The 107389-nt window shown below is 38.0% G+C and overlaps 11 protein-coding genes and 1 long non-coding RNA gene across 17 annotated transcripts; 8 read left to right on the top strand and 4 right to left on the bottom strand.

Moving 5' to 3' along the window:
- Nucleotides 1-1564: 1564 nt before the first annotated feature.
- On the top strand, nt 1565-2693 carry LOC145238428 (uncharacterized). Its single transcript, XR_013862118.1, has 2 exons — nt 1565-1784; nt 2011-2693. It is a non-coding gene; the product is annotated as an uncharacterized LOC145238428 (long non-coding RNA).
- Nucleotides 2694-3988: 1295 nt separating this feature from the next.
- On the top strand, nt 3989-10755 carry LOC145238988 (uncharacterized). The gene is made up of 2 exons (XM_080102285.1): nt 3989-10255; nt 10421-10755. Exon 1 carries the CDS (start codon nt 4057-4059, stop codon nt 9940-9942), a length of 5886 nt encoding a protein of 1961 aa, XP_079958411.1. The 5' UTR covers nt 3989-4056; the 3' UTR covers nt 9943-10255; nt 10421-10755.
- Nucleotides 10756-11039: 284 nt separating this feature from the next.
- LOC145239179 (MAM and LDL-receptor class A domain-containing protein 2-like) lies at nt 11040-25679 on the bottom strand. The gene is made up of 29 exons (XM_080102466.1): nt 25535-25679; nt 25252-25422; nt 24621-24732; nt 24353-24554; nt 22783-22870; nt 21700-21840; nt 21258-21372; nt 20492-20660; nt 19801-20014; nt 17884-18018; nt 17522-17696; nt 16963-17141; nt 16659-16739; nt 16443-16586; nt 16198-16326; nt 15977-16122; nt 15554-15653; nt 14990-15127; nt 14816-14923; nt 14545-14726; nt 13977-14175; nt 13715-13830; nt 13179-13618; nt 12793-12880; nt 12609-12712; nt 12401-12550; nt 12215-12333; nt 11741-11880; nt 11040-11538 (listed from the first exon to the last, which is right to left on the bottom strand). The coding sequence occupies exons 1-29, from the start codon at nt 25653-25655 to the stop codon at nt 11365-11367; spliced, it is 4380 nt and encodes a 1459-aa protein (XP_079958592.1). The 5' UTR covers nt 25656-25679; the 3' UTR covers nt 11040-11364.
- Nucleotides 25680-30436: 4757 nt separating this feature from the next.
- Nucleotides 30437-33756, top strand: LOC145237539 (store-operated calcium entry regulator STIMATE-like). Its single transcript, XM_080100444.1, has 5 exons — nt 30437-30710; nt 31883-31990; nt 32068-32205; nt 32265-32393; nt 32496-33756. The coding sequence occupies exons 1-5, from the start codon at nt 30639-30641 to the stop codon at nt 32955-32957; spliced, it is 909 nt and encodes a 302-aa protein (XP_079956570.1). The 5' UTR covers nt 30437-30638; the 3' UTR covers nt 32958-33756.
- A 2165-nt stretch (nt 33757-35921) lies between these two features.
- On the top strand, nt 35922-50682 carry LOC145237538 (oxidation resistance protein 1-like). Its single transcript, XM_080100443.1, has 15 exons — nt 35922-36145; nt 36220-36327; nt 36501-36638; nt 37086-37197; nt 38226-38359; nt 38425-38597; nt 39199-39479; nt 39739-39802; nt 45870-46022; nt 46420-46541; nt 47345-47451; nt 48523-48651; nt 48852-49010; nt 49197-49366; nt 49653-50682. The coding sequence occupies exons 1-15, from the start codon at nt 36074-36076 to the stop codon at nt 49792-49794; spliced, it is 2064 nt and encodes a 687-aa protein (XP_079956569.1). The 5' UTR covers nt 35922-36073; the 3' UTR covers nt 49795-50682.
- A 3360-nt stretch (nt 50683-54042) lies between these two features.
- LOC145239725 (uncharacterized) lies at nt 54043-55590 on the top strand. Its single transcript, XM_080103120.1, has 3 exons — nt 54043-54215; nt 54298-54493; nt 54599-55590. The coding sequence occupies exons 1-3, from the start codon at nt 54096-54098 to the stop codon at nt 55393-55395; spliced, it is 1113 nt and encodes a 370-aa protein (XP_079959246.1). The 5' UTR covers nt 54043-54095; the 3' UTR covers nt 55396-55590.
- Nucleotides 55591-56621: 1031 nt separating this feature from the next.
- Nucleotides 56622-60296, bottom strand: LOC145238293 (death-associated protein kinase 2-like). The gene is made up of 10 exons (XM_080101421.1): nt 60043-60296; nt 59875-59977; nt 59635-59753; nt 59423-59561; nt 59239-59368; nt 59019-59094; nt 58778-58930; nt 58653-58698; nt 57210-57825; nt 56622-57033 (listed from the first exon to the last, which is right to left on the bottom strand). Exons 1-10 carry the CDS (start codon nt 60102-60104, stop codon nt 56957-56959), a joined length of 1521 nt encoding a protein of 506 aa, XP_079957547.1. The 5' UTR covers nt 60105-60296; the 3' UTR covers nt 56622-56956.
- Nucleotides 60297-60359: 63 nt separating this feature from the next.
- LOC145238294 (hydroxyproline dehydrogenase-like) lies at nt 60360-66563 on the top strand. 2 transcript variants are annotated; one of them, XM_080101422.1, is made up of 8 exons: nt 60360-61034; nt 61309-61508; nt 61597-61726; nt 62314-62397; nt 62956-63186; nt 63318-63484; nt 65652-65848; nt 66078-66563. In XM_080101422.1, the coding sequence occupies exons 1-8, from the start codon at nt 60831-60833 to the stop codon at nt 66242-66244; spliced, it is 1380 nt and encodes a 459-aa protein (XP_079957548.1). In that variant the 5' UTR covers nt 60360-60830; the 3' UTR covers nt 66245-66563. The 2 variants fall into 2 exon arrangements, with proteins under 2 accessions (XP_079957548.1, XP_079957549.1); XM_080101423.1 differs by lacking the exon at nt 60360-61034 and adding an exon at nt 61041-61190.
- A 3647-nt stretch (nt 66564-70210) lies between these two features.
- On the top strand, nt 70211-77144 carry LOC145238008 (uncharacterized). Of its 2 annotated transcripts, XM_080101027.1 has the most exons (13): nt 70211-70457; nt 70528-70711; nt 71171-71791; nt 71849-71907; nt 71980-72123; nt 72443-72572; nt 72811-72958; nt 73291-73503; nt 73618-73770; nt 75606-75704; nt 75767-75912; nt 76281-76409; nt 76561-77144. In XM_080101027.1, exons 1-13 carry the CDS (start codon nt 70316-70318, stop codon nt 76679-76681), a joined length of 2289 nt encoding a protein of 762 aa, XP_079957153.1. In that variant the 5' UTR covers nt 70211-70315; the 3' UTR covers nt 76682-77144. The 2 variants fall into 2 exon arrangements, with proteins under 2 accessions (XP_079957153.1, XP_079957154.1); XM_080101028.1 differs by lacking the exon at nt 76281-76409.
- LOC145238006 (sushi, von Willebrand factor type A, EGF and pentraxin domain-containing protein 1-like) lies at nt 77093-94211 on the bottom strand. Of its 3 annotated transcripts, none has more exons than XM_080101024.1 (34): nt 94018-94211; nt 92563-92652; nt 92222-92422; nt 91680-91874; nt 91483-91589; nt 91107-91320; nt 89806-89985; nt 88990-89169; nt 88658-88849; nt 88234-88425; nt 87849-88040; nt 87442-87633; nt 86992-87183; nt 86712-86909; nt 86047-86238; nt 85670-85861; nt 85072-85260; nt 84819-85010; nt 84555-84749; nt 84217-84408; nt 83821-84012; nt 83430-83627; nt 82953-83144; nt 82451-82642; nt 82201-82389; nt 81951-82142; nt 81541-81735; nt 80984-81178; nt 80521-80715; nt 80041-80235; nt 79179-79358; nt 78752-78949; nt 78377-78574; nt 77093-77829 (listed from the first exon to the last, which is right to left on the bottom strand). In XM_080101024.1, the coding sequence occupies exons 1-34, from the start codon at nt 94025-94027 to the stop codon at nt 77642-77644; spliced, it is 6186 nt and encodes a 2061-aa protein (XP_079957150.1). In that variant the 5' UTR covers nt 94028-94211; the 3' UTR covers nt 77093-77641. The 3 variants fall into 3 exon arrangements, with proteins under 3 accessions (XP_079957150.1, XP_079957151.1, XP_079957152.1); XM_080101025.1 differs by lacking the exon at nt 94018-94211 and adding an exon at nt 93420-93637; XM_080101026.1 differs by lacking the exons at nt 89806-89985; nt 91107-91320; nt 91483-91589; ... (2 more) ...; nt 92563-92652; nt 94018-94211 and adding an exon at nt 89722-89799.
- A 3544-nt stretch (nt 94212-97755) lies between these two features.
- On the top strand, nt 97756-99585 carry LOC145239581 (uncharacterized). The gene is made up of 2 exons (XM_080102942.1): nt 97756-98742; nt 98934-99585. The coding sequence occupies exons 1-2, from the start codon at nt 98505-98507 to the stop codon at nt 99371-99373; spliced, it is 678 nt and encodes a 225-aa protein (XP_079959068.1). The 5' UTR covers nt 97756-98504; the 3' UTR covers nt 99374-99585.
- Nucleotides 99586-100076: 491 nt separating this feature from the next.
- Nucleotides 100077-106318, bottom strand: LOC145238626 (uncharacterized). Of its 2 annotated transcripts, none has more exons than XM_080101858.1 (11): nt 106218-106318; nt 103691-103873; nt 103498-103619; nt 103400-103428; nt 103205-103313; nt 103027-103095; nt 102814-102955; nt 102518-102672; nt 101980-102129; nt 101529-101651; nt 100077-101315 (listed from the first exon to the last, which is right to left on the bottom strand). In XM_080101858.1, the coding sequence occupies exons 1-11, from the start codon at nt 106237-106239 to the stop codon at nt 100848-100850; spliced, it is 1572 nt and encodes a 523-aa protein (XP_079957984.1). In that variant the 5' UTR covers nt 106240-106318; the 3' UTR covers nt 100077-100847. The 2 variants fall into 2 exon arrangements, with proteins under 2 accessions (XP_079957984.1, XP_079957983.1); XM_080101857.1 differs by lacking the exon at nt 106218-106318 and adding an exon at nt 104217-105757.
- Between the last annotated feature and the right edge of the window lie 1071 nt (nt 106319-107389).

The following is a 107389-nucleotide window of genomic DNA, read 5'->3' as shown; positions in this document are numbered from 1 at the left end:
TAATAATACGGTCATTAAGAAAATAAACTTTCACAAGTTAGATGACTAAATGTTTAAACTGTAACGTATTTTGTTCATCTCAAAACGAACCCTGATTGTTCCCACAACAACCGTGTCTAGTCAGTTGCTTCTACTAACGTAAAACACTCATTCCTACTCAACACAAAGCGAGCGTCAGTCGCGGTCTGAATCTGTTGAAACGCACGCATTTAAGAAAACTAATCAACCGTGAAACAAATCTTAAATCTTTGTGTTGTAGCGACCACGTGCGGTGACCGTTTCGTTCGCGAGTTACGTATTGCGGTTGGAAAAAAATGTTAGCGGCACAAAAAATAATCACCAAGTCCGAAACAGCTGCACATTTTACCTGTAAGCAGTGGTGGAGCTAAAACAAAGTTTGGAAAAAAATATAAAACAATACTATTAAACTACGACTTGTCACCAAGGTTGATGTTAGAGACAGAAAATCCATTTAGGTGTGACCCCTTTCGCAGCAACCTACGACCCGAGGGTCAGATACGGCCCCTTCACAAAAGAGAGTGTTATAGACTACTCCGTTTCATCAAAGGTTGTAAATATTTCTTTAACCGTGACTTGTGGCTTGACCGTTGCTGACACTAGTTCTCCGCTTTAGGAAAATATTTGTATCGAAAGGAAAGTACTTGTACGTATGCATACATCTTTTGTAAATTAATTCATCGGACTTCTGACCTGCGGTCAAGCTTAAGGAGTCGGGCCTACATGTGAACATAAGTCGCCCATACAGCATGGCACAAAGCAGTAGGCCTAGTTCATAAAAAGGGAGGATTTGCCTGGTGGTGAGGAAAATCCAAACGTTTACTTCCATTTTGACTGAGGTTTTTAAAAAGATTTGAAGTCGACGTTTACACCGTACAGAAAGAATGAAAAATAAATAAGTTGATATTTAAAAAATTAGTCAAAACAGTTGGAAATTACAAGTCTAAAAAGATAATCCGCCCAAGTTGTGTTTGGGGTCAAAGAGATGTCTCCTGTTAGGTCTGCCCTACTGTTAAAACTACATATTTAAAGTTGGAAGCTATGGGCATTTTGAATGTTGAAGTGATCTTGAATGAGGACCTTAAGATTTGAGTTGTAGACTTGAAGGTTTTTACCTCACACTGGAACTTGAGTTGAGTTTATTTAGCAGGGTGATACAAATCTCTATGGCGCAATTGCGCTAAAATGTTCACTTTGGTGGATATATGGTTAGGGTTTACCGATACGAAGTGACAAACGTCGATCAGAGACTAATTGTGTTTCATAAGTTTAAATACTTTTTTCGTCGAAACGGGACTTGTCCAATGAAGTCACACTGTTACATCTTATTTGCCAGTAATTGCAGATTTCTATTGATTCCCGCATTTCCTCAGTACAACTTGTGTTGTAATCTATGGCGTTGTGTGACGTAATAATCGGCTGCCAGTTTTGTGTGATAACGCAACGTGGTTCAGTCCTTTTCGTTGCTGACTTCCGTGGAGCACGGTGCTGCGTCGATTGAATTAGAAAAGGCTATTTATTGTCGTGTTGACGATTATTGGTGAGTCACTTTGCACATATGTGTTTAATGACTCCAAAATGTGAATTATTGTAATGAATGTAATCTTAACCGCAATGACCTAATATGTCATTCGCTTTGTAATAGTTGTACTGTACGTGTAATTGGGTTTAGACAAGGTGCTTAAGTTGCATTTTGTTTACGCAGTATTTCTGTTTTATCTTCACGTGAAGCGTGACTTATTCTGTACTGTCGCCAACATAGCTTGGTTAGTACTGTGTGTTGTGTGTGAAATATTGCAGATATGATTTGTAGATTAATAGGACGCATGTATTCCAGTGTGTAATAACCTATAAATATGCGTAGATTGACTGTGATGTGTATTAGTGTAGGTGTGCTGGATATACGTTATTAAGTTAGTGTTGAAATAAATCATTACTAAGTGGAAATAAATGTTTTATTATGCAATATAAGTGGTTTGCGTGCTTTTTAAGGTATTTTAGACATGAATCCAACAAGATGGCTACTTCCTTCACACAAGATGATGTAATTCTTTGTGTGACATTACCTTGTGCTATTCCAAACTGTTGTTTTTGACTGTTATCAAACTTCAGGAAATTGTGACCAACATGTGGAATAACGTTTTAATTAAAATCACAAAAAACTAAAATAATATTTCAACTATTTTAACACTTTTTGACTTTTTTTCTCGATTGAGTGCATTTGGTTTTGGTCTTTATTATCTTGCCATGGTGATATTATGAAATTTTGCAATTCCATTTTACATTTATGATAAAATTGTTTCCAAACATTTCAGACATAATAGGGTTTATATTTCTTCAATAAGCAACCTTTATTGTCTCTGGTAAAATTCCACTGGAATGTTTCAGTCTCCTCCCAAACCCTCAAGCTTTATAACACTGCCAGATTACAATCCAGCCTTTTTCGACAACAAATACACTACAGAGGGATTGGAATCAGATTAAATATTTTTTGTGTGTATACTGTTCTACTTCCACTGTGTATGTTTTGTAATCATTTCTGACACTGCCTGTAACATGATATGCTGCACATTTTAAACTTAAACAACTTTGAGGTTGTTGTTTTTTTATTTTGTGAATGCACCATCTGTTATAATGGTGATCATCTGACAAAAAATACAGGATATCTGTATAAACTTGGCTGGTGTTTTTTGTACAGGTGTGTTTTTGCAGAAAATTGCTTATTAAGTAGAATAAAAACAATATTTCATGATTTTGACTGAAATAGTACATAAATAGGCAACTCATTTGGGTAGTTAAACTCATCCACCCTAACTGCTATGATGTCTTAAATGCATTTATATGCACATGTATCTCTTTGAGATATGAGATTTTTATTAAGAGTTTTAGTTTGAGAATTCACAACTTTGGAAAAATTTATTCAACACATGTTGGTTGCAAACAGAAAAAGGGTAGATTAAATGAGCTAATTGTGAGATTACTAGATTTATGGTTTGTAACATAGAAGGAAAATAATGTTACTACAAAAAACTTTTAAACAGCCATATTTTAGCTCCAAGACTTTGCTGACAATCAAAAACAGCAGTTTGGATCAGCACAAGATGATGCTAAATAAAGTATCACATCGTCTTGTGTGAAGAAAATAGCCATTCTTGTTGGATTTGTGTCTTAAATATTAATAAATGCATGTAAACTACTTATATTGCACAATAAAACATTTAGTACCACTTAATACAGATTTATTTCAACATTAACTGAATAATGTATTCCCAGCACACCTACACTAATACACATCACAATCAATCTACGCATATTTATTGGTTATTACACACTGGAATACATGCGTCCTATTAATCTACAAATCATATCTGCAAAAATCGCTATGCAAATGCCTAAAATAAAAATTATCGTCATTTTTCCACTCTCTCCCCATTGCCCGCAATGCATTTTTGGGGCTTCCTTTTCAGCCGCCATTACGCTTCAATTTGCTTCAAAAATCACCCAACCGTTCAACGGAGTAGCGCAATCCAGTGTTTATAGAGATCAGTGGTTATTGTACGTTTAGGTGTGTACCAGTAATTGATGCGAGTTGAATACCCGTGCTATTTACTCTCTCCGGTTACCACAACAGTTAGTAAGATTTGTGCTATATTTCTGCATTTAAAGCGCAGTGTGTTAATGTCATGCTTTATGCAGAAACCGTTTCCTATTCGTTTTCATCGTCCTACATTCAAAGAATTCGCCTAATAAGATCAGCAAAACATCTATCTGTGTGGACTGGTTGTTGGAGGCTATTAGGAATCGCGTTTCAATTCTCTCCTCGTGTGACGTTCCGCGCTATAACCGGGGCGCGTTCACAGGACGTTACATGAAAGTTTCAACTGTTCGTTGAACAGAAAATTCCAGTTGAAATCAATTTCAACTGGGTGTTGAACACAATCTGCAGTTGAAATCAAGTTTCAACTGCTTCTTACAACAAGCTTCAACTGTGTGTTGAAGACAAGTTTTACCGTTTGTTAAATATTTAAGCGGTCCAGGATGAGCCAACCTAACGTCACAACTCCTGAAGCGGTCGCTGATTGTCGTCGACGCCTAAGTGAACAATACCTAGTCGCCGAGTGTCTGATGAAGGACCACCGCAACAAGCAGGTGCTCGAGACGGTTTTGGTTGCGCTTGAACATCTTTTTATCGATGCTGTTGCTGCCTACGAGGCGCATCCCGATCTTGCCGACGAACTAGCAAGCATAAGGAAAAACAAGGCCGAATTCAATGACCGAGTCTCTCACTGGGTTCTTGAGGTAAATTCTCCATCTACCAGTGTTTTACCTGTTAACATAGCTAGTCCGAGTGGAAGCGGTGATAAGAGTCCAAAGGACAACGACTCGTTCTGCGGACGAAGTAGGCGCTCTAGTTCTTCGACTAATAGTAGAACTAGAGTTAAAGTAACGACACAGCTCGCGCGTCTTGCCATTCAGCAGACTGCGCAGAAGCAGGAGCTGGCCAGACAGCAGCAAGAAATGAAAAGGCGACGTGCCGAGGAAGAGATTTGTCGTGCAGAAGAAGAAATCCGTCGTGCTGAAGAAGAACAGCGCCAAAAGGACAGCATGGAAATGCTAGAACTGCAGCACCAGCTACAAGCCGCAGAGGTCGAGGAGAAGGTTTGGGATGAGATGTCAGGAAACACGGAGTACGTGACGGTGAAGGAAGGTTCTGGTGAATCGACCACGCCTCCCCTGGAGGAGCCGCTCGGGGATCAACGCCGCGTATTGTTCACGTCACCGCCTGTCACGTCGCAGCGAAACCCTCCTGATCAGCGGTATGTGGTTGACTATGTTGCTCCGTCAGAGCCCCTGTCCCAATATGCGCCCAAAATTAAATCTTCGTTTGACGAAAGAGGTTCGTTCACAGCAACAAACCCAATTGTAAATAGTATTTGTACATATGATTCAGTCAAGCCAACTGGCGTGCATGACAATGAGATTGCATCACTTGTAAAGCACATAAACAGACCGAAGCCTAAAGTTCTCGTTTTTGATGGCAATCCAATGGACTATTGGAAGTTTGTCCGCAATTTTGATTCTCGTATCGACGACAAGGTCGACGACGATGGTGCCAAATTGTCGTATTTGGCGCAGCATTGTGATGGCAAGGCCCGTAAATTGATTGAACACTGCTTTAGACTAAAGGAAAACGGGTACCAACAAGCGAGGCAGTTACTGTACGACCACTTTGGCAAGTCACATATAATCGCTCATGCGTGTGTAAGGTGTGTTGTCAACGGTCCAGAATTGCGACCGAACGATGCTGCTGGTTTAAGCGAGCTTGCGCAGTCGCTGCGCGATTGTTTACTTACACTTTCAGACATTGACGAGCATTCCGAGATGAATAATTACCCTACGTTGATTGCTGTTGTGAATCGTCTACCGTTCAAGATGCAAGAGGCTTGGAAACGGCGTGTTGAGAAAATTCTCAGAGATACTGGCCGTGAACCTTTGTTTGAGCATCTTGTGGACTTTGTGGAAACTGAGGATCGGATTGCAAATTCGTTGTTCAGCCGCATGCTCGATGAGCATCGCAACGAAGCTAAGAAGGCGAAAGGTAAAAGTAGTCATGTAAAGGCTTCCAGTCATGTTGTTGTAAGCGAACAAGAATCTAGACCTAAGGCTCGTGCCGGACCTTCTCATTTTCCCACTGCCCCGCTCTGTCAGTGCTGTTCGGGAAATCACGTGCTTGCTAAATGCGAGGAATTTAAATCCCGGTGTTACCGTGATCGTCTGCGCGTCACCCGGCGCCGCAGACTCTGTGATAATTGTTTCAGATTTGGGCACTTTGCTACTAAGTGCAACAGCCCCAAAGCGTGTACCGTCAGGGACTGCAATGAAGCCCATCACACCTTATTGCATCCGCCAGAGAAGAGAGAGGACGAGTCTCCTGTCAAAGGACCTGCGCCGGAACGGACAGTTTGTTCGGTTGTGTCGGCGATTGGAAAGGACTGTCATGCTTCCTCTGGTAGACAGAGCGTCAACTTGATGATGGTTGCGGTCAAAGTCCGTGCTAACGGTAGGACTGTTGATACTTACGCTCTTTTAGATACTGGCTCGGGCATTACTTTGTGCGACAAAAAACTGACAGACAAGCTTGGTCTACGAGGTGAAGCGAGCAACGTGACGCTTAAAACGGTCAACGGAGACAGTCGCAGGCGCGAGGGCAAAAGAGTAAATTTATCTGTTGCTTCGCTTGATGGCTCCACAACTGTTGAACTCCCCGAGGTGTTCGCTGTTGATTGTCTGCCTATTACCGCCAACAAGTTTCCGAGAAACGCGGAATTAGATGCGCTTCCACATATCAGAGACCTGTCATTCCCACAGGTAGATTGCAGTGAAGCTTTGCTGCTCATCGGGCTGGACGTTCCAGAGGCCTTTCTCGTGCAAGAGGTACGAAAGGGAAAACCGAAGCAACCTGTTGCATTTAGAGTTCCACTGGGATGGGCATTGGCAGGACCTGTCTCTAACAAGTCAACTGATTTGTTTTCCGTCAACTTTACTCAAGTTGCCAATGATTCGCTGCACGAGAAGTTAGAGCGAATGTGGAAGACCGACTTTCAAGATACTAACGCCGACGCGATGCCTATGTCGCGTGAAGACCGGTACGTCTTAGATAAAATGAAAACCAGTGTGCAATTCAAGCAAGGTCATTATGAGTTGCCGTTGCCATGGCGCCCGAACGCACAACCGCTTCGGTGCAACCGGGACATGGCGCTAAATCGTTTGGGTTCTTTGGAACGTCGCATGAGACGCGACGCCGTGCTACGCGATGCGTATACAAAGACGGTACAGGGTTACATAGCTAAGGGCTATGCCGAAGAAGTTCCAGATGAGAAACAGTCTGCAGAGGTAGTATGGTACCTGCCGCATCACCCTGTTACAAATCCACACAAGCCCGGGAAAGTACGGGTAGTTTTTGACTGTGCTGCCAAATACCGCGACCAGTCGTTGAATGATGCTTTACTCCAGGGTCCGGATCTAACCAATTCGTTAGTAGGAGTTCTTTCAAGGTTCCGAATGGAAAAGGTAGCTCTTGTGGCCGACGTGGAGGCCATGTTTCATCAGATACGTGTGAAGCCGACAGATTGCGATGCACTTCGGTTCTTATGGTGGCCTGATGGCGATGTGTCGAAGAAGCCCACATCACACAGGATGCTTGTTCATTTGTTTGGAGCGACTTCTTCCCCTTCTTGTGCGAGTTTTTGTCTTAAACAAGCCGCTGATGATTTGCGAAGCGAATTTCCAAATGAAATCGTCGAGACGGTAGAAAAGAATTTCTACGTTGACGACTGTTTAAAATCCGTGTCGACTGAAGCAGAAGCAGTTCAGTTGGTCAAGGGTATTTGTGCACTTCTCAAGAGGAAGGGATTTCGGCTAACCAAGTGGCTTAGCAACAGCGAGCGAGTTCTCGCGTCCATTGATGAAGAGGAACGGGCTAAATCGGTGAAGGAGCTGAACGTGGATGGTTCCTCGTGCGAGAGAGTACTTGGCGTTCGATGGAACGTTTCGTCGGACGAGTTCGGTTTCAATGTCGATGTAAAGCAGCCTACAGCATACACCAGAAGGTCAATCCTGTCCGTGGTAAGTTCCTTATACGATCCTCTTGGCTTCGCAGCGCCTGTGATCGTGGTGGCCAAGACGATGCAAAGAGATCTCTGCAGAAAGCAGCTGGGATGGGACGACGTGCTTTCCGATGAAGACTCCGAAATGTGGGCAAAATGGTTGCAGCAACTACCACGGTTAGGAGACGTCGTTCTGCCAAGATGTGTGAAGCCCCACGATTTTGGTAAGGTGCGAAAAACGGAATTGCACCATTTTGCAGATGCGTCATCTACAGCTTACGGCGCGGTGACCTATCTGAGGCTGGTAGACGAGCGAGGACGCATTTACTGCTCGTTTGTAATAGGCAAGGCTCGCGTTGCCCCCCTGAAGACATATTCGATTCCCCGCTTGGAGTTGACGGCGGCCGTTGTTGCAGCCAAGTTGGATCAACTTGTGAGAAAGGAGCTGCAACTGGACGAATGCCAATCCGTGTTCTGGACGGATTCGACTGCGGTTCTTCAAAGTATTCGCAACTGCAATAAGCGCTTTCCAGTGTTTGTTGCAAATCGCTTGGCCAAAATCGAGGATGTTTCCCGGCCTAGTCAATGGAGACACGTCAGCACCAAGGTAAATCCAGCGGACGAGGCGTCCCGTGGACTCAGTGTGAATAAATTCCTCAGGTCCAGCCGATGGCTTACTGGACCCCAGTTTCTTTGGGAGCAAGAAGATACATGGCCTTCCTGCCCAGACTTGTCGTCATTGCCAATCGAATTTCTTTTGGTAAAGAAAGAAACTCAAACCGTTTGTCTGGTCGCCAGCGAATCCGCTACGGATCGACTCATTGCCAGATACTCATCACTCAATCGGCTGAAAAGGGCTGTAAGCTGGTTTCTCAGACTCAAATCGATGTTGATGTCAAGGAGGTTTCCTGCCAAGTATAAAGTACCTACTGGGCAACTGACCGTTGTTGAACTAAAGGCTGCCGAGCTTGAGATCGTTAAGTATGTACAAAAACGAAGTTTTCCGGACGTTATCGCTGCGATGTTGAAGGCCAAAGGAGAAGACATTCGTTTTCCAAAGAAAAAGAGGGCTCTTGGAAAGCTCAACCCAATTCTTGTCGATGGAGTTATGAGAGTTGGTGGAAGGCTCGAGCGTGCATGTGTCGAGTTTGATGTGAAGCATCCGATGATTCTTCCATACGACCATCGATTTACAGACCTGGTGATTATGCAGCAGCATGACGAGGTTGGCCATGCTGGAATGGGTCACACGTGGTCGTCTCTCAGGCAACGCTACTGGATCATCAAAGGAGGGGTAGCAGTTCGGCGTGTTCTTGGACAGTGTGTTTCCTGTCGCCGAAGAAATGGCTCCCTGGGCAAACAGATGATGGCAGACCTTCCTGCTGCGAGACTGCAGGCCAATAAGCCGCCGTTCTCGGTGGTCGGTGTCGACTACTTTGGACCTTTCCTTGTGAAGCAAGGACGAAGTGAGGTAAAGAGGTACGGGTGCATCTTTACCTGTTTTTCCACCAGGGCCGCGCACATTGAGATTGCGCATTCACTGTCTACGGACTCCTTTATTGGAGCTCTCCGACGTTTTATCGGTCGTCGAGGACGGCCAGACCAGATCTACAGCGACAACGGCACAAACTTCGTTGGAGCTGAGCGCATCCTGCGCGAAGAGCTGAACAGGTGGAATCAAAGGCAAATCTACAAATATCTGCAACAACGTGATATTGCGTGGAGCTTCAATCCTCCCACTGCCAGCCACATGGGTGGGGTTTGGGAGCGAATGATACGCTCTGTGCGCAAAATTCTCAACGCTCTGCTTTCGGAGCAGACATTGTCCGATGAGAAATTGATGACGCTGATGGTGGAGGTCGAGGCCATCCTGAACTCTCGTCCCTTGGTTCCGGTGACGTTCGATTCGAAGGATGAGGAGCCCCTTACACCAAATCACCTACTGCTGCAACGTGCAGCGCCGAATATGTCCCCTGGACTGTTTACGGGGAAGGACTGTTTCCATCGTAACCGTTGGCGCCAAGTACAATACTTGGCCGACCAATTTTGGCGGCGATGGTCGCGCGAGTACCTGCCGACGCTAATGCCCAGATCGAAGTGGGCAAATGGACATTCTAATTTCACGGTCGGCGACATTGTGCTTGTAGCGGATGATAATCAGCCTAGGAGCAAATGGCTTCTGGGTCGCGTGACCGATGTGCTTCCTGATCGGAAGGGAGTAGTGCGTCAGGTGATCGTCAAGACTCACACTGGATCACTCAGACGCCCAATTGCAAAATTGTGCTTGCTATGCCACGACGACGCGATGCGTGATTAGTTGTGTTCTTTTTGTGTTCGCAATTACTGCCGATGTTTGTGTGTTGTGTTGTAAATGTACTCCTTGGATTCGTACATTGTGGGGGGGCATGTTACATCTTATTTGCCAGTAATTGCAGATTTCTATTGATTCCCGCATTTCCTCAGTACAACTTGTGTTGTAATCTATGGCGTTGTGTGACGTAATAATCGGCTGCCAGTTTTGTGTGATAACGCAACGTGGTTCAGTTCTTTTCGTTGCTGACTTCCGTGGAGCACGGTGCTGCGTCGGTTGAATTAGAAAAGGCTATTTATTGTCGTGTTGACGATTATTGGTGAGTCACTTTGCACATATGTGTTTAATGACTCCAAAATGTGAATTATTGTAATGAATGTAATCTTAACCGCAATGACCTAATATGTCATTCGCTTTGTAATAGTTGTACTGTACGTGTAATTGGGTTTAGACAAGGTGCTTAAGTTGCATTTTGTTTACGCAGTATTTCTGTTTTATCTTCACGTGAAGCGTGACTTATTCTGTACTGTCGCCCAACATAGCTTGGTAAGAACTGTGTGTGACGTCATAAAGGCGCAGTGTGGTGATATATGTTATTGTACGTTTAGGTGTGTACCAGTAATTGATGCGAGTTGAATACCCGTGCTATTTACTCTCTCCGGTTACCACAACAGTTGGTAAGATTTGTGCTATATTTCTGCATTTAAAGCGCAGTGTGTTAATGTCATGCTTTATGCAGAAACCGTTTCCTATACGTTTCCTATTCGTTTTCATCGTCCTACATTCAATAAATTCGCCTAATAAGATCAGCAAAACATCTATCTGTGTGGACTGGTTGTTGGAGGCTATTAGGAATCGCGTTTCAATTCTCTCCTCGTGTGACGTTCCGCGCTATAACCGGGGCGCGTTCACGGGACGTTACACATACTTTGCCTAAAAAGTCCAATGCTTCTGCATTAAAAAACAAGTGTTTTTTTCCAAAAATAATACGACATCCCGTTGAAAATTAAAGATAGTCAATGTGGCCGAAAACAGTGACGTTTTCATCGAATTTGAAGTATGACGGCTAAACATTTCAAACGGTTTGAAAAAATGTAAACCAGTGACAAGAAAGGCACTTGTATTTGCAAACGCATAAAATAAACGACAAAAAATGCGATGACATGTTTATGAACGTTTAGCAGCCAATAAATAGAAAGAAACAGGAACGTAAACGATCGACCGCAAAGGTAACCTTTTTGAACATGACACTTTCTGCCAAACAACTGCTTTATGACTGAGTTTGGCTGTGGATTTGTACTCATTTGATTTAAATGATTAATTTTTGAAACGATTAACGAAATATCAATATGATAAAATAACAAATAACAAATTACTGTTTTTTGATGTACAAGTCTATTATCCACGTACAAGCAGTATGTGCATAGTTTAAGGCTGACATTGCTCCGAATTAATAATTTTTTCTATCCAGTCCATGTAACTTTGCACTCTTGTGTAAACACCAGGAATGTCTCCTTTACACTTGGTGTCGCCCCAGCTCGTAATTCCAATAAGGTAAGTTTTATCGTCTCTTTTGCACACAAGAGGACCACCAGAGTCACCCTGTTTTAAAAACAATGTTTTACCTCTTAACTGACAAAAAATGCTTACAATGTAAAACATTGCAATACAAATTACAGCCTCTTTTTCCAGTTATAACAAGCTGATGGTTTGAAGAAAATTTGCAGATATTTGTTTGCAAGAAGTTTTTTTAAAATAGTAGTATAGTAATTAAAAGAATATGACGATATAATCCATGTTTTACCCGACATGTATTTGCTCCAGTGGCTCCAGCACAAATCATGGAATCATGCAAGTTGTAATCAGACAAGAACTTTGTTTGACATAACTCGTGTCCAATAATAGGCACCTCGCCCTGTCGCAATACTTGTTCAACACCTGGAGCTGTGGAAAGATGCACTTTGTATTACAAGTTGTTTCACTGCCACACACCCGCGCAAAACAAGAGGGCGTGACGAAAAGTTAATCTCAAAAAGTACGTGTTGGTTGAACGTGAAGATTGCAAATTTTAAAAAAACGTAGTGGGAATATGATAATGTGTTTGCGCACTTAAATTCTTATTTATTTTTTGCATTAAAGGAGAACTATTTTTGCATTAAAGGAACTATTTTGCATTAAAGGAGAAAGTGATCTGTAATAAATCTTGCAATATGGCAGTTAGCTTAACAAATACATCAAAAATGGTGAAAGCAAGTTTGATTTGCGGTTAAAAATGTACCATCAGAATTGATTCGTCCCCATCCAGTAATAGCACAGTTGTATCCAGACGAAAAACGCGGATCTGTGTTTTTTAACAAACAGGCAGGTTGAACAGCTTTGGACGTGCGTGCTGGGTATCTAGAAAATTCTTTCGTTGAATGCTTGTTCCTTTAACAAATCTAATTACAATATATATTTATCTAACCTGAATTTAACCAACGCTATGTCTCCGACCAGATCTTCTGAAAACTGGAAGACCTTGTTTAAGTAAACCATGTCGACTTTTAGCTCTTGTTCGGTTCCGTCCACTTCATACAAATCATGAGCACCCACCACTACAGAATGGTCGTCCCCTCTACAATGATATGTGGCATTAGGTTTATGGAAATTGAAAGACACAAATGTGTACATACTGAAGAGGGCAATGAGCTGCTGTAAGCATCCAGTATCTATCAATGAGAGTTCCACCACAGAAATGATGCGTCTCCGTTTTTGAGTTGTACACGTAGTAAGCGGCCTAACATAGTGCATTTTGTTTAACGTTTTAAAGCTAAACAACGCTTTGAGCTTTAAAACTCAGATATTTACTGTATTTACCTGCCAGGGCCAACTATGTGGTACCGCGTGCCCTCCACCTGTGATACGGACCAATGCACTTCGTTTCATTCTATGCATGATACCTTTCCTGAAATTTCAAACAAAGCTTAAATTTGGTCCCATAGATAATGTTTGTAAAAAAAACGCGATAAAACTCATGTTCTCGGGCCAAGCTTACAAATTGGCAAAGGTAACCGCACCAACAGAAAGTCCAATTTAATGAGTGAACTTCAAAGACTAACAGTTACCGACAAATTTCGCTGATAAACACCGTTTTTTTAAGTCTACATTTAGCCTACTACAAATTTCAAACTATTCCGTGCGCAGTGCAAAGCAACTGTTGTTGTAACAGAAAAATATACACAAATCACTGATTGTCTTCATACCTGTTTCCGAATTTAACTCGATTTAATGAGTTTCGAATCATATTCCACTGCCATTTCGGGATGGGCTCAGGCTTGCGGCTGCTTTTTCTTGCAGCATGTGCGCCATATATTTTTACTCTTCGTACTGGTTTGCGCGGGCGAGGTGGGCTAGCTCTTTGCCTTGAAAGTCGAAAGAACAAAGAAGTAAAAGAAAACCTTGGCAGCCGAGTTGCTGGTCCTGAAGTAGAGGATGTTGCCCTTTTCTTCCTGACGGACACAACTTCTGTTTTTGGCCTAAGCCCTCTAATTGGAACTAAACGAGTTTTTTCACTTCTGATTCCTGTGTTTGGTTGGGCAAGTTTTGACAGTTTAAGATTGGGCATTCGGATTCGCTTTAACTGGAAGTGAGGAATTTGGGCAACTTCGATTAGCCCAATGTCGGCGAACAAACGAGCACGTTCCTGAAACACGAATAACATGTATATGTTTAGTCTTATACTTTAAACAATGCAGTTATTATTGCCAAATGTGGCCAACTACTGTTTTATAAAACTTACCACGCTTGAGTTTCGCTGCGCGCCGATAGGACTTTGAAAGACTCCTATTGATCCCAACGACGTTGCCTTTCCAAACACCGAACTGGTTAGTGGTGGTATCTTTGCTACTCCGCAACCTGAATGACAACAAGAAACATAAAAATTTAAAACTTAGTTAGCAAATCACATAAGTGAAATATATCTGAAATCGTACGTGAAACTATAGTAAGATCAAATGAACGTATACGATTTCTATTTTCAGGTTGGTATTTGTTTAAATTACCTTGGCAACCCGATTCGTCGCTTCCGTCTCCACAATCATCTTTATCATCACAACGTTGATGCTTAGAAACGCAAAACCCGTTTCCGCACTTGAAAAATTTGTCCCCGCAACAAGTGTGGCACAACCCATCAGCGAGGTTAATGTCGTCAATAGCGATGTCACCCATGCCGTCATCACCTCGCATTCCCTCAACAACGATCTAAATCATAATGTATGCTAAAAACGGGTGAGCTTAACATATTTTCTATCCAAATCTGTTGTTTTAAATAATAGAAAGTCGCGTTTAGTCATAATTTAAACAAATAATTTGAGTCATTTCGAATAACACAGATTTAATATCATTTAGGAACTTATGCAGTGGTTCCGATTTAAGTCCCAAGAAGAAATGGATTCTAAGCATGTTTTTTAAATGAGTCAAATTCAGTCCTTACTTTCACGTAACCACAGACACATGCCTCGATCACCTTTTGCTAAACAATTAGGAACCACAGGATACAGACGTTATTGGTACCAAAAGGGCAACACGTTTAGATACAACATCAGATATGATTTATCTAAACATTAATACCTGGTACGAGTGATTATCTTCGATATCTATGCTGGCAAAAACCCACTGATCGCCCTCGTCAGTGTTCAGCGACCATTCAGGAGTTTTTAAATAGGCGTCCTTGTGATCCGGAGACTTCTTGTATATGTTTAGCTCCCCAATTGTGCTTCCAAACGAATGGTACCAAAATGTGAGACATTTATCTATTAACAGAAGCAAAAAAATTACTCACAGATTTTAAGCTCTAAAAAATGTAACCAGTCGAGTTTTTACCAATAAATACAAGTCTTACTTGGATTGAGATCTGGCATCACTATAGGGCTAATCAATCTTGCTATGTCTCCCTTCTCCCTTGGATTGGAAGTTTCGATGTAAACAAAGTGACCTTTTCCATTTATGACTAAACAACATGTATGTTTGTTAATCCATGTTAAGAACAGCACCGACGGAAGAGTAACGTTCCTACCTTTTCTTGTGTGATCAGCTTCTGGCCCAGTATTTAATGTCGATGTGCCGTTATTTGCACGAGTCCAATCAAAATCGTCCTGTTTGGTGTCTTGCGTCCATCCGCAGAATCCAGTGTCAAAGGTGCAGTTAAAAATCGCTGAAATCATTTCAAAATCACCTTTTATGCAATACTTTAAATCTTAAAACATGCAATAAAGATGGATAATATAGAGACATTTGATGATCAATACTTTGTGTCAGTTTTTGTTAAACTGACAACTAAATCATAATTAATGCGTTCTCTTCAGAATAATTTTTGTCAAAATCAAAAGATCATTATGTTCACACACAAAACTTCAGCAGAAAGTTTTGTCAGAACAGTACATTTGTGTTTAACTTTGTTTTGTATAGGGTTTATCAAGAATAATACTAAATATGTACGTATAGTGTGTGCATATCATGTTGTTGTGCACTTAAGAAATATAGTAACTTACTCCATGTTAGGTATAGCAAAAAAGGTCATAAAGTAACGAACCTTTAAACTTAATCAATGTTGGTAAAATTACAATCACTTGATACTTACGGCATTCTCCCGGTAATATTTTAATGTCGTCGATCGCAATATCGCCACGAAACCCTTCTCCCGTTGAGGCTTCAATAACTAACTTCATGTCCACACCATCCTAAAAAAACAGTGCTTGGTATATAAGCATGGGTAAAACCCCCCAAAAAATAAAACTACAAAGAAATACCATTTGACTGGAAATAATAATTGTTCAAAAAATACTTATCTTTTGATTGGATAACTTTTAAATCAGTAGTAAGATTTGTTTGTGGTGAATTAAGATTAGTGTATTTTTACATAGTATGAATTAATCATTTTACGGAGCAAAAATCAAAATGAAACAAATCGCATCATACCATCCCATTTGTCCTGTCTTACTCAGACCCAAACTAAAATTCAACGATTTGCAGCGTATTTATACCACAGGATGTGTTAACTTACTATTAGATTTCCATATATTTGATTCCAAGAGTCGCCTTGCTGTCCAGTTCTACGCCACAAACTCTTTGTTATCTTTTCAATTCCCTGTGTGTTTTCACCACTGGTGTTCACAGAATACATTGCGTATACCGAGAGCGAACCCGTGCCTGTACATGAAAAGCAAATGTTGCTAACTTTCTGCATTTACTGTTTAAGCAAAATGACTTTGTAGAATTACGTACCATTTCCAAACATATGATACCACATGGAAAAACAAGCCGGCTCAGTAACATTGAAATGTGGACTTTCCAGTTTTGCCTTGTCATGCAGAGCACGTGGACGCGAAGCTTCGATGTAAGCAAATTGTCCTCCTAGTAGACAGAAACAGGACTTACACATGTCACACCGCACCATATGAAGTATAAAAATAGCGTATTTTAAACGGGCACACTGTTCTTATTTTTTACAACTGGCGGCATGACTGTACCTCCAGTGTGGTCCGAATTCGGTCCAGTATTGGGAGATGGCGTGTGACCTTTGTCTGATATTGTCCAGTCGAATTGATCGCTGCCCAATTGTTTCCACCGACAAAACGTCAAAACATCAAAGTTGCATGCGATAGTGTCCACAACTAAAAACGACATAAGATGTCGTGAAGGTATACTGTCTATCCTTGCAAGAGGACAGGCAATACGAGAAATACCTTTTACAAACTCTGCTGGGCTTGTACCAGCTGGTGAAGTTGGTGGGAGAGTAGCCAATGTACCGGGGGTTTGCGGTCGACCTGTTTGAAATGTTCGTTTTTTTATATCGTTTTGTCATTGGTCTATATTTGTCAAAAATTATTTTGGGTAGCCGTTCAATATCCACTGACAAGAACAAAATAAGACCATGAAGGTTGAAAATTGTGAAACAACAATTTCAACGTTTTTTGATTGCCTATGTAAATTGTGTCGTTTAGGTTCGGGCTATGCATACCGTTTTATACAATTCGCTGCATAACTTACGACAAGCCGAGAGTTTCACAGCAATATCATCAATTGCCATGTCGGAGTAAAAATCATGACCCACAGATCCGCGAAATATAACTTGATAGTTGAAAGGCAGACTGATATCAACCTCAGCGAACAGCCAGTCACGTTCATTCTGGCTTTGCTGTCCGCCAACCTTCCATATCTTGTTGAAACTACACATCAAGTTCAACACATTATGCAGGTTAGACAAACTTATGAATTAATCTGAAGAACAAGAAACACGAATTTTCCAGAAAAGTCGTAAATAGAGTGTCAGTTTTGTTTTTGAGATGCGTCTTACGCCAATTAGCAGAAAGTTTTAGACAAACAATGCCTACAAGCGCATTAAGGTGGTTATATTTGTTTACAACAAGTCGGATTACAACTGATACTTATTTGAATCTAAAGTAATCTTCTCCGGTAAATGTGCTGCGACATTAATATGACTGGATTGTCTGGGCAACAATCGTCGTGACTCCCTGCACGTGACACTCCCTTCATGCATCAACAATGACGTAACCCATCCGTTGACGTCACAGGTATATTTACGTACCGGTGGCTGCCCGCGCGAGTCGTCAGAACTTCCAGTTTTCCCATAGTGGCGCCGAACATGTGATAGTAGAACTGTAAGCACACTCGAAAAGATGATGGGATCACGGGGCTGCGTAAGATTGCTGTTTGGCCGGAAAGTCGTGGCGAAGAGGCTTCGATGTAGAGGTACCACCCGGCTTAACAGACAAAAACACGGAAGTTCTCAGATGCTGTGACACAATTTAGGTGTACAGCAATTTAGGTCATGATGTAACAATTCTAACTAACATGTTTATACAAGTGCTTAAGTCCTTAATCGTGGGACATATAACATAGGCCGCCGCACGTCTAGGTGTGGACATGACATCACTAATCTGATTCTACCTCCTGTTGTGTGGTCATGAAGGGGGCCGGTCTTGAGCGATGGAGTTTTGCCTTCGTTGAGGGTCCAGTTAAAATGTCCATTTGAGTCACTTTTCCAGCTACACAGATCCACATCAAACGTGCAGCTAAGACCACCTACATGCAAAGCGGGTAATGAGAAAAGTACCACCAGTCTTACAATTTAAATACACGGCTTTCCTTAATTTTACAAGTATGCCATTGTACACCGAAGCCCATTAGATATCTCGATTGCGATCTCGGTTACAGGTTGTACTTAACAGGGTCGTGTATAAGGACTGATTCATGCTGCTTGTGTACGAATATTGGTAAAACAATTTCCAAGAAAATTAAGTACACAGCAGCTGTGAAACACGAACAATATCAAGAAAACAGTAAAACTCGAAAAACAAGCCATTACACAAATAAGTTTGACATCAACGTCCACAAAATTTATGTTTTGGAGCTTTATTTTTCTTGGAAAAGCGAAAAGGTTGTTCATCGGAACCAATTCTCCTCGGAAGATCAAGTATTTTGTAAGATTGTTAAAAATCCGCAAACCCTGGCACAACCGGTGCGGGGGTCACGTGACCTCGCAGGTCAGCCGTGCCTTTACCCGCAATTACATATCGGTTTGACAAGTTACAAGATAACGCGCCGAAAACTGCCGCTGCGAAATTTTTTTAGGTGTGGGTCGACATAACGTTTCGGTGAAATTGAAATTTCAAAGTGCATGCCGCGGTTTTTACATGGTAAAACAGGTGAGCAAAAAGTTATTTTCTCGTCGTAAGTAGGTCAGGTACGTGAGTAACAAACTGCAACGTTGCTGTAAATTTAGGTAATATTATAACATGACATTGGCACCAAACCGAAGAACCAAATTTAGTCCTTGACGTTAGTGTTTTGTGTACCACTTAAAAACCTTCAACGAAAGCAATAAATGATATTGCTAAATTCCAGTTTGCTTTCCACAAAACCTATAAAAGGACATGCCGACAAAAACTACGACAGGAAGATCATATTGGAGACACAAGTACTTACGAGCCGGTTCAACTGGCTTTGTTCCTGCAAACCGCTTTGATGCTTTGTCAACTCTTTCAAGAGTCAGTGGCATTAATTAGCGCGTATGATTTTGTCAAGACGTGTTATTGATCTGCAACGCTTGTTATTCAAATTCGACGCATTTCGCAGAAGCGGAGACCAACCAAAACACACAAGACAAAGGCTAAGTGCTGATTAAGCAAACAACTATTCAGCATACGACCACAATCCGATTGTAACACCTGACACATATAACAACGTGCTTGTTTCTCCTGATACATTTTGTTGCGTTAATATACAAATAAGGAACGATTGGACAGCGATTTCAACATCTTGGCACGATTTGGAAAATCACCCAGCGCAATGCGGTATTTCCTAGGATTATTTAAAGGTTGCGTCCATAATATATTGTCAATAAAAATAGGTCCCATAAGTTTGGTTCGCAAAGTTTTACGAAAATCGTCAGTTGCGTAGGCCAAAAAAACGTAACTAAAACAGGAATTACTGCCATGGGTGTGGAAAACACGTCGAAAATATCCATAAAGTTATGCATTGTCTATTACTATCGCTTTCAGTTTTCCACGTTTCGTGCATTACACGCGTTACACACAATTGAAAAACCAGAAAATTATGTTATTTCCAAGTTAATAACCTATTCTTTTGAACGTTTTACAGAACTGTTTTTCAAATCACAGAAAAGTCATTCGAAGGTGGATTTTTCAACGCTTTGGGTTTATTGTTTTTTTGGCTGTTACGCGATCCAAGTACGCTTTCGCATCTGGTTAACTGCTCAAATCCTATTTTAGTTGATGCTTAAACTGAATGAGTGCCCGGTGTATTGATTTCTAACCTACATATTTTCATAACAAACGTCCCAACCTGGCAATTTCGCATCCTCTGCACTCAGCTCCACACTCTGTGTTGCTGGTGGTAAAGTGGAGATATCATATATGGTGAACGAATCTTCATCTACCGGTTTATTCGTGGCTGGGGCGATTTGCTGATTCCTCACGACTGGATAACAATTGAGCAGCGACACGTCGTCAATAGCGGCATCACCTCGATAATTCTTTCTCTCTGCCTCCATCACCACCTACAGAAAGCCGAATTACATCGTGCTTTGAGCAAACAATATCGAGGTAATTCTTCCTAATCGTCGATTACCTGGGATCACATCCATGCATTTAACCATCCGAGGCGCCGGTAAAATAAACAAATTTCGTACCCAACCCATTTCCCAAGTAATTACAGGTTGTTTGGTAAACTTTCGATAATTTGGTATGTTAATGCAGTAGAAAGTACTTTACAGGCGCCAAATACGGTAATTTAACTAAACAATCAACTTGGTCTGGTAAAGCGTTTGTAAGTTTCTTGAACGTTGCATAATGTGTTTGATATAGCAAAAACTTCACGCAGGGGATCTTTTGATAAATAACAAAAACAAAATATGAAGAAAATATTTGTAACCTGCAAGTATTTCAACCTCAACTTAATCAGCGTTTTGACATGACTTCAAATTAAATCAATACCGTCTTAAACAATAATAATGATAATCTAAAACCACACTTACTCGAAACCGACGCGAATAGATTATTTCCGGTACAGGTATCTTTGCTTGTTTCCAGACGGCGCCCTGTTCTCCGCTCAAGGCCCAGGCTGGTTCAGTGAAGTTAGTAAACTCGTCAGCATCAACAAAGTAAACCCGCAGTGGGCCAACGCCTTCCCCGTGCATGTAATACCTGCATAGGAAGTAATGCATATTTCGTTTTTCTCGAATCTGTTAATATTTAGACACAACAAAACCGTGAAGTCCCGGGTAATAACGTCATGGCGGCTCTATGGTTGTTTAGACAGCAGGTGTTGACCGAGCAGCGTCAGACCTCAGTTTGGGTCTTGAAGGTTTGGTCTAATTAAATCAAAACTTGGGCGAACGACTTTGCTGCAGATTTTAACTTAAGCGGTCAAAATATTTACTTTCGAAAACGATTAAATTTCGAAAGTATGCAGTAATTGCTAGAAGCGATTTAAGTAATAAACGAGCAGTTTTTTATTGCAACTTTCAAGCAACGATTTGAGGTGGCAAAAATTGCTCACAATTTCCGAAAATTTACCACAGTCCTTCAATAACACTAATTTTGGAAACTTCTGGAAATGTCGATAAAATTTTGTAGGATTAGCGTCTTGACAAAAATTCAAAAATTGTAATTAATTTCCATATTTCCTGTTTTCAGCAAATTCCTTCACTTAACTAAATTCTTGTCCCAAACCGCACTTTTAATTTCAAAGAAATATATTTTTGTGAAATTTATGGCGATAATATTTTCAGCCAACCCTACCAAAATCGAAAGATGGGTGTTTCACTTCTGGTACAGTTAATAGGAGGGGATAAAAATTGTGCTTTGTCACCTTCTTCTCTCGGCCAAGATGCTTCGGCGTACATATAGCGTCCACCTACATGACATTTCAAAGTCGTTACGGGCTTGCATGAAGTTTTTTACATTTCAGCTTTACTACTCTAACTATAATTTTTATGCGTAGTCACTTTAGCCGATATTTTTATTTTATTTTTGTATTTTATTGTTTTATCATTTATGTCTTATTTTATTTCTTTCCTTCCCGTGTCACGGATTTTATTCACAACGCTGGTCATTTAACGATGCTCAAAATAATTCTAGGTCATTTGTTAGACTGAAAGGTACCAGCAGAGGGTTCTGTTTTTTTATGTCGAGCACACAAGTCTTCTTTTTGAAAAACATTTAGTCAACGCCGCAAAAATACCGATTGATCCAGTTGTGTGATCAGATGAAGGTCCAGTGTTGGCGGTGGGAGTTTTCCCGGTATTTGGCATCCAGTTAAACTCATCACCAGACATCTGTGTCCATCCACAAGTGTTGTTCTCAAAATTGCAATCAATCATTTCTGCAACACAAGCATAAGCCCACTGTACAATTACATGTAGTGGTAACAGCAAGTAAAGAATCCTAAAGCATTGTAACAAAAAGCGCATACCCAAAAATCACGAATTGAACACATTTTAAAACAAATGACGTATTTGTCCTGATCTGTTGTCTTGTTTTTTTATCTTTTTTTGAATAAAAAAAATTTATGTTCATTTCTGCTCATTGACCAAATTGTCGCGTTATTTAGTTTGTTTTATTATTACAGTTTTTCTTTTCATGATGAATTTCTTTATAGTGCAAACAAGTTTTCTTGGAACACAGAACACAGTATTTTTGTGGAGCATCCGACAAAAAATATACGTTTTACCTATAGTTGCCAAGATAAGAAATGTTTTGGCCGGGATACGAATTGCGTAGGCTGTCGCGTTTCCAGTAAAAATATTTTGTAGCTTATCAGCAAGCGGCGTACCAAGCGGTGCACCCGAGACGTATCTTGCGTGTGTGGTAGCCGACGTGAGTCACGGTTAAAATGAGCGCCACATGGTACGCCGGTGTCAAACCATCGTTGCAAATCAAGTTTATTTGCTACAACCCTCTATGCCTTCGATTTGCATGACTAACAAATTGAAAGAATGCGATTTAATGAAATCTCGAGTTTGGTATGCTTTCTATGATGAATTGAATTTAATTTAGATAATTATTTTCAGTATCCAAGTGTCAATGTTGTTGCACTATACCTGTTGACATTTACGTGTGTATCTTCATATTAAATCTGTTTGGTTTCAATTTAGCATATCCCCGACTCATATTAATCAAGTTGCTGCCTCAACCGTGGCATAAACTGTACACAGCTGGAATTTATCCAACAAATATTTTGAGATAGCGGAGGTGGGGCCGTGTGGCGGCAACAAATTATTAAGTTTATGGCAAGGTGCGATAAATCGTTTTCCGACAAACTTACTGTTAGGACAAGATGAGAAGTCCAGGCTGATGTCGTCCACAGCGATATCTCCCCTGTAGTTTTCTCCTCGCGTTGCCTCCAAAATAATCTGAAAATATTTTATATTATTATGCTCAAGGCAAATAAGATAATACTGAAGCCTATCAAATAGCCCATTAACCTATATATATATAACAACGGTTTTATTACCACTATTTTTTTGAAATTCGTGGGAACAAAGGAGTAAAGCAGTGGTTCCCAACCTTTTTTATCACATTCCTCCCTTTGCCCATTTTCGAACTATTCATTCCTCCCCATAAGACGAAAAACAAATATAACATAAAAAATTATAGCAATTTGAAATAGGCCTTATAATTAGCGATGTCCATTTTAGAATTCTTTACAAATATTCTGTAACATTTTCAATGCAATTTTTTTACAGTTTTTATAAATTCCTCCCCAGAAATGATAAAATTCCTCCCTAGGGGGGAATTCCTCCCCGGTTGGGAACCACTGGAGTAAAGAACATAAAAAGGCGCAAATATATTAAGAAAGTTATTTTAAGTGGTTCTGCTTTGCATAACATTCCCAGGGAAAAATCCTTAGACGTTATCTCAGTGTAAATATATGGTTCTCAAACTTTTTGATCATGTATCGCATTAAATAACTTAAATTTCCATGCTCGGCACACTTCGCAGGTAAACATAACAAAAGTTGTTCAAAGAATGTTAATTTTCAGCTTTATTGTGCTAGGTAAAGATGCTTTTAATTACCAATTACAAAAATATGAGCTACGAAACGTTGTCATGCACACCAGTATTTCGTCATGAAGTCCCACCTGGAAATGTTTTCAATTTAAATTAGGAAATATTTCGGGGCACACAGGGACACTTCTCGTGGCACTAATGGAAACTTCTATCGGAACATTTAAGAATCACTGCGTTTTGTTGTACGACTGGAATCTCCAAAGCAAAACAAGGGTGCGGAACCTTTGATGAATTCCCACACAGATACAGAGTAATTTAACATTTAGCAAACTTTTAACTTTGTGCTAGGTCAGACTTTTAAGCACCGTCAACGCTACAATTATATACAGTTAAGATGCAGTAACACGCCCGAGTGTAGGCTATAAAAACATCATCAACATACCAGCACTCGAGTCAGAATGTAAAATTGTTACCGCACGCGTTCAACATCACAACTAACCGTGAGGCACTATCAGTTAAATGTTATAAAGCAAGTTTCGCAAGTAAGGACATAAGAATGTCTATTACAATTGCAAGTTTTATACGACTACCTCGTTAGACTGCACACAACCGCAAAATTGTAGAAAAGGTGATCGGAACACCATAGTGCGTGCGAAGTCATTGCAGACATAGTTACGAGGTTAACTCTAAACGCAGGTGCCGCAGTATGGGAGTGGTATATGGCAAAATTATTACTGTTAGACGTATGGCGAGCTACATGTGAACAGTGTCGACTTGTCCCGCTATTTGCAGTGTTGGTCGCGGACAAGCATAATTGCCACCCACAAACCCTCAGATTCGCAAAGGATTAGAGTCTAATTTCAACGCTCATAGCAGCCAATTACCTGGACGGCTTCCGTTGTTTCAAATTCGGTTTGTTGTTCATTCCACCAATCGCCATCTCGCCCAAAGACTCGTTGCTGTGAAGTGGTGACAACAGACCAAGCACCCGACAAATGAGCGATTGTCGTCAATTTCATGGACGTGACGCCTTTCGTGTAGATGTTGAAGTCCTTGACGTCAGCCCCATGCATGTGATGCCACAAGCTGTTTGCAAGTTAATTAGGCGCTTATTAGGGCGGTGAAAAAGTCAAAACTTTACGACTTACGAACCTGAGGCAATATTTTCCTGGGTTCGATACCACCGGGCTTATCAATCTCGCCTTGTGACCTTTTCGACGGGGATGGGTGGTTTCGATGTAAATATAAGATCCGCCGGTTTTATCTAGGAATTAATTGTTTTTTCTTTGGCAAAAAGATAAAAAAATATAACTTGGTAACATTATGCGATCAGAATGATGTTTACTTAACACGCAAATTAGATAGTTGTTAGCAGGACTGTTGACATTTTGTTCAGACACTTCTCACGAAACTACTTGGCCAAAGTGATCGACATTTCAATATTCGGTCGGCACTTGCCCGAAAAGGCAATAAGACGACGAAGAGCAATTTAAGAACGACAAAAAGGCCATTAAAGGTTCGAATTGTAACCAGCAATGAAGTCCGTGCGTGTCTTCGTGCGCATATCGCGTAAAACGCTTTCGAACATTGCGGTTAATGTAGGGCAAATATTGATGACGCAACGCCTCAACATTGCGTGTGGTGCTTTGCATTAACGCTTGCATAAACGAACAATTCCTTTTTAGCCGAAGGCAGAAACAATAACCACAAGTGTAGGTTACTTAATATCACCACTGGATGTAGTGAAAAGTAAACATGTGAGCTCATGTTAATACTGATATACCTCTTGTTGTGTGATCCCACGGTGGACCTGTATCCATTGATGGAGTGTCGCCCGAATTAAGCTGCCATTCAAAATCCGCATGGCTGTCGTTTGTCCATCCGCAATAACTGGCATCAAAGTTACAATCAAAGCCCGGAACGTCCTTGATTCCATTTGATAGGTCTCGTTTATCTGTGTAACAAACGTTTTTTTTGTTTTTGTATGCCACGTTTGATTACGTATGTTTGTTTAGCAACGGCGCCTAACGTCATTACCAAAGTTCAGGAAACGTGTTATCACTTGCCTCGTTGTTTGGCGCTGACGACATCTGATAGTTCACTGGCCGCCCTTCCGCAAATGACAACAAAGCACACCATAAATAAAAGCGAAAAATTGCACATCGTGACAAAGTGAAAATAAAACATTAAAAACTCACATACGAAACTAGAACATTCTGAAACAAAAACTATCATTCTAAAATCTATGGAAGGGTTAAGCCAATTTTTACAATATAAGATGATAACATTGTAACCTAGGGGTTTTACTGTATACATGCACAATATTTTCTAACACTTGACAGTTGTCTCGACTGAGCTACGGATCGGTCACATAACGCGACTCTGAACCCTGAGGCTGGTTGACGCGTCGTTTTATAAACTCCGGGCGATTTCAGGAAAAAGTTACGCATTTTTATCTCGCGACTGTGCGTCAATGTTGTCAGAAGAAAAGTTAAATTGATGACAAATCAAATTTGCTATTTCGGACGAGCACAGATAAATTTGCGAGAATTTCCCTTAAGCAGGAGCAAGAGGCCCAAAACCACAGGTTGTTACGAACGTGGTACACGGGGCAATATGTCAAAAAGAAAGTAAAATCTACGACAAAACTCACATGTTAACCAAACAAGTTTAGACAAAATACGATTTCTTAAGGCCTGTTGTTCCGAAAACAATTAAGTCAGTAAAATAAAACAAACGTTTTTGCAGAAGCGGATATTCAAGAATTGAAATGTATCATTCTGCTTAAAACACTTGCAATTTGTAAAATAAACATTAACAACGTGATAAGATCCAAAATAAAAACTTCGGCCGAAAGTTTGTTTATTAAACGTCATGTTCTCAAACGACACATTTATCGACAGGCGAAATGAAATGACGCAGGTCATAAGCCCCACTGCGCCTCAAGCGCGAAATGTTAATTTTATAATTACCCGAGTGAACTTAGAGAGAAAAACCTAAACGTTAGTAAAACGATTTCTATTTTTGCGAAAACGTTTACTATAAATAACTACCAATAGTTTCTGCTCGCAATAAAAGCAATTGCAACAATTTTCGTGCTAGATTATCGAAATCTCTATGACAAAGTCGATTGCGTTCTTAACATTAATTGCGAGATAATGAAGTATCCCAGCAATAAAATGAATTTGTTTAAATTCCCTTTTTGATGTTTAATGGTTATGTGGGTGTGCTATAGTTTAAAGTCTAAAACGCGATCTTTAATGGCATCACAATTTGCGGACGTAAAATATAGCAGCACTCACGCCTATTGCTTTTAGATGCTCAGGTCTCGAATACTTGAGCTCATACAACACATCATGGAAAAAACAAGTGCACTGTATAATTACATTTACCCGATTGTATTTGTCCGTTTGTGACGGTATTATACAATACCCTTCTTTTGTCACCGATCTTACCAAAGTTAGTTTTAAATGGACAATGCCCGTGTCTTGTCAATGAACTTCATTTCAGTCGATTGTCCTCGAGCATTAATTGCTGTTGCTGAAAATTGTCCCATTCTTCCTGAAATATAAACAATTTATCGTCACCAAATTGGTAACTAATAACCAATGTAATAAGCTACTTACCCTTAGCCACTTGATTTGTTACTAGTTTGAGAACAATTGCTGAACTATTCAAAGATAATATCCAAACGTTGTAAATGAACGAACAAAGCAACAAAAGAAAACGGTAGAACTATCAGCAATGCATTACACACATGTCTTATTGTCTCTGTCATCAAAAACAATTCCTATTTTTTGGATCGCGCTTAACATTACCGTAATTTGCACCATTATTTGTGGCAATTATTGGTCAAAACTTCCTTGTATTTGACAGCGAATGTACTTTGCTTGTGGAGCCAGACATGACGCAACAGTCTGTAATTATTGTGATTTCATTTGATTGCATTGCCCGTCGTTTATTAAACTGAAATATATACCGGTCTGAACTCTTTTGGTGCACTTGTACACAAAATTTGCCAATTTTTTGGTAAGATAGTTTGAAGCAGTGGTCGGCAAACTTTTTAACCGCAGCCGAAACATTATTTCCCGGGCAGCGTTCAATATTCCCGACACGTTTCCACCGGTAAAATTGACAGCTAAAGAAAGATTCTCCTCCAAAAGTAAACTTCATAATTTGCATAACACACGTGTCTGTTTATTACGCTAATCAAATGTTTTATGCAGCTTTGTGAAGTGAAACATACACAAGGATTACTATCAAGTTATACCTTATTGTTAAAACGCACGTTGTGATGTTGGGAAATAAATATCTACATGCGCCAACCAAACTTAGCCTATCTTCAAATCAACATCAATGCGCAATATCAGTTACTTTTGAACAAAAAATCGGGTTCGATCATAGTATACTCTTTCTACACTAATTCAAATCAATAACCACTCCAAAACTGACTTTGCTAAAATTAAGCTTCTTTAGTCTTTGTTCATATGATTGTGGCGATGTGTGTTTCATCCAGGGAGTCGAACCGCTTGTCATACGGGTTCAGGTTCGGTTCGGGTTCACTTCGTTTTGTTTTTAAGGGTTCGGGTTCGGTTCAGGTTTTTAAAAATGAATATTTTCGGAATCCGGTCCGAACCGGTTTGCGGTTTTTAAACCGGTTCAAATTTTCATTCGTTTCAATTTAATTCTACCTGTCATCTTCCTGGCCTTATCAAACCCCACAAGATTTTTGACCGTGCACTGTTATTTTTGACACGCCCTATAAGTGTTATCTCGCGTATTCTTCAGTGCGCTGTTTTGAAAAAAAATCACAAAATATAAAACAGACTGCATTTTTTACTGGTTCAGTTCCGGTTCGGGTCCAACGCCAAACAAAATATAGAGTTCAACTCCGCTTCGGGTTTTTAGAAAATGGTAATTGTCGGTTCGGGTTCGGTTCGGGTTTAATGAAATTAACCGCTCAAACCGGTTCGCGGGTTCGGGTTCAGTTCCGGTTCGACTCCCTGGTTTCATCACAACCCATTGCTTTGTTACACAGAACAGTCGTGTCAAAGAAAGGTATTCTAGACGGTTTTAGATACTATATGTGATTTCTGCATCTTAAGTTGGAGGTCACGTATTGGCCCATAAAAGAAGGTGTTGATCGGCCAAATAGAATTAGGCCTACATCGCGAGCCACAAATGGGTCGCGGACCATAGTTTTCCGACCACTGGATTAAAGCAACGACATAACATCTTACGCCGTCATGGTCGCATTGTGGGTCCTCATTTTACCAGCAATGTTTTTTTCATAAATAACAGTTAATCCAAGGGTGTCTTTCCATCGCGCAGCAACACTGCACTAGCCATCTGTAAAAATAATTACATGCCGTACCGTATTTACTCGATTGTAAGCCGCGGCTTATATTGTTTTTTAGCTGCCGTTTGTGCGGCTTATAATCGAGGGCGGCTTATATTTTAATTTTATACCGAAATTATTTCTACACTCAAACATTGTAAATTATTTGGGGTTCAAAACATGTATACGTGTACAGATTATACGTCGTTATACGTTCTGTTGGGTACAGTTATCAACGTAACTAACAGATATGGGTAAATAGTTGTGCTATGTAACAACAGAAAGATGTATTAAGAAGCAATAGTATCAAAAATTCCAGCGTGCGGCTTACAATCGAGGGCGGCTTACATTATTTTTTTAACACCTCAACACGCGGCTTACAATCGAGGGCGGCTTACAATCGAGTAAATACGGTATGTTCTCTTTAATAAGTTCCGAAGATCCGCTGAAAATGCCGAGTCATGCCTTTTTGCGTCCAAACGAACAAACGGCTATGGAAACGGGACATAAACCTTTTGCAACTCTTTGCGGTAGGCAGTAATTCCAGCTTAAAAACAAATATTTGTGAATGGAATCTGACACAGCAATATAGGCTAATGATTACAAGTTCATGGGCATTAATGCTGAAAAGGTAAAGATCAGCTGCTTAAAACCGAGAAAGAATATTCGGCAATTTTTGATTATTATTACCATATCAACTGAATGATTTGTGACGTCACGGCTCAATCCGTACAATACGATTTTGAAATAACTACATAAGTTTGGCTCCCAGGCGAACAGCTGTGCTACAACAAGACAATTGTGCTGTATTTTTACTGTATTAATGCAGGTTTTGTATTGCGCACAAACCTTTCGACCGGCAAAGTCATTTTTACAATACCATAGGGCTACCATATTTCCATCCCTCAAAAGGAGGACACATTGTTGAAAAGAACAAAATACTCGAGGGCCCCAAAAACTAAAGGCCTTAGAAATTAGACGATATTGAATTATAATTCGGTTTAACGTTTATCACATCACCACACCAAAATAACCGTGTTTATTTTCAAAAAATGCAAAATCCGCCTGTATTCTTTAAAAAAAGCTGAAGATTAATATTTGGCTGTTTTCATCGGCATAATTGTCACATATGTTTTTGATAAATCAAAAATTCTTTAAAAATGACATTTGGGTACTTTTTCTAGTCCTCGAAGGACTTGGTTTTTGTTGAAAAGGAGGACATGTCCTCCAAAAAGACGACGTATGGTAGGCCTACAATAGATGCACTGTTTCGGTTTTTTTTTGCGAAATTTACGAAATACATCAGGCACGTTCTCAGCAACTGCCAGGTCAAATGCTTAATGTGGTTGCAACCGAAAAGCAATTTGTTTGCAGCTTTTCATTTCTCAGCGGTTTTCATTGTCCACACCCTTCATTAAGTTTGAAAAGCATTTCGAACTGAACAACTGAATTGCACAATTTGTTCGCCAGTTTTTTTATAGCATGTATATTTAGTAAAAATGGCGTTTTTTACACCTCTACCGCCACCATGGCTATACCAACAAAATCTGAAGTAGCAGGATACATTGTTTTGTTGATTTTTTTTCTATTTTGGATTTGGGTTTCTGTTTCAAAAACCTGTTTGACGGATTTGTTTTCAGTCAGATCAGAAGTGTTTTTCATTCAGTATTAATCTTATACTTAACACAAAACTACGCCAATGATTAAATATGTCGATTTTGCATTGCTGCTTATCTAGTAAGTTGGAACTGGTATAAGCGTGATTCGATTTTGGAAGTGTATAACTGACTGTGCTCAGTGCTGGTGGGTGTTGATGTTGACAGTAAAGCTCGATGAATGACACAGTTGTATCTCCCCATTGCCAGAGAGGCGAGCTCGTCGGAAGTTTTGGAATCTTTGTTCAGGTGCTGTGTTTATGATTTTCCGTTTGTGTTTTTGCTTTAAACCTTTTTTGTCCAGTCACATGCATCATCTCAGCTCTCTCTCATTAATTCAACAGGCCAATGCTTTGGTTTACTGGCTGTTTCGTTTCAAAATTCATGATGTTTTGGGTTAATAAGAATCATGCTTTTCAAATTTGAAAATTTATTTTGAAACTTTGTTTTGTATTGGCTCATTCTTTATTGAAGTCTATACAAACTATTGAAACAGAACTGGGCTATGTCCATTTTTGGGGAATTTCATTTTTCTACACTCTCTTGGGTTTTGAAAATAGCTGTTTCTTTCTGTCTTTTTCATATCCTTGTATCTGTAAGGATTAAGCAGATAGCAGTGGAGGTCTGTCCACAATTTTCAGTGAACATGGACCCCCTTTCAAGTAACATTTTTAAGGGGACATGCACTATACCCAAGGACATTAGGGCTTTTTAAAGTGAACTAACAACAATTTGGTTTGTATTTGTTGTTAGTCTAGGGTTTCTGATATTGGATGTAGATAAAAGTGTAGTCTCAAGTTTGTAGAGCTCTTCTGGCAAATGAAATTTTTATTTGTACTCTACAAACTTGATATTATGCCTGGCAGCAATAGCTTATATAAAAGTGTAGCCAGTTAACCTGAAGTAATCTTATAAAAAATAGATAGAACCGATGTAAGTAAATTACTGCAATGCTCATACAATCATGTTTTTATTTTAATGAGTTTAGCAAACCACTTGGGTTAACTTTGTATACTGTTATCTAACAAACATAAAACTTCTCAAAAAACAAACAAATAATTTTGACGATTATGCAAGCAGATGATTGATTTGATTATCAAGTCACTTATGAGTGGTTTTATTAGGTGACATTGTGGTTAAAAATGAACTGAAATCCTCAATCTGTATTGTACATGTTTTAATCTTTAATTTACTGGTAAAAAATAACGAACATATTTCTTACAATATATATGTGTCAGCTTGAGGCTTTAAAGGCTTCATTGAGTTGTTAATCTGTCAAAGACCATATTGAAAAACAAAAGCAATTATTGTATATATAACTGGTTAGAGTTTTCAAAAATGATCCCAACTAGACCGGATAATAGAAGAAACGCTGTATGCAAAACATAAACTAGCCTAGATTTCTGTTTTTTCTTCTTCAGGGAATATTAGGTGCCATTGCCTTTAGCACACTTCTCATCAAAAGATGGAGAGAACCCAAGTTAGAGAGACGCTCCTGGCGAATTTGGTTCTATGATACTTCAAAACAGGTTTATATTGTTTTATTTGTAAAACAGGTCAAAAACTACCAACAGATGTAGTTTTATGTGATAACATATCAAAACAGGGATTTGGAGCAGGATTTATACACTTTGCTAATGTGTATCTTGCTGACGCTGCTGGTGAAGATCCCTGTACTTGGTACCTTATAAGTTTTCTGCTAGACTCAACGGTTGGACTCTTCATCATTTATCTCGGGTTTAAGGTTTGTTCAACTAGTGAATGTTTTATAAGCAGTTGACATTACTGGTATTGTATTTACAGTTAACTCAGAAAATAGTGCATTACTACAAATGTACAACTTTATACTTTGGAGAATATGGATATCCACCCAAATGCAGTGCATGGCTAGGACAGTGTGCCCTGTATTTGCTAGTAATGTTATGTGAAAAGGTAAGTACCTAACAATTTTCTTTGATAATTATGTCGTGGTAGATTTATGTGGGTTACATATTAATAAACAATTTATAACTACTAAAATCACCTTGTTTCAAGGTGTTGGTTGGATTGATGGTGATCCCACCTTTCTGGAAAAATGTGCGACATATAATGCTCCAATGGATAAAAAATCCTCAAGTTGAAGTTGTTGTTGTGATGCTGATTGTCCCCTTTTGTGTCAATGCCCTAATGTTCTGGGTGGTTGACAATCTTCTAATGCGAAAGCCCACAACCAAGCGAATTGAAAGTGATTTAGATGCTTATGAAAAGAAATCTGCTCGAAGAAAACATGACCGAGAAACAATGCAACTGACAAAGACTGATGTAGACAGGGAAGTTCAGTATTTTAAAATAAAATCACACAACTTGCAAGGACAAGAGGAACAATTATCTTGTTCAGAGAATCGAGACTCAACAGACGAGGAAGTTTTGTTGCTACACAGATTTTCTTCAGAAACTAATAACCCAAGTTTTCTAACCCACACATCCCATTTTAACAGTGATGATGATAACACATAGTTTACCTAATAGCATTGTTTTCTATAAAAGATGTGTTTTTATTTTTTTGCACACAAGACAATACTTGTTTCTTAGCATATTCACATAACAAATAATCTTCAACATTTAATGTTGTTTAACTTTTACAACCTTTTTCCTATCTGTGGCATATAGCATTTTATTGGTTTTGGACTTGGTAATAATGTAACCTGGTAAGAGAGGTGCAAGAGAAGTGAGTCAGTTTAGCAGGTATTATGGTCTATCGTTCTCATGTTGAATGCTACCTTGTAAATGGATTTTCAATTCATCAAAATATTGTTGCCTTTTAAAACATAATATCTTTCAATGATTCCCATTTTTTAAAAAGAACAGTGTCTTGTTGTTTTATCTCCAAACGATGGCTACAAATATGGCAAACAGTATACTCAGCTGTGCAAGTATTTTTGTAGCTTGAATTGGTTAGAACTTAGAACCATGATTTTTGAAGCCTATTTTGGTGTGCCTTTTTTAGTATCTTCGGTACATTAATTTTGTTGTTTTTCTCTTTGTCATTATGCTACCCAGCTACATCCTTAAATTGTATGTGCCATATACCCTGTACTGGCAATCTATAACAGTGCAATATTATTGTATTTCTGTCTGTGTCTCATGAAGCCTGTTGGCATATGTAGCAAATTTATTTCAATTTCTGCATTATTCCAAGCTTTTGGTGTAGTGCACTGTTCCATTTTCCTGCATGTGACCATAATGAAACATTTTATTTTGTAATGTTATTAACAAGATTATTCACCGTTTCTTCTAAATAGATAAGGTCAGTGTATGGTGTTTTTTATATCAACCAAGTGATGGACCTGAGTAGTAATATTTCAGTGGCACGTTGGTCTTTACAAATTCAACAATTGAATATTAACCGTGGCAAAGACCCTGATACCAAAACGTGCAGTTGCATGGTACTAACCACTCAGTTCTTGGTGACTTATCGGATGTGTTGGGGTTACTACTGAATGAATGATTTCTGCCCCGCAACATACTTGAAACTCGTTCGATTTCCATCAAATGTCATTTCAAGAGTAAAGTCGGTCGATATTGACGTTATGCACTAAAGCTCTCCACCTCTACAACTTAACACTAAAATGTACTGGTGATCCACGTATCGGCTGACTGCGATAATGTTCAACCAATAGCACGTGCTCTAAAGGTGACTGATTCTGCGATTTGTAGTGGCATACTGAATCTTCAAGGTAACTTACTATTGAATATTTTAGTTACAAATTTAGAGCAACGCAAGTATGGAAATTACCTCGCATTACAATTCTGAATCCTACCCTTCATAAGTTCAGGATTTACCCACTTGTTCATTAATTTCACGCATGTCTTTCGGCTTTATAGCGCCTTCCGCACGATTTTAAAAATGCACAGTTTGCTTCTGTAAGTGTTTTGAACCAACTTGCAAAGTCGCAACATTTAAGCCCTGTTCGACAAGTGTAGACCCTTTTGGCGATTATTTTCAAGTGCAATGTGCTTTAAAAAGATCGACAAATTTTCGACAATTATCTTCCGGTAGCCGACAGGAGCGATTTAAAAATACGCATTCTTCTGATAAAATGTATGGAAATGCCCATTTTAAAGAATGTCGTGGCCAATTTTATTTTATATTTTTATGAGTTTTCTGTGCAGTAAGCATACACAACCAGCATTTTAACCTGAAATTTCTTTAAATCCGAATTTTTAGAAGTAAAATTATTGACAGCTAACATTTTAACCACCTTTCAATGTGTAAAAGGCTATAGAAACGGTTGCCATACCGTCCTTATTTCTAAGATTTGTCCTTATTGTGAAGGCCAATGTCTTTGAAAAAATTATTGTCCTTATTTCTAAGAAATATACTTTCTTTTGACTTGAGTCCTTATTTTGCCTCATATTCAACAATTGCAAGTCAAATCCTTGCTACAAGTGAAAGTAAACCCAGACACGAGCTGTCGTGAAATGCACGAAGTATTTTTCACGAACAAGAAGTTATCGGAACAAATTCTATCTGGCAAAAAATACGGCGTGTGATATGACATAGCTTGTATAAATGCAAAGTTATGTACAAAAACGTTTGTTACCTTGGTATGAACACTTTATTTTTCGATTGTCCTCATTTTGGGGTCCATGTCGATGGCAATCCTGGCCATAGAGATATCCCCAGTTTATCAATATATATAGTGGACGTTTTGTACACCACCCAAAAGTCATCATGGACCACTATAGTCTACCATTGACCACTAGTTGAAAACCACTGGGTTATACGGAGAAAAAACGAGTCCTAACTAAACTTTTAACAAAATTTGTGAATAATGGTAGAGTACAAAATATTGAGTAGTGTCATGAGCCCATATCTAAATCCTTTTTCATCTTTCTGCTCATAATACAAGCAAAAATTGTGGACTTGTGTGGCACAAGAAGAAGATGTTTGAGTGACTGGTAGTAAAGCGAAAGCCACACAACCAAACAGTTTTTTTCTTTGACAATGTGCTTTCCTGTCATGTGAAGATTTCTATGGTATTTTGTTTACGTCCGCCAGATGGATGTTCATTCATCCGTACATTACAGTGCTGTTGTGTAGCTGCAGTGCAGCCTGCAGCTAAAGTTTGCTATTTTGTCATTTTTTCATTTAAATTTGCATTTCCCAAGATTACGTTACTGGTTTCTGGCAGTGTTTGTAATTATGGCTTGAGCTCAATAAAGATGCACATAAACCATGATGAAGCAGTATACTAAAGTTTGTAACTGACAACTAAGCCAATAAAATTAAAACGTACACCAAAAAACCTTAAATTGAGGCTTAAATGCACCTACTTGTGTTCACTGCATATATTACAACGTTTTTTGTTTATTAAACAATAATACCTGTTGTTGTTAGGGTTGGATTGTTTTAAAAACATACAAAACTATTAAAAACAAAATAGTGTGAAATGATTCAACCCTCTCATTTAACAGAAATAAATTACTGATTTTACTTCTAAGGCTTATGTAAGATTTTTTTCACAATCATTCATTTGATTTTTAACCATAATATTTTGCCGTGAAAACATGTGTTAATGTCTTTATTGTGATACATTAATGTTAATATACAGGTGTGTTTGTGACACACCATGTTGTCATCTGAGCATTCTTCCCATCACTCAATGCAAAAACAGAAACCAAATGGATGCCAAGAATACCAGGTATGCAATGTGATGTACCACATCACTACTTTATTATTTTTGTTTCAAATATATATTCTGTGACAATTTTCTAGGTGCAGAGCCGTGACACTCTTCGAAGTATTGCAGTTAACTATGATACTACAACATCAAAGATTATGAAAATCAACAGACTATCATCTACCTTAATATTTCCAGGACAGGTAATTGTTGTCATTTGGATATATTGTGTAAAGAAGCACAACATTTTTTATATCCATTGAAATATCAGAGTATGACATAAGGATGCAATACCTTCCAAAGGCTTTTCATAGGTGGTATTACATCCCAATACTGCTGTAAGTGCAAAAATAAACATGTATATGCTCTCCACCAGGTTTTGTATGTGCCCATTGGTACTGATGATTCTGTTCCTGATGGTGCAAGTCCACCAATATCCTCATCGTTTGATGGTGACTTCTCATTTCTTAAACCTCTTTCAGTTTCTCCAACTGAAACAATGGACAAACTAAATGTAAATTTATTTTTTAAACTATGTTTGCCCGTTTATCCAAATAAATTTTGGCCCTTTGTATTGTATTGTACAAGTCACTTTAGGTTAATTGAGGATGGTTTCTTTAGGTTAATTGAGGATGATCAGTTAATTAAGCATGATAAACTTTGAGGTTAATTGAGGGTGATTCTGTTACTAACTTGGTTGTATCTGTACATCCATGTATGTTTTATAGTTACATTACAGGTCCTTTTTTCTAAAGGTCTCGCAAACCTGGTTTAAATGTGGGTTGTTTACATCTTAGTTTCTTGTAACAAATGAACCATAATACCTGATAATACAAGCATTATAAATATATTAACTGTTTGTTATATTCTATTGTTATAAATAGGTGTCTACAATAATTATTGGTAATTGTAGACCTAAACTTTAAATAATGAAAATATCCATGAATTATACATCTTACAGAATCTTAGCTATAAATTGGAAAACTTTGTTGATCTTTCATCACAAGATGATATGAAATTGAGCAATCCTCTTGAAACTGTGTGTACAAAATCTCAATCAACATCTTCCTATGGTAATATTTTCAGCTTAATGTTTTCAAAACTATTGCACTTAAATACATTTTCAAAAATACATTGTTTGTGGATTCGTATAGTATTATTGTTTTAATGAAATGATTTTTCAAACCATTTTGTGTTGTATGGTTTGGCGACTTGGTTGTAAGATTCAAAAGTATGTTTAATTAAAAATAAAACATTTATTGGTAGTTCTGTTTGAATAAAAACATGGAGAAAAGATTTGTTTAATTTACAAACATGTGGTATGATGTAATTTGTGGACATGTGTCACATGACAATTGACTTACTTTGATTGGCTAAAGCAAATCTCACACCAACCTCCCACATGACATAGTTTTAAGATGATTACCGATCGTACTTTATGATGGCGTATCCCTAAACTAACTCAATCCACTGCCTTTCAAATAGCAACTTTGTGGTGTCAATTGTGGTTTTGTTTTTTGACAATGATTAACAAAATATTGCAATTGTGCAAATATATTTATGATAGTGATCCCAGCAGTCATTTTCATTTTGTGGCACAATAATGCATTGCCTGTAGCTTGACTTACTACCTAAAAAAGAATAAGATGTGCATATTGCTGCAGAGTTGTGCCACAAAATTACCAGGTAACAAAGTACATTTGTCTGTTTACAAAATATCCAACATGGGGTACGATTCTTAAAATGGATTTTGTTTAAACTTTTGTTGAATGAGAATGTTATGTTCAGAGCTGTATCAAATATCTGCTCTCAAGGTTGTATAACTGGTGTTGAAACATGTTTGGAAACTTTTTTGTGTTTTATTTATGTTTTGATAAACCCGTTTTGTTGTCTTGACTCAGCCAGTTGTTGTGGGGGGATTTATATTGCAGTAACAAGTTTTTTGGTTTTCAGTGCTGATCTGTAGTATAGAACATATTTTTTGTCAAAAAAATATTTTAATTGCCTCGTCTTACATGTTCTAAGACCCCTCATGTATTTTTTTTGTGTGTGAGTTGTGAGTACAACTTCTGCCTTTAAACATTGATGACTATTTTTGCAGATGTTGTCAATGATATAAAAGAAGGACGAAAGTTATCAGAAAGAGACCGAATTATCTCCTGCGATTCCAATGCATCAGAAACATTTGAAGAGAATTTTCTGAAAATGAAAGTGTGTTACCTAACACCGGAACAGGTAAGCTTTAGAAAACTTACATTAACTATCACATGTATATAATCTTGGTTCATAAACTTTAACAGGAGCTGGTTGAAGGTGTTTTATTGATCACACCAACATCACTGATGTTTGACCCGAACCCACTTGACCCATTGGCAGTTGCATTTGGTTGTGACAAGTTTGGTATCATGTGCAACATGTCATCAATAATTAGTGCTACTATGTTTAATGATAAGGTGGACATTCTTAAGTACAGGTTAGTTTAAATTGTTTTTCTATGTCCTGGTTGTGATATATAAATGGTGTGGTGTATATACAAACACACATTCAAGAAACAATTAAAAATAAGTTAAAAAGTAAGATTAAAAGATTATTTATTGTTTTACAAATGTATGTTAACAAACTGGAAAGGCATATTTTGGTTGCACATTTACCTTTGCAAACCTTGGCATGATATCCACCAAAAGCCAGTAAAGTTTAGCCTGTACACAAACCTATTGATTTTAGCCAGTGGTTTACAACGTTTGTGATTGGCAACGTTGATGTAAATTAGACCTTTGTTGTTAAAGTAAATGAAGTTCATTGAAAATAAGAATGATTGAAAAGTTGAATTGCATAGCATATTGGGGATATAACCAATTTAATTTCTGTAAATTATTACTTTTAGGTTTAAATAGGCAGTATAGGAAATACCTGTTCCCATGAATTGACAGCTTTAAATACAGAATATGAATAAATTTTATTGTATTGTTTTCAAACATGAAAATACACAAAACGCTTCAATACATAACAATTATATTAGGCTTGTTAGCAAATCTTATTATCTTGGACTTGAAATGTTTTATGTTGTTTTACAGAAATATCAATTCTCGTCACAGCAGCTTTAGCAACAATTCAACTGGCAAAAATAGTCAAGAGGTTAGTTCTGCAACAGAACAATCACATGTTGAGGACTTGATAAAACTAGATGAGCATGTGGTCACAACTGAACCAGTGTCTTTGTCTGAACAATGTCAATCCCCTGACGAAGTTGACAAAACTGATCCTCTTTCTGACCTACATTCCAACAATGAAAATGCGGAGGACAAACTTATGAAAGAATTTCCCCTTCTGCATCACTTAGCGAAGACTGTGGAAGGTACAAATGTTGCAATTTTTTAGCTTGCCAATTTTTCATCTCTATTAAGTATAATAACAAAATTACCTATTGCTTCAGGCAGCAGGCAGTATTTTTCGATATACCACACATACAGTGTGATGAAAATCCATACATGGGCATCAATAAATAAATAATGCATTCTGAACAGTTTCCTGACATTGAACAGGCCTCTGTTCCCATGTCACATTAAAACATACATTGGTATCACCCGAAACCAAAATACATATATTTGTTGTAGGAATGATTCCTGGAAGTGACACCACAATTGACTTAGATGATGATTTTCCTTCTGCACAAACAAGGTTGGTTTGTTAGTTTGGCGTAGTTGTTGCTTTTATACTATAACTATTATACAATATAGTTTAGTTTAGGTGAGTGGTTGGTTGTTGCAGAAATGCTTTGTTCAATTTTAAATTGTTGTTGTATCCTTTCATGTCTAATCTAACTAGTATAGCAGTCGACACGGTTGCAATATATACCCAGTTAAAACTTTTTCCCAAGAGTTTTTGGGTATACTTTTGTAATGCACATTTTCTTGTGCTTTTGTCAGTGGCAATTTAAAATCATCAATCAGTCTTGCCAGCCCATGTCATATTGTCTAGCAAGTGATTCTAAATCCCAGCCTATAATGATTTAGCACCCCATTTCTTCCAGGGTCGGGTGTTATGGTGCCATACTCACTATTGTTGTAAGAAAAAAAAGCTATACAGTTACCTGCAATCTTTTATCTTTATAAATTGAAAGAAAAATGTTGCTCAAAATGTATCAAACAATCCATGTTACTAGATTTTAATATGTACTCCTCAAAGTGTTTAAAGCATGAGCTATGGATCAATATATAGAGTGCTTTAGTAAACTTGTTAACTGTTTTATTTGCCCTGTGCTTAAAATTCCCAAGGGAGCAACAGTGTGATTTGGTCTTGTGGTCTGACGTCTGACATTTATTAGGGTTATTGGTTAAACTTGCAAGGTTGCTGATTGTTTAAATATATAGCAACTTGCCATAATATTTGAGGTATCATATCCACATACCCAACTGATAATAAAAACATTATTTTTCACTGACATGTTTAAAGTTGTTTGGAAAAATATACAAACAAGATAGCATTTTTAAAAATGACCCAAATGTTGTTCAATCGTTACTTGAATTCTATAGAAGCATTAAAGAAGTGTGGGTCTGTAACTCATTTCACCTTATTATATTAAAATATGTTTTTGATTAATTTTTATGATTGAGACTATTGTAAACGCCAGTTACCTGCATAGACCTTATGCTGTGTATGTTTTTGTTTTTTTTTGCAAAATCAACTAATACACATTGATTAGTTCAGTTTAACACCTTTTGTTAGTTGTATAAATCATTTACTTCTACTTTGTGCACATAGTGACTGCCACTATATTTTTGTTTTTAGGGACCTAAACTATTTTTCGTGTGGTAAAACATTTATAGTTTACTTGTTGTTAGGTGGCGCTATTGAGAAAGGTTTTAAAACTTTATTATTGAACCTACAGATGTGCACCGCTTGGAGCAACCAAAAATGAACGCGATTACACAATTTGGTAGATAATAAACAAGTGACAAAGCAAACAAAATTACAGTATACTAACCAGTTTACAAAGCGCTTTAATTTGAAGTGAATTATTTTGTACCACATTTTTGATTGATACGTGCGCAATTGTCACTCGACTCTTAACGTTAATCGTTAAACGTTTTGTGTAACGTTTGTTAAGCTAGTTTGGTGTTTAGGTTCATTTCAAACTCTGGAAATGTTAAGTTTTAAGAGCAATCTCAACAAGAGGTTTATGTAGTATCAGTAATAAAGCCGTTTATCGCTGCAGAGCCCGACACCTGTATTGTTGCCAAACCCAAATAATTCTACGTAATTTCATTCCTTGGGGACTTGGGTGGCCTCAAGGTACGCATTTAGAACGATGTAACGTTAAACAACTATGTGTTTGCGTCGGACAAAAATGTGATAATTCGTCATTTTGTATTGGTAAAACTGTTTAATTTTAACATTCTTGCATCTTGGCCTCGTTTACTATCTCCTTCACATCTGCGTTTGTAAAAATTCCCTCAAAATGCCTCCCAACCGCAACATTTATGTTGTGCCGACAACATTACTAAACTATGTGTTGAGATTCTGTTGCGAAATATTTTTAAAAAGGAGGCAATCGAAGGAAATTTCCAATTGCAAATTTCCGTTGTAACATTGCGGTTGACATTCTCCGTATCATTAGGTTACGCAATGTCACTAATGTGTCAACAATTTTAACTGTAGGCCTATCTAGTTGGTTTTATTTTACCTTCGGTTCTTTGTACATATAAATTATAAATAATAACAATATTTTTGTGTGAGAAAAACAGCGAGTATTTGTTTGTTAAAAAGACTTATTCTTGTTCATTGTAGTATAGAACATTCCAAAACAGTGATTTTGAAACATTTTTTTTATGAAGGTCTTTGCATTTGTCGCTGTTAATGCTTATTTGAGGCTAAATATGTATCTCAGCAAATTGAAGGTATGTGTTTACGACTAAAATAATAATTATTCCTGGAAAAGTATTCTGCAAAAAACGGACACGACGAATCTCATGTTTCATGTCTATACATTACAGTGGCACAATTTGACATAACAGACGGGTTTTAATAGACATTCGAGCACCTGGTACTCCTGCCAAATTCGCTACGTGAAGTTCGAACTCACCCCAGCTTGAAAACCCCCGTTTAACGTCTTTGTCATGATAGAGCAGTGGTTCTTAACCGGTGGGAAATTTCCCACTAGTGGGAAATTTAATGTTTTTAGAGGGAAATTATGTGAGTCAGAAGTCACCAAACTCGGGCCCGTGGGTTGAAACTAACCATTGAAAATTAATTTAATGCAATATTTTCCGCAACAACATGTAAGATTAAGATCACCTTGTTTGACAAGGCGCATAAAAATCCAAAAATCGTTTGTTACATCACAGAAATTACTAATAGTATCAATGACCCTGTTATTGTTCGCAAATAAATCCATTTGATCTGTTTGTTGTGATGCAATAAATGACTAACGCAAGCACACGGGATTTTTCAAAATTCCACACGATTTTACTTTCTCACGAAATAACTATTCAAACTAAATAAGATTGCAGGTCCCAAGTCCCAACCAAAAATTTTTGTTGAGGGGGAAATTTGAACTTGGTGATTTACTTTAGTGGGAAACCACACCAAAAAGGTTAAGAACCACTGTGATAGAGGATCAACTTTTGAACCAAAACAAAAAAACAATAATTACCAGGGCTTGGGCTTTACACATTTTAAAGAGGCGATCGATAATAACAAACGGAGTATTATTAGCATACCAAACAAAGGCTGAGTTTTAATGAGAAACTCTGAAAAGGTGATTGGTGACCGCCGACAAGTACGGGACAAACAGTTCAAACACTGGCCGTTTCCATTCATTAAGTTCATTGACATCATGATTTCCTTAATTTTATGAATAGGTCGTTTTTATAATGAATACGTCTTATTGCAGGATGCCAGCAAACCTTACAGAAATTACATGCAGATTTAAAGTTTGCGCACTTAAGCGAGGCCACGATATTATGCATTTTTGTCTAAACATTACAGTGAAGTGTTTTTAAATGGGGTAAGATTTTCCAAGATTAAAAATGTCCCTTTACCGGAATATAAAAGCCTGTTGTCAAGTAGATCTCTCGCATGGTACAATAAATTAGACTTGTGTTAACTTCAGCAGCTGCAGCAAAGTGGTGAAAAGATTTGCCCCTCTATTGTTTGGAAACGCTGTCCGTTGCTACAGAGGTACAATTTCGATTTAGTTGTTGGTATCTACGGCAAACGCAGAATTTTTTAAAAAAACTGTAAGGTGTAGTTTTCGTTTGCAGCGTTTAGAGATCCTTTAGTTTTTTCTTATTTGTCTTGAAACATAAAAACCTGTGGCAACTAAATAGCTATTATTGTTGCTGTTTGGAACAGTTTGGGTGGACAAAAAATGTCAAGGTAATTCTGGCGATTAATTGTTTTGTTGTCATTGTAGTAGATAAACTGTTGACTTTTTGTTTGCAAAAGCCCGTGCGTATGTACCAGCACTTAACCCTTATTAAATATGTACAAATAAAGTAGTACGTCATTTCGCTACACGGCTTTTTGAGGCAACTAGTCTGGCCCATTTACAGCTCAACCAGTCTGTAACTCGGGGTTAACGTGGGTCATCCAACAATGAAAATGCTGTAAAGGAGACCAGCACTGCCCAGTTGCTTTGTTTGCGGAAATTTAACGATATTGAAACCAGCTGTGAAGTTTCTACTGTTAGTTTACAAACTATTGTAAAAAAATTGAAATTGTCAGCATTTCAATTCACGTGAATGGGGACAGATTTAGTAAAAATTTAACCGATTTTATTTCAGTAATAAACCTGCTTTACCATGACCGTCGTTGCGCACAGAACGCACTTAACGACCGGTTAGTTACATTTTGATAGCGCCAGGTTGTGTGACGTTTGATGTTCTACGTCACAGTTTGCTGCAGTTGCATTAAACAATACGTGCTACGTCACATTAGTCCTGTGCATTCGATAACATGCGTCACGCCCTGTTCTGTTTAAAGAAAATCTCGCAGACTTACAATGACTCAAACGAACGTGTTTTGTTGCAAAGATTTTATTCCAACTTTCGCAATTAATTCTACCGCGTCATATTGCATCACAGACCTAGTTTAGGTCGTTTTGGTCTAGATTCTAGACTCTAGAAGGAACGAACAAGTTGGGATGTAATTTGGAATTGCTTCGAACGCTTGTACTAATCATATCGGATTATATTCTAAATATCAAAATATCCACCCAAATATATGGAGACTAGGATTTTTGAATTTGCAAATGTGTTAAGTTTACAACAACAGCCGAACGGGTTAAATTTGTTGCTCGCTGTTCGACAAAACCTCCGCCGCACTTTGCACCAAGTCGATGCTGAGCGAAGACGATTTGCGGCAATGTGGTGGGTGAAGTGGGGTCGGACGGGCGATTTGATCAGCCAAATTTCGTGCTGACCATCGACTACGTTTCGATGAAAACAAAATCTTAGGCTTAAAATCATTGCCCGGCACTTTAAACATTGTCGTTACGCTTGAAGCTAACCTCAGCAACACAAGCCGAGGTGGCGTTTGTGTTGCAGCGAGCGACGGTTGATGGACTGTTGAGGCCAAATGAGTTTAGCGAGCCAAGCGAGATAGGTGGGCTTTTCTCCTCAGTCGGTCCATAGGTCAGACAAAACCATTTTCTTCAGCTGAAGTATCGCTTGCTGCCCACAGGTTGACCGCGTGTTCGTTGTTGCTGAGCATATAAAAATGTTTGCAGCATTGCGGATTTGCTCACAGTTGCAGTGAACTATCACGACAGAGCAAGCTTACAGTGGCCAGGATGTCCAATCTAAATATGACAGGTGTGAAGCGACTTTGCGACTATTAAACACTTGTTTTTGTAGATTGAAGCAACATTGCGCTGTTTTATGCTTGACCATTTTTGACATTTTTATTTTTATTTCGTGTGTTTTTACTAAGTATCGCAAATATCGGAAAGAAAAACCGTTTGTAAACTTGGCCTTAGTCGAGCAGCCAAATTAGCAATCGCTGTTTAAACGACACTGATTTCAATCGTTCAGCACCAGATCGCTAATTAAATCCAGTTCAGGAAACCGTATTGTGTAGCACAGAGACTGTTACAGAGCAATACCATAATCCCGTAGCAAGCAATCATGGACGACGAGGCGCACTGCACGTAGCATTAGTACGACTTGCGTGTGAATTGATATTGTGCATCTTTCATGTGTAGCTTTTCATGCATAAAGTCAGTGGTTGTACGAGCTTTCTTGAGTCTGTCACGTCGAAATGTATAAACGTTTGCTTTGTTGGTTTCACGAAGTTTGTCAGGAACGCGTACATGGTCGCACATAAGAACTGACCTAATGACAACACTAGGGGAGCATTGCCTCATTATCAGACCCCGAGGTGATGCCAGTTTTAAACAAACAATCAATGTTTATTGCTTACAACGCCGGCTCGTTAAATTGTGCTGCAGGCAATGAGATAGAGAAGAGAGTTGCGCAATGTTCGAACCCACGTGTGTGATGCTCGTGCGTCAGTGGTGAAAAAGCCGGTACGACACGTCGTAATTTGGTCGCATGAGCAATAGGATGTGCTGCTATTTCGCAATTTAGGGTTTAAATATGTTGCAGACGACAGGACAAAAAATTAGTTTTACTTTCGTTTTTTCGAACTCCATTTCGTTTTTGCTTAAGAGTTTGTCTTGTATGTTTGGTTCGAGACTTTGTTTTGAATGTAAGGCGCAGAAAATTAATGATCTGTGTTTTTTCAGAGACAGTATGTTTTTTTGTGTTCGTTCAAAACTACCCATGATGAAAACGTTTTCGAGAAATAACAACTTTGAAGTGAAGAGTGATGAAGAACCTGAACAAAAACCAGACGAAGAATCGTTAAAGCAAAGCTGGTTTAAAGTACACAAAAGCAGGTACGAACACCGGTAATTCTACAGTTACACCACGTATCGGGTTTTCTGCAGTATAACGTTCTAAGTCACTTTTGAGCGGCTCGTGGACCATGGCAGGCCTACTTACTTATACATTTACTTTTTGAGTAATAACCTCTATTGTGAAACGATTGCTGAAGGGCACATTTGCATAAATCGTGCTATTTTCGAACTAACATCGGTTGGCTCGTTAGCAGTCTCTTGATCACTGTTTAAATGCCAAGTGCGGTCGTTTAATCGAGTCTTGGTCATGTTGTAATGCCCCAAGGCGCACCATGGTATAGGATCAGTCCGGGATAAATCCTAATACCTAACAAACAAATTGAGGGAAAGAGAACGGCTACGTGTGTTTTGACATTGTTCACCATTTTACCTGTAGATCTGACCAGCTTCTGGCCTTCTTCATGCAATGGACTCCCGACCCTTACGCCGTGGACTTTGCCGAGCAGCGAGGTTTCGTGATCACTGATCCACTCGCTACTGATGGCAATGTTCAAACAAGTGAGTCCAATCTAACTTAAACCCAATGTTTTAAGATGAAACGTTTGCAGCTAGCGTTGTACATCTTCACATCAAACAGTGTCTTCATTCTTAACCGTGGCCCATAGGTTTTGAGACAACTTTTTTTACAATTTTGATTTTGTTTCTTGAAGCAACGAGGTCCTATTGCTCATAACGCTGCCTAAAAATGCTAGTAAAGCACGTTTAGCGATGTACAATTTTTACATTAGTCATGTTTTGTTGTGTTCAAAATGGTGTATGACTGTTGCTTAAGTAAGTCAGATCCAATCGGTTGTGCACCTTCAACTTCCATCTCACACAGGGTTTGGCGGCTGCCTATGCGGTTCGGGGTGAAGACAATTCCAATTGTACTTGCCTTCAGACATAATTTCGAACTCCCCTTATGCTGCTTCGTGATTTAACCATAATTCAATCGTGGTCTTGTAATAAGTGCAGTGGTTGTGTGATATGCCACACTGTAAAAATGATGTAATAACGTTCCATCAAAACAATTTCAACCTTACACGTATAAACCGCACCCCTACCATTGTTTACATCGCGTTGTGTAAGAAACAGTTGGAACCGCTCCATGTGACCTCGTACAAGTATCACGTGACAATTGTGACATCAGAAAGTGTGATATGTCCCACGTGCGGCGGATCACGTGACAGTCAATATTTAACACCCCATCCTTGCGATAATAATTTAATCGGATTAAATTGAACGTCGAATAAGTTGTCAAGAAAACATGAAGCACAAGATGTTATGGAGGCGCTTGGTGGCTAAAAAAGTTTTTTTCGTAGAACCTGATGCATCTCTGGACGAGAAACGCGGCAGAAGCTCGACCAACACTTCACTCGAATTTGTGGAGAATTTCTACAGCGATGCGCAAATAGAGAAAGAGTGGGAGGTGAGCAGTGCAGCTGTGTCGTGGCGTTTTTTTCACAGGGCGCGAAACTAGTTTTACCACATTTGATTGGCCTTTGTTTGAATATCTTTGTTTCATGTATTGTGCAGAATACCTAGAGTTAGTATAGTGGGTTAGAAAGTATTTTGTGGAAACTTAACTTGCTGATTTGCTGTTTGTCGAAAATACTTCGCATCGGCAATAATTTCCTGCCCTGCGCTTTATGGTCTCGCTTGAGGAAGCGTCACATGATTTGTCGTCCTTCAAACTGTTAAGCGCGTGGCAACTGTTGTAACTGTACACGTCTGTGGAGCAATATTGCCAGGCTTATAACAACGTAGACATCTGAACAGTTAGCTGCATTGGTTCCAGAATAGTCAATTCAGTCAGTAAACAGTTGCTATTGATTGCTAGGACCGTAGTGTATGGAAGTCAATCAATGTATTGTATGACCTACTTACAGGAGTCTGTCCACTGCTGATAGGGTGCTGGGCGGTAGAAGCTAGCAATGTTGTTTTTCTCGTTTGCTGAGCATAGCTCCAACCTCTGGCATTTTGTGCCTTTTCTGATTGCAGCCGCTTTACTGTTTCATGGAAGAACGCGCAGGAGAGTAAAATCCCTTGTTTTCATTCTCCCCACGTTGGTTCGGAAATGTGCAGCGGACATTGTACAATTTACTCAGCGGAAATTGCGATTGCGCGCATTGCGGGCCAAGGCGAAAAAGGAAAGCAATTTGAACGCTGACATTGATCATGTGGAAAATGTCAGGTTGCTTTTACCGCAAATCAACGAAGAGAAAGCAAGGTCGAAAATGATTGTTTCTCGAACAGGGGCGAAAAAAGTATAGCATTCGTTTCATTGTTGTTTATGAGGCACTAAAACGATAGTTAGAAACTTAAAGATATCATATTTTAGGCACGTGAACTAACGAAACTAGCAATATGTAACTGTTCACAAGCATTTTGGAAACCGAGGCAGTCGTTTATTACGGCATTGTACGGATATGAATTATTCAGTGCCCTGAAACAGTAACACCTGGGACAAAGGGGTAAATTCCCTACGTTTAATTTGCAGATCGTGAGCATTGAAGAAGCGAGAAGGCGATCAACGTTGAACGCACTTGAACTAGCAAACGATGACAATTCATTAATGCCTGAACTCCTTGATACAAGTAACCTCCTCAACGACTCCAGCGTGTTATCGGTAAGTTTGTTATACTGCCTCCTGTTTAACGTGTGTTCGATTTAGTAAATTTCGGTAACCAGAGTAGTTGTCTAAAGTAGCCTAAACATATAATCCAGAGGATAATGAATTATCCTGTAGTGACCTTTTCTGTCCCTAGAGATATGAGCTCAATGCGTGTCGTACTTGAAGTTTTGTTCAACCGAATCTACTTTGTACAGTTATGCAAAAACCTTCCCGCTCGATGTGTGGGATGCCCGTGGAAGCTTCTCTACAGCACCTTCGAACACGGGATGAGTCTTCGTACTTTGTACCGCAAAATGAACAGACTTTCCGAAGATTCGCCAGTTGCCATCATTGTACAAGACACCGAAGGCCACGTAAGTAATCAATGCCATCAAAGCATTTTTTTAACTTTTCACAAAGTATACGAGGGTTTTTTGTATATCCAATTGTCGACTTTAAATCATTTTAAATTCTCCTCATAAGTTTATTACTGCGCTCTATATGCTTTGTAGTAAAATGTTATGACTTCTTTATTTACAGTACTGTGATTCTATTTCCAGATTTTCGGAGCAGTTTCGTCCTGCCCTCCCCAGGTCAGCGAACACTTTAAAGGCTCAGGAGAAGCGTTTCTTTTTACTTTAGAACCGACGCTGCAAATTTACAACTGGAGTGGAGAGAACATGTTTTTTCTCAAAGGCAATACGGATTCGTTAACGATTGGCGGCGGAGAGTAAGTTAGCTTAAAATAATATAATACTATTTCAAGCTTGATACCAAGTTTGTGAATGGAACCTTTTGAGGTAAAAAAGGCGGTTGCTACAAAATCTTTAAGCTAAGCGATTTGTGTGTGAAACAAAACAACATTTTTTTGTTGTATCGGATCACGCATTCAGCAGATATTTATCGAAGTCGCTAAGGAAATTCTGGCGTGCTGTGTCAAAACCTTCAGCTGTTTCATGTACAAATATAACTATGTATTTCGTTTTCAATGTTTTAACACTTAACTTTGTGTTTAGCGGTTTGTCCGGTTTATGGCTGGACAGTGATCTTTGTCACGGCAGCAGCCACACATGTCTTACTTTTAACAACGCCGTCCTATCATCGACCGAAGATTTCTTTATCCAAGGCGTCGAGGTTTGGGGATTCCGAGACACGTGATCACGCCATGTGACGTCACAACTGTTCAGAGTCGACGCGACGGTTATTTCCCTTCATGAGATGCTTGTGTCAATTTCGTGTTGGTGGATGCTCTTGCCTGGTAACATAGTGGCAATATACTATGCCCCGTGACAAGGGGTGAGTAAATGGAATACGTAAACTATATATATGTGTTGAAGTTATGCTGTGTATGTTCCGCGAAGCGTGCGCATATTGCCTAGTATTTCTATACCTTATATGTGTTGCATTCAAAGTCACCCATTTGCGTGAAAACGTGATGTAATAGTATGTTTCAGCCATTTTTGCGGTCATTGGGTCAATTTGTGACAGTTAAATCATTTTGCCAAATTTAATGACAAATATGTGCAAGTTAACCTCACCCCGGGACATGTACAGTTGAACCACAAAATATATTTTAAATTTCTTGTGAAAGTTTTTCACGACTTTTCGAATTATACCCGCAAATACTGGTTTTGTTCATTGGAATTACTTTTTGCATCGTATCCCTCAAACAGATATTTATTAATGTACACTCCTTTAGGTATGTAGCATTGGGGGATGGCAGCTTTTGTTCCACTGTGTGCTTCTGTATTGAGCCAAACCCCCTGTGCATGGATCCTACCGTTTCAGTTCTACGTACATCCTGCAAAAAAACGTTTTTGTTCTCCCTATCCCCATTACTTGTGTGCAATGAACTTATCTAACCACGTCCGCCCATAGTAAGTGTGACATGCAAAAAACTCACACAGCTGCATCCCCAGTTTTACTTTTCACGGTTGCTGGATTGTTTTGTGCAATGCGCTATTGATACCGCTTATGGTAAACAGAGCAATGTGGACTATTCACATGGCAAGGTTCTCTGCATACAAATAAATTTGTTTTCATAAACTTGTTTGTGATATTCAGCAATGTTGTGGTCAGTCTTGGTTCATTGTTGCTTTTCTTTACGTGATAAGTTGGAAACCGAGAAAATTAGGCTGGCATGAAAGCGATACATTAGTCGGCAGCGTTCGTACTCTCCTGCTGGAACGTCTGGAAACGACTTTCGTTGTAACCTTCATCACTAAATTAAGATCTTGCTTCATCGGAACTGTGGTCTAATAAATTGCACTGGAATGGTGCTTCTTTGTCATATAAATAAAACAGTAAATTTAGAAAAAACTAGATCAGTTTAATCCAGTGGTTCCCAACCTTTTTGTAGTCACGGACCCCTTTAACAAATTTCATAGGTCCGCGGACCCCCTAAGTAATTTATTCTTGTTATTTTTTCGTTTCTTGCATTAAACTGTCGCTTTTTTGGGCAGAATTTTAATCAACGTTCCCAGTCCTTAACTCTCAATAAAGTTCTGTACTGTAGCAGTCAATGCAACAACAAAATACAAAGGAACAGTTTCTGGTGTACAATACTAGAAACAAATCACTACACACGATAAGTTATATTGTTCACAGGTGTTGTGATGTCACAATGGAGGTAACAATCATACAAAAAGTAAGTTTTCTTGATCCAAAGGTTTAATAACAGTTTGCACTTGTACGTAGGATTGTAAAAACGGTTGGAAACTTATAAATATTGTACTGTAGAGTGTTTGCCTCCACGGACCCCCTAAAACCATCTCACGGACCCCTTGGGGTTCCGCGAACACCAGGTTGGGAACCACTGAATTAATCGAAAGTTGTTAGTTACGGTGCCAAGCTTACTTATCGCTATCAAAACATGGCTTTCAGAGAGAAAACAATTTTGCACTACAAGCGTCAAGTGTTGAGTTAAAGAAAGAATTCGACTCAATCTTGGCTGAGAGTCGGGTTATGACTTGACATTAAGAAAACAGTTTGGAGTTTACTATAGGGACACTTATGAAATGACGCACCAGTAACACACCTTGGACAAAAATATCCTCCTAATCCCCATACCTCTATAATGTGGAACGCAACCGCTTACTTCGTTTGTGGGGTTTCTAGGATGTGAGTAATTTCCAAGTGTTTCTTATACAACCACGAATAATGAATACTGAAGATAGTTGTGTTTATAGTAGTATTGTCGAAATTCGCAACTTGTTTGCCTAGTGCTTTGTTGTGACGCATTTGGATCAGACGAATAAAAGACTCAATTGTTTGTTCCGTGCTCAGATGATGATTTATGGATAAAATTCTGTCGAGCTGTGAAAAGAAAGTTGTTTTTGTGATGTTTATGCTTCCGCTACATACCTGCTGGTTGCGCAGTCAACAGACCCTTTCATGTAGTCTGTAGTTGAAAAGAGGAAATACCGGTAACTTTGTTGGCTTAAATACACATTTGTTGCGTAAGTTGAAAATTGTTTTTATTTCAACTGGATACACGGTAAAATCTTATGTATCAAACAAACATCAACATATGACAAATCTCATTAGGTATACGAGAAGAGTGCAAAGATGTGATGTCAAGTTCAGCTTTCAGTCGTAAAGTTCAGCAAACTTTTTAAATGTGTAAATATGTGCCGACTGGTACAATTCCAAACAATCATTTCCAAGCGTATGGCGATATGCGGTTAAGAATGAAAAAATATATTAAAGCCAGGTACACTTTATAGGAATCTGTAACCGTAAATCATTTTATTACGTATGGAATCATATTTAACAATTGAACATTCTTTTATTTGGCCGCACCAGTGTACTTTCCCTATAGAACTGAACGACGATCCGACAAAGCTTCTTGTCAATCTCAGGAGCAACCGGCGCCACAGTTAGGATAAAGCGGCAGAAAGGGGGTTCACAAGTTCACGCAAATGACGGTTTCTCGGCAAACCTTAAAAGCCTTTTTATATCAAACATTTTTCATATCTATTGATGCAATCTTTTCAGATGCATTTTATTGTTTCACAAAATGATGTTTGTCAAAATACTGCATTTTACACGATTTGGGTAAACTAGCGGATTATGGTAGTTTACCAATATACGTAAACAATCCGAACAATTTTAGAGTTTTAATTTTTCGAAAAATAATTTGTTATCTTTAACACGCTAGTTTGGCTACATTGATCTTGTTACGTTTCTACAAAGTATGCTACTACAAAAGTTAAAAATTTTTGATATTTATTGGGTGTGTTCCGCTGTAGCATTTTCAGGAGAAAGCCAATTTTCAACAGGTCAATTTAATATTTGAAAACAATGGCGGCCAAAAGACTAGAAAAGCAGTGAAGATCTTAATTAGATGTACAGTTCCGCTCTTATATTCCCAGTCAAAGGTCTCGTGTCGAAACCAAAACAAACGTGCACGTGACCTCTGTTTTATTGTATTGATTCGCGACCGAATTGGCAGCGCACAGTCTTCCAGCAGCTCAACAAATAAGTAGGCGTCTGCCTCCATCCGCCCGAAACACTTGTGTAAGTTCAAGAGTAGTTTTGGATTGTAATGAGCGTGCCTCGCCCCTCAAAGGAGAGCTCTTTACGAAACTTTCACCCCGTCACAGCAAGGTCAAAGTCAGGATAAAGCATGCGTAAGTTGACCGCCTAGTTTGACAGACAGAGTATCAGGAAAAAAACAAGTCAGAGCGACAAAGAGGCATTAGATTTGAAACTGTATCATAACTACATTACGGAAAAACGTTTTACGATTTCATTGTTCATTAACCAAGTTTGATCGACAGATTGCTTAAACAATACGAAAGGAAAAAAATTAACAATTTAAAATTTTGTCTCGTCTTGTCTTTTTTTAAAAAAACTCTTTATTTGCGTGCAACTAACAGTTGGGTGGTGATGTTTAAACCAAATTGAGGTTCCAAAAGATTTCCTTTAAATTGTGACGTAGGTTTATTCACGTACACGCGAATGTTGTGCACTGAACCTTTTAGCATATTATCCTGTTTTGATAAAATCTCAGAAACTGAACTTCACAACAAAACAATTAAAATAGAAAAGGTTTAGTTGGTAATCGCAGTTGTGTTTAGTTTTATGAGATTTTTCAATTTAAATAAGCAACCGTTAGTAGTATTTTGCCTTAAATTTCAATTGTATACCAGTTTAAACGACTATCAATTTTGGCATCTGGTGAAATAATTATTTAATATTAAGTTAATCTAACATTTCATCCAAAGTTATTAAACAGGTATCAGTGTATAAGCCTTAACCATTATCAAGTTTTGTGTGAAGCACCAAAAGAACCTGCCGTACCAAGCGAGCGCAATAATTTCGAAGGTACCGGAACCTTACAAGTTGAGAGAAGAAGTTTGTTTGCAAAAAAAGCAACTGGCGGCCTACATAAGGCGATCTGGAATTTGATCGTGGCATTTGATTCAACTTAATGCTTTGATGATCAAACAGCAAAAATGTCTTTGTGCAAGCCGTCGTCATTTGCAGAGAATAGTGCAACACTCCAACATGCCAATAAGCAGGAAAAATTGCTACTGGACAAGAGGGTACAATTCATGAACAGGCAGGAAAAACAGGTTTGTTTTAACTGAACTCATGAAGAATAAAGAAAATAAGAAATGTTGATGTGCAGTACCTGACACCTAAACTATTTTTTAGGCAAAAACTTTCGTGACCACTGATCAGCACCTGATTTTGAAACGAATAAAAACCAATCTAGGTAGATCGGTGATAGCTGAAAGAAAAATTGCAAAGTTAAAAGCAGAAATATCTGCCGAGAGCTCCTTAAAGAAAGCAGTTTCGCAAGATCTCCGGACAGCTTGGTGCGAAAACGACCCTCTCTCCGAAAATGCAGGTTTGTAGTTGATTGACTTTGTGTACAATTTACTTCTTTTAAGGTTCTTTACCTATAGCCTGTTTTGATCCCGTATAACTATTTAAACATTTTCATTGTTCGCAGCTCCGTCATTGTCCACTCAAGACGCGCTCCCAGCTGCTGTTTCGGTTCCCGTGGCCGTTAATATTTTACGATCGCAAGGAAGAAAAATTCACCCAACAGTACTACGAAAAGTGGAAAACTTGGAGCAAGTCAAGTCAAGCCAAAACCTTCCGGGAAAATTGAAGGTTCCTTTACCTACGGCGGGAAACAAACATCGCCGAGGCAGCGGAGTGTCAACTAACTCGTCCGGATCGATTCGATTTACCAAAAAGCGTCTAAGACGTCACACAGTCTGTCCAGGTGTAATTCACGTTCGTCCAGCATCAGCACCAAAGGCCCCCGCTGCTATGGATGGGAACAAGGAACTTGACACTGCGATGTGGGTTGCCAGCCACAACAGCGCAGCAACTTGCAAATCAAATACGAAATGTCGACCTCTCTCAGCTGAACCAAAGATGACAGGTGACGCAAAGAAGTTGCACAGTCCCCTGAATAGCGAGCAAAACAATGAGAATGAACTTGAAAGCAACAGCGGGGTTGTGATTCTTGTCACACCGCCGGACTCACCAAACTTGTCCGATCTACGAATATACGAAGAATCGCTCACCGCCAATTCACTGGACGAGCTTTTAGAGAAACTCAAGGAATCCCAACCTCAAATATCGCTGGTGGATTTGCATCGAGCAACAGTCGCCACGAAGAATTATCCTCTTAAAATCAAGCAATTTTTGCAAAAAATCTACAAGTACAAATCACCGACCACAGCTATAAGCACAGATTATTACGCCATTCGTCTGAATGCCGAAAAGTGTAAATAAATTATTGACGTGTTATTTCGAGTTTATTGTGATTTTTTGTTTTTTCTTGTTTTTGGTTCTCAATTAGATATTGAAAAGCATTTTCTTTCCGAATTTTTTTCTTTTTGCCAGAATACAATTTTGTCTGTTTATTATTTTTACCATCATTTTCAAATGTCCTAAGAGGCAGTCCAATAAATTGCGGATCTTGTCTGATATCGAGCAAATTTCACTTAGATGTTCGTTCAATTAAAACCTCGAGTAGAGTTTACAAGTGGTGGGAACGGTCAGCGTTACATACAACTAGGAATTTTCTGCCCACTTATAAATAGATGACCGCGGCACTTCGAACAACAGTTAGCTTTCTCACGATTGATTGAATCTTATCAAATGTTTCCTGTTGGGAATGTTTGCTTATCACATTACGGGAGGTAGTTCTACGAACGGCTTCCAGAAACCAGGACATGCTCGAGATACTAACGTACAAGTTACAACGGTGTGCAAGTGTTTCAAGTTTGTTTCCTCGAATCGCTATGTATAGAGCGATGTTCGCAACGGACTAAACACATAATGGGTTTATTGGGGTCCACAAGATTTCTTTGTGAGATCACACAATGTACTTGTTGGTTTTGCATTGCGTAACATAAGATTCTTTTGAGTGACGTAAAGGCCAAAATATGACAGAAACATCTGAAAATGATTTTTATGTGGCCACAAATTTATCCAACGCCGAAACAAATATTACGTTCAAAATTTCGAAATTATCAAGTGCGTCCTACAATGAATTTACTACAATTGACTGATTTGCTTGTATATTTTAATTACCCAATTGTTTGTTATCATAAATGTATGCAACGTCGTATATCAAATATTACGTTGATATTTTAGAAAATTGTTTTTCTTGTATATAGTCACATGTATTTAACTGAAGTTTGTTTTACCAAGGAGTAAAAGTATTCGTTGAAACAGTTTCTTCGACCGTCCAAGTGAATGTACACGCCTGTGTCAGTACTAGAAGGTTATTGATACTTCCCATGGGAGGCGGACTAGTTTGACTGACGTGCCAAGGTAAAGTCGTCTGCATCGTTTAATGTCTATGTTGATTTTGCGCCGCAATAACGTCATGAAGCCTGTTTGCTTTCAAACCTGTGCTTCGACGCCAATGCACTAAATGTCATCTGCAACCTTGCGTGGGCTGTAAACAAAACAACTCCTCACATAATAACAATAATAATTCCATTATCAAGCTGATTCAGTCGCAAGTTGCGAAGGTTTTATTAGCAATACAGCTGTGTTAAATCACACGCCAATGTTTAAAGCGTAAGCACAAAGTGAGAGGTGGTGACCTGAAGGAGCACGGGCAAGAAATAAACAAACAGTAACAGTAACGGAGTCAGGAAAAGTACACGCAATACACAATACGCTACACGCTCAGACACGCATCGTTTTATTGGATAAAAATAATACTGAAAATGGTAGATGCTGCAATGACGGCGATGAAGTGCAATCGATGTGAGGTCTGAAAACAGTTTTCGAACCTTAGTAGGTGAATAGGGTGTTCCAATCAAAGGTTGCGACAATGCTAGAAACCATCATTGATGAGATTGTGGAAACGCGCCTTGCTTTGTTGAAATCGCTTTTGTAGAAGATCGAGACGTCCTACAAATAGAGTTTGACAATGAGAGGTCGGTTGTCACGAGGTAACAATGACAAAATGTACAGACTGACGCCTTGGTATTGTGATAAGAAACCCTTGTATTTACACAAGGCAAATGCGTCAGATTAAAGCAAATATTTAAGCTGCGACATAAGAAATTCATTTTCGCCTCACTTACCGTCGCCGAACATGGATTTCATCTGGCGTCTGGCTTTCGAGCGTCCGTCAGAAAACGTGTTAAAGCTGTTTTCGATTTCTGCGATTCGTCGCGCCATCCTCTGGCGAAGATTCGCCACTGAGTCGTCGGACATCAGAGACGTGCTTTCGGAAAAAACGCGCAGATCGCGTTCCAGCTCACCGCGCTCGTGACGTAGGTCCTTGATGAGGTCACGTGATCGCGATAGGTTGGTAAGTGTCTCCTCGTTTTTGTTTTCAAGCAGCGACCGAGGTACCCACTGATCTTCGGTAGATGAACGCGAAGACGTTGGACTGTCCCCAACATGGATGACCGGTATGGGTATGCTTCCGCGTACAACATTCACTTCCACCACGCGTGACGTATTTCCTTCGCCTTCAGTGTCATTCGCTGTGTCATCGATGACTGGCACCGATGCTGAGTCCATAGTGTCAAAATCTGGCTGTTCAGTATCAGCTGTATCACTACTGTCATTGACGTCATCGGCTTGTGTGTGATTGGCTGTAGGCGATTCATTCCCGTTTAACTCCTGACATTCCAAACGCGGTGGCGAAAGTGGTTCTTGCGTGACCCAAGCAGGAATGTAGTTTGCTGCGCCCTGTTTAATTATGCAATCAAAGTTTATGACTCTAATAAAGCGGTGCACATATATAGGTTGATGTACCGATGTATTCTTATATATCTAAATATGTATATATATGCATGGTAACTTCAGGTATAGCTGTTAAAACTCATTAAGCCTAATTAAGGTACACTGAAATCAGTACATTTTCATGATCTATTTGCGGTTTTTAATGTCAACATGTACCGATCGAAACGAAATCGAAATACCTTTAAACAGTAGAAATATATTTCAACTCCAGTGACACCAATTAACGATATCTACCGCATGAAGTCATAGTCAGTGGGCTTTGCAACGCATTAACAGATTACCCAGAAGCTCCCAGTCTTTGCTCTATCTCGGGGAAGTAATTAATTAGTTCCCTAACCGTTTTCCGTCGTTTTGAGCAGTAACTTATCATGACTGAGCCTGTCAAATCCGCTCGTTTGTTACGTCAACTTACGAAACACATGGCACGAAATAAAACTTCCTTCGACGTGATAAGTCAAAATGGGACGAGGATTACCGCGGACTTGTTTCCACGAAAATCCGTTTCAACAAAAGGCGGACCACAGGGCATAAACTATTGACAAGTGTTATTGGATTGGAAAAAGACGGCCAAGTTCTACCAAATCCGATTTATCAAACTGTGTACAACCACACAGCTATTGACACTGCATGAGTGACTCCTGTCATAATTAAATTACTATGGGCCTATGACTAATGGCGCGCATGCGAATGCAGTTTAGTGGGCGAGTTTTGAATGATATCATCATAGCTGTACTATGCAACAGTATCTTTCAAAATTTTCTCCATTTACCCACCTTTATCCATGCATGATTAAGGCAGTCTTTAATTGTAAACCTCTTCCTAAAAAATAATTACATTAAGGTCTTGACTTTTGTACAGGTGACATTGGAAGTCAAAAGAAAAAAATGCCAATAAAAACCTTTGATCCTTTACAAGTAAATGTTGAATAAAATCTCGAGCCAAGTCACTAGTGTCTGCAAAATACTCATCATCAAATTCATAATCCACACGGGTGATGTTTTCAAATGTTTCAGACTTGTCATCTCCGAGAAATGGTGAGCAACCACTAAGTCTGTTTTTTTGTTGTGAGTCATTAATTGTGACAGATGCAATGAGAACAATGTACCAACTATAATTAATGTTAAACCATTTTAACTTACAAAATAAATGTGATAACTCCAATACTCCAGCAGTCTGCAGGTAATCCAATTGGCTCAAATGCAATTATTTCAGGAGCTACAAATAAAAGTAACTATCACTTCTAAACACAAAATACTAAACTGACTACTATTGAAAATAAAAATCATTTGATGGTGTGTTTTTAAACTTGAAAAAAGTGCAAAAATGTTATAACATGGCTGAACACATGATCCAACCTACCAACAAACTCTGGTGTTCCATGCATGTTTTTGTATTCCATTCCAGGAGTAATTCTTTGTGCCAACCCAAAATCAATTAGCTTAATATTATGTGGTTCTGCATCTTTGTTCAGCAACATAATATTTTCCGGCTAAACAGGACAACAATAAAAAATCAAACATTTTTTTAAGAAATATGTACTTACTTTAAGATCGAAGTGTGCAATGTTTCTTTCATGCAAATAATCCATTCCATTTAAAATTTGAATCATAAAAGCTACAGCCTCTGGCTCTGTTAAGTATTCTTTGTCAGATAGAAAGTCGAACAGTTCCCCACCAGCTACCCTGCAATAAATTTTGGTGTGCAATTAAAGTATTATTTAAAGCAATGCAGTTGTTGCTGTATTAAGATGCTCACATTTCTAAAATTAATACAACTTCATTGTTGCTCTCATAAACTTCATGCAATGATATTATGTTTTTATGTCCGACAGTAGTCAAGATGTCAACCTCCCTTTCAATGTCTTCTTTTGTTACCTACAAACAAAACTTATGACTCAATATAAGTATAAAACAAGATAATTTTATAAATGTTTTTATTGATACAATTAAATAATTTGTAAACAAAATAGTATATTCCATGAAAAATAATGCATACCCCTCTCCGGCTGGCCCTTGCTCGTTTCTTTTTAATGAACTTTGCTGCAAACACTTTCCCAGAGCATTTTTCAATGCACTTTCGCACAACAGCAAATTGTCCACTGAAACCCAAATGAAAACTTATGTTTTGTGAAAAACATACATAAAACACACAATTCAAAAAAACCTTCCAATTTCTTCAGTTATCTCATAAACATCTTCTACATTTTCTTGCCTGAATTGAACCATGATCAAATGCGATCTTGCAAAACTTCCAAATATAAAGCCAAAAACAGAACCAAATTTCTTCACCAGTTATTTTTTGGTAAAACTACAATAAACTGGTCCAATTGTAAGCCATTGTAAATTGTGAAAAGAACGCAACACCACCAATATAACCTCGCTCCACGCGACTGGGCGAGTGATATTTGACAACATGCTCTGCCTCAGCTGTTGCGAATGATCTAGATGACGTCATCCACACGAATAGCTTTCTCTTACCTCATGTATGATTAATTAACTTGAAGTTTTGTCAATTGCGTTTTAACCAATAAGGTCATTTATTAAAAAAACACAAGATCCATGAGGTAAAAATACAAGGTAAAATTTTGTGTTGACTTTGTCGCTTTCTGTAGAAAACTGCTTTGTCGTGTAGCAAAATAGGGAAGTACCCCAGTGTAACCTAATTAGTGAAGTACCAAACGGTAGTCAGTAATTACCCTGTACTACATTCGAATGTCAGAATAATCAAAAATTAAATTTGTTACCAAAAAAATATGACGACTAATGTGTGCATGGTGCCATTATTGAATTACCTAGCTCGGCCAAACGCCGAATAAGAACATGCTGTTATCGGTTCTCGGCCAAGCAGAACGACTGCAGTGCAGTTTTGGTTCTTCTTCTTCCATCACTGCCAAATTTGATATTTTACGGTTTTGTGCATTTTAATATTTAGTATTCAGAAGTTATTTTAGTATGTTTTGTTGCTTGCAAACTATTCAATCAAAAACAAAGTTTGTTTCATTGGCTACTGGTTTTAAGAACAGTTCAAGGGCACAGTCAATCAACAGTGCAACGAAAACCCATGGGTTTGAAACTAAATCAACAAAACAACTTTTTAAATCTGTGTCAATTTTGAAGTTATGTGCATATCGCCCTTTTGTTGAACATGGTGAAAAGGTATGCAATATGCATTTCTTTTGCAAAAATTAAGAGTAGCACTAAAAACAAAAAAAAGGTTAAAAAGAACTGCAGAAAAAAATACCACAAGAACTGCAGCTGCTTAAAAGAAAAGTTGTTTATTCTTAAAACAGAGAAAAATTAACCAAACAATAAGTAAGTGAATTTTTCCAACCTATCTCATTAAGAGTATTTGAACCTAAAACACAGGGAAATTTGTGCTTCTATTTAAAAATTTAATGTTAGCATTGCAAATTTTGTCATATTTATTTAGATACTTGGATACTTCTACAAGACTTTTGGAAAAACCTTTACAACCAAACTGCTGCAGGCAACATTTTATGATCAATTTTGTATTGGAGATTCAACTGAAGAAATACTTCGAAAATGTGAAGTGATTAAGAGGGAAAATATGTTTCCTTTACTTTGCAATACAGCTGAGGAAAAAACAAATCCTTCAAGCTACGAGTTTGGGTAAGTTTGAGCTCTAAGACAAACTAGTTACAACTGGGTTTCAAACATCATTTTGTGTAGTATTTTAACCATGCTGTTTGTTTTGTAGAGAAACATGGTTTGACTCAAACAAAGACAACATGTTGAAATGCATTGATCTTACATGTCTGGCCAGTCAGTCAGCAGTAACCAAGCCCGTCCAAATGAAACTGACAGCAATTATTGATGCCAAAATTTGTGTAAGCACATGTAATCTCATAAATGAGTGCTGCTAAATCTGTTAACTGATCAATTGTTTAGCAATATTTGCACTGGTTGTATTAATTACTACTAGTAGTTTAAGTGGTACAATATCATTAAAATTTCTTTACAACAAACGATTATTTCTATATTTTCACAGAAATCTACAGGCAGTTTTATTCTTTATTGGCATCTTAGCTCAACAATTTCAAAATTTGCCAGATGTCAGATTTGATCACTACAATGTATTATTAAATTCCTTTGTCTCTGAAATCCCATGTGTTTACTATGTCAGCCTCTGATAAAGGTTGCCTGTATCAAACAAAATCCCAACTGAACAGTATTGACATTGTTAATGCACAAATCTACTTTTGGTTGCCCCTTTAATCCTCATTGTAAGCTCTGATCATTATATTGAGACCCCAAAAGTGAAAAGTTTTTGAGAAAATCTGTTTAAACTATGTGTTATTAGTGGTTTAAACATTTTTAAAAAATGCCATATTAAAACTTGTTGAAATGTATTACTGGTACACACTTTGATTTTTAATTATCAATCATGTAGTTATGTTTTTTACCTTTTGTTTAGAAAATCCTGTCAGATGTAATTCTTAAAGGCCATACAGAAGAGCTGGGTAGTTGGTTACAAAGTATTGCTGAAAACAGATCAAAGGTAATACTTAGAGATGTACCGAATATTCGGTTTTCCAAATTTATTTGGCCGAATAGGCCATTTTCGCAAAGATTCAGTTTCGGTCGAATAATTTGTTGCGATTCGGCAGAAACCGAATCTTTTACAAACACACATTTAAAGCATTAAATGTGCCTTTTCTGCTTAGTAAGGTACCACACAATCTTTCACACAACACCATAACCAAAATCGTGTAAAGTTTTCATATTTTTCAACACATTATCGTTTTTCCTACTGTAAACAAAAAAAATCAGTAATTCATTGGCAGGTTGGCAATCATGTTTAAGGCAATTTGACACCCCTCAGAACTGAAATGAAACACAACTACTGATAGATAAATTTATGTTTTCATGTTAAACATGTACTGTACGACTGCGCGAGACGTCATGAATGATTCCTTTGATTCGGCCGAATTTGTTCGGCAAAACCGCCGAATATTTGGTTTCAGCCAAATCGAAATTTAGCCGATTCAGTACATCACTAGTAATAATCACACGATTGCTAGAAAGTCAAACAATTATGGTATTTTTTGTGTTACAGGTTGTGCAAGAGGTCTCATTTTTAGATGCTGAACAGCAAAAACATGCAATATGTGCCATTCGTCGACTTATAGATGTGTTTTCAAATGCTTTGAAAAAACAAATAAATGTGTTAGTTGATGCCGAGTATGATGATATTAACCCAGCAATCAACTTCATTTCCACCAATATGATGCTGCTATTTAATAAGAATGCACCTGTTGTTCAATGTACTTACCAGTGCTACCTCAAGGTGTTTTTTTTTAATACTTTAGCTGGTAAAAGCAGCAGGCACATATTAAAGATAGTGTAAGTTTCCAAAATTAAACAACCATTGGTGATTGTAGTGCATTCGGCACATAAAATACCATGTTTGAAATGCAGAGTTCATACAACAGTTTAAGGCAAGACATGGAGTTTTGCAAACACTTTAACATACATTTTGGTGCCAAAGTTGTTCGTGGTGCTTATTTGGAATCCGAGCGCATAAAAGCTCAAAAATTAAATATGGAATCTCCGGTATTTGAAACATGGCAACAAACCAACAAAAAGTGAGCATATTGTTGCAAAATGAATACATGTTCATTTAATAACAGTTACATGAGTTTTATTCCAATAATTTATCATTTCAATGTGTTATCAGTTATTGTGCTTTTAATTATTTTGTATTTATTACAGGGGTGCAAAAATGCGGTCGCGCAGTCGCGCCGCTCGACTATAAAATCGGCGTGCGCGACTGTAATTTATTGCCACCTAATTGGAGGTGGTTTAAATTTTTTGAACTAATTTACTAAAACATTGAAGCAATGGTACAATTGGCGAAAAAAATCAATATTGTGTTTCCCATAAAAAGACGCATGGATCAGGCCGCAGACCACAATAGGTTGGTCGCATGCTGAACTCTAAAATTTGCCACACTTTTGATGCGCTGTCGCAAAACTATGGAAACTGCGCACTAAGTGCTGATTCTGCAATCATCAATCGACGTAACGTCACAGTGACCATCGTAATTAGAAATAAATCACTTTCTATATTTTATAACCGAGATAGAATATTTAATCTCTCAGTATAAAAACCATTCGCACACCTCGGGCGCAGAATGTGACGTCACTCATGGTAAGCGTCGTTGGTATGGTGCAATCGGTCACGTGTGTTTCAAAAATGATTTGCAACGCACATCCACTCAACAAAACGTCACACACGCCACACATACACTTGTTACGATTCGTAGCTCACGACGCAATATTTCGGCAACCTGTGAAAAGTAGATTCCCCTTCTTGGATCAGGGTACAATTGTTCGACTTAATCCCTTTTACGTTTGTTTAACATACACTTATGTTTTATCCAGTAAATGCTACGTTAACGGAACTCAACGCGTATTCCACAACAAACAAGCTAAAGTCTTTATTCCCCGTATGATGCGTCGAAAAACACAAGATCTTACGTTGTAGTCGTATTGCGGACTTTTTTGTGCGGTCGCAATAAATGTGTGTAGGGGAAATTTTTGTCTATGCTGTGAAGTTGATTATTCATAGCATATCGATTTAGCTTGTCACCAAACATTCCCACATAGCAAAGCACAGTGGTATTCGAACCAACGGAATTAGTTTCAAATTTCTGGAAAAAACACTCTTGCCAACAGGTTATGCTTTGCCCTGGTGCTATGTAAGCACTGGGGTGCATAACCTACGGCCTGAAGATAAACTAGTCCAGCCGTGAAAATTCACATTTAAATATAAGTGCTGGTGGCCGTGAGTTAATTTAAACTTTACTATTTGTGTGCAAACAATGCTAAATATACAGTCAGCACACCTAGCAATATAGTTAATGACATCACAAGCAAGTAAAACTTCAAATCGTTCAACTCAATCCATGGATTAAGTTAGAAATCATCTGGACTTTTAGGCACCACAAGTAAATGGAATATCATGAGATAAATCAAAATTATGTAAATCAGTAATTTGTAAAAAAAAAATTCAAACACTTGGCAGGCTTAAGTGAAACAAGAACCTGTTATGCGGCTATTAAGAGAAAAATGGCTGTGCACTCCTGTCCAAGCTGATGCCAATTGTTTTGCTTTTGCAAAGTGTATTTGCCAGTTGTGAAAGGGTTTTAGCAAAATAAACTGCATCGAAACAAAGCTCAGATTCAGTGGTCTCAATCGAACAAAGCTCAGATTCAGTGGTCTCCAACAATTAAGGCATTTGGCTGTGGCATGTATGTAGTGGGTGAGGGCATATATGTACGTGTTATTAGGCCCTACACCAGGGGTGGGCAACCTTTGTTACTGTGGGGCCAATTATAAATGTCAAAATTGGATCGCGGGCCGCACATGTGCATAACACAAAGTGATTTTGCTTTGTTTCTTACCAAATATGCTCAACTACAAGTATAATTCGTATTTGATTCTAGCCACATTTTGTCAGATCGCAGAAAACTAGCACCTGACGCATTAATCAGCTCAAAAATATGTAATAATTGGACTCGTTTGCCAGTACTTTTGAATCCAAGCGTCTCTGCGGGCCGCACAACCTTTAATAAAGGGCCGCATGCGGCCCGCGGGCCGCAGGTTGCCCACCCCTGCCCTACACTGATGATGTAGTTAAGGCTAAAACACATGCGCTACTAAAAATTCTGGCGCGCTACCAAACTCTTAAAAAAATTTTGCACCCCTGATTTATTATCCCCATTTTACTTATATGACTATTTGTATTTAGTTATAACAAGGTTATAGCCAAACTGATTGAGGAGATATCAAAAAACAAGAAATGTCATGTGATGGTTGCTAGTCACAACAAAGAAAGCATAGAACTTTCTGTAGACTTCATCAATTCACTAGGTATAGAAAGGTCTTCCCCTCAAATTCTGTTTGCACAATTGTATGGACTTTCTGATCATTTGTCCTTGTGGTTAGGTAAGTATGTATCATAACAGCAATCTAAAACTTTTGCAATTATCAAGAATTCAATACTGACTTTTCTTACCGCGGCTACATTTAATTACAAGGTTTCTTTGCACAAAATTCACACTACATCAAGTTAAGAATAACATTGTGTCAAACATTATTAGCATACATATGAACACTAAGTCAAATAGCAAATTTTGATAGATTTCGTAGCCCTATTTTACCAGTTTTTTTACAGCGAAAAATGGTTTTCAAGTGTACAAATCATCCCCCATTGGGTCTGTTGATGAAACAATTCCATACATGATCAGACGAGCAAATGAAAATAACAGTGTAATCCAAAATAGCAGGGGAGATCGTACATTAATGATGCAAGAAATTTTATCTAGATGTTTATTTTTCTAATATTTTGTGTTATCATGTTGTTAGGTTGCAGCACAAGTTTAATTGAGTGCAATTAAGTTTTAACGTTTTTAATCATTTAATGTTTGCGCAATTACCCGCTGTATGTCATTATAATCCTAACAGTTACTTAAGTTTTTAATATAACATACTCTTTGTTTGCCTTGTGTGTGAGAACAGTGGTGCCGGTGTGGTCTAACAAGCTTTACTTCATTCTTACATCATGACCTTTTGAAAATCTTACTTCGTTTTGTTAAATTGGTGTTATGTATGTATGTGATTAACATGCTTTTTGATAAATGAAAAAGAATCTTCCATCACTGTATGTTTGTGGCAATTCCTTGCTAGCTCGAAGCCCGAAAGGAAATTAACTTGAGTGACAAGGTAATTCAAATGTGTTGCCAAATCAGGCCATAAATTTTACAATGTTTCCTGTCACAGGTTGTTAGGATATAAATCTGACTTCGTGCTTCTTTAGTTGTGTGATGTTTAGCTGTGAAGAACGCCATATCCATGCAGAAATTGTAAAAAATCCACAAGAGCACATGTGTACAGTTTTAACGCCTTATATCCTGTTTATGTATATAACCGCACTCGTGTTTCCGGTAATTGTTTTTGTCCGTATTTTTTTTCTTTTCTCTCTCTAACGCTGGTTTGTTCCAAGCTATTGATCAAGAAAGAGTGCTTCTAACGTATTCAAATTTACACACATGTTAGGTATTTATTTTGAACCTCCTAAAGTCACCCCAAAATACCCAGCGGTTCACCCACAGGCCCCAAAAACGTGAATTTTTTAAAACGGCTTTGTATAGTACATGATCCAGGGGTTTCATATTTTGTTGGTTGGTTTCCAAGCATGACTTTTCGTTTCAACAAAATTTCATGTGTAATTCTCATGATTCAGTAACTACAGGAAGTACCTATTCAGTCCAGTGGCGTAGCCAGGGAGGGGCCAAAGGGGCCATGGCCCCTCCCAAATTTTCAAAGTTGTACATTGATAAACTTTAATTTAGTGTAGTTTCGTCCCTCATCATTGTGGTTTCGTCTCTCAACTATCAAAGGAATATATAAATTACTAAAAATCACTTTTGTCACCAAATTGTAAGCCGAAATCCATACTTTTTATGGTTATGCAGACATGGAATAAATCAATAAAGCGTTTGGCTGTAGTTACGTATTTGGTAAAAGCATGCAAGCGTTAGCAAAAAGTTGTATAAGACAACAAATTATTTGGCCCCTCCCAAAATTTTTGGCTGCCTACGCCACTGATTCAGTCCCGTTGTTCCCACACTGTTACATGTTCCCGTCTTCCTGATATGTTCCAACAGCCTGACCATAAGATGTGCTGTTGCGTAAACCGGGTGTTTCGAAATAGTTGTGCAATCCATTGCAGTGGTGCATATCTTTGCAAGCGTTTAACTTAAAACAAACTAATAACTGATGTGAGTAAAAGAAGGTCTTGTTCTGGAATGATCGCACGAAAAACGAGTATCAGTTTAAAAGCCAATGTTTTATCGTTGATCTTTCTCTTTTCCATCGTTTCTTTTCCATTTCCTTGAGATAAATAAGACTTGTGTTGTTGTGTGTGTTGCGTAACCAGAATAAAAGACAAGAACTAAATAGATATTTTGTGGATCATGTCGACTCTATGCAGCAAGCGTTAAGAATCGTAATAATGAACTTACTTGCAACTGCAGACGATACGAACCACGATAAGCAGAAGAAATAACAACAAGCTTCAGACTAAAGAATAACATAGTCCAAGAAGTTCGGCTGACGCAGGAGAACATTTCCAAATAAATAGTCAGTCCGGGGCTTGTTATATATTGCGGGAACCGCACGCACGCAACTGTCGCCCCGCAGATTCAGCCAGTTTCAGCCAGTTTCAGCCAGTTTCAGCCTTTAAACCCGTAACGTTCGTTTTTAGGTTTATCTATCCTAAAGGTCTAAAATACAAGCCCTAATGCGCTGAAATTTTAAACAATAGTGTGTAGTGGGTCCTCGTTTAATATTTAATATTTTAGCCTGATCGGTCGACTGGTCGCCTTTACAGACCCATATGTATATCTTCAGGCACTATAGTAAATCCCAAGGAAGTGAATCACTGGTGTGCGATTGCAGCAATTATAGTAAGGTTGGTACTTGTTTAATTTGCAGTGATGCGTTTAACCTTGAGACTCATTATAACAAACATAGCATAAACCCTTCTGGCTCAACGTGTTTTTAAATGGATTTAAAAATAATAAATTAAATGCACCAAAAACAATAAAACACAGGTGTAATGTTAGCCGTAAGTTTTTTTTAATTTTTTTAGCACACAAATTACCACATAAGTAGTGTAATGAATTAAGTTGAGTTTATTACGTTCGGTGACACGACCGTAGCAACACATTAGCACTAAGATATTCAACTTGCCGAAAATAGTTGAGAAATCTTAAGAGGTTATCAAGCGCGTCAATTTAGAGGGTATAGCCTACGGTTGATGTAAAGATGGTAAAAGCGCTGCAGCTACAGCGCTACTGCAAAGTGTTATGTGGCGGGGACTCATCTAAGTTGGGTTGAGTACTTCCTTGGATGAAACAAATTGTGGTAGTTGTGGACACAATTAGTGGACAGATGGCAATCGCGCTTCAGGTACACCGTTGCTGCAGACGTTATGTGACAAGGACTCACAAAAGAGAGTAAGATTGGCGCGTTAGGACATCGTAACTGAGGGAATCAAAAAGTTGGTAGAACTAGTCAAGTTGGCATCTAATCTAACCGCCCTTGCTATAGAAAAAAGGGCGAGTTCGGTAACTCATATCAAGTAAATTTGCATTGTCACTTCATAATCGTCAAACAGTTACGTAAAACAGTAATCTCATCGTAACATACACGAGTTATGGGTTCAAGTGTCCTGTTATTTGAATAATGATTGAGTTCTGTGTAGGTTCTGTCGTAGAATCGCAACCGACTGCTCCAACCTGGCGGGGTGCAACCGGTCACATGTAGAGGTGGTTAAACCTGCAGGTTTTGCTTTCCAAATGAAGCCCGCCTGAACAGAAACAATACTTTGGATCCTCGAAACGTTTCCTAATGCAGTAGGCAGGCCCGGGTGTCCTGAGGACAGTCCTTGACGATGATGGTAGAGGGTCCGAGGATCTCTATTCTGCTTTCGTGAGATCGAATGCGGAATTCCAAATGGTAGCCTAGTTCGGTGTGGAAAGGGCTAGGAATAAAAACTAGAGATGTACCGAATCGGCTAATTTTCTGTTCTGCCGAAACCGAATATTCGGCAGTTGTGCCGAATAAATTAGGCCGAATCAACCTAACTATTTATGACGTTACACGAAGTCGTATGCTAGGCGTTTGATTTTACTTATGGCGCAGTTTGAAAGAGCGTATATAATACCTTACAAAGCTGAAAAGACACTTTGTGTTATGTGTTTTGTGTTAGTAAACGATTCTGTTTCGGCCGAATCGCAACAAATTATTCGGCCGAAACCGAATCTGTGTAAAAATGGCCGATTCGGCTGAATGAATTCGGCAAACCGAATCTTCGCTACATCACTTATGAAAACCCTGCCGGAAAGTTTCTAACGCCGAAAAGGGGGCGAAAAACACATCGGTGAATGACTTGACCTAGGTTTAACCAGCAATTACAACAAAGGTTGAACATTATTGGAATCTTCGTAAGTTATAAAATTTAATTATCTTTGGCCCAACTTTTGGCGCTTTTGAGAGTTAAAGCTCGAAATAGTCGTGATTTTTATGTCTGTGCTTTATCGCAAGACTTCTATGTTTCCTGACAACGCAGTCTGTTATTTTAATTCAAGCTGTTCGGTAAATTCATAAACAACATTTGATTGATTCAAATTTGTTTAAAACTTACTTCAACTTGCGTGAATTGCCTGAAAAAACGTTTAAAGTTTGTTTAACGTTTTGAATTGTCTTAATTTAAATGCTATTTTTTGTACCATTGCAGTTTAAACTGTTTTTAAGTATTACAACTGCAATTAAAATGGTTTTGGGCAAACATAACGTTTTTTTTGCGTGTAGTTGTACCTTCTTACTTAAAACCAAAGTCCATTTGTAATGACTGCTGTACCTGCTCAAAGAAAAAAGACTAAGGACCCATTTCAAATGGAATTGGACAAGGAAATTGCCCGGAGAAAAACTGCTGGTTTGGCTACAGGTTTTTCTGAGGATGATTACGAAGATGATTTTGATGAGGAAGGTTGGTATAACGTTTGTTTTTGTTTTTCAGTCATGTCAGTCACACTTTTGTGTTTTTCGAATCTATGCAGATAGTACAGGCAAGTATGGTATGCACATACAAAGCAAAACAAAGCAGGTAAAACAAAAGGGGAAGAAGTGGGAAGTTCCATCATACCTTATCAGTGATGATGACGATGATGAAATAATACTGGATGGATCAAATTTTATCAAAAAATCAGCAAATTCCAATACCTATCCTACAAAAAGTCCCAGGTAACAAAGATACACTGTAGTAGTTCATACACCCCAAAAATACTGAATGACTGATAACCAGTGGTGGGATTCAGCCAGTTCTCACCGGTTCTATAGAACCGGCATGCACAGTTTTATGAGCCAGTTTGCATTACTGTTACTGTCAAAAGACTTTTTGTGACAGAACCGGCTGAAAAATATGACTTTTGTGATAGAACCGGCTGACAAAAAAATTGAATCTCACCACTGCTGATAACTACGTATATTGGCGACCAGTTTGAAAAGTTAAATGCTATTTTATGATTATTCCATTCAAATGTGCTGTTGAACTCAAGTTGATACAAACAACAGCTTCAAAACTTTGATTACTTTTGGTATGAGTGCAAATTTTACCTCAGTAACAGTGTGTATGGAAAATCAATAATCTTGCATGTGTTATTGATCTTTAAGGAGTTCATTTTTTTCTTTTGCACTGTGCAGCAAAGAAGCAACCCAGAAGAGCACAAGAGGCATGAAAAAACAAAAACATATAAGTGAAGAAAGCTTTGAGTCTAATCCCTTGCTGTCTTTACTGTCTAACACACCAAGCACCCAAAGTTCCCACAGAATCCAATCGTCAAATGATGAAATTCCAAGATCCACTTCACCAAATTTAAACTATACCATGAAACCAAGGTCTAAAACACCAATACAAACATCATTGCAAGAAGATGATAATTCACCTGTGTATCCAAGTTTAACACCAAAACCCCGTACACGGAGCAAGGATAAACCTCTGAACCAAACAATAACACAAGAAGACTCTTCTGCACTCATATATGGAAGGAGTGGTGATGTCAAAAAATCAAGCAGTAGTTTATTGGATGACATTTTGCTGCCAAAACAGCACTCAATTCATAGCAGTCATGGAGATACTAAAACCCTATCCAAGTCACATGAAAAGAATGATTCACAGTCCATAATAGACATGTTGCTGGCAAACAACTCTTCAGAACCAGTCCCAAAACCAAGAAAGAAAGATGTTGACCCTCAAGTAAATGAAAGGTCAAGATCAAGGTCTCACAGCGGCAGTAGGCCTGGAAGTGCAAAGTCACGAAACAGGTAAATGTTAGTTTTTCATTTTACCTTGGTTTATTTTTAAGATTTTAATTAATCCAGATCAAAGACACCTCCTGCAAAAGAAAAAATAACTACAAGTGAAACTCCAAAACAGAATGGTAAACAGCATTTGGGAGTTGGTACAAGTGTAGCATCATATTACAGTTGTTTTAAATTTATTGCCTTTGCAGAGTCAGACAGCTCACTTTTGGGTCAGCTTCCCAGTCTGACAGGCTTAAGAAAAAGCCAGACATTTGCAAAAGACGAAACTTTATTGGATCATAAACAAACATCTCACCGAAGGACTAGATCAAAAGAAAAAGATGACTTGGAAAGTATGTCTAATTTCTTTTTAGTCATTTTGGAATGCCTAAAAACAACCAACCACTAATTTTTCCTTATTTCATTATATTTTTTTCGTTAGTCATTGTCTATTTCTTTGAATGAATTAAATTTCAAACAGAAGAAGGTGATCAAATTCCTATTTTACACATATCATATGTATGTGTCAGTAGTTGGTTTGATAGATTGTACAAATTATTTTTTCTAACATAATCTTTAAATGCACATTCAAGAGTGCGTTATTAGGAGGCATTTGAATCAATAAACCTGTATATATTTACACAATGATCATGATCAATAATTTGTCAACAGAGACTGCTGTAATGCAAAAACAGTCAACTACAGATGATTTACTGGCTTTGTTCGATCAAACTGTTGTTGAAACTGTTCCTAGCAGACAACAAACAGTAACAATGCAAAGTGAAAGTGTTTTGGAACAAAAGTAAGTTGTTTTGAATTTATTTTAATGTTGATTGGATTGAAGATAAATGAAGTTGTTTGCATATCATGCAGCATAAAAAAGTAACACACAGTTCATTTGATTTAAAGCGGTTCCTTTGAAAATAAATGCATCAACATTTCAGTGTTGAGTTTTTGTGAATTTGTTTGTTGATCACGCACTTTTCACATGTTGAAGCTGGTATAATGCTTTCGCAAAAAAGTTTAACTTTATTTGTTAGAAGTCCTGTTGAAGAGGTTATTGAAAAAACGAATGAGCAGACAAGAGCAAGCACTCCAAAACAGAGGTCTTCGAAACAACTGTATGACAACATCATAGAGAATGTTGCATCCCACAACCAAGAAAACGATTTTAATGAAAATAGACAGGTAATTTTTTATGAAATGTGCATTTTGATTTTGATAAATGCCTGATGGTAATTAAGTTAAGTTACTAGTTTTTGTCAATGATTGAGTAACATAATTCAATTGTGTTTAGTTTAAACTCGTATGGTACATTTAATTGGTTATTTGCCCTATTTTAATGTTTTGTTAACGTATATATCAGCAATTCAAAAAACATATATCTATGTGTTGGTTTTGAATGCAATGTTGTACCCACGCTAGACATGTATAAACTTTGTTTGGTATTTTTTTGCAAAAAACACCTTTATTGATATGTCTGAAAGTGACCCACCACTTTAAAATTTGTATTTTTTCAGACTGGTGAAATTAAATCTGACAGTCAAGTCTCACTGGAAGAGACACACACAAAAAAGTCTGGAAAACCAAAATCTTCAGTGAAATCCCCCAGGAGACCACCAGCATCATACCAAGGTCTTGGATCTTTAACTGCACACAAGCAGTTAAAATTAAAACAAGATTCATCTGAAAATTTAAACACTTCAGAAGATATCAGAAAATCTATATACATGGTAAGTTTTATCAAATATTGAACAGACATTATCTTTTTTATCGTCGAATTTCACATTTAAAAAAAAATATATATTAATTACAATTGTAGTTACATTACTTTTATTATGGTGCAGAATTGGCTTGCTGAAAGAGAAAAGCAAAGGAAAATTCAAAAAAAGATAGAGCAAAAAAAAGTTGAAGAGAAAAATGAAAAAAAGAAAAAAGAATTGGAAGACAAGTTTTTTGAAAATGAAGGAGCTAGAAATGCATGGATGCAACAAAAAGAGGTAAATATACATTATTAAATGTTTAATGGTATATTGTGGGTTTGCAAAAAAATGCAATGTTGGGAAACCTTTTTTTTATAAAAGCCACCTAACAGTGCATCTTTCCTTACAGAGGTCGCATTGACAATGTTTTATACATATATATACCTGGGATCAGAGTTACATAAGGCATGGTTTAAATATTTATGGATACAAATCACAGTCGTTGGTCTAAAAATAGACATATGCTTGTTTTATGTATGTGTCTACATTTGTTGTGGTGATGCATACATTAGGTCAGTGTTTCTCAACCTATTTTACTCTGCAACCTCATTTACAGGTTGTCTAACTCGATCCCCACCAGAATGTTTTCATACAATTACTATTGAATGTTGTACAGAAAACCTCTTAAAATTGTGGTTATCATGTCACCATAAACCTTTCAAAAATTTCATACTGTTATGTCAAAAAAGACAAAAACCATAATTATACAGAAGTATACGATCGTAAATGTTGATGTGACATTTCTAAATCAAATTAACATGTTATTTACTATGCCAGGGATGGCGAACCACTGACCCACCACATGAATTTTAGTGACCCACTTGTAGTTTTTCAAATTTATACTGATTACTATAGGTAGGGTTACCCGACTTCCAAGATTAAAAAGCAACACAACAGTTAAATTAAAGCCTTTTGCCAGGTTGCCTATTGTCTTAAAATACAGTTTGTTGAGTCAATTGTGAGGCAACAGATATGTTTATTTAAACGTACAACTTGAAACGATTTGTTGACGCTGTTCGGTTCAACATATTCATGCGAATCCTTGTTTTCACACATGAATTTGGTAAAATCAAGTGCCAGGAATAGTTTTAGCTAAGATATGACTGCTGCGTGTATTAAGCTGAAAACTATCTAGGATTGCAAGACTTGCAGAGAAGATGCAGCAACAAGCTTCGCATTGACATTGACATGTAATAAAATATGTGACCCACTTTGTTTTCTTTCCAAATTATGATCTCATGTATGACCCATTCAACTGAAAAGGTTCGCCATCCCTGTACTATGCTAAACAAAAGTTACTTGGAAAGTTTTGATGATCCGGATAAAATCATTTCGAGTTGGGTTGCATCTTCGCGACCCTTCAAAAATGCTTAGCGACCCCCAGGGTGACAAACACTGCATTAGGTTGAGATTTTATGTAAAATCTTTTCACAACTAGTGATGGGACGATACCAGGTTTTGAAGCGAGTACTGATACCGAGTACGAGTACCACATGTATACACCTTCGATACCGAGTACCGAGTACGATTACCGAGTACTTAAGTGTAGTGTTGTACTTAGTTGTACATCATGGGCTAACTTATCTGCCATGGTCGGGGTACAGGCGTGCACACACGCACATGCCGAAAAATGTAATCTCTACGTGATAGCGAAAAACATATACGTAACCTGTATGACCAAGTATTGCTCATCCAGCAGTTTTATTGTAAACAATCGACGTTTCGACGTCCTATACAAGGCGTCGAAACGTCGATTGTTTACAATAAAACTGCTGGATGAGCAATACTTGGTCATACATTATGCCTGGCAGCAATAGCTTATATACGTAACCTGGCGGAACTTTTTCCTGATTTTGTGCTGTCTGAAGCAAATATTGGCCAAAAGTTGCCCGTATTCTTATGGTGTAAATTGACCTTGGGTACTCACACGTTGGTATCAAAAACTGAGCCAAAATATTTTGATACCGAGTACAAGTATCGATACCACTGAAATCGTACGATACCGAGTACTGAGTACTCGTCCCATCACTATTCACAACCCTTTGTCAAAAAATCTCTTGTTTTATTACTAGGAACAAATAAAGGAGAAAGAAAAGAGAAAAAGAAGGGAAGAGAGAAAAGCAAGGGAACAGAAACTCCACAAGGAAGAAGAAAAATGGAAGTCACAAAAAGTAAATAAAATTTGAAGGAATATGTGTTATGAGTTACAATTTCACCCAGTGTTGTTTTTTAGAAATGCGAAGTTCTGCGACAAAAAGCTTTAGAAGAAGCAAAAGCGAAACACCGAGAGGAGTTAAAAAAGAAGAGACAAGATGAACAACTAAAAAAAGAAAAGGAAAAACGTCGCCAGGAGGAAAGCAAAAAAGCTATGAATGAATGGTAGAAAATTGTAACTTTAATCTGTTTATCAATGTGAGAGCAAATATTTTTTTTTTATTTCTTATCATGTGACACCTGATACGGTTCATGTTTGATGTGGTATAACAACACAAGGGTGTTTTATCTAAAGCCACAAACAACACAATTGATATAAGGTGCATATGATGTTAATTTGTCACCATGCTGTTTTTTTAACCAGTTTTGGGTGTTTTATCTAAAGTGGCAAAATATTGCAAAATGAAGATAAAAATAAGTCAAATATTGTCAAGGGTTGTTTTTTTCCAAAGGTCAAAACTGGTTAAAAAAAACAGCATGGTGACAAATTAACATCATATGCACCTTATATCAATTGTGTTGTTTGTGGTTAGGCTTGAAAAAAGAAGTAAGCAATGGGAGGAGGGTCGAAAGAAGGAAGCTAAAGAAAAGCGTAAACAGGAAAAAGAAGTTAACAAATCAAAAAAAGAAAAAGAGGAAGAGGGACTTCGTAAATATCAAACGTTAGCCTTTTTTTAAATTTCTGACTTATTTTCCTAAACAATTGTGTAACTTTATTATATAGTATAAAATGCAGTGTTCAATATCCTACTATTTGATCCTTGGTTTGATCAACCCTAAATTTAAAATTGATTAAATTGGTTTATTTTGTAGTTGGAGAGAAAGGAAGGATAATGAATTGATTCGAAGTCGTTCAAGCATTCATGTGCAGGATGATGATGATGACAGGCCTCCTTGGAGTCCAGCAAATAAGATTATTCCAAAGGGGCGTTAAAATACCCTGTGACAATTTAAGTTTCTTGATATTATCCTTTACAACATTGCCTTTGGGCATGTTATGTTCACAGTTGCATTTATTCTCTTGTCAAAATATGTCTTCTTAAGTTGTTATTCCTGAAAATATTACATTCAAAACAAATCTGGTGGATATTAAATATTAGATTCAAATCTTGGACATAATCATTGAGTTCCATTTTGCTTTTTGGAAATGTTTTTGGTGCAGCACTGTTTTTTTTATTTTGTTACCTTTATCTCATCCATTTGGCTGCTAAAACTGTTTTTACACATTTTAGTTGTTGTACATTTCTATTGGTGAGAAACCTATTGGTTAATATTTTGTATCATAATATTTTTATACCTTATGCAACTTGGTGCTGTAAACCTACGTGAATCACTGTTTTCTAAATAAGCGGTATCGCTTTTATTTTAATACAACGGTAAACTCATAGTGGCAAATATCCCAGCGTGTTTACAAATTCATAATACGTCGTGGATAAGGAATATCCTGATACAAACAAAAAAGCAACGAACTTAAAATAAAAATTTCACTAAAAATACATAAATATCGACAAAAAAAAAACGTTGTGCACAAATATACGCAAACTTGAACAAAAACCCCATTGATTTGAAAAAATGTGCCGAAGTGGTTTTAGTAAAGTTTACGCACCCGTATATGCATTAACTGGGCATGGAGTCTAGTAGTTTTACTGATTGAATCTTGTTTTATACAAATGTCAATAATTGAAAATCACATTGACAAATTTTTTATTAATGGTGTGCTATTCAACTTAAACCCACGATCACAAAAACTTAGGGAAAATGTGTTAAGAAGGCAACGTAATACCTAATCGGTTATGAATTTTATAAACGCAAACAGGTCACTGATGAAGTTCATCAGACATTTGAGGCAAGTTTAGTAAAGTTAAAATGTAGTAATCATATTTTGTAATGTTTTTCATCGGACACAAGTTGGCGCAGCACTGGCCCACTCGCCGCTGTCCAGGCACGTGACCTCTTGTGGTCCTTGAAGTGTGAAACCGGGTAAACATTGAAATCTGCAAACTGTTCCAAGTTCATCATTAGCGTTCGAACAAGTTTTTGTAACCCCACCAGGTGCGAACAAGGGTGGAAAGCATTTATACCCTACAAATGAAAAATGAGTGTTACAGCGACAAATAGACGTTATAATAGAAAGATGTAGACCAGCGGTTCTCAAACTGGGGTCCGTGAGGCAATTTTGGGGGGACCGCGAAGCGTTTGAAGTAATTCTATAATCTTATTTTGCGTCAGCTTGTGCCACTGAATAAGTTTAAATCTGATTAGATTTGAGAATCGACTGTCTCCATTGCTAAACAATAGCCTTTATTGAATGCAACTATCAAAATACAAATTGCACAATTGTAATGCCTTTTTTGTTTTGTCTGTGATGTCACAAGCTGTCTTTGGATCTTTGTTAAGCGCAATTTTGCATAACTAGCTAAAATCCTGCAATCAACTTTCGGTTTTCTGAAATACTCATTCCAGCTAAAGGACCGCAAGCCCTCGATATAATGGCAAAGGGACCGTTTCGAAAAAATAATGAAAAAGTTTGAGAACAACTGATGTAGACTAATCCTAATTATGTTTGATACATGAAAACAAGGCAAGAGTTTTTTTTAACCAATTTGCTGTTGAAGAGTTGACAACTTACGTTCACAAACTCCGAGATTTTGGGTCCATTCGCCCTTCCCTAAGCAAATTGCTCTTGACGGCCCCTGTACTCTAAAACCGTCGAAACAAATCAGAGCACACTCAGATCCGTAGCTGTTTGGTTCATCATTTCCACTTCCTATGCCACAAATGACTGTACCATCTTGGCGCACACCTTCGATGTCAGGACATGTGATTGCTGAAAATGAAAACAACAAATAAGTGTAATGACATTAACATGAAGACAGTTAACAAAGCTACATACGTTTACTGCTCAAGGAAGCATTTTGTGTATTTTTTTGAGCTGTTGCGAAATATGAGAGAACGTTTCAAAGTATACTAGAATCGCATTTTCTTTTCACAGACTTGCTTTTACCTTCGCAGTATCCAGGTTGGGTGTCAAACTCCCCAAAACCATTGTTATCCGTGTCACCGTAACACGTACTGCGTGAATCTCCCACGAGCTGAAAGCCAAGGTCACAGAAATAAGAGCAAATGCTCCCAAACTTATCCTCTTCTGTGCAAAACACCAGGCCATCGTCGGGGTTGGTGGGAGTCGGTTTGCATCGAATAACTGAAAATGTAATGATTCTTAGATTTTGCAGAATGCAAGGGAAAATGCAACTTTCGCAGTTAAGTCAAATTTGTAAACATAGAATGTTGGAAACATAGTTTTTGTAATTGTGAATTACAAATGCCTGGTTGTCTTTAGGAAATAACGGACGATATACAGCAAGTGTATGGAACAACAAAAATGGCTGAGAAAACTGCTGCAGAATTTGTTTTTCATTATTTAAACATACTTTCGCATGTTGGTTCCTCATTGCTCCACTGTTTATTAGCCATACACCTTCTTGATGATGAGCCGATCATGCGATATCCTTGTACACACGTGTAGTCGCAAACACTGCTGTATTCGTTACTTGACGAGCACTCCACAGTTCCGTTGGTTGGGTTGGCGCTCGGTTTCTCACAAACGTTAACTGAAACAAATTACTGAATTTTAGAATGAGAATCTATTATTTGGCGGAATGAAACAAACGTAAATGCGAGAGCTTATCTCAAGAAGAAAAAATGCAAGTAGTCGAACAATACAATGTTTACAGCGTAAGTCTTTGACAATAAGAACAACATGCTATTGCGTTTGTAAAAAAATGGGTGTAAATAATATATTGACGAAGAATTAAACAAATTTGAAGAAAATTGTTAATACAACACAATGCTGACGGTGCAGGAAGTGAACCACACTAGCCAGTAGAGTTAGCTTAAGATGGGAGAGCAACTTACGTAAAAACTCCAATTACAAAAAGTTTGCTTTATACCTATAGGTGGCGTAAAGAGCATTGTTTTTTAAATTAGCAGTTACACAAGGATAGGGTCATAAAATAAATTTAGGGTTAGGAACTAGGCTTTTCAGTTACTTTTTTGACGTTACGTTTATGATAGAACCTCAGCTCAGCCCCAATAGCCTTAATCGCCAGCAGTTCCAAGAATTTTGCTTTTAAATATTCGCCTATCCTCATTGCGTCGCGTATTAAGCATCCTTTGTGTATAGTGAGTTCTTACGATAGCAGATTTTTCGCTGTTCCATAAAACACGAAGATTTTTTGACTTTCATATCGGGCTTTATTGTAGCTGTTACAGCATTTTAACATCTGAACTTACTTTGGCAGTTTGGTTCCGCTTCACTGTTCCATCTTCCAGTTGGACCGGAAACTGGTTCTCCGCATTGTACCGAATCAAAACCGATCAAAGAGAAGCCGACATCACAAGTGAAAGTACACTGGCTTCCATAGCTTGGTCCATCACTGCAAGACACATTTCCATGCTCTGGTGAGTTACGTTGCTCACAAGTGACCTCTGGAAAAAAACATTTATTTTTTCCATGTATTAGTCCAGTTTGTAAGCATTAATTTTGAGACAACATGGTTCTTACGCTGCAAAAAAACGTGAATACTATACCAGAAGTTTAGATTTGCCACCATTAGGAAAACCACCATTATCTGTTGCGTTAGTTTAGGTAAAACTAAAAATTTTCAGTATCGTCATACTATATTTGGGAAGCTAACTCGATGTCAATCCTAACTGCTTGGATCCATGTTTTTCAAAAATATAGGAAACAAGAAGTGAAAATGGGATGCTTACGTTTACAAACTGGAGAAGCGTCACTCCACGTTCCAACCCCATCTTGATCATCATCCAGACACCGAACCAGATCTTGACCGCTGAGAAAATAGCCAACATCGCACGTGAAATGGCAATCGCTGTCGAACTGGTTCGAACTCGAACAAGAAACGCTTCCATTTCGCGGTGACTCAAGTTCAGGTAAACAGAAAATTTCTACACAAAAGTTTATTGGTTAAGCCTTTGAGATAAGAAAGTTTTTTCATACGTCAACAGAGCGGTTTACTACAACTAGCTGAAGTTTTTTAAGATGTTAAAATGGTTTAACGTCAATGATTTGTCCTTTAGGAACAAAAAGTAGCAGCTTTTTGCCAAGATCTTGTATCAAAGATTCTGTCTTTGTTTTCGTAGCTATTGTCGACAAGGTTCTTTTTATTTCGGTAAAATTTTGGGATAATCATTAAAATGAAGAAATTTGTCGTACGTTCGCAGGTGGGAGCCTGATCAGTCCACTCCCCCAACCCGTTCGAATCTGAATCCACACAATCAATAGACGAAGATCCTTGAAGATGATATCCAACAAAACAGGAAAAAATACAGAGACTTCCATAGAAATTATCTTCAGTGCAGAAAACCTCGCCACCATCAGGGGACGGTAAGCGGTCTTGGCAAACGATCGCTAAAAATAGTTTTCGGGGTGAAAAAATATTTTTTTTTTCTTTTTTAATTACGTGATATCCAAAGTCAAAATATTTGGCAGTCGTGGGTTCAACGAAAAGCTGTAAAAATAGGGTTTACAAATCTAAAGCTCAGTGGATTATATATAACTTATAAGTTATAGAAAACATGTTATACCGAATACCTGTGCATAATGCTGAAAAACAAAATCAAGAAAAACATAAAGGGTAAATCCATCAAACGGTAAATATTGTGCAACGATTTTCAAAGAATACGCATTTCACATTTGTATTGTTTCTTTAACTAACATAAACGTTTCGCATTTGTATGAGTTTTTTTAGCCAACAAAACAGTGGACCTTACCATCGCATTCGGGAAAATCTCCTTCCCATTCTCCAACGGAACCACTATTGTCTCCTGAACAAACTGACACCTTTCCACCGAAATCATAATAACCTTCATTACATTTAATTGTGACTTCCGTCCCCAGTCTTAAAGTCTCATCCGATATTTGAAAGAAACCGTCAACGGCGTTGTCAACAGGAGAGCAAGTAATCACTGTTCAAAAATAAATATGGAAACATTGATGCAGTGCTGGCCCCAGAGTTTTAACTTCAGTGCTGAAGACGCAAATAATGTTAATAATTCACAAATAAAAACGTTATAGTAAACAGGAATTTTTAGCGCACTTATTTTCGCGTTTGAAACGCAAGTTTGCCTAACTGTCGTTGTTTTCTAGCGCAACTTAAACATAAGTAATTGAAGCGTCTTACATTGGCAAGTTGGAACTGTTCCCGTCCACTCTCCGTTCCCATCATTTGCTTCATCCATGCAAGTAATGCTTACAACTCCGTTCAAATAATATCCTTGCTCACAAGCAAAACTTACAACTGATCCCCAACGAAAATTCGGTGATGATGCAAAAAATCCGTTTTCCGGTGGCGCAATTGGTTCACACAGTATTTCTGAAAAAGTATACGTTATTTTGCATTGTAAATTTGCAATGAATATTTCTGTCATTACCTGTACAAGTTGGCATATCATCGCTCCAATCGCCCAAACCGTCGTTGTTACTATCGACACAAGTAAAACTATTGACGCCTATCAGGAAATATCCCTCGTTGCACGAAAACGTTGCTTGTGAGCCGTAACTGTTGGAAGGCGTAAAACCATTTCCATTTTGAAGCTCTTCCAAAGACGGACAGACAATTTCTAATAAACGAAGTTTCGTAAAATTATGTCGGGCGACCAAAATTGTTCAAAATCTCCTTACCTTGGCATGTGGGTGCTTCGTTTGACCAATCTCCATCGCCATCATTGTTGAAATCGTTACAAGAAACGAGCGGATTGCCAACTAAGTAATATCCTTCTTCGCACGTATATGATAAAGTGCTTCCCCAAAAGAAGTTTTGAGTCGCCACAAAGTTTCCATTGGTAGGTAAATTCAAACTGGGACATGTTATACCTAAGATGAAATATACAGCTTTTTATTAGATTGATTGTAAATTTGAATGATAGCAAAGTGCTTAATATCTTTTTGTGGCGCTGGTTGGTATTTGAGGGCTTATGACTTTATTTTAGAAATTGTGCATACAATTTTCCGGAATAGTCACCAATATAACACTTTCCAACATTTTTTTGAACTTAACTGATACACCAATATGCTTTTGCTTTAGCTTTAACAAGTTTTTTAGAAAATAGTGATAAGCAGACATTGTTTTGACAACTAACCCATTTACCGAGGATTTGACAAAACCACCAAAAATAACGCTTACGTTTGCATGTTGCAATCGTTCCATTCCACTCCCCATTTCCATCATTATCGGCATCCTGACAAAGTAAAGCAGCATCCCCGACAACAAAATATCCTTCCTCGCATTCTAGTATGATTGTTGCACCAAATTCGAAAGATTCCACAGACACAAGCTGGCCGTTGGGTGGCGCCACTAGATCACTGCATTTGATTCCTTAAAATACGTTGTTGCTTTGCTTACAAGATTGTATAAGTTTTTTTTTAATTTTAGAATCAATTTGTATTTTTAAAGGAAATAGCGTCAGTCAAAATTATGAAATAGCATCATCTTGAATAAGTATGTTTGTCTAATTTAAGAATGCCAGGAATATAGGGCAAGTTTATGAAAGGAATATGCTTAAGCATAGGTAATTCTGCAAAAAGTAAAAATAACAGTAATAGGTAAATTATAGTCTTAGTCTAAACCAACTAATAACTAAAATGTATTTTATAAACATACTGTGACAAATAGGTAGAGGTGTAATCCATTCCCCATTGCCATCATTATTGTTGTCACCACATTCAGTTTCACTGCTTCCGATCATAAAATATCCTTCATCGCATGCAAGTATCGCAACCGAACCGTAGATGGGACTCGAGGGAGTGTTTAGTAAAAATCCATTAGTAGGGGTAGCTGGAGGATTTCGGCACACGATTTCTGTTTTCGTCCAAACATGTGTAAGTTTGTTTGCTTGGTAGGATGTGCGAACTAAGTCATATTATTCTCATTTCAACCGTTGATCACAAACATTGCTAAAACCTTTTTTTTAAATGGTTTCTATTTTACTAAAACAACTTGCAATGGGTAAAAAAACAGTATAGTTTTAACTAGTATTATGTTTCCTCCTTACGTTGACACTGTGGCAGATCGTCACTCCAATCTCCTATTCCATCGTTGTCGTTGTCACCACAAGTTAATATTGCCACGCCAACAAGAAAGAAACCCTCGTCGCAAACAATTTCAAGAGTGGAATTGTAAAACGTATCAATGGTGGCAGCAAAGTTTCCATCAACTGGTGGTGGCAGAAGCGGACATTGGATCCCTACCGGAAAACCAAAAATATTGTTAAATCTTATTAAATTACAAATTGCCACCTAACGTTCTATAGTCAGTTCAAGAGAATATTATTTAGCATTCAATAAATTTGCGTTGTCTTCCGAGCAGTACCATTAAAATTTGATTTAAAAACTACTTGTTCAAATTCCTCGAGTACATAGCAAGAAAACATAATTGAACGAAATCTCACGTTCACAGCTTGGACTTGGAGTGTCCCAATTTCCGATTCCCTCTGCGTTGTCATCGACACATGTCAGAACTTTTTCTCCACTTAGTACGTAACCCACATCACATGTAAAACTTGCAAATGCCCCCCACACAGGTGGCGAGTTTAGGGTCACATCACCGTTTGTTGGAGCATCAGGAATCTCACATTGTATTTCTATGTTTAACCAAAACAGCTTTCTGTTAAATTTTTGCCGAAGTGGTATCTACTAAGTTAGGTTTTGAAAGTAACAATTTATTTTAAACATTAAAACTTTCGTTCTCTTCAGGAAGACATAATTTTTTTATTTAGTGAATACTTACGATCACATTTGGCAAAATCCTCACTCCATTCTCCAACCGAACTACTGTTGTCGCCCGAACAAACCGACTCCGTTTTATCAAAATCATAGTAACCTTCATTACATTGAATAGTAACCTCCGTTCCCAGTCTTAATGTCTCATCCGATATAAGATAAATGCCATTAACTGCGCTTCGAACTGAAGGACACGTAATCACTAAAAACAAAATTAGAGATGAGTTAGAACATTTTTTCTTCAAATTGTGATATTGCACATTATACTTACATTGGCAGTTTGGAACTGTTCCCGTCCACTCTCCGTTTCCATCATTTGCTTCATCCACGCAAGTGATGCTTTCCAAACCGTTCAAATAATATCCTTGCTCACAAGCAAATCTTACAACTGATCCCCACCGAAGATCGAGTTTTGAAGCAAAAAGCCCGTTGTCTGGTGCATCAATAGTTTCGCATACAATTTCTATGAGTTTTAACCAATATTTAGAAAATTTTATCAACAAATTCGCTTGTACAGTGCTTACGGCGACATGTTGGTTCGGTACGGTCCCATTCGCCTCTGCCATCGCTATTACTATCCACGCAAATCAACTCGTGTGAACCAATTAGGAAATGTCCACCGTTGCAAGAAAACAGCGCTTTTGATCCGTAAGTATTGGAAAGTAAATTTACTTCACCATTGTTCAATGCTTTGGGAGAAGGACAAGTTATCTCTGTAAATACATACAAAGTACAACCTCAGTTGCGAAACTAAGGAAATATTATATTTGGACAAATGAAAGAATAAAAAAACACGTGTATTGTGGTTGGTGTTACATACCCACGACCAGTGATGGGATTCAGCTGGTTCGCACCGGTTCTATGGAACCGTCTCACGAAATTTTATGAGATCAGCGACCGGTTAGAATTACCGGCTACTGCATGTCAATGGACTTATTGTAACAAAACCGACAGAAAAACATGACTTTTGTGATAGAACCCGCTGATAAAAAAATTGAATCCCAGCACTGCCCAGGACCCTACAACAACCTGAAGTTCATTCGTCAAAAAAGTCAAAGGTCTGCTGTTCAGGCTGATATTTTTTTGCTATCATATCACCAGGATTGTAAGTTAGCTTCCTACCTTGACATATTGGCACTGCGCTTGACCAATCCCCTTCGCCATCACCATTGGAATCCTGACATAGAGTGGTTTGATTTCCAGTCAGAAAATAACCCTCATCGCAAGTAAACGACAATTCGCTCCCGTATTCAAAATTTGGTGCCCCAATTATCTCCCCATTCGTAGGAGGAGCAACAGTAGGACAAATGATACCTGAGTAAAAGAAGATCGTTTGCCAACTCGAAAATCGGCCGCTTAGATAAATATTAGTAGTTTTGTCATGTTGCTCGACAAAAGGTTTTCAAGGCAACAATGAACATAACGAAACAGTAAAGAATCTGAAAAACTTGAACCCACGACTGCCTTATGAATATCATTTCTAGCTGTGAGCATCTTACGGTCACATATTGCGATGGTTCCATTCCAATTTCCATTCCCGTCACCGTCGAAATCTTCACAAACCAAGCTTCGCCTTCCGTTTAGAAAGTAGCCTTCATCGCAGTCAACCACAACCAACGAATCGTAGTTGAAGTTGTCAGTCGCAGTAAAAACGCCGTTGGGTGGCGTAGTGAGTCTCGGACAGGTAATCCCTGCAAAACAAATCATGATGAGCAGGAACTTGGTTGAACGGTCGGGCGCTCCTGACCCATATATACAGACATAAAAAACCCTGATCGGGATTCGTCCCGGGGAGCGTCCTGGGTTCGAACCCCGTGAAAAAAAAGCAACAACAAAAAACAAATCATGATGCACAACGATAAAATATTTTTAACGTTAAAAAAATATGTTGTACAGTTATCCCTTTTTTAAGGTTGTTTGTACTAAATTTTGGCAAACCAGCCAATGATTTTTAAATCCTTGGCTTCTTGACCATCATTTTTTGGCAAACTAAAATGATTACCAACGAATTTACTATTGAAAGAAGGGAAATTTTACGTGAAAGACATTGCGTCGCAACATTTTACCATAACTCGTACATAAGTGTTTCTAGAGAGAGTAACTTTATGAATATGCGTTTATTTATTGTATTCCAACATTTGCACCATTTCATAAAAATACCTACTCTGACAAGTTGGGGTTGCTCCGAGCCAATCACCGCTCCCATCATCATCACTGTCACCACATACAGTTTCACTGCTTCCAATCATAAAATATCCTTCATCGCACGAAAATATCGCAATTGTTCCATACACAGATTCGGACGATGAAGTGAATATGTGTCCATTCAAGGGTGCGTTCGGTTGCTCCGCGCAAACGATTTCTGTCATGGACATACGTCATTGCAAATAGCTCACTTAATTTTATTTTGGGCAACTTCGTCACTTGAGTTGCTTTGAACTTACGTGAGCACTGTGGCAGTTCGTCACTCCATTCCCCAACTCCATCTTTATTTGTGTCACCACAAGTTATTCTTGATTCACCAACGAGAAAGAATCCCTCATCACAAACAATTTCAACGGTTGAATCGTAAAATGTACTCAACTTTTGTGTAAAACGTCCATTTGCTGGGGGCGCTAAACTCGGGCATTGAATCACTGTAAAAAGTCGCTTTTCTTGTAACCAGGCTCTTTCATACTTTACCAACAAGTAATATAAAAAAGTTTAGTAATTTTAATAAAATAAGTTCAAAACAGACTGCAAATTGGAAAGCACTTTATAGGACAAAGACAAGCATTTAGTGCAAATTTTTTTATAACCGTTCAAAATATATTATAGGTAGAGAAGACACAATTGGTAGCCCATACACATCTTTCCAGATTTTTGAAGTGTTTTTGAAAAGTTTCTAAACTTACATTCACATACAGGTGGCGGTCCATCCCACTCTCCTATTCCATATGTATTGCTTGTTACACAACTTAAGGTCGGTAGTCCTCGTAGTACGTAACCAACTTCACAGTTAAACGAAGTCGAACTACCCCATGTCAGTTTGTTGGGCAACTGGACATTTCCGTTGCTCGGTGCTTCCAAGATAGGACACATTAACACTGAATAAACCAAGATTAACTTTTTTTAATTTTTTATTCGATTCTATACGGATGTAAAAAGCTTTTAAAAGTTTAAATTAAAAAACGTTGCCCATGACGCTCAGTGTATATGTTTGTGCTTTTATTTAAGTATGCAACCCCGCGCGTATTGTACAAAATCCACAAAAAATGTGTCGTTCTCGATATGTTTGACATGTTATCCAACCATTATATACCTTCGCATGATGGTAGAGGTCTGTCCCATTCGCCAAATCCGTCTTTATCTTGGTCATGACATGTTACCGTTGTGTCTCCAACCAGGTAATATCCCTCATCACAAGCCACATTCACTTCCGCTCCGTATTGCCTCTGTTTCTGATTAGTAAATCTGCCTTCTTTTGGTGCTGCTATGTCTGGGCAGAGAATTTCTGAACAAACATGCACAATCATAGTTTGTGTGACATACACGGAATATTCACGAAGCAAGCGTTTTAGTTATTGTAGCCCTAATATTCGTACAGTAATCGCGAGTAATAACATTAAAATTGGACATGAAAAATGTGTCGATGTTTTGAATCATTATTGCTTTTCCGTCAAATAAAGTAGAGAGGTATTTCTCACCTCTGCATCGGGGCACAGGATAATCCCATTCTCCAATACCGTCGTTATTGATGTCAGTGCAACGTGAAACGTCGTTTCCGACCAAAAAATGTCCCTCGTCACAGGAATATGACAGCACTGAGTCATAAACAGGTTCCGACGACAACAGCATACTCCCATTGCTTGGAGCACTTGCCTCCGGGCAGACGATTACTAACGACATAATGCGCAAATTCACATAATGAATCAACGAATTAAATCCTTTAGATTAGTGTTTTTTTAACGTTAAATTATAAAAAGTTAAGAAAAACTGTAGACAATACATTTTTGCACATTAAAGCTTTCAGCAAATAGGAAAGTAATTTGCTAATTTGAATTCACAAAAGTTTAATTAATACGTTACAAATTAAAGTGAAATAAAAATTCGTTTAATACGTTGACTTACATTCACATTTCGGGGTGGGGTTGTCCCATTCACCATTCCCATCCAAATTGCGGTCAACACACAACAAGGTGTCCGCACCTCGCAAAAAATAACCTTCTTCGCAGTCGAAAGATTTGAAGGCACCGATCACTGGAGACGCGCTTCCATTTATTAGACCGTTGGGTAATTCCCTTATGTCAGGACATCGAATCACTAAAATCACAATTTTTATCCTGATTTTTCGTGGCTTTCCTTATAATCAGTTAAGTTACAACTATACTTGTGACAGCAAAAAGTAGGCCAAAAACAAAAAATTGTCTGTCGTTTGTTGTAATAAACAAAGCAAAACATACATTGACAAACAGGAGCAGGTGCAGACCAACGTCCATTGCGGAGACAAGTCATTGCTCGCCTCCCGCGTAATGAAAAATTCTCATTGCATTCGAACTTGCATGTTGATGCGTAATTGTTTCCATCCGTGCAATTCATTTCACCATTACCCAAAGTGCTTCGTTGGACAGGGCAAGTGATTTCTGTAAATGTCAAAGCTTGGTAAAACATCAAATTTGTAGCAAACTTTTGGTTCAGATGCCTAATTTTAGTTTTCCAATGAATGTTTGCATTTTGACATTTCACGTTATTAATTTTAGTTTAAAAAATATTTTTATGCCACTTTTTAGGTTTTTTGTTTTGTATTTAAAGCCATTTGATAAAAGTTAGGTAATGTGGACTTACATTATGCCGATTTTGTTACAAACGTGTTGTGAAGTAAATGTAGTAAACATTTATGGCAGTTGCATGCCAGATACAAAAATTGAATAAACACTATAAGCATAAAAACTGTCACTGAGACATCTTACGAAGCTTTTTGGGCAAGTTTTACAAATGTTTTTGTGAAAATTACCTTATAGTTGCTACTTTTACAACGTAAATTGAAGGATTTTATCAAACATCCATAAGCTTCCAAAATACCTGTTACACCCGATTTGTATTTTGTTAGCTAACACATCCAAGCACAGGAAGTGTTGGTTCAAGGGTTAATCTGGTTACGCTTTAAAACGAATCCCGCACTTCACCAGGCTTACCTCGCATATACGTGAACAATCTCAAGGAATAAAGTGGACTAAAGAAAATCATACGATTACTTGCGGGTTCAGCCACAAACGTACTTTTACAAGTCGGGCTGGATCCCGTCCAATTTCGTAAAACGCCATTGCAGCGTCTGGAAGCACCGCCCACAAGCTGGTAGCCCTCCTCACACCTGAATGTACACTGCGAACCAGCTCTATACTCGTTGGTGCATGATATCAAGGCATTTTGCGGAACAGTCAACGCTTCACAGCTGCTATCTAGAAATGCAAAAATAATAATTATTCAACAAGTTCCAAGAAACAAAGCTTTTTATACACAAATTGCAAACTAAGTTATTAACAGTTCAAAGCAACGCTTCAAAAATGCAAATATGTTTTCTGACATTATCCGCTGGAAGTGGTGGCTCATGTTTTGGTTTCGTTAATGACGTACATAATGCTGTATTAATTTCCTCACCGACTGGTTTTTGCATTTAAAGCGCAGTATGGTGGAAAAGAATCGCATCATAATCATTAATTACTGATGAGCAACAAGCATAGGCACTGGGGTGTAGGCTAAAAAAACGCCAAAAGCATCTTGATGTGCACAGACGTGTTCTCTCAAGTTGCATACCGTACTTATAATTCTACGATTTGTTATTATTTTGTAAAGAAAACAACTGAAAAAAATGTGGTTGTCATTATTTTTTTACACATCTCTCTGTAATTTGTCGTGGTTTCCATAAAAAGTTTTTTTTTTGTTATCTTACCGTGGATATTTTATGACATCAAATCAAAGCATAAATCTTATTGTACAAAGCGAGACGTTTTCTTACGTTTATTATTGTCTACTACCAGTTGGGCAGCTTAGCTATAGTGGGTTGGAATTGCAGCTAATTTTGCTGTAAAGATTCAGCGTTTTAATGGGGAAAATAACGACCCAAATATACTTAAAAAGCGACATGCCTAATTAATCAAACGTTTCGGCAAATGCCAATGCCATCATCAATGATATGAGGGGCCACATCAGTTATACCCGTATTAACACTTGAGTCACATCAAAGATTGATTCAGCATTTTCATGGTAAGTTATTTATCGAAGGTAAACTACTGAACATCAGTTGCATAAAAACAAATCATTTCTCCCGAAAATGATTTATTTTAGTGGTTAAGCGTATTCGTTTTCCAATCGTCTTCATTTTTATCTCACAAACACCTTGGCGCATTTTACGCAAAAATCCCAGTATTAGGTACCGAGCCGTCATAGACACGTTTTCGCACACCTGTCAACAGGAATCACGAAGCAATTTTAAACTAAAATTGGCACCAGTGTAGCAATTTCATGTTCGTAATAAGCAATGTGACTTTTGAAACTCTCTCGCGAAAAGTGTTTCATTTACCTTCCAGACATGGCAGCTCGCCTGCATTGCAAAGGTCACCTTGACAACAGCACCTACACACGCTGTTTGCTCGAAATGATGGCGAGCATTGAGAAGGATACCAGGCGGCCCGCGGATTTTGAATGTAGTTATTCTCGCAAGCTCGCGGTTGTTTGCATCTCTTCGATATTCGCCTAATTCCGTTTTGAACACGCACTTCATTTTGACAAGAAAGCTGAAAGCCATAATATCAGATGGTTAGTTTTTTTAAAAATATATCTTAAAGTAGCATAAAATTGGTAAGTCAGCAAAGCTCTTTCCACAGTTAACAAGCTGTCTAACTGTTAACCTGACTCAAGAAACACAACAAATTATTATTGCTGAGATTAAAGTTTACCTGGTTAATCTGGCATTCTTGCATTCCATTCCTATTACAGTCTTCGTTAGACAATGCGTTATCGCATACATAACATCGGTAACGTTTTGGGGTAAGTTGTAAAGAATCTAAAGTTACAATATAATGAGCCTATTTTTAAAACATCCGTGCATCAATGTGGTTTGTCTTATGTGTTGAAGTTTAAAATTAGACCTTACCTGGAACAATTTTACAGACGTATCTTAAAGGTGCATTACACAAGTTCAGCAACCACTTGAAGTTATTTTGGGACGAAACATATGCGCATTCCTTTCTCGGTTGGAGATTTCGTTTTGGAGTCCTCCAATTTAGAAAGTCCAACTGAGTATCGTCTGCATTTTTAAATTCGTCCGTATTTGCTTCCCGAGAAATTCCTGCCAACCAAATCGAATACACCATTAATGGGTGGGGCAGGTCACGATTAGGTGTCAGTAGTGAACACGCTTATACTACCAGTTAATTTACGACCCATATCATTACAGAGCAATAAATAACGAAATAAGTGATATATGACGTATGTCGAATTGATGCGTTGTTGCTTTTGCGACCGTATCTGTCGATAGATCCCATTTTTTATCATTTCATGAAAAGTTTCCAAATAACTAAAAAAAATCCGATGTTTTATAGAAAATGGTCATTTCTTTGGTTAACAATTAATTAAATAAAAAACTGCTTGGATCCGAGGTCAAATGTTATAATCAGTTACAGTTACAAAACATACCAATATATGCATCTTTTGCTCTCCCACTTAACATTAAAATTCTGATAAAGTTCATTTCGGAGGCAGAATGAACAGACGCAAGTGTCCCTCCTTCTTCCAAACAAACTGCTTGGGCATTTTGAAAAGTATCGGACTGTTTTGAAACTCTTAAACAAAGCTGTTTTCTCCACGAGTAGTAGCCTTTTGGACACAGTTTAGCACCTTAAAAGAAATTTTGATTTACCTTCAGGTATTCGTTAAACCAAGTTATTATCACAAACCTTAAGCCTTAAGTTATAGGAAAGCTTTGCAGCATTTCTTGTGTTTTTGTTTTTTGTAAGAATAAATAGCAAACGAATTACCTTGTGTAGAGGTTGTAAATAAGATAAATATGAGGTAGAAAAAATGCGTCGAAGGCCACATGATGAAGCGAAATCTTTTTGCCACAAAATCTGCAGATCGTGAAATATTAATATCAAGAAACACTAAGAGGCTATAACCGGAGTCACATCAAATTCATATATCACCGTTGGCTCTTTTATCCAGTAATAACAAGTAACATAGAACTAATATAAATTTGCTTATTAATTTAAAATTTATAAGCTTAAGTTTTAATTATCCGGATGTTATTAATGCACATTTTAGGATGTGCAAAATTTGGAAATTATGTTCTAAGGTACACTATAAACATATTGGAGACGCCCCGTATAAGACGTCGAAACGTCGGTTGATTCGTTTATATTGGCTGGTTGAACAAAACGGAAAGTTTATGAACTACGCCTGGCAACAACACTATATTCAAAGGTACACTATATTCAACATTCGCATATTATCCAATACGTCAGACTTCGAGGTGTTGGCATTTGAGAAAGGTATAAACTGTTTTGACTTTATCTACAAAGCGTGACAGCATTGTCAAACTCGTCGAATAGAGTCAACCATCTAAACTGAAATTTGTTGATGTGCAGCACAGGTTCTGTGACACTTCTTATAGTCTCAAATTTGTACCTAACAGATAAAGGGCTTAGTGGGTATAAATACAAGGATTAAAAATTCGAACAGAAGCGAGTTTTGCAAATAAAACGCAATAACAAACGACAACAAAACAACGATATTCATTAGTTGTCGTTAAGCAAATGTAAACATACAAAAATGAGATTATAAAGACCTTGAAATAGTCCTTAAATTTGTTTGTACAACATTTGAAAATATAACTTACTGTCATCTATCCATTTTTATATTGCCCAATAGTGCCCGTCTTGATTTTTATTTACACAAAAAACATTCATAAATGTTTAAACCAGGGGTCGGCAACCTTTTTTGCACTGCGGACCGGTTTTGAAACTAAAATTTTATCGCGGACCGGTCTTCAAAAAACTACAAATATATAGCTATAAAAACGCTTAAATTAGTTTATCATGCCCGGGATACATGGGCAAAAAGTTTTATAGCATTTAACATGAAAAAGTATACGGCCCGGTAACGAACTCCTCGCGGACCGGTACCGGCGGTTGCCGACCACTGGTTTAAACTATTTGATCTCACAATCAAAAGGCCGTTTATATAATCATAATAAAAAACAGCATATTTTTTTCTAAAAACGAGCTTTGGCAATAAATTAATAGTTGCTTATAAATGGAAAATTAATATCGAATTACAATACATTTCAATCCGCCCAGTCAATTTATCGTTGAAAATGTACGCAAAAAGTTTATTAGAAGACCCCTTTATGCCAACAGCTAAAGGCATTTTAAAATAGTGAATTTTTTCTTCAACATAACATAATTACACAAACTTCAAATTAAATCTGTACTTACGGTTCCGCATATCGTCTTCGGGTGGCTATCTGACCTTTTAAGTTGTGTACTTTGAACAAGCGGTGGACAACTTTGTGCACGCCTACTCACTATTTTTTTTCGTTCCCGTTTATTACAGTTGTAAAAAATATAATACGCGAAATAAAACACGCACATCAAAGCCTGTCTGACAACCTGTCAAGAAAATTGCTCGCTTATATTCTTCCTGCGGGAAACGTTTAATTTTATCCCTTCCCCTGCGTTTTAACCTTTTTCTTCAGACAAGTTCACGCGCAACACGCCGTTAGAAAGCGGTAAGGGCCGGATTTGTAACAAGCGCATCGTTTATTTTTGCTTGCAAGCGATCGAAACAGTTGCGTGCGTTTTAAAGCCCCTGTGATTTACGCGACATCGCGAGAAATTTGCTACTAATGCGTTTGTTTGTTTGTTAGAACCGACAGCTTTTGGCAGCAACGTCTTCGCTCGCGTGTGCGCGACCAATCGATATAACAGTAAAGAGAGGAAACGCAAATCACGCTCAAACTCTTCGTGACGCCTCGTCGACATTTTCACTACGAAGCTGCATTAACTTTACACACGCAACAAGTGATATAAAACGCAGAATCGTTCACGGAATTGCTTGTCGACTGACCGTTACTAGTAGTTCGCCAAACTCGCCTGCCATTTGTTCAATCCAGCTTACTTCTTAGTTTGTTTCTTCAGGAAACATTTCATCGCGTTTGCTTCCGAATGTCCGACCAGGGAAAGTCGTGACGATTGCACGTGATCGCCATTACGTCATATAAGGTGAATGAGGGTAACTGTCTAGGTGCAATCACATGCGATTCAAAAACGTACGTCAGTAAAATTGCACTAATGGTCAACAGACCTTCAAGTTCAAAGCCAATGGTTGTCGAAGCATTTGGTTAACAATCTTTTACGTTAAAAAACAAATCTTTTACGTTTTGAGTGGCACATGAAAATAGTGTTTTTCACGGTTAAAATTTGAAATGATTTAGTACGAATTTCAATTAATGCTTTTATGTTTAAAAATACTCACATCAGGAACAGTCACCAACATTACGTTTTCTCTTTAGTCCCACCTAGAGGCAAAATAATGTTAAGAAACTTGCCATTTGTCTCCTCCGCAAGCAATTCTTATCGGGCATTTGTTTTATAAACGGAGGTGCTTCCTTTTTTCTACTATGGTGATACATCATTGCACTACAGCATTGACATGAGGAAACTTATTTAAAAAAGATCGTGAATTTTTTTTAAATATCACAAAAATTATAAAAAAAATCATGCAATTGCATCTTGTTATGTTTGTCACCTGAAATAAACTTTATGCTTGCATATTATAGAATGTGGTACAAACATATGTGAGTTTTGGTGAAAATGTTTCATTATTGTCAATGAAAGAAGATGTTGACGTTAAAGTATAAAAAAGTCATTACAATCGCTTAGCAGCTCACCTTCAAGCACGGAAAAGGGTCATTTTAATCCCATTGAACTGATGCTGTGTTCGCATACAATGCATTAAGCAAAGTGTCCGTCGAGCGACGCCATCCCACAGCTTTGTATTGTTTTGTGACAGCGGAGTCCAAAACTCATTCCCTACGCATATTAAACTACGGTAATGAGTTTGGCCGCTTCTTTTGTGGAACCGGTCGTCGCAAAAGATTTCGAAGACAAGCGGTCGTTGAAATGATCGATTTCATTTGTCGTTATGGCACAGATAACTTAAAACTTTGGTAGTTTTAAGTTAATTAAAAAAATGCGGGTTGCAATTTTGTTGCCTGGTATGCTATACGTTTCGGAAACTGATGTAACGATTTACTTATCGTCTTGGATGTCCTGCAGCCAATTTATCCTTAATCAAAGAGTTTGGTTACAATGCAAATGTAACATTTTCATGAAACACTAAATTTGTGTTTTCTCGACTAATTGGGAAAAACGGCGTTTGTAATTTGCAACCATTCTCAACCAGGGATGGAATTCGTAATTATACTTCCCCTGCATCACAAATTTAACGTGCATTTGCATTTATTTTCTTCGTGAATGAATAAGAAAATATACTTCTATCAAATACAACATTACATTTTTTCAGCTTTTGTTTGCAAATGGCCACGACTAAGCTTATGTGTATAAACCTCCCTTTTCCGTAGATAATGCATTTCTAAAACAAGTAAGAGAGGTGTCTATCGCATGTAATGAGTATATACAGCAGCCCACATGCACAAATCACGTTGTCAGCAGATCTTATGCAAATGTGGTGATGCCAGTATCAAAATGGGTTTCTTACATAATGTTGTCTACTAGCCTAATCACAAGCAATGATCCCCTCGTTTCACTTTATGTTTAGCGGAAGCGGTAGAGACAACTGAGTCTATTTGAAAGGTTAAAATGTTTTTGTTCACGCGACAAAATCCCTACGTGATATGCTGTCTGTGTTTACAACCCATCTATATCCTGCAAGAGTCAGTCTAAATGGCAAACAATGAAGCCATACCGATTTATCCATAAGAAACAGTGTTTAAATTTATTATCGCACACATTTTACCAATGTATTTTCATTGTAATAATACTTTATATCTAAGATTTTGTGATATTGCGCGCTTTGAAAAATTCTAATTTCAAATATTTTGTTAAAAATGCTTTTAAAAAAATAGGCATTTTTATTTATAATGAAAGCTGGACATCAACCTTTTTGTGCAAATCAGTTTTATAAATGTTATCTCAGGTGTTACAACATCGCCCGTGAATTGGTGTAGTACTTGACCTACTTCTTATTCTGCAGCAAGCAAAAATCGCCATTGCAGAGGTTGTTTGTGCATCGTACTGCCGCTAAATCCCAAGACAATTTATTTATACAACGCACTAATGAAAGTGTTTACCAGGACCGACTGTCGAAGGTTATGAGAAATTAATAAAGACCAATTTTAACTTTATAAACGGATGCTAATCTAATGTAATCACAGAAACCAAGATAAGTTTGGTTGAGTTTATTTAGATTTCATTAATTCTAAATAATCAGTCTAAAAATGCGTATATTGTCTATTAACCACAAGTTGTTGCCAAAGTTAAAAACTGGCTAATAAATCATTCAAAACATGGTCATTATACAACCTTTAAATATTACAAAATCCATTTACCCCCAATTAAATAAATATTGTTTCACTGATTTATGAAGCACCTTATCAAGTTTTTAATCGAACAGAAGTGAAATGTATTTCCGAGTCATCAGTTGTCACATGCAGTCTTGTTTTGCAATGTGACGCAAGTCACACCTGATAGTCACGTAGAAACTATCGTGACACCTTGCATCACTTAGATGTCGGCAAAAACATTGTTTTACAAGGAAATGAATTTATGTTGCATCATCGTACGGCCGGCGCGCGCATGATGAAACCGCGCAGAAGCCGGCATATCGATAACAGCTGATGCGCTGAGAGAAATTTCAAAACAAGCGGCCGCTGTGATTGGCTGCAGGAAGCCGACACCTCCGAGTTGCTCCACCACAAAGCAACACTCTCTGTGTGTACGTGCGCTTCGCTCGCACTTGGTGTTGGCTACGTGATAAAAGGAGCGTCGAGCCGCTCCATCGGTTGCTCGTGGAGGGTGCGCGTTATCACAAAGAAACAGATAACAGGCGCCGACGTGCAATCGGCGAGCGCTGCCTTTTTCCTTTTTCTCTCGGACCGGCAAATGGGTATATAAACCGTCTCGACAAACTTCGAGAATATTCGGTATCGTCGTTTGTTAACTCACAGACTGTGACGCAATATTTAGACTGCTCGGTTTGGTGGTGAAATTTCTTTAGGTGATTTGTAACCTGGTGATTTTGGTCGATGGCGCAATCTGACATCAGCGGAAGGCGTTTGTAACTTTTCCACTGCGACGATAGCAAGCAACAGCTAACAATTGTTCAGATACATGCAGCAGTTCAGAGTCAGACAGATATTGCAGTTCATCAGCCACAAGGTGCAAATCATAATAAATAGACCGTGTCAGTTTATAATAACGCACGGAGCTGTCGTGTTGCCCCCAAAACACGTTTGCAGTGTCAACAAAAACTGGCTTGTCCAGCAGGTTTGACGCTTCACACGTGATCAGTGCTGGTTTAAATGTAATCCATTTTCTGAGTGACCAGTGTCAGGAGAAACAAACCTTCGGCACAGCCTCATTTGACCAAAGACAGGGCGGCGGATGGACTCGTTTACTCCAGGACTGCAGGGCGTATAATTGCAACGCTTCGTAAAAGGACAGATGGTTTTACGACTTTTATTGCCAGGCTTTCAGCCGCACGAATTTGCAAGCCAAGGGACTCGCGCTATTGTGCCAATTGCTGTTAACCTAAGGCCCAAACCGCTGTATAGATTGCTGAGTTTTGATTTTAATGCCACTGACGGTTGATTGAGGTTCACTGGTTTAACATTATCTTTTGTTTTTTGCAGACTTGAGACAATTTTTAACAACTTGGTAATATATTCATATTGACCTGAAAAATGCATCCCAAACCAATGGTTGCGAATCAACGACAAGAACCCAGAAAGCCCACGTTGGACATCATGGCTAAGTTCAGACATAACAACACCCCTGCGCTCAGCACCATGTGCGGTGACGACATCTATGATGACTTCGCTAGTGACGAGTCTTGGTGGAAAGAAGAGTTGGCAAAACGCGACTTGCCACAAATCGATACATTAGAAGAAAAACTTCAACAAACTCTTAGCAACTCACATGGTAGGTGTTTAATGTGTTTGTCTTTAATTCCTACTATTTTAAATGATGCTTTAGTAAAATTCTGTTAAAACAGTAAAATCAAGTGTCAATCATTGGATGAACAGGCGTTTTGCTTTTTTAAATGTTATCGCTTGTTTCCGATTTTTCTATTTAAGAGAAATTTATTAACATAACCATCTGTCATTTTGCAGACGTTTTTGTGACGCACTGCCCCGAGCTAACCCGTCGCATATCAGAAGAAATCGTCAGATCGTCTCGTCAGGAACCAGGTGGAATGAAAGCCTGCCGAGTTTTTGTCAACATTGTTCCAGACTCCCAACATGTACCAGAACGACCACAAAACTTCAGTAAGAATTCCAACCAACGTTCCACCTTCGCTGTTGGAAGCATCGACTTGTCTGGCAACGAGGTGCCAACATTCGAGATGTACGTTTATCTTATTCCGTTAAGTTCTCCACTGTCAAGGCTGCAGGCGTACGTCGCCTCGCTTTCTTCGAAGCAAAAGTCCTCGGAAAAAAGAAACTTTTCCAAGGCTGTAAGCTTGTCAAATGAGTTTGTCCTCGTGAAAAGAAAATTGTTCCGTTCCCGAAGCAGAAATACGAAAATTGTTCGCACGTGTTCGTTCAACTGAGTGACGTTTGTTTTTCACAGTTTTAAGCACATTTTCACCTTTGTTATCGGAAAAGTATCATCTATTACTACTCGCAGTACGTGTTTGTCACTTGTTTTTTGTGTTCATTTTCACAAACGATTTTTTTTTCTTCAACTGTGCTGCTGTTCAGTTTCAATTCTACTTCTTTACTCTTCTTTGTTATTCACAAAATAAAAGCTCAAAAGCATTTAGATTGTGTGAGATAAGTCGCTTGTAAACAAGTGCTTAAAAGCAGTTACCTGATATTTTAATAAATCTTGGCACAATAGGGCCAATCTGCTTAAAACAAAAAACATAATTCATTTCGATGAAATTAGTTAAGATGAACATAAATTCATAACTGGGATCAGACCTGAAGCGTTCATGCAGACCAAAGATCACGACAGACTCATATTACCGAATCACCCGGTCACCAAGCATTCTAAAATTGAAATTAGTTACTAAAAGGACATAAATGCTATTGAACAAATTTGTCGTTCAACTGGTGAAATGCTCAACAAAATACTAGTTGTTCTTCAATTTTGCTGACGTTTCGCCAACAAGAATGGTAGCGCCTCTTCAGATAAATCGAAATGCGTATTCTTAAGTCCAGCTATGTGTTGGCGAAGACCAGACTGTACGCAATACTTTTACGAGAGTATATTACGTCGTTTCATAACTTTTGTTTTAAAGGTAACAATAGTGACATGTCCTTACACGTTTATTATTTTACAAACACCTGGAAAGATTTTGAAACATCTAGATTACAACACTTTTAACGTTTAAGCAAGTTTATTTACAGAAGCATATTAAAGCAAGCAAACGTTCATAAAACCAAACCAATCACCCACAGTCCCAGCAGCTAAATGCAGAAGACCAAGACCCAACATAGAAAAACGACGCATATGATTGCGACAACTTTAACAAAACTACACAAATCATAACAAACCACAACAGAAACTTAGAAACAAGTAATACTATGCAGAGTATAAAAACGAGGGAATGAAACAGTAAAAACAGATACAAAGTCGGACAGGTACAAAATGTGCTACTGACAAACAAATTCATACAGTGAAAACGGTTTGTCAACATAAAAGTTACGTAGATAGCGTACTTTGGCATTTAAAAGATATGCAACGTCACGGGCAGAGCAAGTAGATAGGCAGTAGGTATTTTCTTTTCGCCCTAATGCAGTAACATAACGTTGGTGAAGAGAAGTTTAAGTTGTTTACTGTACGTTTCGGTTTGCAATGGATAGTTGTGGTCTTCTGCATTTAAACAGAAATCTAATGGAGAGTTTGGCAATATTTGAAGATTTTATTAGGACAGGAGAAAAACAATTTGCCATTTTGGATTTTTTAAAGCAGATGATCCAAACCCTGGACTTAAATGCTTGATAAAAAAAATTGGAAACTTATCAAAACCTAACGTTTTCCTATACGTCATATAATCTTGATTTTAAATATTTTTTACCTCAATCGCCACAAATGTCAATATGTTTGAGCAATTGCAGATGTTCGGTAACATCGTACGATTTTCCGCAGGTCGGACAATTTAAAACGGTCTCAGCTTCCGTTGTTCGTTTGCGCACGTTTCTACGAGTCGTCTCGGCACTTCTCGACTTTTTTGTCGTGTTGGATTTTGCATTATGCTTTCTCGACTCACTAGCGACCGCTGGTGACCGGTTAACTTCGCGGTATCTGCTGCTTGGTGGCGCTGGTGCTTGTCGCGTCGGGCGTTTGTCGATTTTCGTAAATTCTGTGCTGGTGATGTCAGTGGGTGTTCTGTCCCTTCGTCGGGGAAACGGTTTTGGGGGTGAAATAGCTCTTCGACCCCGCGAAGGAGAATCGTGGATGTATTCATGAGCAGATGAAAAATAATTGTCTTTGTCGGAAAAAGGATCAACGTTATCAATGATTTCGTTGAATCCCATGTGAGGTTTCTGCAAAACACAAACCAATTTTTAACACAAGCAATCCCGTCACTATGTTACATACCGAGACTATAAATAATCAGGAAAAAAGAGAATATGTTGTATATTAGCAACATGTTTTTACTTTAGATGTTTGGTATTTCAGTTTAGGCTAATTGAAAACAGAAATATAGTCACATCTGTAAAGTTTGATCTTAACATAAAAAATAAACCAACAATCACCTTTCGAAGAATTTCCATCTCATATTGAAGTTGCTCGATTTTGTTTTTCAACATTAACTTTTCTGTTTCCACGACTTCTTTCTCTTTGCGTTCAGCACGAAAATCTTCACTGAATAATTGGACCTAAAACAGCAAACAAATGAGACTGCAATATCATATCTCCCGAAACCAAATTTTGGACTAAACTAAATGTTTTAAACTGTATGTACAATCTATTCCTGTGTAAGACCAGTTTCGTTCCACTTCGGGTAAAATAAAATTACACTAAACATAAAATTATTCGCTGAACTATTGTGACCAAATACAAAATGCAAATTTTGTTGCCATTTTTTCAAAATTCCCACCAAACAGATAACAAAACTACAGGGGAAGTTTTATTAATCATATGCCGTAACGCTTCACAAGACTTGCGGAAAGAATTTAGTGTCTTAAGTACTATATTACAATTTACCTGTCTTTGCAAAATCTGAATCTGAGATTGCTTTTCCTTGGACTCCTTGAGTGAATTGTTACTTCGACGTCGTTCGCTTTCATAGTTTGCATTAAGCGTCGCCACCACCTCTCGTTGCTCTTCATATCTCCCACGCCAACGCTCAACTTCCTATAACATGAGACCACTTATCTGTGAGTCATCCATGCGACAGATAGGCCATAGGATTGATCTATTGCTTCCTCAGCAGTAATTAGATAGATTTTCAAGTGATAAATTTAGTAAGATTGGCCAATGAGCCCCAATTAAACGCAGTGTTAAATTACTGTGTTTCGAAATCTAGTTTTTGGGCCCAATCTTAATAATTTAGGGTTTTAACAACTAATTTTTGTTGACGATTATTTACAGATCTGGAAAGGTAAGGTAACCAGGCAAGCTTATATCTTCTAAAATAAACTTTGCGTGAACAAACTGTGACAAATTACAAAGGTGGAGATTTTTGCACCGCAACTTCCTTAAACAAATCGTCCTCATCGTTATTTACCATTTGTCAACTTACTGCTTTTAATTGATCTTTCTCCTCGGTAATCTTGCCTTTAATGATACTTAGTTCTGTTTTAGCTCGTAAGGTTTCGCTTCTTTGATTCTCCAGCTCTTGTCTTGCTTCAACAAGCAGTTTGTCAAAATAGCGCCGTTGTTCCAAAGCAAGTTGGTCTGAAAAGTGACATTTTATTGCTCCAGTTCTAATATCAAATAACCCGTAATTGAAATTCCTTTGTTCCATAAATATGAATCCACATCAGTCATATTTAAGTTAGAACGACACAGAGTTTTGAAAATAAAAGACTATCCCACCAGGATTGCTGGTGACACGGGCCAGTTTGTCACGCGTCTCCTGTAGACTCGCGCACGTCTGATTGTATTTAGTGAGCAGAGTGCTGACGTAATGTTCCCGTTCGGCGTTGTAAGTTTGCCAACGAACGTTCTTTTCCAAAACCTGCAAAACAATCGTAAAACCACGTAAAAAATAAAATGTATAAGGCACAAAATTACTCAACAGTTACTCACGTCACAGAGCTGACGTTGCAATTCATCTGCTGTGCTTGAATCTAGAATTGACGTTGCTGAATCATTGCACTAAAATCAAGTAAATCGTATGATTAGTTCAAATGCCACATATTCTTTTCGTATGATTCACACCTTGTAATTTAATTAATACACAGAAAATGCAAAAAGTTTAACGTACTTTTATTGACTGTCTTCGTCTCTGAGTAACATTAGATTCACTTTCTTGGGCAAACTGTTTGCAAACAAATGACGAAGAGGACAAGCGATCCATTAACATACTTCGCTCCCTGTCCAAGTAAAAGATATTTTAGAAGAACGTGGATAAACAGGAATGGTACAAAGTATTCCAAAAAATACAGAACATGGTAAGTACCTGGAACTTTTGTCGTTTTCCAAAGTAGCCTGTCACAAAACAAAGTCGTTTTACCAAAGACGCTCTCACAATCAGATTAAAAATATTCTGTACAGTACCACTTTTCCAGTAAGACTTTCTGTAATTTCCTTCAAGGAGTTGAGTTGCTTCTTCAAGCTTTCGTTTTCTAAACTGAGTGCAACTGCGTCCAAATCACCGCCTTGTATGCTAGTTTGCATTGCTACAAAACCAAAAAAAGTTCAGAAGGTCGATAACAATTACAATGAAAAACCGAAAAAAGAATTTGCATACCTGCTGACACGTTCGCACCAAATGGTACGTTCAATTCATTTCCTTCAGACCTCCTCGAATTATCCACACCGGCAAGCCATTTGTGTAAGTCGGACAAAGCATCTTCCATTATGTTATTCTTTCGCTCAAGGCAACATATTTCTTGCCTCGCTTCTTCCAGCACTTTGCCGATATCGGATGTTTCTGCGCAACACAATAGATTGCTTAGTTTACAATGCTATTAACGGGCTTGTTGCAGCACTTGCGATAATAATCTTCCAAAGAAGAATGGTGGCTTACTAGAACAGTCATTTAAATGGCGCATGACAATCACACCCTATTAAAACACAGTGTGCTGACAAAGGTAGGAAATCCTTTCACACCCAACCCCGATGTTCGCACACAAATGTATGCCGTTTTAAATAGATTTCAAACTTTTTTCGACGAAATAGGCAAGCATACTTGTACATTAACACGTTTTCAAATAAATAGTAGTTAGAAATGAAACGATTAAGCAAACGCAAAACATATAGTGGGAAAAATCTACCTTCTACATCCATACTCTGTCGCCGGGAATAAACTTTTGGCTCTCTCATTTTTCCAGGTCAAGCAATCAAATACCCTAAACCTGGTTGCTCTAGTCCAGTTTGAATATAAACAAGTTGAGCGACGAATGAATCAAATGAGTGACATCATTTAAAAATCGGCAAATGTGAAAAACGTGAAACGGAAGCGATATCGAAGGGTCACACTGCGTAGCGGAAGTCGCTATGACAACGCTTACAAGACACTGCAAACTTACACGAACTAAATATCATTCCATTTTCAGATTACACTACATCGCCTTATGTTTACTACGACGGTCAACACTAACTGAATCACCCAAAAACAAATCTGTTATCAACAACAGTATGCATTTATATTCAGTTGCCTCCATCCGCTTAAGTGACGTGTATCATGACGGTTGCACAGTTATGATGCAACACAACACATCCCGTCATACCGGGCTTGTATCGGCCTGCCCAAGGTGACTAAGCTAGCCTTAGCTATACAGTGAAGTAACCTATCACTGATGCAGCAATTGCGTACCGGACGAAAACATTTTACGTCATTCCAAATAAGCATTACTGTTGACAGCCAACGTGAGAGCAACGCGACAATAGCAGATAACCAAAAAGTATTGCACTAAACGGTTGATTTGATTAATACGCTGTTCACTGCACGCAAAAAGCTGAACAAGCTCTGCGAAAAGTTTGGTACGTGTAACATGGTCGGCTTACTAAACTGTGTTAACCACAGGCCCATTTCCTCTTTCACACGCTACCTACAACATAATACTGCGGCCTGCTAACGCACTGCAAACCATCACGCCTAAATCTGTTAAACGCGGCATACACATAAAACAACAGCGGGTCCCTGCATTTTGTTATACTAGATAATACGCGCAATGGCCAGCAAGCTTTTTGTTTTAGTTTAGTTGTTTTTTTACCAGTTAAGAACCTGTTGGAAACTGAGCATTAACTGGCTGGCCATAAAATGCCTCTTGACCAAGGTGATGCAAATTTTACCAAATTAGTTTACATTGCTGGAGAGCACTGAGGGCAACTGCGTAGCTAACTACATCAGATACATTAAAAAATCTGGCGATTGCATATCAGTTCCTAAATTATAGTTCGTAATTCCTTTAAGAGACGCCTGCACAAGACTGAAATAAACAATCTCTTCCGAATTAAAGGCCTGCAGTGACGTGGGTGTATTATAATTATCACCCGAACCGACCTGACGAACTTCCCTTTCGGTTTAGACGCGAAACAATGCACGTTTGCACCAGGCTCACGCTGCAAAAAGTCCTCCAAATCTTGATTCGCCAACTAAACTATACTAAACAATGCGTTTGGTTTCTAAAATTTCTCCCCTTTTCGAGCGATCCGCGTTTTGGCGATGAATAAAAGGGCGAAATCATTCTTGCACCAATGAGTGTAATACGAGTGCATTGCTGGGGAAACAGGGCGGTAAAAAGCCCTGCACAACAGGCGTAACAGGAAAGACCCGTCAATCTACAGCAAAGTAGGGTAACTTAAAACGCAGCTTAGCACTTTCTTGTGCCGCCAGTAATTCCAAATATAATCCCAATTGTTTCCTTCTGAGAAAAAATGACACTGTGCCCTGAGTGCAAAACTTAATTGATTTCCTTTACGTTAAGCAATGCAAGCCCATAACATTACATGGGGTATTTACTCAATTGTAAGCCAACATCAAAAAGCAGGTTGATTGTAAGTCATAAAAAAGTAGTGAAAGTATTGTTTAGATTAAGAAGAAAATTGAACTCAATTTGTATCAAAATGGGTGGTCTAAAAACATCATGACATAGAAAATGTAAACAGATCTAAAACCTACCTTGATTGTAAGCTGCATAAAAGTAGGGTAAAAACTGATGTTACAGTTGAATAAATATAGTACCATTAGTCACAAAAGCAATAGACACAGAGTATGTTCATTTAATTCATTAAATAATAAAATTTAAATTAAAAATATACATTAAAGTAACCTTCATTATTGTTGGCTGTCATCGAAACCTGTCAGTGTTGTTTCTTCGACCAAAAAGTTCCAGCAGGGGTTAAAGAAAAAGACATTTCATTTCAAATAAAACTGAAAATAAAAGAAATTTAAGGATGTAGCTGATACATTCTTCAATCAATACAATCTTATAAACAAACCATGAATAAAGCAAAAATCCCTTGAAGTCTAGGCAAGTAAAGGTGTCAACACCCCTGCTCTTAGTTAGTAATTATTGAAAAGTAGTTCATTTTTATTACCATTTTGTTGCACAAGTTTACAAGAATAGGGATTGTTTAATCAAAATGCTTTTTGAAGTACCACTCTAATTAAATTAAGTGTTAGCATGTATACCACACACAGACTTTTAGCGATTATTTGTATGTCTATGTATTCATGTACTATTAAGTACAATCAGAAAAAAGTAACATATGCAACTTAACACATTTAATGCAATAACTCTCTTCAGGTTAAACAAACAAAAATGACATCAATTCCTAAAGCTGGGGCGTCCAAACTTTTTTTAATGGGGGCTAATTTTTATTTTTTATAAAAATGGGAGCCATTTTTTTATTTAAGATGCTCGCGGGGCAATTTTTTTGAGGGAAGTTTTTACTTTGAGAATTAGAACACCAATATACGGCTGTAAAAACATGCTTTGTTTTCCAAAGTCATAATGTTTATTTTGTACCACGTTTAAAAGATAAATGTGCTCAGTGTCATGGTATTTGGTTGCGTCCGGTAAATAAAGATTTGTGTAAAGCTTTTGCGTAAATACGCCAAACAATCCAAACTGTGGCAGGCCAAACACAACACAATTTGATACAACAACCAACGGCCATCTAAAATGTTCATTGACCTACGGGTCGCAACTTTGGACACCCCAGTCCTAAAGGATCAACAATATTTACAAATCATTTTTTAAGAAACATTTTTGCCATTGTAAAATGAAACACTGAAAGTATTGTCAAATGTATGTACACCTAGTTTGGCATTATATGTAGTTGAATAAGCTCAATTTGCAAATACTTAAAAGTTACTGTAACTTATCAAACATCATCCTACAAAATACAAATAGTGACACAGAAAAATCTGAAGTTTTGTACCAAATATTGGTATACCATTGGCATAAACTTAAAATTTTAAGCAACAGTGTTTGGCCCT

The sequence above is a fragment of the Phallusia mammillata genome, chromosome 7 (assembly GCF_965637545.1).
Source record: "Phallusia mammillata chromosome 7, kaPhaMamm4.hap1.1, whole genome shotgun sequence".
NCBI classification, from domain to species: Eukaryota; Metazoa; Chordata; class Ascidiacea; order Phlebobranchia; family Ascidiidae; genus Phallusia; species Phallusia mammillata.
The sequence above is the reverse complement of the archived record's forward strand: the minus strand, read 5'-3'. Positions and strand labels throughout refer to the sequence as shown.

Bases quoted from the DNA above. Each gene is read 5' to 3' on its own strand.
- LOC145238008 (XM_080101027.1), top strand. From the start codon at position 70,316: ATGACTGCTGTACCTGCTCAAAGAAAAAAGACTAAGGACCCATTTCAA. The intron at 70,712-71,170 runs GTAACAAAGATA...TGCACTGTGCAG, and splicing joins TATCCTACAAAAAGTCCCAG to CAAAGAAGCAACCCAGAAGA. The intron at 75,913-76,280 runs GTAGAAAATTGT...GTTTGTGGTTAG, and splicing joins AAAAAAGCTATGAATGAATG to GCTTGAAAAAAGAAGTAAGC.
- LOC145237538 (XM_080100443.1), top strand. From the start codon at position 36,074: ATGTTGTCATCTGAGCATTCTTCCCATCACTCAATGCAAAAACAGAAA. The intron at 36,328-36,500 runs GTAATTGTTGTC...GCTCTCCACCAG, and splicing joins CCTTAATATTTCCAGGACAG to GTTTTGTATGTGCCCATTGG. The intron at 36,639-37,085 runs GTAAATTTATTT...TACATCTTACAG, and splicing joins AAACAATGGACAAACTAAAT to AATCTTAGCTATAAATTGGA.
- LOC145239581 (XM_080102942.1), top strand. From the start codon at position 98,505: ATGCATCCCAAACCAATGGTTGCGAATCAACGACAAGAACCCAGAAAG. The intron at 98,743-98,933 runs GTAGGTGTTTAA...GTCATTTTGCAG, and splicing joins AACTCTTAGCAACTCACATG to ACGTTTTTGTGACGCACTGC.
- LOC145238626 (XM_080101857.1), bottom strand. From the start codon at position 104,265: ATGAGAGAGCCAAAAGTTTATTCCCGGCGACAGAGTATGGATGTAGAA. The intron at 103,314-103,399 runs GTACTTACCATG...TTACTTGGACAG, and splicing joins GAAAACGACAAAAGTTCCAG to GGAGCGAAGTATGTTAATGG. The intron at 101,316-101,528 runs GTGATTGTTGGT...TGTGTTTTGCAG, and splicing joins AGATGGAAATTCTTCGAAAG to AAACCTCACATGGGATTCAA.
- LOC145238988 (XM_080102285.1), top strand. From the start codon at position 4,057: ATGAGCCAACCTAACGTCACAACTCCTGAAGCGGTCGCTGATTGTCGT.
- LOC145238294 (XM_080101422.1), top strand. From the start codon at position 60,831: ATGTTTTGTTGCTTGCAAACTATTCAATCAAAAACAAAGTTTGTTTCA. The intron at 61,509-61,596 runs GTAAGTTTGAGC...TTTGTTTTGTAG, and splicing joins CCTTCAAGCTACGAGTTTGG to AGAAACATGGTTTGACTCAA. The intron at 62,398-62,955 runs GTAATACTTAGA...TTTGTGTTACAG, and splicing joins TTGCTGAAAACAGATCAAAG to GTTGTGCAAGAGGTCTCATT.
- LOC145238006 (XM_080101024.1), bottom strand. The intron at 85,261-85,669 runs GTAGGAAGCTAA...ATGTATTTACAG, and splicing joins CGCAGTGCCAATATGTCAAG to AGATAACTTGTCCTTCTCCC. The intron at 79,359-80,040 runs GTAAGTTCAGAT...AATTTGTTTCAG, and splicing joins AGCGGAACCAAACTGCCAAA to TTAACGTTTGTGAGAAACCG.
- LOC145239725 (XM_080103120.1), top strand. From the start codon at position 54,096: ATGTCTTTGTGCAAGCCGTCGTCATTTGCAGAGAATAGTGCAACACTC. The intron at 54,216-54,297 runs GTTTGTTTTAAC...ACTATTTTTTAG, and splicing joins TGAACAGGCAGGAAAAACAG to GCAAAAACTTTCGTGACCAC. The intron at 54,494-54,598 runs GTTTGTAGTTGA...CATTGTTCGCAG, and splicing joins CCCTCTCTCCGAAAATGCAG to CTCCGTCATTGTCCACTCAA.
- LOC145239179 (XM_080102466.1), bottom strand. From the start codon at position 25,655: ATGTTTTATTTTCACTTTGTCACGATGTGCAATTTTTCGCTTTTATTT. The intron at 16,740-16,962 runs GTAAGTTATGCA...CATTTCAAACAG, and splicing joins TGTGAAACTCTCGGCTTGTC to GTCGACCGCAAACCCCCGGT. The intron at 13,831-13,976 runs GTAATTTAAACA...GTTGTCATTCAG, and splicing joins CGACGAATCGGGTTGCCAAG to GTTGCGGAGTAGCAAAGATA.
- LOC145237539 (XM_080100444.1), top strand. From the start codon at position 30,639: ATGAATGACACAGTTGTATCTCCCCATTGCCAGAGAGGCGAGCTCGTC. The intron at 32,206-32,264 runs GTTTGTTCAACT...TTGTATTTACAG, and splicing joins TCATTTATCTCGGGTTTAAG to TTAACTCAGAAAATAGTGCA. The intron at 32,394-32,495 runs GTAAGTACCTAA...CCTTGTTTCAAG, and splicing joins TAGTAATGTTATGTGAAAAG to GTGTTGGTTGGATTGATGGT.
- LOC145238293 (XM_080101421.1), bottom strand. From the start codon at position 60,104: ATGGTTCAATTCAGGCAAGAAAATGTAGAAGATGTTTATGAGATAACT. The intron at 59,095-59,238 runs GTAGGTTGGATC...TTTTATTTGTAG, and splicing joins TGGAACACCAGAGTTTGTTG to CTCCTGAAATAATTGCATTT. The intron at 57,826-58,652 runs GTGGGTAAATGG...ATAATTAAACAG, and splicing joins TTAATCATGCATGGATAAAG to GGCGCAGCAAACTACATTCC.